This window comes from Lepisma saccharinum, chromosome 30 (genome assembly GCF_977018435.1).
Source record: "Lepisma saccharinum chromosome 30, izLepSacc3.1, whole genome shotgun sequence".
Classification (NCBI taxonomy): Eukaryota; Metazoa; Arthropoda; class Insecta; order Zygentoma; family Lepismatidae; genus Lepisma; species Lepisma saccharinum.
Window position 1 is genome coordinate 14596170 of NC_139258.1, and position 144179 is coordinate 14740348.

The 144179-nt window shown below is 38.5% G+C and overlaps 2 protein-coding genes across 2 annotated transcripts; one reads left to right on the forward strand and one right to left on the reverse strand.

Moving 5' to 3' along the window:
- Positions 1-410: 410 nt before the first annotated feature.
- Positions 411-25688, reverse strand: RpL11 (ribosomal protein L11). Its single transcript, XM_083115532.1, has 6 exons — positions 25618-25688; positions 22462-22608; positions 8255-8404; positions 6886-7033; positions 2734-2828; positions 411-509 (listed from the first exon to the last, which is right to left on the reverse strand). The coding sequence occupies exons 1-6, from the start codon at positions 25621-25623 to the stop codon at positions 477-479; spliced, it is 579 nt and encodes a 192-aa protein (XP_082971658.1). The 5' UTR covers positions 25624-25688; the 3' UTR covers positions 411-476.
- Positions 25689-26140: 452 nt separating this feature from the next.
- On the forward strand, positions 26141-80901 carry LOC145981760 (dynein regulatory complex protein 1). The gene is made up of 18 exons (XM_083115173.1): positions 26141-26188; positions 26317-26457; positions 28242-28359; positions 30916-31120; positions 33331-33524; positions 34578-34787; positions 36327-36466; positions 39944-40160; positions 41012-41147; positions 46598-46830; positions 52969-53069; positions 60985-61070; positions 65081-65128; positions 65573-65605; positions 66996-67116; positions 68983-69167; positions 78555-78643; positions 80502-80901. The coding sequence occupies exons 1-18, from the start codon at positions 26184-26186 to the stop codon at positions 80691-80693; spliced, it is 2454 nt and encodes an 817-aa protein (XP_082971299.1). The 5' UTR covers positions 26141-26183; the 3' UTR covers positions 80694-80901.
- The last annotated feature ends 63278 nt before the right edge of the window (positions 80902-144179 follow it).

The window sequence follows — 144179 nt, forward strand, 5'->3', positions numbered from 1 at the left end:
AAATAATTTCTCCGAAGTTTTTGACTATCTTCCTCTGAGAAAAAAACATTCAAAGTTTGGAACTAATTTTATTTTCCATTTCATGTTGTTGTTTCTGAGCATTAGATGAATAATATTTGCAGAATGTGGCAGAGAAGTTTTATAATACTCTTGACCAATTGCAAACAGTTGAACTGAGAGACAACAAGAATAATTATGGATAGAAACTGGTGTGAATTTGCAGCTTCGTACTTATTTATTTCAGTGTTAAAAGTACAAAATGGAGCCTTCATTTACCAAAGCAACATCTTTTTCATAGATATGAGTATGCAAATTTTTAGGCTACTGTCTCTCGTCAACAAAATATTGTTATAACACTTATGTAGTCACATGTATGGGGAAAAAAAAACAAACAGAAAAAACAACTGAGGTCAAATCAGTTCTTTTATTGAAATATATACCAATGTTCACACATGTACATGTACATCCTCGGTGCTTTACTTCTTCCCTGGCAATATGATACCATCATACTGAAAAGAATACAAATAAAATTAAAAAAAAAAAATCTTCATGCCCTGCAACTCTAGTAATATAATGTGCTATACCAACAAATTGGTTTTCCTAAAGTCCATCCCACATTTAAATTCACTATAACTGCACTGAACAGCAGTCCTTAAAGTTTTACCTGGCAACACTGCACTTTCAGAGGAGCACGTGACTGAGAGCTATCAAGTGATTCCAAGATGGCGTCGATGGAGGAGACAGGCGGATTGATCATGGCTCGCAAAGGTCGCCAAACCAGGCTGCGTGTGACTTTTGGCTGTGGGGATATGTCAAGATGGATGTGTACGCAGAAAAGCCAAGAGATCTGGATGACAAAGCAAAGATATCTGCTGTCAGCATGGGCATTTTGGATTCTGGATTAGATTGCAGGAATGCATCAATGTGAATGGTGCCCAGTTGGAGGTGTGGTGATGAGGGCGAAAGACATGCAGTGTTGCCAGGTAAAACTTTAAAGACTGCTGTGCAGTACAAGCTTTATTTCACTGAAATATCTTTGTTCATTACAAACTTATAATGAATTTAAATGTGGGAAGGTTTTGGAAAAACTCTGTATTTGTCGTGTGAGAAATATTTTGCATCACTAAGCAAAGTAGCACTGTTGTGGCCATGATTGAGTGTGCGCCTACCATCACATCGGCATTTATTGTATGGGAAAAATAACTTCTTTAAAGTCAAGAAACAGGCGTTTCCCATGTAAAGGCTGGTTCTTGGATGGAACCGATTGAAACGCAGAAGCCAGCATTTGATTGGTCAAATACTCAAAGAGAAATATGTTGCTTTGGTGCAAAATCTCCCCAAAAAATATGGATCTGCAACTTTGCATAGGTTCGCCTCAGATGTTGCCTTTCCTTTCTCTTGTATAACAAAAGAGAGCACCTGTATATGTGGCAACAAGAACAAAAATTTCAAACATAATAACTTTGTGAATCTTTAGTTGCATGTTAGGCGTACCTTTGCTTACAGGTTAATTCTGAAATGTGTGCGTTTACTCACTAAATATATTCACAGCATAAAAAGTATAAAAAACTTACGTAAGTATAAAATCGTAACAATCGTAGTAAATGACGTTTTGCGAAGCTAGGCTTCGCTTCTTCAGGTTTTTCTTATCAGTAAATAAAATACTTAGTCATATGTAAACATAAATCCAGGATTAGTTAAAAAAAAAGGTTATTGGGATATAGGATGTAAAATTACATGACGTTAAAAGTGCAACTTGGGTGAAGCATGCATCAAAATGTTTAAACGATGGGGAAAAAAAAGTGAAGAGTCTGTTAAATTCCTTGTCACACAGGAAGTGGCTCGTGCTGCTTCGGAACCTGTAGAGTTCACATTGGAAGGGATGTAGCACTCATACGCTACACTTGAGTAGTCATTCATTCTGTAAGGTAGTATGGGTACACTGTTCTTTTAGAATTATCTCCTAGCCTTTATGGCACTTTTAACGTCATGTAATTTTACATCCTATATCCCAATAACCTTTTTTACCTAATCCTGGATTTATTTTTACATATGACGAAGTATTTTATTTACTGATAAGTAGGGACATTGAATTTTCGCGATGCGGGAAATTGCAAAATGTGAAAAAAAGATGCAATTTTGAACATTCTGCACGTAACTACACCCCTAATGATGAAATATGCATGAGTTTTATTCGCGAAGTAATGCGAAATATCATCAAAATAAGTAGAAAACACGGAAAAATCGGCAATCGAGGTTGTGCGTGCAAACTGTCGATTTGTAACAAAACGTTTGCCTAAAGTTTCCTACCACTTGCAGGTGAAGAACGTTTTATCTTCGATCACATCAGGAAGATGCTGCAAATTGGGATTTCCCATGCACATAATCTCAGTTCGAATAATTCGCTCCCTGTCAAGCTGCATTCCTTTCTTCCCCCGAATGTCTACTCAACTTTCAGTTTCATTGAACTTGCTAGCTGTAGCAGCGATAAGATTAGTATGTTTTTTTTTTTCCACCGCTGGTATATACTGCTGATCTAACATTTTATTTACCGCTCTCCTCAGTTTTTATTTACCATAAATTTGTCTCCCTACTGATAAGACAAACCTGAAGAAGCGAAGCGTAGCTTCGCGAAACGTCGTTTACTAGGATTGATACGACTTTATACTCACGTAAGTTTTTTATACTTTTTATACTGTGATTACAGGTTAATAATAGGAACAAACTGCTTGCCTTCTGTTGGAACCATTTCATGGCATCTTCTTTCTTCAATCTATGCTGGAAGCCAACAACACTTTTCCTCCTCCTTCGGTGGGCAACATTAAATCCTACCAAAAGAAGACAAATTTAGTATTATTACTTTTAATAATGTACACAATTATCACATTATATACAAGACAAAATTGTCAGGACAAGATAAAAACAAAGCATTAATAAAGTTTCTAAATTCAAAGCTGATAATAGTTGAGGATACCAATTGGGACTGTTAACCTTTAAACCACCGTTGTCACAGATATGTGACAAGACAAATTAGGTAAAATTCCCATGCTATTTGCACCTTCATACTTTTATATTGAGTTGGAGTTTCACATTTTGGCTCATTATTCAACTTGTATGGCATCCAGGTACATGAAACAAGTTTCATTCTCTTGGGAAACGTCCATTCTTTGAAAGGAGGACTCAAGTTCGCGTTCTCTTCCCAAAATTGTGGGGAAAGAGGGGGCAAACACAAGATGTTTATGGTTTTATCATTGAAATTCGGGGGTCGCCAGAACCTACAGTAATTTACATGTAAAACAGTACTACAACGTATAGAGCTGAGCCAATGCCGATGTATCGGCATCGGAAAGTATCAGTTGGAATTCACCTACAGATACTTTACCCGCATATTGGTGTTTCACGCGGTCCTCAAAAATGGCACAGAACACTTCTGTGAAGTCTAATAATCTTGGAAATTATGCAAGAGAAACTGTGTTTCTTAATTACATAACATCTATTTTAATATTCTGATGTAATTATTGAATATTCTAAAGCAAATGTATTGGTAAATATGTGCATATAATTGGAAAAGATTATTTACACACCCATATCGATCACTATTTTGAACAAATTTTAATAACTGAAATTTCCAAGTATCGGTATCGGTGAGAATCAGTAAGAGTATCAGCATCGGTATAGGTTCGAAGTGGTATCAGCTCAGCTCTTGTATAAAGCTGTTTCAACTGTATTAGACAATTACATCAAAATATTGGGTATGCCAACACAAAATGCAAGTTTTCCAAAAATGCTGGTGCAAACTGACTGAAACTTCAAATCTTGCATGATTTCTAGGATAATGAGACATGGCATTTTTGTGGATACCCAAAAGACAAGAATGTTATAAGAGTATCTGCAAGTATCAGTAAATAAAATACCAAGTGATATTTTGATACCAATACGTCGGTATTGATATTCGCCCTGTAACAATTCCCACTCAATACAACTATTTATATTTAAATTCATTGAATTTGGGTAAGGAAATATTTTTTTGCAGGTCAATATTGCAAAGAATCAGATGACAAATAGTACAAATTTTCAACTACTGCAAGAGTGAGATTTTAACTGACTTCACCCACTGCATGGGCTGGCTTGACAACATTATTGGATGTTTCACACACAAAAACTAAGGTAAAGTCCGCGCGTTTATTATGTCCCCATCGGCAACCCTTTTATAAAACTTAACACTGACAACAATAGCAAACAATAGCCAAGCCGCTCCCGATAAGCGCGTGCACTCAGACGTTGTTGCCACATTTTCTTTACATTTCTTGTAGTTGCAAGGCGCCTCTCATTATTTTTGCTCCATAACCACGTGCGGGGTCGATTCTTTTTAACTAGTTGTGTTGTGTTATGGTATGGTGCTGTTTTGTTGCTTTGTTATTTGTTGTGCTTTTAGTTTTCCCTTAGACTTTGCGTAATGCAAGTTATCACTCACGGCTGCTAGTGAAAATCCTAAGTATGAAGACAAAACTGCAGGATATTATTTCCTTCATGGAGAGCAGAGGTGCCCACACACCTCAAAGCCAATGGCGCATTCGCCCCAAAAATCATGTCATGCGTCCCCCCAGATTATATCATGTGCCCCCCCCCAAAAAAACATCATTCGCGCCCTCAAACCATATCGTAATCCCCACAAAGTATTTAATTACGACAGTGTGTCTACCGAAAGTAACTTGTTTCTTACCTTTACAGAACACTATACTTGATCTGTCCTTATTCCCTAAACAGAGGTGCCCATCACTCAAGACCACCCCTAAAATCGTTCATAAACCCCCGAAAATAGTTTGGATGAATGTGTAATAGTTGATGTCTATTTGAATGAAATACCATGTTACATTGTCCATATTTTTTGATTGTTCGATTTTCGAAAAAACTTAAAGCTAGCACATTGATTGGTTAAATGTAGTAAATTAAAATATGTAAATATGCATATAAATAGTATTTTTGAGTTTGTTAATAAAACTCAATTTGAGTATTTAACACAAATTGTTACACAACTTAAGATAAAGACAGAATAATTCAACCTTGGCAAACCAAATAATATGCTCCAGCCGTATGGTAGATTCAATTTGTTTCACGAGACATTACAGAACCCTAGCTAGAAATTCTTAACCTCAGGGCGATAATGTAACAGGGTTCCTCTTTCAAAGAACTCACCCCCAGTTTTCCTCGGGTAAATATAATTATTTTAGTAACAAACCATAATGCATAACAATAATTACTTGGATTTTATCTTCAGTGAAAATTTCAAATTTTCCTGTGACAAGTTAGAAATACGGATTCGATTTATTTTTGTCCCAAATGATGCACCTGCTTTACATTAAGCAGTATACCAACACTAAGCATTATATTTTAAGAAGTGATGTTATTAATGAATATCGAGAATATCGCTTGTGTCTTGTAATGCAGCTATAGTATGAAACTTCACATTCACCTCAGTAAAGCGCCAAACACGCATTCTCGCAACACATGGTTGCGTGTGAAACAAGCAAGAAAATGTTTACACCCATTTCTTTGCAGGCTTTCAAGAATATTAATTTAATGGGGTGTCAATACTTCCTTAAGATCCCGAGATATTTTGTCTTTTCCAGCTTCTCCTTTGGCACGTTTGGGGTCGAAAACGTGTACTACATACAATATCGCTAAATACAGTCTCCAAAATTTAATGTTCGAACTCTCTTCCCACTACAGAAATCTCTCGACAATCTAAGGTTTAACACTTTATCAAGAGCTTCCTATTTCCTCCTTTAAATTTAATACAATACACCAAAATTTCCATGCTAGTTTTAGACAGCATTGCTTCCTCCAAAAAAATTAATTCTCAGCCTCCACACCAGAATTTCCGCAACAGTCTAAGACAATAGTAATACACAAGAATTGGATACCCCCTCAATTTAATGTTCAATCCCCCTCTAACTAAAATACCAGCCATAATGTAAGACCTAGAGTTGGATACTGACCCCCCCCTCACGTTTAATTCAGAATCCCCCCAGAACCCCGGTGTCAATTAAGGCCTAATATGTAAGAGTTGGATATTTCTCCCCCCCCCCTTTCGATAATACCCTTAAACACTTCCTTTTTAATCTTTATCTGTATTTATTTTCTCTTTCCATATTCTTTAATTTTGTTTCTTTCTTTTTTTTCCTTACAATTTCCTTCTTTTCCTCTTTATCTTTTCAATTTGGCAACATCGCTTTCCTACTCCAGTTTGTTGCTTCTACTTCAAAAGAAAACCGCCAACTTGGGTGTTTCTTTTAACAAAGAGTACCGCTCCCTTTGTTAACCGCTGGGGATATAATGAACGCGCGGACTTTATATTTAATCAATGAAGTAACGTACCCAGAATTACAAGTGGCTATACATTGGTCGACATTTTTGAGAAAAAGTTCAGATGTTTTAAAATCAATACATGTTTCTGTAAATATTTTGAATGCTGATCACGGAAATAACATCCATTTTTTCCCATCACGTCTAAATTTTTCACAATTTCACCATCAAAATTCTCAAAGGAAGGGAGAAAAACTCCAAAACTTCCAGCCACCAAAAAAGGGTTGGAAAACAGCCGATTTCTCTTTGCTGTTTCACAAAACTGCACTGTAGGATTACAAAGGAAGTATTGTTGAATGATTTGCCTTATTTCTGTTGGTCATGATATTTTTAGCCCCTTGCATCACATGTTTACTTAGGTTTTACTTAGGTAAGTTGCCACGGAGGGTATGACACACTAACAAAGCGAGTTGGACGAATTGAAATTATTCGAGATTAAAGTTTCCTTCAGTGTGCAAGTGATTCTTCACACTGTTTAGTTTACTTATGTCTCTTTCCAATTAAATAGCGAAAACATACCTGGCCGCCCTAGCACCACATAGAAGTCCAAACCGTAGATTCCAATGGTCGGGTCGTATTTTATACCCAAATCAATGTGTTCCTGAATACCAAAACCAAAGTTTCCGGTATCTGAAAAGTTATCCTTCCTCAGTTCATATTCTCGAACCTACAAATACAGAACATTCAGCATCAGATTTATTTATTTACTTTTCAAAGAAAAGAAACATGCAATCTTTGAATTTATGATCATTTCCATGCAGAATGGAGAATAAATGAAAACAATACATACATTAATAAACATTATGGGAGGCAGCATGGCGAACCTGATCAACAGCAGCCAATATATAACAATTCTTCAGAGAATTTGATATTTGTGCTTCTTAGGGCTTAGATGATACTGCTGCCAAAATATCAGTGTAGCCAATACCAATGGTATCAGTATAGGAAAAGTGTATGTAGGACTTAGTAATACCAGTTGATTCTCTTCTCAAGTTTGCCCATCTTGAGACAGTAAAAATTCTGAATGCCACTTGGTAGCTCAGTCATTAGGGTGTTCGACTACCATGAGACACACCTGGAGAGGAAAAATTGGGATTTTTTCCACCAGTTCAAGCAGCTCCGGCACCCACCCAGGGTCATATAAAGTGGGTACCTGGAGGAAACTCCACAACCCCTATACACCTTCAGGGCATGTGCAAAGCACAGGGGAGCACTTTACTTTTACTTTTGCAGTTTTAATTATCCTGGAAATTATGCAAATTGCACCTACATTGTGAAAAGAAATAGATCTTAGGATTATATGACATTATATTCATTTTTCAACATAACATGAAGGCAACACACTGGTGGTGTATATAATTACAGCGATTTTAATTTGTGAGATTAATATTTCCATCACATTTCGCTAATCACGATGATTGGGATGGGTGGTGATAGGATAAATTGAAGAAGGAATACCCATGCTGAGATACAAATATGGAACCCCTGGCGTTATAGCATGATGTGCAAATCACTCGCCCATGAAATACTTATACAGGCATCATGAGAATCTGTAACAGCATAGGTATTTTTGCAAGTTGCTTGTTTTAACTCTGTAGGCTAATGGAGACAATGAGGATGAGTGATGATTACATAAAATTGATGAAGGGGGGAGAATCGGACCACAAAATGCCCAAGCCAAGACCTGGGATATTTTTGTGAAGAGATGACATACCTTTCAACAAGTTTGGCCATTGAGGCAGCAACTGAGATTGTTTGGAAGTGAGCACCTCAGAGTGACAATGCATCTCATAACATTAACATTTATTCCACAAGAGAATAATTTTAATGTTAGCTTGAATTAAGACAATAACAACTTAAATTATATGGCAAAGTATTTGCTTCCTACCTTTAGCCCACGTTCTAAAATTTCTTCTGCTTTTGCACCACGGACTGTACAATGCACGGCGATCTTTTCATTACGTCGAATACCAAACGACCTCACTGTGTACCGGGCTTTGGAGAAGACTGGCTGTTGCCCTGTCAACTGCTCCAGCACCTGGAAGAGAAGAAGTTAAATACATTGCATTACCATTTCTTATGATTTACATGGATCAGGTGCAAGGTGCACTTGTGGTGAAATTACATTAATCCGATAATCATTTAAGGTGTTTATTTGGCTCTAGAAAAGGAAAAGGAAGGAAACAAAATACATGTAGTGATGGGGTGAAAAGCTTATACGAAAGAAAGTGTAAATTGTAAAATATACAAAATACTAATCATGTTAAACAGTAAATAAACATGGCAGCTGATATTTTGCAATTTATCATGAAAACTGCCAAAATTCAGCTAAAAGGACTATAAAAATACTTTAAGTTACAATTATAGAATGTTTCATTTTCACTGGAAGAAAAGTTACTGAAATTATTTTAGTTTCATTAACACTCAACAAGGATTTCCATAGTAGGTTCAAATATACAGTATCAGAAGCAGAAAAATGTATATTTAAATAGGTTTATTACTTTATTTGCTTTAATCGAACTGTTCAAATATTTTATAGGACTATTTACTAGAAAAATCCTTTCTATAAAAAACATATCTCTGTATGTATGGATCCAAAAACCATACAAGCAATTTGAAGCATGTTTTTAAAAAATCAAAAATCAGATTTAAAAAATCATCAATATGTGGGTTGTAAATAAAGTATTGGCAACACTGTTAGAGAAAGGTAATGACACCGTGCATGTGCTATCAGGCAGTGAGAAATGTCAGTTTGGAGCCATGTAGATGTGTGGAGTGTCAAAAGCAGTCGGTGCAGCGAGTGCTGTTGTGTATGTGGGAGGTTGAAATGAAACCCATTTTCTGTACTGCTCTAAAACATGTTTGCAAAGGTAGAACATTGATTGTGGATCAAAATTCAGGGTTCATCATGACAAAAATGCACAAGAATGTGATCAAAACTTGCACGAAGCCTGTAGCAACAATAACTAGGCTTACCTGATGGTTGCACAATGGTGACAATATCGGGAACCCAGCATAATGCAATTTTCTTATGTTGAGGTTGTTCTCACGGATGCATCGCAACCTCCTAAAGAATGCACTTACCCATTATGCAACCATCAGATATGGCTTGGTATTGTTGCTACAGACTTCATGCAAGTCTTGCTGACATTGTCGTGCATTACCTTTGCAAACATGTTTTACAGCAGTACAGAAAACTATGTTCATTTCAGCATCATACATACACCACAGCACTCACTGTACAGACCACTTTTGGCACTCCACACATCGACATGGGCCCAAACTGACATTGCTCACTACCTGATAGCACATGCATGGTGTTATCACCTTTTCCTGAGTGTTGCTACTACTTTATTTACAACCCACGTTCAAAATTGTTATTACAATTTCAAAATTAAAATATATCATTAAAAACTTATTTCCAAAAATCCATATATATAGCATATTCTTAGTAGTCATAGCTTCTGCTTACATGGCCTGGTATAATTTGATAAACATATTTCCTGGAAGGAAAGTTCTAAGTAATGTCTCGTTTGTTTCACCCTTTTAGTAACATGCCCAGGATCACACATGGGCTTGTGTTGCAAATAGGAATGATTTTATATTGCACACATAGAGGAGCACCAACGAATCAAACATCAGAGGGTACCCGAAGAGTGTGCTTTAAATGTAAGGGAGAAAAATATGATCTCTCCTCATTCATAGGTTCAGTAATCATTAAATTGGCGACATATCTGGGCATCTACCTAAATAACAAATCCAAAATTCTTGACTTTTTCTTAACATTATGTGAAACCTACTTAGATAAAGTTGGAAATTAGCAATATGAAAAATACTTATTTCATGAAAAACTCATACCAAACGGTCAGTTAAGATGAAAACTGAAGCTGTATTTAACAAGAAAATGAAGACTTGGTTTATCTATTAATGCATCCTGAACTGCATTTGGCAGACTAGCTGTTGCTGGACTCACAGTCAGTATAATTTTATGTGGAGCTCGTGTTGTCATCCCTATATACGAGGGGAAGTCAATATATGTCGCAAAGTGAATATATCTTCGAATTGCTGCAATGTGAAATTGTTTTATGAATATCAGTCATTGCACTGACCCTTTCTGCAAGTGTCGGTGTAGGTGGCAGCACCATCGTGCATCGTATACGGCGCTAGTAGTCACGTTCTCGTGCGGCGGTGAGTTATTCGAGTGCCAAGTGGGTAAGCTGGCAGGTGTTCAAGGTCACCCAGTCAGCATGAAAGATCATGGTGTTTTGGGACAGTAAAGGCATCCTACTCGTGGAATTTCTGCCCCAGGGTCACATTGTTACTGCAGCCACGAATTGCAAAACACTGACCAAGTTACGGTCAGCCATTCGCAGGAAACGTCCAGGTGCTTTCAGAGATGGAGTTCTTCTCTTGGATGACAACGCTCCTCACACAGTGCCAATACCACAGTGGCTCACATATGGTCCCTAGGTTGGAAACGACAAACATCCAGCCTACAGTCCAGATTTGGCATCAACTGACTTTCATCTCTTTGGCCCACTGAAGAATCACCTGGGTGGTCACCCGTTCCAGGATATGGAGGAGGTCCATCAGGAGGTTACCAGCTGGCTACGATACAAGCCACAAACATTCTTCGCTGCTGGTTTTGAGGGACTCTTGAAACGCTGGGACAAGTGCCTAAATGTTCATGGAGATTACGTTGAAAAATAAACCACATTTCATCAGGTAACTATTTCAACTTTTCTTTCTATTCAATTTTGCAACTTATATATTGACTTACCCTCGTAAGTCCATCTTAACATCATTCATCCTCATCTTCACAACTAACCAAAGGGGCATGAAAGTGAAGTAAAATCAACTAAATCAATCAAGTCATTGTTATAGCATGATCAAAAGTATAATTTCTTGACCTACTTCTTGATGACTTTTCCTTCACTGGTAGACACCCTGCATATGCAAACTCCAAACCTTCCAAAAAAAAAACAAAAAAAAAAAAAAAAAAAAAAAAAAGAAAAAAAAAAGAAAAAAAAAAGACACAATTCACCGAGAATTACCAACAGCTATTGATAGAATAGAACATGCTGAACCTTGCTAACATTTGAAGATTCTTCATTCTACAATGGCAAATGTTTACTCAAATATTATCAGAACATAAGAGTGAGGAAGAATTTTCATAAAACATTGTCAGTGTGGAACCACACGTACAGACTCAAGAGTACCATTTGGAACTACATTTCAAGAATGTTTCACCCTTTTTAGTAACATGCCCAGGATCACACGTGGGCTTGTGTTGCAAATAGGAATGCTTTCATATCGCACACACAGAGGAGCACCAACGAACAGAGCATCTGAGGGTACCCGAAGAGTGTGCTTTAAATAAGAGGCACAGAGTAATTAGATACTAACTCTACAGTTCATCATACCAATACTCATCTCATCAAACTGGTGATATATGCAAACTCTCACCATTCACTGAGAATTGGCAAAAGTCATGGATGAAGCATGGTAAGATCTGATAGTTTTCAATTCTAAAATGGTAAATGTAAACAACTAATTCCATCAAAATATATAACAGTAAAAAAATGTGTCAATATGGTGTGGAACCATGCAGGCTTGCTTTGAAACAGACTGTTGACCTCCTACATGGACATGACCCAACACTCCTGGATAGAAGCACATCAGCCCCATCTAGTTCACTACACTTTATGACACTAGGTGTAGTGCAGTTGTCTACCTGTGCAGGCACAGGGTGTCTTACAATTTCAAGGAAACAAAATTCCCAGACTTTTCCCAATAACATGTGTGTAAGAAGGCCACTATATTTTAGTAAGACCATACTTACAGGGTCACTCTAGGACCATAAAAAATTCAAGTGTAATTCCCGGCTTTCAAAGTGAACTTTCCAAAAATTCAAGGGTACAAGCAGATGTTTCCTGTATTTCAACTTTACGTATTACCACCTCTCACCACCCCTCCTCTACACACAAATATATTAATAATAATAATGGATCTGTGCAATTCCAATTCAATGGTACATATCATAAATTCTGTACTTAGAGATGGCAACACTGGTTGACAAGGTAACCCCGCAATGTTGGATCAAACAACAACCAGTATCATTGTGTGTTTGGTTGTGGTAGCGGAAAGGTGAATTTCACTGCGAGTCGAATGGAGTGGGGTGTATACGAGAACCAGGTGGCACTGCACAAAGTTGGCTAATCACCATCGGACATTTTCAACACCCTGAAAAATCTAAATATCAGCAGGAAGTTCATGCATCGGACCATCAACAGATAGTGTGACACAGGGACAATTGAGGACCGCCCCAGGAAAGGTAGACCTCGCAGCATGAGCCAAAGCTCATGAAAGCAGTGATGGCTCGAGAGCTGAACATTTCGAAAATATCGATGTCGCATTTGCTCCGAAGTGACCTAGGATTCCGTGCTAGTCGGCAAAGAACTGTTCACTTCCTCACTCCACAGCTTAAGGTCCGAGGGAGCAGAAAACAAAAAGACTCCTCCAGTGTTACGCAAATGGTGGCCACAGGAGGATCCTTTTCCACGATCAAAACGACCATGTTTATGCCTCGCCATCCCAGGAAGCTCGTGAAATCACGCCACGGATCCTCAGAGGCCATCATCCTGCCTCAGTGATGGTTTGGTGTGGGTTTCGTACGGTGGCACAACTGAACCCACTTCTGTGACCATGGTGTGAAAACATCTGCGAAAGTGTACCAAGCTACAGTGTTGGAGCCACTTGTGAAATAGTTGACCCGCACCATGTTCAACAATGAGTCATGGAGTTTCCAGCAGAACTCAGCACCGGCCTACAAGGCAAAGACCACACAGGAGTGGCTTCAGAGGAATGTGCCTGATTTCATTGCTCCGGCTGATTGGCCCTCCAGCAGCCTCAACCTCAGCCCATTGGACTACGCCTCAACCTCAGCCCATTGGACTACAGGCTGTGGTCCGTTTTGGAGGGCATAATCTGTAGGAACAGGCATCCAAACCTTGCGAGTCTCAAGTGTTTTCTTGTGAAGGCAGTGCCGGACTTTCCCCTCGAAACCGTGCATGCTGCGATCGATGACTTGCCTCAAAAGACTTCGGGCCTGTGTGAAGGCCAGAGGTGGCCATTTTGAACAGTGATTGGTGCTCTGTGTTGGCAAGACCTGTACCTTCGTAACATCCAAATATTAATACATTAGCTTGCTCACTGTGCCTGTAGTCCATTATTAACTTTGTAACAGAATTTATAATATGACTAGGTATGTCTCAAATATTTAATTTAAAGTGTCATTTCATATATTCAGCCTTGTAATACATCTACAAACACAGGATACAAATGTTACGGGATATACTAATCTACTAAAAATTGTTAATTGCATAAGGATTTCAAACTCAATTTTACCTATCAATTTCAAGATATCTTATCTTAATCTTCCATTTGTCAAATAGATTGCTCTGCAACAAAGTAAACGAATTGATTTGTTTTCCTTCCTCGATAAAAATAAAAACTAAACTGTGTTAAACTTGCCTCGTGGCATTTATAAATATGTGTAACGTGAATGGGATTTGAATTTTTGCTATTTTTCACGTCTCAGGAGAAAAATTCATGCATAATCCCCGGAATTCCCCGTGAGTAGCCACCCTGACTTAGAATCCTACTTAATCAAGTTTTTAGAGTGATAACAAGGGAAACTAATAGAAATTGCCTGTTGGAAGAGGGATCAGCGAGTGAGCTTTTAAGGAATAGCCCAGCCCTACTTGGCACATTCTGACTTATGGTTAGCAGAGTATTTTAATTTTAGAAAATCATAATTGCAGCATAAATAATATAATTATAATAAAAGTTATTAATCCTAATATCTACCAAGCACAACAAAAAAAAAATACCAAGAAAATGGGAATTTCCAATACACACTTACTTTAATAATTTCTACATGAAAATAGTTCAAAACATGACCTTTTCATTGAGTATTTAATATAAAATTTCTACTGTAACTACCGGTAATAACTCAGTATATCAAACTGAAGTCTAGTTTGTCCACAACAAATGTTTAGATTTCTTGCTTGTCCCTTTTTATTTTTGTTCAAAAACCTACTTTTAGTGGACACCTACAAAAAATGCAATTTTTCCAGAAAAACAACTTTTCCAGACTGGTAGGGAAATGACGTTCAACCAAACAGGCGAATATCAGTGTTCACGTTTGGAAGATTCAACAAATGCCTGACTGGTGCTTTAAACATTCACTTGATTAATTAACATGTACAACTTGACCGTACACCAGACTGTTCATCGCTCCAGAGCATAGTGCAAACAGCGATGTCGAGTCTGTGTTGCACCGTATATCAACAGAGGGGGTCCATATGCGGGCTAATTAAGTACTCTGAGGTACTATAGTTGAGCAACAAATGGCAATGATTGACAAGATGGAAACAGCTGGTTGGTAGCTTCATATGCTCTATGGTGGGAGTGGCAGGTTGAATCCCTCATACCTCAGGGCAAGGTCCGTTGACCTGTGTTTGCCGCTCGCTTTGGAAGGTCTGTTCATAACGTGCCTTTTGAGCAAGCCGAGGTGGTTGTAAAACTGTGACGTCATAGACATGACAGATCGCTGGGGAAAGTTTAGTATCCGCTAGTTTTAGCAGGGGAAACATGTTTCTGTGTTCTTTCCTTGCTCTTGTATTCGTGTATTCGCGTGTATTTTTAGTCATTTTGTTGTGTTTTCATATTGTAATGTGAGTGATAGTAATAATGTCTAACTGTGCTGTGAGCACATGTCGAAACTATCTCAGGAAAACTAAAAATTTTGATATTGTTTACCATAAATTTCCTCCCAACGAGAAGTTCCGAAAAATCTGGGAGAGCAAATGTTATCGAAAAGACAAATTTCAGGTTGCTAACTCGAGTATTTGTTCTTCACATTTTTCACCAGAATGTTATGAACGCAATTTAAAATCGGAATAATTAGGAATTACACCAAAGAAGAGACTGAAGAAAGATGCCATTCCTACATTGTTACTTCCAGTCACACATGTGCAGGTCAGTGACGACAACAGCGTTCGTGCAAGACGTGCAAAGGCAAGATGTGCTAATAGTAATAGAAAACTGTGGAACGATCTTAGTGTCAATTATGAGCAGCCGTTTTTTTTTTTCAGTTCCATTGTCAGGCGAGAAAATTTGGGTTTTTGCGGATTTGCCACACTTAATAAAATTATTGAGGAATCATTTTATCGATAATGGGATCCAGTGGAATGAAACTTATGAAGAAAAATATCATAGAAAGGATACTCAAAATGGATTCTTCCGAACTCAGGCTTGCTCCAAAGTTAAATTGGATGCACATATCAGTGCAACAGAACGACAGACAAAGGGTTGCGCCAGCAATGGAACTTTTCTTCAGGCACACTGCTGCTCTTATTGAGTATGTTTTCCCAGAGAATGAGGTTGAGGCAAATTTTTTCCATCTCACTAACAATTTTATTGACGTCATGAATTCAGGTGTGCCACTGAATTCTAGCAATAAAATCAAATGTGGCTTTGGCATACATTACGACGAACAAATGGAAGTGCTTAGTGAAATGGAGAAAGCAATATCAGAGGCAAGAGTAATGGGAAAACGCAATCTTCTTCCATTCCAACAAGGATTTGTTGTCTTGTCTCCATCCGCAGCCTAAGAGGATTATTATACCATATCAGGAAGCTGAACCAAGATGCTCTGGAGAACCTTTTCTCTCAACTTCGTGGGATGGGGAATTTTTACAACAATCCGCTACCGGTAGAAGTGAAGTGTGTTTATTGATACTAGGTTGCCGCCTGCCTCACCCGGGGAGTGCTCCTGTGGAAGATGCTTGGGAGACCACGATGCTTGCTTCATTGTTTGATGGTCTCGTCGATTCTCAAACAACTGACCAAAGACAAGAAGTGACCTTTACGTCATCATCTGTAGACTTGCCAGATGAAAACAGTGACATGCTTTACTTGATGAGAAATGAAGAAAAGGAGGCTCTGCGGTATGTTGCGGGCTATATCGCAAGAAAATGTAGGAATGTCGAAGCTGGTGAAATTTGTGCATCAAATTCATCGGGTGGAGGATGGATAGAAACTTTGTCACGGGGTGGCCTTGTGTCTCCTTCTCCTAATTGGATGCAAGTTATAAAAGAGTGTGAGGGAATATTCCGGCAGTTCCACGGAAAAACAATAAATCGGGGAGCAAAAGTAATAAGCAGTCTGTTGGAAATTCTGAAAAATAGGTTTCCCCATGAAGATCCGAAGATGCTCAAGTTGTTTTGTAGAGCAAGAACATTTTTCAGAGTTCGATATCTGAATCGCAGGACCCAAGAAGTAAAAAGGAGAAATGCCATGAAACAAAAAAATTGGACCCAGAGCTGCTCTTCTTCCAGTTCTTTCCAGCACTAGCCGTGGGTAAGTTTATGCTTTTACTTACTTATAATTCTTCTATACACCATTACTTTCATGTATTCTGTGTAAGTTGTTTTGCGATGCTCTTCAATATGTGTTTTTTCTCTTAGAAACAAGAGCGTTGCAAGCTTTACAGTGCTGAAAATAGCAGACACGCAGACAGTATCATGCTGATGACGTCACAGAACCCCTGCAGAAGTTGTAAACACGGGGACTGACAAAAAGACCTGTTATGACCAGACCTTCTAGAGAGGGGGAAAGTGGGCTTCGACGGACCTTGACCTCAGGGTATGATACGCTTTCTAAAAAACGCCAATGTTCTGTTAAACACAGAACAAAGTATATTTCATAAATGTTTCATCCTTTTAGTAACAAGCCCAGGATCACACGTGGGCTTGTGTTGCAAATAGGAATGATTTTATATCGCACACACAGAGGAGCACCAACGAATGGAACGTCTGAGAGTACCCGAAGAGTGTGCTGATAAAGAGGGGAAAATCGTAATGCATACATACAGTGGAATCTCGATTTTAAGTTTTTCAGGGAGCAAAATTCTGGGAAAAAATTGTAGCATTTTGCTTATTTTGGAACCATGAATGTACAATGCAGAAAACTGTAAAATCGAGGTTCCACTGTATAATTCAATTCACTAAAAATTAGGGACGGGACGATATGAAATTTCGGCCGATACCGATAAAGTACAGATATAAAATTTACCGATACCGATATAAAATTAGCAATGGTCCATGAAGAACCTGAAATGATCATTGTTCTCCTTAAATATGTTTTTCGAGGTGACTGGAGTGCAAAAGAAGTTGAATATTCAGACAATTACTTTTTAAAAAGTAGGACATTGAGATTATCCATAAAAATTACAACAAAATGGCTGAATTTTGCACTAAATTATAAGATATTTATCGATATATCTGGTCAGTAAAATAATCCGTAATTTTACCGATATCGGCCGATACCGTTAGAGTACCGATTAATCGGTCCCATCCCTACTAAAAATGCTTAGAAAGAAGAAAAAAGGACAAAAATAACAATGCACAACTTGCTTATGTTATATTTACAGCTAATTGTACGACAGATCTTCTGAATGTTATTATTTCTCTACAAATCGGGCTTAATACTAATTTTGGTAAGTTTGAAAAAAGTAATTGTTCATGCCTGGATGCTTTACATAATTACAGGTTGCTTTGTCATGACAGAGCTTCAGAATACTGTGTAAAATTTGATTTAGGCTCACTTTATGCTAATGATAGGCTACTTTGATCTGGACCTACCTCAATTTGTATGCATACTAATGTGCAATGTTTCTAAAGGAGATCGAACCTGACGCCTCACAAATAATTGATTAACACATTGGGGTCTTACGACGGGCATAGCCCGCAGTGCACTTAAAGTCAATGTTGACGAACGACGGGCATAGCCCGTCCTGTGGTATGCAATCTCTTTGCCAATTGAACGACGGGCTATGCTCGTACTTCGTCTCATGCGCGTGTTCTTTCAAGACCCTCTGTTGAAATTCCGACCGCTAGGTGACTCATGTGCTATTTTTATCTCGCACCTGTGACTGTTTGTTGTCGGGTTGATGTACTGTGCATTGTTTAGAATGGCGTCGTTAGATCCAGACTGCATAGAGGATTCCGCCTCAGAGTTTGAAGTTAGCGACGATTTTGATGATGCAGATGAATTTGAAGATTTGGAAGGTAGGTTATATTCGTAATAATTATTGTTGACAATATAAACAGTGTTGCAAACTCTAGTATTTTATGAATGAAGGTAATTTTTTGGGGTATATTCATCTTGCCTCTTGTTTGATTCTCCTACATGCACTGATGTATTTTTAGTTTTTCCATTTATTATTTTGTATAGTGTATGTAAAATGAAAATTTATTTTATTTATTTAGTATATTTATTTATTTGTTTAATTTTTACAGATGACGCAGAACCAACTGATACATCGTCTGGTCCTGTCCTGCAGCCACTTTTTTATACAAAAGATAATTACTTGTAATTATTTTTTGTTATGTGCACATAAGAAGTATTCTTATGCAAGATTCAAAAGATGTATTGATAGTTTATGTAGTTAATTATTGAAATTTCCAGATTACGAACTTAAAATATCTCTATATTAACATTTGTTACAATGTTTTACTTTTTTCTTCTTCACAAAACATTGCTGCAAAAAATATTAAAAAACGTCTGAAAATGAAAATTTAACAAATTTTTGTTCATTGAAAAGAGGAAGTTTTGTAGGTTTAAGAAATATGTGGTAAATAAAAACAAATTAAAAATATTTTTTCTATGATTTTTTGAAAAACAACCAAAAACCGCAGACCAGAGGTAACAATGCTGTATTATGAGGCCAGACCCGAATGTGTTAAGTGACAACGGGAGGAATTATGATAACGACATAAAATAATAATCTATAACAACTCTGGGCCCTATTTTAGAAATAATAAGTACTATACGCAAATTTCTGCAAAAAATGCAGGCTCCACCAGGACTCGAACCTGGGTCTATGGCACGGTATGCTAGAGACCCAGTTCAAGCTTGCATTTTCATTGAAAAATCCATGTAATACATATCTGCGTGTCTCTAATTTAATAAATAAATACTCTCATCTCTAAAACATGGAAGTTGGCTTGGCTTCTGTTCACAGTACTACATATTGTTTATGTAAAACTGCACGTGTTCATAATTTATGATGTGTGCGACTTACTGCCTTTTATATAGATTAATTCATAATTTCAATAAATTAATAACAAATACAAAACTTTTGTACTTACGTGTAGCAAGTATCTATTATTTCAAACGATGTTTCGGGAACGACTGTTCCCTTCTTCAGGTTCTTTTTCTCGGCTACCAGAAATATGTCATAGCCACGTCAAATAATCTCAACCGTCAGGAAAAAGGAAACCGTACAGTTTAGATGAAGGCAGTATTTGGAAAAAACTACCCCCATGTTTAAAACCTAGCTGTAAAAACTTCTCGATCTAAAAACCTATATACAATTAAAACATTAAAAAGACACCCGCTTGTTCACTTCCCCATGTGCACGTGTAGCTTAGAATTCATTCTCGGTGAGGAGTATATGGATGCATATAATGAACAGACATAGTGACTTATTGTGTCACAGCAATTATAATAAAAGTCACACCAGACGGAATTAGATTTCAAGTAGCAATGTTCTAGTAGGCACTGGACTGGCTACCTGGTTGGAAATGATTGCAGCCAGGTTGGCTGGTAGACTGGTTTGGTGACAAGACTGTGTACTCATTGCAACTGACTTCTCTGCTACATGATGTGGAAACAGCCAATCAGAGCGAAAGTTTAGTCATGTAAAGATAATGTGAATTTGGCAAGGTAAAAGGATTTTTTGCCTGTGCTTTCCGAGTGTTGGCTGTTTTCGTCCGCTATTTGATGAAAAAAATGATGTGCATTTCTGTTTATTAATATTTATGAATTTCTCCTCGGTAATGAGATTTGTACATGACAAAATGTTTATTATTATCACCGTATTAAATGTCTGACATATTTAGTTGAACAAATCATGTGAATCTCACGTGTGAATGCAAAAATAGAGTTCATATTCTCTTTCCAGCCAATTTATAGCACATTTTCCTTTGAATTTTGGCAATTGTTAGAAAAAATAGTAGCAGTGGTTACTTCATTGTTTGCACAATGCCTTGCAAGAAGAAAAGCCTACCAACAAGTATGGGAACAAATGTCTTGTTAGGCGAAAACTACCAGAAAATCTAGCCTCGTGTGATTCAAGCATAACCTTGAATTTGTAATGTCCCAACTATATCTTTCACGAAAAATATTCCTACTTGTACTTACACAATACGGAAGTCAATCGATCCTTCCTAATAGAAATAAGTATGATACATTGTTGGAAAGGTATGAATCAAGGATTCCAGAAATGTAGGATTTATGGTGAGGAAACAAATGGGAGTGGAAAAACATAGTATTACGTTAGAGGAACAAACCAAACATAATGAGCCTTATTTACGTGAAGATGTAAGTTAAATGCTGATTTGTTGTTAGGTTTTGTTATCTTAGCATAAATAATACATTTACACTGTATTTTTGCTAATAGTACCAAATATAACAGACCTAACCTAAGAATGTAGATTTTCTGCGAGTGATGTTACAACGCACGGTTGTCCTCACATCATGTGATAAGGGAGACAAGTGAAGTCAGGGTCTCCCTTATAGCACAATGCTAGGTAAACCTTATTTTAACAATAAAATAACCATAAACAAATTTTCCAAAACAAATTAAAGAAAAAATTTAAATTAACGAAAATATTTTTTTCAAAAGTTTGGAAATGACTTGAATATGCGTGTGGAGTGATGGAAAGTATGTTTCGAACCCGGACTTAGCTGTTTTTTGACCATATCTGGACTTTATAAATTTTTGAAGATTTTCAGGACTGAATAATTTTGATCGATTTTTTTAAATTTTGAGCTAGTGAGTTGAAATTTGACACAAAGGTGACTGATGTCAAGGAAATAGAAACTAATACATGTGTTTTTGAGATTTCCCAAAAAAATGCAGCCACCATTTTGGAAAATGATGGATTTTCGTCCCAATGACTTGCATCTCTGCCTCTCGAATCCTAGTGGAAATCCGCATACATATCCACGTTATAACCAAAGTTCGACCTGATAATGTTGTGTGTTTACAACATGGATTTCGATAAAGAAAAGCAGCTATGGTAACTAATGTAAGAAATGAAAGAACAAACTTTGGTAACATTATGGTATAAGGGAAACGGATTTCTTCAAATTTACAGGAAATCATTTTCTGTAGCGTTGTGGAAGTTCGTGAATCTAGTTTTGATCCATTTTAATGTGAAAACATGTAGTTTTCTGCACGAGAGTACAATGTTCCGTGTGTTAAGATGATGCAACCCCATAGTCAGTGTTTCAGCCTCGCCGTGTTTTCACTAGAACATGACTTGTCTAGTATTTTTAATTTTTTTTTAACTATGCTTGCCTAACCTAACCTTATGGAAAATGGTTTTTGGGGCTAACGTCAATGGTTTGTGAGGCTAATGTCAATGGTTTGCGACGCATTAGCATAATTTCAAATACAGGCAAGAAAGTAGGTATTTTCCGGTGAATGACGTTGCAACACTGTATAAATCAACAAAACTCACCCTGAACCAGTACGCTTTCGCCCGCCATAATGTGTTACAGAATTGAAATAACAAGTAACAGTAAGTACTCGTAAATGTAAGAAATATACATTATCTTAGTTAGAAATGCATTATTTCACCTTAAGAAATGTTCCGCATTCCAAAATAGTACGTTAGCAATGTAAAAAAGCGTGAAATATATGATTTATAGGTGTTTGCCTTATACTATAATAGTACCCAAACTTTTAAGTAAAAAATGCAGTGCCAAATCAAAACACGAATTAAGTACTATGAGAACATTTTCTTTTTTTTATGCCGAAAGGGTAAAAAACAAATCTCTCTTTTGCAATATAGCCTACTTCCACTCCTGCATGCTTAGGTAAGGTTTGTCAGTTACCAAACATGTGACTTAAATGTCATACTTCTCAGAGATATATTAAGATTTTTTTAAGTTTCCAACATATAAATTGGTCATGGCAAAAGGCAGAACACATCAAATATGAAGAAAAATCAGAATTACCTTTGCTGCACGTGTCAACCTGTCTCCAGATTCACCCACACAGATATTCAGACACAGCTTCCGGATTCGAACTTCCCTCATGGCGTTCTTTGAAGCATCTCTCTTTGGCAGCTTATGTTTTTCTTTTTCATCTCCATCTCGTAGCTCCTGTGAATGGACATTAAAAACAGAACATTACAAACCTTGGTTATTTACTGACTGCTACACACTCATTGTCAGCAAAAGGTTTAAGAGCACCTCCAAAATATGATCATCAGCTGTCTTGTTCTTGATTTTTGTAAAAATTGGAATATTGGTATTCAGGAGTAGAAAAATTCAAAAATTTTAAAGTATAACTACAGCACCTTTTATCCCCATGTTTGTGTGTTTTCTATATCACATATATCATTAAATCAGAACACAATATGCACACCTTAATAATTTCTTTCATTGTTGCTACACAAATTTTAATCCATTCTTGAAATAATTAATAAATTTAATCTTTTAAGGTCACATTTCAAAATGAATAGCTTTATCTTAGTCGATTCATGGTTTGGGCCAAGTTCTTTTCCTTTTATTGAGATTTCATCGTGCTACAAATGCAATTTTTACATGGTTTGTTTTAGATTTGTCTGTTAACTCATACTGCGGAGTTTTAGTGATTATCATAGAATCAATACCAGGAACTTTTTCAGGCAGGGGTAAACAAGGCACCGGAGCAGGGGCCAGTACATATTTGGTCTTCTCACTCTGGTAATTTACAATGCATTACAGAAAACAATGACACTGTGAGTAAAGTGAAGACAAAAAAAATTATTCAAATTATTGCAAACTACAAACAATATGGATTTAATAGGGGGAGCGAATTGACAATATAGAGAAAGCCTCCAACTTTGTTAATTTTCGGTATACTAACTAATTTTGGCCTCCTAATCACGAATCTGTTGTAAAAAACAGGGGGTCACGTCTGAAAATTTGAAAAAAAGCAATTGAATTATTTTTATATAGGTGTATAAGCGTAGTTTTACAAACGAAATGTTGGGTAACAGTAGTATAAGCCGGAGACGGATTTCTTAAAATTTACATGAGAAAAGACGAGAAAGTACTTACGGAATTGCGTTCTTGAGGACTTTCTGAAGCCGGGGAAATTGTTTTTTAGAATCATGCGACGTATTTTGCCTGTAAATAAGGTATTTTTCGTCAATCATGCATCTCCGTTGTACGATAGCTCGTGCCGCCATTACCGTCGACTACGTGAATCAAATGTTCCGTGCGTTCGGTTATGTAACCCCCTCACAGTGTAGCAACCACGCGGAAGTTTGACAAGATGACGTGTGAGCGGTTTTTTTTCAATGTAAGGTAAGACTCTAGTTTACGTCCTTTTCATAAGGAATACGTGTCATATATCGTTGGAAAGCTTATTTTATAAGGAATTCAACAACGTAAATCTCAAAGCGAACAAAAATTATCTGAAGGAGTAAATCGAGAAAAACCGATGTTGTCCGGATATTTTTAGAATATTTTAGATGATGAAGCACATATTTAGGGGTGAAATGAGTGCTAATGGAACCTAACCTAACAGGCCTAACCTAACCTCGTAGGCATACCTCGACCACGTGAATGGATAGTGGGGATATCGTGAACAGAAAATGTAAAAACAAAAAGGTACTTACCCGAAGAGATGCCGGGTGCCTCAATTTTCGCTTAAAAACCTTTTGTGAATAGTTTGTGCGGCATTTATCGGTTCATAAGTTTTGAAACACTGCACATCAGCTGACGATACTGCATATCAGCTGACGATAGACAACGTGAGTCAAAATTTGCCCGCCGAATTAGCAACGACCAATAAATGATTATAATGTTAAAAATAACACTTTTTTCATGGAAAAAAAAGTGATTTCCAGCTTGAAAAATCTTCCGCTATGCATATGAGGTAAGTAGCAATGATTTTTATTTGAAAAGAAACGAGTTTAATGTGTCTCCGGCTTATACTACTGTTACCAAATGTTGTAACTATGCTTGCCTAACCTAACCTTCCATGAATGGTTTGTGGGCCAATGATCACTTTCAATAAGGAATTCCTAGTTTTGTAGCACATAACTGACAAACAATGTTTCGTCACTACGGAACACACCATATGGAGAATTTTCGCGGTAAGTAAGAACGTTATTTTACAACTTCTACACGTAAAGGTACAATTTTAACATGCGACCCCCACATCGTAACTCCAGATAAATCACCAGGAGTGCATAAGAAGTGAGTATAAGAAGAAGGTTATATTGTTAATTCTTACCAAGACTATTGGCATACGACTTACTTCTCTTTTGGACTTTGAAATTTAACTTCGACCCGCAATTCAGTGACTGGCCTTGGAAGGAAGAGGTAAGTTACCTTCGGAGGTTAAATTTTAGCCTTAATTTTTTTGTACCATCATGTGTCAGTGCGGAAAATAGTGTCGGGGGCAGGTGGTTCGGCCAGTTTTTAACATGCCTTCAAAAATAACTTTTGCAGAGACAGGCGGGTAGCTGGAGCGGACGCGTTGCCTCGATAGCGGTTGCAGGCGGCAGGTTAATTACCCCAGGGGCGGTTATGGAACACACAGAAATAGAAGCATGTAAAAGAAGGAAATGTGTGTATCGTATGTTTCGGAATTCGCCAATCCGAACTTGAGCAGATTAATCAATCAATCTTGATTCGATGTGCCCAAATTCGGCAACAAAGGAATTGCCGCAGGGCTTTTCAAATGGATTCACCTTATTCAATGTAAAAGCATTTTGTGAAAAGGTTTGACTTGTGACACACATTCAACATGAAATACAAGACTGCTTATGACTTTTTCCAAATGAAGTTCACATCTACATGTTTTGCATGATATCACTCTTAATATTTACAGAATCTCTTGACACATACATTTGTTATCACTTTCGAGAAACGCATCATGCATTACTGAAACTTTACAGGACTGAAATCACTATCCTTTGCACATTTGGAACAGGTTCAAACAAGTTGGAACAGAGCACATGTAAACAGAAATAAACAAATATTTTCAAAGCTTTCTTTACATCTAATATTAGTGTACATTTTAGAAAGTTGGGCACAGTGTTCCTTATGAATGTAAAATATTATACAGATCACGATGCAGCAAGATATATTAGACAATACAAAAACAACACTCACAGCCATTTTTTCCACGCCAAAAAGAAAAGCCGACTGCTCACCGGAAGTCAATGTTGCAAATTTGTACCTGCAGTACCGGCACGGGAAACCCTTTTTAAATCCCGACATTCGGGACGGGAAAAATTCGCAATATCCCGAAGCTCTGGAAATATCGAATTCTACACGTCATTTTCACATTAAGTGATTGTTTTTGCATTTGTGAAAAAAAACTAACAGTTTCAGATAAGTTCCAGAGACTTTCTATGCAAAAAAGTCGAGAATTAACGACTTTTTAAAATGACCATTTGGTATTTCCCGACTGCTCGGGATCTCGAAAAGTCGGGAAGTCATTTCCCGAAGTCGGGATCGGGACGGGAAATCTTCTTCCCGATCCCGGTCCCGACTTTTCGGGATCCCGCACACCCTTAGCAATTGTATTAAAAAGAATCTATAATAAAATAACTTTCATTGATAATTTTCTGGAAAACTCCTGCAAAAACCCAACCTCGAACTTCGAAATTTCTCGCATTTATTCTTGGTTTCTCGTGTACCTGTCAACACTATCGGAAAAAGTAAACCGGAAATACATGATGTAAACAAACTTGTAAAATTAAATAAGATGTGTATAACACTGTCTTGTTTTAGTTTTACTGGATATGTAGATGTTGAAGCAGAGTTATGTTTACATCTCTGAATCCTTGTATATTTTATCTGTTATAGCACCCGCAAAATGGAAGATATAACTATTGTAGAAGAAAATGCCGAGACAGAGCAAGAACCAAGATTGGATTCTTCGGATCCAGAGGAACGAAAGAAAGCCCGTCAATTGCGGATCGAGAAAAGGAAAGAAGCTTTAAAAAGGTATGAGTAATGCATAAATGCATCATATGAGTTTTTCCTGTTCTACGGAGGGTAAAAATGTGGTAAAAGTTCGGTATATCGCAGACACATTAAAATCGGTTATTTTGTGTTTCGCATGGTTCGTACTTACCACTTGTGTATTGCGGAACATAGTTCAAGGTACCATTATGCTTTTTACACGAAAACAAAGACATTTTTTCACATACAGAGTGATTTTTTTGATTCCTTTCTTCGCTTCCGTAACACACGTTATGACAGGCTAATTGTGGGTATGCAGTGTTTCCAACCTTCTTCACTGAAAAATACCTATCGTGTTCGTCACGTGTGAAAATTTTACATTATGCCCTGGTAGCTGACGTATAGCCCCACGAACCATTTCCGATAAGGTTAGGTTTGGTTCGGTTAGGCTAGCATAGTGGGAAAAAAGGAGCATAAACAGCAGTTACTTCCTGGTTCAGTTTTAACTGCATATTTAATGAATAAAAAAAATACAAAATTCTGGTGGTATGGAACACAGTGCGAAAAACTGAAAGCTTCAAAACAAGAGAAAGTTGCCACTTACAGCGCGACCTTCCAGACAAGTTATGGTTAAAGGATCTTGTACCGTACCTGCTTCAGTCGTCCAAAAATATATTTGGTAACACTTTACTATACCTGAGACAGATTTCTTCAAATTTACAGGAGAAAGTACTTACGCAAATCATTTTCTGTAGCGTTGTTGATGTTCGGGAATGTAATTTTGATTCATTTTAATGCGAATGCATGTGGTTTTGTACGAAAATCTATTTCCGACGTGCTATTGCTGCTGCCGCCATTTGCTTCCTGCATGAGAGCACAATACGCTCTCGTATTGTCCGTATATGCTAAATTGAACGAAAGGAGTGCTAATGGAACCAAACCTAACAGGCCTAACCTAACCTAGTAGGCATACCTTGTCCCCGTGATGGTTTGTGGGGCTATCGTCAATGGTTTTTCTGGCTCAAGGAACGATCAACGGTAAGCTATCGCCATGTTGTGTGTGGAAATAAACAAGAACAGTAAGTACTCGTAAATGTAAGAAATATACATTACTTTCCTAACAAATTCAATTATTTCACCTAAATAAGTGTTCCGGAATGCAGAATAGTACGTTAGCAATGTAAAAAAGTGTGAAAGAAATGATTCCAAGGTGTCTCAGGTATAGTAAAGTAGTACCATATATTTATTATTATTATTATTCTTTTTTTATTATTTCTTTACTACAGAAAGGATGTTTAAGAGATGATGCACTGATGATGATTCTAATTGAGAATGGGCAGTAAAAACGTAGTCGAAAGAAGGTGAAGTTGCAAAAAAAAGCCGTTAAGACCTTTAAAAAAAGTCTAAAAAAGGACCAATAAGGCAAAAAAATGCCGAAAAACGCAAAAAAGAACAAATAAAACATACCTTTTTCTGGCCTACAATGACCCAAAATGAACATATATTATGTTGGGCCTCGTCTTCGGACACTAGAAAAAAAAAAAGGATTTTTCCTCAACTTCCGAGCCCTAGACATGAGTATACACAATTTAAGCAAAATTACACCTTGAAGAATGTTTCACAATGAACAATAGGTAAGCAGGAATGTAAAAAGTAAACGAGTGAGAGGTGTTCGGCCGAGAAGAGACAAGTACAAAATTTAATGCTACACTTCAGTAAATGCTGGGGTGGTGGTGAATATGTCGAAAAGTAGGTTATAAGTCCCTGGATCATACAGTAATTTATATTTTCAATCGATTTAATATATTGTTCTTTTTCTGTTTTAGACACCAGGAAATCTCTGTCCTAGAAGTTGTCGTGGTGGAGGAGAAAACTCTGAAACAGAAACAGGAAGATTTAAGCGCGGCAAAACTTGATAAGCTTCTTCTTGATGGCAAAGAGCATGTAAGTTCATTTGAAAACTACTCACGTGTGATAATATGACACAACATATTCCATATGATCAACGCTCACAAGAAGTGCTTCATGTATAATTTGTAGTATTTTTAATTTGATTTTTTGTGGAAAGTGAGCAAGGCATGCAGAAAACTAGGTTCCTTTCTCAAACAAACATAAATGCTATTTTAAAGTTCTTTCCTTGCTCTTCCATAAATTATTTTGGAAATTTCTCAGTAGTCTGTGAGAAGCTTGGATAAGACTGTTTCATTTCCATTTTAACCAGTGGCATGGCCAGGATTTTAGAAAGGGGAAGGGGATCTATACTTTTTTCGGAGCAAATTTACAATACCGGACCCCTCCCCGATTTTTGTAATATTTTGCATACTCACTAATTGAGGCCTCCTAATCACGAATTTGAAGTTAAAATTTTGGGGTCACGTGTAGAAATTGCAAAATAAGCTAAATTGAGTGCTCATTATTTACCGAAAGATTTTGTTTTTCCAATACTTAAAAAAAGAAATATACATTCCTGATATTACTACGACCCCAAATTTTAACTATGTTTGCTTAACCTAACCTTACCGGGAATGGTTCATGGGGCTATCCGTCAATGGTTTGTGGGGCTACCCGTACATGGTTTTACAACTCCAAATTTTAATTTGTTTTGCCTAACCTTACCGAGAATGATCTGTGGGGCTATCCGTGAATGGTGTTGCGCTAATTGTGATAACGAACCGATAAAAAAAACTTATTTTCGTACCACTGTAACGGCAAACATTCCTCATCGAAGTCGCCATTTTCGTATCCATGCACTGTTGCCAAACTTAACTGAAATCAGTCCACATTCCACATGCTCTTCTACATCGTGATTGTCACTGTTTTTTACTGTTCTCTTCTGCCATTCTTACACGATCCATGCTTTCGAAGTATGAAATCAACTGTGTGGCAATGCTGTAGACAGCGTAACTAATTACGAACGTCAATTGTTCATATCAACAAATATGGTTCCCATACATGTATAAGGAGAATCATTGCAAGAATTGAAAAGCTTATTTTACAACTTCTACACGTTAATGAACAATTTCTACACCTCACCCCAACATGTTAACCTCACATCACGACTAATTATTTTGTGAGTATAACAAGTAGCATAGAAATTACAGAAAGGTCCGGTACTGTAAATTCTTGCCCTTTTTTCAATGGTCAGTCCTTTTTTGTTACATATTTTCCTGCCTTTGGTGTTTTTTAGAAATGCTGGGCCAAAATGAAGTTATGATTCCCACCAGCACCCCCTTTGGGCATGCCACTGATCCTCACCCACCAGGGGACATCCATGGTACAAAGAGCCTAACAAAATTAAAATTGTAAGATGAAACTATGAATTTAGGAACTAAGTTTTATTCTAGCCAACTCGAACAGGAATTACTTCTATTTTTTAGTAGGACCACATAGACATTGAGAGAAAATGTCAAGAAGTAATGTTCTATTTCTGGGGTGGGTGATATGAGGTCAGAATTTTTCTGGCATGTCCTAACATAAAGTGGCTCTGGGACTTACCCAGCCTTACATTAATAGGTACCTGGGGGTAAAGGTGGCCAGAGCATGGTGCTGATCACATCACCTCCAAAATTGCTGCAATTGAGAATGTGTGGAGCCGTAACCCTACATCCCCTAAATGTGCCTTTATGGCACCATGCTGTACGCACAGGGAACATTACCTTTATGTGATTCAGTACCACACGTAAATGCCCCCTTTAAGGATGAAGCATGTGGCAACACTGCAGTTTTTGTTCTCATTGAAGTCAGACCTGGCACACCTCCCAACAAAACTTCTCTGTCATGTCCAAGGGGTTGTTTCCACTGATTTGGGTGCAAATGAGCAAACCTGGTGATAGGCCATGCTTCAAGCACAGACCTCTCCACTACCAGAAAGTTCACATCTCTGACAATGCGACAACAAAGGATTCAGACCCCTCGTAGGCAGAGAACAAAGCACATGCTGTCTCCATGGCCTCTGCCAGTGGATAGAAAGACCCACACGATGCCCAGGAAACTCTGCTAGCAGACGGAAATCTAGAGTGTGACACTAACAGTGTCAGGTTCAACCTTCTAGCCTTCAGTGTACAGTCTTATCAGTGAAAATTAAATCACATTAGATCAAAAACCACATATTTACAACAATTTCCCCCCAGTATCCACTTTTCACTATGATGATAATAATCAACGAGTTCCAGACTTTTGAATCACCCTGTGTTTGTTTTCTTTCTGTATATGGTAAGGTAAAGGAAAAGTTCCCCGAGCACTTTTGCACCATGCTATGAGCCATATATAGGGGTATATGGGTGTGTGGCTCCACCCATTCTATCAATCAGCACCACACTCCAGCCACTTTACCCCCTATGGTTGCCCACAGGTACCAATTTAATTGAGGTTGGGTGTATGCGGGGACAAGGCCAGAAAAATTCCGACCTTAGATCACACCCTGGGAAGGGAATCGTACCAGAGTCTCCTGCATGGCAGTCGGATGTTTTCCGTTATCTATTTATTTATTTTTTCCCGTAGGTGACCAATGTGCGCGTAGCTAGTGATGCTCAGGAAGTCCAGCGAAGAGAGAACGAGCTGAAGAAGGAAGAGATCAGGAACCAGAAACTGGAAAATGATGCTACTGAAAGCGAAGAAAAATTCAAAACAATCAGTGAAAAGTGGGATCGCCTGTTGGAGATCAAAGACCCTTTGGATTTGCATGGAGAGATTCAGAATCAGAAAGGTAGTTACAATTGGTACCTTGATAGGGTATGGAAGAAAAGTAAAGTTTTGGAATAATTATAGCAATTGGAATAAAGAAAATTTAAAGGGAAATGTACCGAGTAGCCACAATTAAAGTTGGCCTACTCACTACTCAGAGCCATCTAGATGCTGTTCAAAGCAACAGATTGCTCTGAAACATGGTGCAGATGCTATGGAGACCATGGGGACGCGAATGGTGATGAGAAATAAAAAAAATAGTTTAAATAATGTGCTGCTGTAATCTGTGCACAGTAAAAAACATCCCAGGAAAGTATTTTTGCAACTGTCTTTCTTGTATGTACGCATTGCTTGCATTATAGAATTATTTTCCTGTAGTTTACGGTTATTACAAGCATAAGAAAACAGTTTTTCTTTGTGATGTTTCAGGAGAACACACGCTCCTTTCATCAGGCATTTATTTTCATTTTGAAAATGGTAACATAGATCCAGTATGGAGTTTTTTCTTTTTCACAAATGGAGTAAGCCACCATCTTTAAAATTTAATGTAACAGAAAACATCAAGAGACTTTGTGAAAACAATGATGACTTTGAATTACCTGATGATATTTGGGATTCATAATTTTAAAAAAATCTGAAATAAAAATAAAACAGACTGCTTTTTTCACTGTTAAGTTGCTATATTACAACAATGTAACATTGACAACATCCATTATATAAGGGATTCTTTTTGTTTAAAAAAATACTAACCATTGTTATAACTGTATCTTTAGTCAAAATGAAAATAAATGTCTGATGAAAGGAGCGTGTGTTCTCCTGAAACGTCACAACGAAAAACTGTTTTCTTATGCTTGTAATAACCGTAAACTACAGGAAAATAATACAACTGTCTTTCGCTTCCAAAAAGAGTAATTTATATTAACACATTAATCGGTACTCGATTAATACGAATGTCATACTGAAAGTAATAAACAACAATTTTTCATGAACCAAGTTTTGGTTTTATTAAAGAAAAACATGCTACATCATAATCTACAGACTTTTATTTACTTGTCAACAAAGTCTCCATTTCCTTGCATGCATTTTCTCCACCTTTCTGGAAGGTTGAAAGTATATGGTAGAACTCCGTTCCAACTGCTCGCAGACACGGATGCATTGCTTTCTGTATGTCATCCGTCATCTGGTAGCGTTGGTCTCATAAATGTTCCTTCACAAAACCGAACAGATGATAGTCTAAGGGTGCAATGTCAGGATTGTAGGGAGGGTGAAGCAGAAGTTTCCACCCCATTTTCCAAATTTCCTCCCTGGTAAACTGATCAGTGTGTGGGCATGCGTTATGTTGAAGGATAATTTTCTTTCCAGGACGTTTATCCTGCAATGCACGATGGAGCTTGTGAAGTGTTTGGATATAACAGCGAGCACTTATAGTCACCCCAGGTTCAAGAAATTCAACCAGAATGCACCCCTCTGCTGTCCATGTTGCATTCCGTGAAGGCAATTTGTAGGTGACTTCTCTGAGGCTGATCTTTGACGCTCGTGTTTCCTTCTTTAAAATGTTTTACCCATCTTCTAACACTGGTAACACCCATACTGGAGTCTGTTCTGAATATCAGCAGCAGGAATTCCCTCTTTAACAAGGAATTCAATCACAACACATCGAAACGAAACATCACTGTCAGCCATTTTTAAACAACTGACTGCGCTCACGCGATCGATGCTAATAACGTCACAGTACCTTGACGCGTTCAATAAAGTCTATATTTTGCGATGATTTACTTTGTTTTCGTGTATTGGATTCTGATCTTTAAAAAATTGTTGCTAATTACTTTCAGTATGACCTTCGTTTCAGCAGATATGGGTATAGTGTATCATTTTCAAGAAAAATTAATGTTGATTTTACTTGCTTGGTATATCTATAAATTGTCTGTAATTTAGTGTAGAGCCATTTTGTTATTATTTTTATGTTTATGAACATTCATTTCATATGACCTAATTTTGTAAGGCAAATGTCTGAGTATGTAGTTTCTTTTCCGAAGGAAAACCCATTGCAGTCACCTGATTTTATGTGTTAATTAAGGAGTTTAAGGATCTATATCTCCAACACATATTTGCAATTTTATTTTGGATTGGTAGAATATGTCTGTAAATTATATATTATATAAAATTTCTTTCAGTCCATCCCTAGAATTTTAAAAATAAAGTAGATAGATAAAGTTGATTTCTTTTTTGCAGCAAAGTGCGATGATTTTATTGAACAGAAGAACATGCTGATAAACGAGCTCCGTAAGGAATTGGATCTTGTAGATGATCGCTACAACAAGAACTTGCGGAAGCAGACCGATGAGTTGGATCTTCTGGCGGAACGAATTGATCAGCAGGTGATTCTCATGAAGAAAGCCTACCTACAGGAACTAGAGTTGATTGAGGTGAGTTATCTACTTGTATTTTCATTATTTCACGTCTCTATTTCTATTCTAATTATTTCACATCACTTTTATACCTCTTGGATTAATTGCAATTAATGATTGTGTAGCTCTTGCATTGTATTTTCATATAAATACAAGATAAGCCTTAAATGTTCCATGTGTTGTTCGATTTGTGCTACTGCAAACTACTGCCTCGTACTTACCCATCTCTACATCCTGTGTTCTTTCTTTGGGATTCGAAGCAAAGGAAGAGAAAAAAATCCTTGGGTATATCTTCGAGAAGCAGATGTGAGGGTGATGATAAAATTGACTTGCAAGGATGAGAGAGCGTGGCAAGAAGAACTTCAAGCCATGAGGGTTAGATTGACTCATAAGGGTGAGGCAGAAGGTGTTTTAAAGCAGTGTTTCTGAACCGCCAAGTTGCACCCCAGTGCCGGGCCCTTCAATCAATTATTCTGGATCATGAGAGCCTTTCCTGAGGTAGTTATTCCCTAACTAACTCCATTAAAAACAAATTAATAATATAGTAGCGATTTTTCTGAGTAAATAAAATAATTATCAATTTTCCAGTTAGTATTATTTTGAATATTTTGGTGTTCAAAATGCAACATACCAATGAAAATTAGAACTTACCAAATTAATTTAATGGCATTGGTCAGAGGAAACTACACAATATTGTTACTCCAGTTATTGACAACTAGTTCTAACCAAGTTTTATATTTGTCAACAAGCCTAGATAAAATCGAACCAAGTTTTATATTTGTCAACAAGCCTAGATAAAATCGAACCAAGTTTTATATTTGTCAACAAGCCTAGATAAAATCGAACTACTGCACTTTATGATTATGTAATAATTTCAAGGGCACATATTAATTAATGCATAAAAAATTAAAAACAAAAAAGTATTTGCAAGTAAAAATTGCTCAGATCGGAGCATTGACTTTTGAAAAAAGAATTTCCGGACCATGGTGTCACGAAGTTTGGGAACCACTGGTTTAAAGTATTTTGAAGAAGGTAGAGTAAGTATTGATTAACGAGATTATTTCCTTGCAGCAAGCAATAGAAAAAGAGAGGGCAACACTGGTACAGAACAACAGGAGCAGCTGGAATGCCTTGTATAAGCAGCACGATGAGGAAGAGAAGGCTCTCGTACAGCGGAGATTGGACACCGTGGACGAGCTTCAGGGAGTCATTGCTCAAATGTATGTCGACGATGGCGAGAAGATGCGTGAATCAAAGATCAAGATGGTAACAGATGTTCAGGTAAACAGTGAAAATATTTGTGTTGTCTTTTGTTGCAACTCAGTTCAGTTGTAGAGAACGAAATTAGAGATTTTGCCCTTGTAAGGTCTGTTATTTGGAAATTTTTGGTCCTAGGAGACATATGCTGATTTTAGTTAGGGTAAAGTACTTGGCCCTGTATAACATGATGGGTGCAAATAGCTCAAATACTTATGCACGAAAAGTTTTCATTTCGGTCAATCAATCATGTTTAATTGCATGAGGTTTATTGTAGAAATTAAAGAAAGCTAATGTTAAATGCAGATGCATACAATCCATTCTATGCATTACAGATAGTCGTGACTAAAGTAATTGTAAAAGTAACTTAGTTACTTTTTAAAGTAACAGTAAGAATAACTGAGTTGCACGTATAATAAGTGGATTATTTTTTTAGCAAAATAACTAGGGATGTGCCGAAGCCGATTACAGATGTATGAAAATCGGCAGAAATTGACATATCAGCATTGGTCAAAATTCGATATTTAAACCGGTACAGATTATACTAGAGTCTTACCTTCTAACAAGTTTTATATTCTAGGTTTCTAAGATTTATTGAAAATTTGGTTATGATTCGTCATTATTGTAGAGTTTTTGTAATAAAATTATTGCAAACTCTCATTCAGAGGATCAACCTAACTCAAAATCGGAAATAAAACAGTAGATTGCTCAACCAGGATCTGCTGTTGTATTGGAAATTCAAACCTGAAGCAAGTGCTGAGAAAATATTTGGGCATACCTGCTGCATCAGTATTCAGTGATTGAGTGTTCAGTGTTGCTGAATAGATTTGCAATAAAAGAAGAAGTAGGTTACTTCCTGAAGTGCTTCCAAATCTCGTGTTTCTGAAGTTGAATCTGGCAGAACAGGAATTCATTTTGCATTTCAAGGAACTGCTTGTGTACTAATGTTAAATCTCTTGAGAATCCATCGGCCTCCCCTGGGTTCGATACCCGGCAGAGGCACATGGTGGTTCGAATCCCACTTTAAACTGTAGGTCCAGTCCCGATTAGCCTTGCTGTGCATAAAGTGGACTTAAAACACCAAATCAATCAATCTTGAGAATCCATTTTCTTTTTAGAGGTTCACATAAGAACCTTTTGTAGATGCAAATGTACATTCGCATCTCTTGAGAATATATATGTATATACATATATTTTTGTCATGCTGGAAATAACATCCGATTTATGTTGAATAAACTTATGTATCGGAATCGGTTAAATATCTGCATCGGTATCGGTTCCAAAAATTATCGGTGAGTACATCGGCATCGGTAAATTTTCAGCTTCATCACATCTGTAAAAATAACTATAAATGAGTTACTTTTAAAACGTAACTTACTAAAGGTTGCTGAATTATTACTTCCCTATAAAGTAATTTTATCAGATGCCATGCTTTCTGCATAAAAAAAGTAAGTGGAATTGAAATGTATTTCTAGGTTCTCCAGTTTTTATAGATGCAAAATAATATACAGTTATTTTAATTGGTTAAAAACCACTTAAAATAATCGAAATCTACTTCTGCAGGTTTTGCAACAAGAGCTTCAGCAGATAAAGGCAGTGTGTCTGTTCAACAGTGAAAAACTAGATTATAACTATCAGATCTTAAAGAAGAGGGACGAGGAGAACACAGTGATGAAGTCACAGCATAAGAGAGAGATTAATAAGTGAGTAATATACTTTCAGCAAATGGCCGCCTGCTTTTAAAATTTTTTGCATTAACTTGACATAGATTCAGCTAAACATTTTGCTGAATATTTGTTGCAGTTCATAAGTAATGCCCATCTTAACTCTAGTTTTCGTCATGTCTCAATTGAGATACTGTTAATACTTAAATCTACTCAACTTTGGCAATGTGCGATAATGATTTTTTGGCATTAAAGTTCAGTATCATTTGGCTATTGATACTGAGTTGGTATCAATGTGTGATATTTCACACATAAAATGTAAGTTCATAATTGGGAAAATAGAGACGCGGTAGTATATAAATACGGAGAAACTAGTACTCACTTTTATCCACGAAGCTGTTTTTTCTTTTTCGATATTTCAGTGGCCACTGCCACCATCCTCGTTGGAACTTGCTGTACTGTTGCTTGGTGTGCGTCTTTTGTTTGTAGTTCTCTGGCTGCCGCTAGGTGGGCTGTTCTTAACTGTGCATCTGGGTTTGTGTTGTCTGCTATTTCCGGGCGATAACTGTTGTAGGAGGGGAATCCAAGTGTGGTGCGCTTGCCCGCTATCAATGTTTAGCTCGTGCGGGAAGTGCATTATGGCGTGCATTTCCTTGATTTTGGTGTCTACGAGCGTGTGGGCAGTGTGTCTGACTTGAACCTTTTGAATTTTATGGCTATTGTATTTGATATGTTTAGCAAGACCAGTAGTGGGTTGGGCTTTTTCGCATCTGCTAGGTGCTGTTGAATTCTTTCATTGACAGATCTGATGGACCTGCCGAGGATGCACAACTGCTGCACATGGCAGGTTGTTTGAAAAAAATCATTCCGGGTCATATTTAAATGACCTAGTATTTTAACAAGATTAACTTGATGTCGATGCATATCAAAATTTGCACCAGTTGGACTGAGCTAAATGTTACAAACGGTGGTGATGGTTGATTGGATTAAGTTATACTTATAGTATAATCGGAGCCGCTGTGGTTTAGTTGGTAGGGCATCTGACTGTCACTCGGGAGACCCAAGTTCGATTCCCAGGGTGGCTGATCTAAGGTCGAGATATTTCTGGCCTTTCCCCCATAAAAGTGGCTCGGGGACTGACCCAGCCTCAAATCAATGGGTACCGGGTGGTGGGGGGTAAAGGCAGTTGGAGCATGGTGCTGATCACATCACCTCCAAGATGGGTGAGATCGAGAATGTGTGGGACCCCATATCTCCTAAATGTGCCTTCATGGCACGGTGCCCAGGGAACTTTACCTTTTTACCTTTATAGTACAAAGGCTATCGCAGAGAAGGTGAGACAGATTTTTTCCAGGCTTGGCAACACTGCCTATGGTTTCGGCACTAGTTGTGTCGTGTAGGATGATTCCGTAGCAAGCTGTCACATGCTGCGAAACCACGTTAGTGAGCAGCTGTGTTGATTTACGTGGAACGTGTTTCGTTTACTCCTCCAGGTTTTTGTGTATAACATTGCTTTTCGCGATGAGTATTCAAGATGAACAGTGACATGCCATAAAATTTTGTTGGCATTTAGGGAAAAGTGCTGCGAAAACATATGCAATTTTTCAACCGGCATATGCCGATCAAGACAGACTGAGTAGAGGCACAGTATTACCAAGGAGTCGTTGAGACTCTGCGCCAGCACGTAGCAAAAAAGAGGCCGCATTTGAAGAACTCCTTCATATTGCACCGCGATAACGCACGCCCGCATACCGCGCCGGCTTTTCAGGATTACGCGATGAAGAGAAAAATAGAAATTTTCCTGCAATCAGCATACAGCCCAGACCTTGCACCCTGCGACTTTTGGCTATTTCCACTTTTAAAGGCAGCTTGACATGGTCGTCATTTCATGACTAACAAAGAAGTGAACACCGCAGCGCAAGTTTTCTTCAGTTCGCTACCTGACGACGAATTTTCAAAGACATTCACAAAGTGGCAGGAGCGTATGGACCCTTGCTTAGCTGTCAACGGTGCCTATTTTGAAAAAGAATAAAAATTTTGTGGTTTGTAATTTTTTTGTTTCATTTTAATGATTCTTGGAGGGGTCCATGTACATGCTTGCCTTTTAACTGCTACGCAGTCATGACTTTTTGACCTATTGCACTCATTTTGGTCTCAATCGGCAGCTAATGAACCAAATTTTCACCCTAGTACATTTGATAGACAATGGAGTTCGCTGTTTTCCTATACAGGAATTAGACTCACCTTCTCTGCGACAGCCTTTGTATAATCAATCATTTCTCAAAACTGGCCTAACTTTAACCTTAATGTCTTATTACCTTATTACATGCCATCTTCTAGTAGAAACAGGAACTAAATCCGGACATAGGACGTTCACATTCCACCTGGCAGCTTGTAGCCTGGGAGATCCCAGATAGCAAGAAGGAACACAGATTTCCCACAAGCCATTTCAGTAACCAAGCACATTAAGTGGCTGACTTTCAGAAATGCCACTGAAGTTCTGGTTTTGAATCCCACCCTGGGCATGTGGGTTATTTGCGAGTGTCCATTCAACAGTTTCATTTAATCAGCATTCATCCTCATCATTGCAATTAGCCAAAAGAGGCAGAAAAGCTACAGTAAATAACAAAAATACAAACAAGATTTGCTGCAAAATTTCTCAAGCTCAACGAAAGAGGTATAAGCCACCTTCATCCCGAACTTAAACTCAGTAGGTCTTATAAATTAACATGCCTGAAGAAAAGCTACATGGAATTTGTTTTTGATATACAGGGTGTTCCAAAATTATCTTCACAATTCTTCCCTCAATAAAACCTAGGTAAAATATGATTGTCAAGTTTTGTTTTTCTTCCTGTGCATGTGATTGCAACTTGTAAAGTTTTATGTGCTTTAATTGTACACAAAAGTACTTGGTGTTTGTAAATTTCTTGATGAAACTTTTCCTGATTGAACTGGATGGTTCAATTCTTTGGCCTCCACATTCACCAGACCTTATCCCCTTAGATTTTTTTGTTACATATTTTGTCGCTTTTCTGCCACTTTTGCCTAACCGTGATGATGAGGATGAATGATGATTAAATAAAATTGATGAAAGGACTCTCACAAAAGACCCATTAAACCTCTGTTAGGTATATTGCACAAAATTTAGGGATTTGGTTCAGGTGAAGCACAGTTACCATCACTACAGTTCCCGAGAACAGGCTGAGAGAATGTGGTGGGAATTAAGTACATCTTGACGTTATTCATGCAACCGAAGCAGCTAATGTGCAGCTCTATTAGCCCACAACAAACTTGAGAACTTGTTGTTCAATATGCAAAAAGAGATCTTTGTTGTGTTATTCTGTTTTGTTTATTGCGGGCAAAGTTATCAAGTTAATTTTGGAACACCCTGTATTTTACATTTGCTATCAACTTAACCCAATTTAATTGATAAATTGGAATAAAGAAAATATTGAGGATAATGTGTGTGTATTATCAAATATTAACAGTAAGAGAAAATCTTTGTGTGCATTACAGGATGCAGGACCAATACACAGCCCTGAAGAACAAAATAGCAGAAACTGAAAAGAAAACAGCAGATGAAATAAAACGGCTCACAGATGAGGTCATGGATTACCATCGCAATATCCTAGAATCTCAGCGTTCGTCCGACCTGATCGCTTTTAAGAATGAGAAGAGGTTCCGAGACTTGTGGAGGTTGAATAGGGAAGATGCAATGGATTTGCTGAAACAGGTAAAAAATTGTACTGTTTGTGTTGTGTTAGTGAATTTATTGAGTGTGTATGTGTCTCTCTCTCTCTATTTGAGCTGTGATTGTCAAGTTAGGGCAGCTGACTGCCATCCAGGAGACCTAGTTTCATTACTGACTTGGGTGATATCAGCTGGGGAATTTTTCCAACAATGCACCTGCATAAAACTACTCTGGGGCCCACCCAGCCTCTTATCAATATGCACCTCAGGGGTGCCAGGAGGATGGTGCTGGATGCGGTGGTGGGACAGAAGGCGGGTGCCACAGTTCACATTCAAACGAGTGCACGAAAGAGCGAAGTTGGCAACAGTGATCGGCAGCTGCCCCAGCGAGAAAGACCTAGGGGAAATTGTTCCTCCTCACCTTAATTATATATTAGTTTAGTACCTCACAACTGACCCTTTTAGGGCCATCGCAGCCAGCGAGTGTTGTAGTTAAAGGGTGAGTTACAACCCTAATGGTTAGATCCCAAGTTCTACAGGGTATAACATTACAATTCCTTTAAATAATTTAAAAGCTTGTTTTAATAGTCAATAGTACGTACTACATTTCTTAATGCAGTCCAACTTTTAGAACCTAAGACCTAATTAGTTGACTAGATAGCACATATAAACATATATTTACAATTGGTTAAAATGTCAAATATATAGATTTAAATCCACATTGAGTTGAAGTTTTTCGACTGAACATAAGTCTTGGGGCTTTTTTCTCTTAATGTTTTTGGCAATAAATATCATGCTTTGTATATTTCTTCCTGTTATGTATGTGCAGAATTGCTTAACATTGTACTGTATGTTTTTCTAAAATGCTAACCAGGTTGGACTATTTGTTTTCAGATATTAGAAATAGATAGAGTTATTCATGAACAGCAACTTGGCCTGGACTGGAAAGAACCTGATCTCACTGTTTTGGAGAAACGCGACTGGTGTAGTCGTTCAGCCATGGATTTAGTAGCAGAAATCTTCAATGAAGGTATTCAAAGATTAAATATATTTCTTCATACTTTTATTGGGTAACAGTTCGTTATATCAGAGACACATTAAAATTGGATATTTTGTGTTTCGCATGGTTCGTACTTACCAATTGTGTATTGCGGAACATAGTTTAAGGTGCCATTATCCTTTTTACACGAAAACAAACACAATTTTTCACATAGAGATTAGTTTTTGTTATTCCTTTTTTCGCTTCCCTAACACACAATATGGCGGGCAGAGGTTGACTAGCATTGTAGGTATGCAGTGTTTCCAACCTTCTTCACCGAAAAATACCTACTATCGTGTTCGTCACGTGTGCAAATTGTACATTATGCACGGGTAGCTGACGGATAGCCCCACGAACCATTTCCGATAAGGTTAGGTTTGGTTAGGTTAGGCAAGCATAGTTTAAAAAAAAGGGGGTTGGAAACACTGACAGGGGGTTACGTCATCAAATGTATGCAGCATCCGGTTCACGTAGCGAAAACAATGGCACTTGTGCGCCAGTGAGATATTTCTCTTGAAAAATACATGATTTCCTGATCAAATGGATTCCACGATGAAAGAAAATACCTCAACGAACGTTGGAAACCTTGGAGAAACTAATTTCTGTAAGTAGTTTCTTCTGTAAAAATGAAGAAATGTGCCTCCGATATAACGAACTGTTACCCTTTTATTGTTCTCTGCTCAATGAGTAGGTTTTTCACTGAATCCTTTAATTTCTTATCTTACACTTTTGGCTTCATAGCAGCATGGCGTTCACTTAATTGTGTGCCACCTATTGCTTAATTTGTTCTTTCTGGGAATCTTTCCTCATTAACCCCCAACCCTGAAACACCAGGATGTTGTCACATTTGATTTTTGAACTTTCAAAGCATACGGTGACTCCAGTAATGTTCGGAGATACATGCTTTGAGTAATACATGGCCCTCTTGAGGTATTCATATTAGGAATTACTAACATTTAATTTGAATCTGGTTAGATTTTGGGATTTGGAGGGGGTGTCAATTTCTTGTCAAAAAGAATCATAGCTTTTAAATTAGATTTTTTCCCTCGGAAAGTATCAGCAGCAAATGCTACGAGAATGGAGCACATATCAGGCAATATACAAATATATACAGATGGGGGACAAAATAATACGAACACCTGTGAAAAAGTATGCCACATTTCACACCGGCTGTACAGCAACACCACCTGGCACTGAAGTCTGCCACCTAGTGGCTGTGAAGGGGAAGGTATTTGTTTGCCAACATCAGTCATTGGTGGTGCATTCGTCTATCATACGCTCTCAAGAGACACTGCAATGTCAGACCTGACAGAGTTCCAAAGAGGCATGATTGTTGGAGCACGTTCAGCTGGAGTCACGGTGACTGAAACCTCAAAGCTTGTTGGGTGTGCAAGGAGCACAGTATCAGCCGTTATGACAGCGTACACAACACAAGGTAAGAAGGCGTCTTCAAAGCACAACAGTGGACGAAAGACAAAGCTTGCTGCTCGGGATAGGAGGGTGTTCAAGCACATAGTGGCCCAAAAGCACAAGCAATCGTTATCCGAGATAACATCTGAAATGAACAGGCATCTCCAGGACCCCATTTCAACCAAAACTGTCAAAAGGGAACTCCATGCTGCAAACATTCATGGCCGAGTGGCAATTCGTAAGCTATTGGTGACATCACGTAATGCTGTCAAGCGACGCCAATGGTGCAGAGCTCACAGAAGTTGGTCCCCACAGCAGTGGCAACAAGTCATCCGGTCTGATGAATCAACATTCACGTTATTTCAGACCAAGGGGCGCGTTTATGTGTGGAGAACGCCTCGAGATGCATTTCATCCTGACTGCCTCTTGCTGACTGTGAAGCATGGAGGTGGGTCCATTATGGTATGGGGCGCGATATCTTGGCATGGTGTGGGACCACTTGTTTTTCTGCATGGGAAGATCAATGCCAGTCAATCGCAGCATTCTGGGGGATCATCTCCATCCTTTTGTCCAGACTTTATTTCCTGGGGACCGACCGCTTTTTCAAGACGACAACGCTCCTATCCACACTGCTGGGTCTGTCCAAACATGGTTTGAAGAACATGACGATGAAGTAGGACATCTTGAATGGCCCCCACAGTCTCCTGACCTGAACATTATAGAACATTTGTGGGGATATTTGAGTCCAAACTTCGTGCTCGAAGTCCGCCTCCAGCCACACTTTCGGAATTGGAAACTGCTCTGGAGGAAGAATGGCTCCATATTCCCTTAAACATTGTGCATGACCTCTATGCGTCCATCCCACGTCGCATACAAAGTGTACTTCAGTCACAGGGTGGTCCAACCCCCTATTAATAAAGATTTTCTCTACATTCACAGGTGTTCGTATTATTTTGTCCCCCATCTGTATATATATATAAGATTTTATAAATTTATAAAATGGTTTTTTTTTCAATCGTAGGCTTGTGCCCTAATTTGTACTAGAATATATGAGCTATAATTTATAACTAGCATTCATAGTTACTGAGATATAAATTTTTATTTAAAACCTTGTGTAATTTTAAACTTCCTGCTGAAACACGCCAAGTGTTTAAGGGTTAATTAAAGCATAACTTGTGCCTTGTGGAAATATGTTTATAAATACATAAGTAATGTAAGTGATTTCATTTCTTAGCCAGTCCTGACTAATTTCTTATTCTGGATCTTCTCCAGTATTGTTTTTTGTCAAGTAATCCTTGACATGTTTCTTACTTTGTCAGTCCATTTTCCATGCTATATTATATATATACACAGGGTGTCATTTTAATGGCGCCCACGGAGCACAGATTCATATAGAGGACATCAAAAGAAACAACTTTTCTCAGTAACATTTTTCTCGTTGGTGTGTCGATTCGATGCTACAGCCGTTCAAAAAATACCCTTTTGCCGCCTGGATGCTGGCAACCCAACACAACATTTGATCGTATCTGTGACGTTATTTCCTGTGGCGAATCAGCGCATGGCAGGGTTGCAAGGAATAGTGTGAAAATTGACAAACTACCAACCACATGATTAGGTGTAAAACGAATCGAGAAACGCCTCCAGTAGACCGAATATCATAGTCTACCAGCCAGAAGATCAGCAGTCATCTCAGGAGAAGGGGGAAGTGAACCAACTGTATGAGAAATGGTAAAAACGTATTCAATATGAAGTGTCAATATCAGATTTTGTCTCAGCCTACACGTAAAATATCAACAACAATACATTGTATTCCACTTACAGCTTACATGTGGCTGTTTACGCCCAGCTACATGTCCAGTATTTCCAAATCTCGTTGCAAGGTTGATATCTACAGGTTTGTGTCCAGATGCCTTGTGGTACTTTTGAGCTGATAACGGAAGTATCCGAGGTTCACATTGTTACATGACGGCTAAAACACGTACAACCACAGTAACAATTTAATTATGAATCAGTGGCGAATATACTGCCCTGTTCACAGTTGCAAACTATTACATGTGTATCCAGTGCATAGATAAACACAGTCGTCGGATATTACTATTACTTATATCCCTGTATTTTCAACCATTTTTGCCACTTGCCTCATAGTGCCCTGAATATACATTATATTATGTGTTGCTTACCTTTGGAATTTTGAGTTCTTTCATTTCTATTTTGTCATCTGTTCAGTGTGTCACAGACAACTAGTATCAGAAGGACGAAGTGGATAGTCTAAATTGTAGATGCCAACTTGGTGACTAGATATGCAAATATTTGACATGTAAGCTGAGACAAAATTCGATATGACCACTTCCACTTGAATTATATTTTCTTCCTACCATTTTTCGTATCATTTGTTTACTTCCTATTAAGTTAAAGAACGTGTTTTATCGTTTTCGTTTATGGTACATAAACCATGGCTGATTGTGGCTATGTCGTTTTTCACAGAATATGAGTATTCCTGGTAACCCTGGAACGCGTCGCTTCACGACGGGATATGACGTCACAAATGCAATTAAATGTTGTGTGTGGTTGCCAGCATTCAGGCGGCAAAACTGACTTTTTTGAACGACTGTAGCGCCAAAATGACGCACCAATGAGAAAAATGTTACTGAGAAATGTTGTTTGTTTTGTTGTCCTCTATACGTTTCCGTGGTCCGTGGGTGCCATTAAAATGACACCCTGTATATTGTTTTTGGCATGATCACTTTTCCTTGTTTCTGTACCATACAATACTACGCTCCACACCTCTGTCCAGAAATAAATTGAACTGAATAGCACATAGTGCATCAATACTCGCTACTCTGCTTCTGGTGGTGCATTGTGAGAATCTTTAGAAGTATTATTCAGTTTGTGGCATCATTGAATAGTACTTTGTTTTTTAGTATTCAAACATTCGAGTAAGGTAGTGCGTGCAATTATTTTCTGACATAAAATACAATAAAGATTCCTAAAAAAGCAACACTCTGTATTCGAGAAACCCCATCCTTCCTACTCTCCTGATTTGGCACTTGTGGACGTCTTTCTCTGAGGAAGAAATTCACCCCAATATGTCATTCCCAGATGGTAGAAGATTAGAGAAATTTTGGTATGGATCTGCCGGCTGCTCCACAAAACACGTGCTGTGGGCTTGGTGGCCAAGCATGTAAAGTGGTCAACTTGCCACTAAAGGTCTGCTTCATCAATTTCTTCTAATCATTACATGTTCTTGTCATTGCAATTAGTTAGAAGTGTCAGCTTACAAGCTTCCAATTAATAACCCGAGCTTAGATTTCTGATTGCCGTTCACACTTTACAAAAAATTGATTGAATCAAAAGTATAATAACAAATATATTGTAATTATTTTGGTAGAACTATCTCATCTTCTACATTATTCTACAATTATGTACAAATACTACATTCAATATAGTATGTAATTATAACCAATTACAACTAATTTGTACTTGTATGGTGAAATTCAAATGAAAGATACTGATTGTTTAAGTTCATTATTTGCGATTATGTAATTGATTACTTGTACTATTTATCTATGTATGTTTGTATGTATCTAAATTGCATTTGTTCTGTTTTTTTTTGTGTGTGTATGTGTTTATAAACGTATCTTTTGTAAGAATGCTTATCTGCCTTCTGTAATTGGAGGATTTACCTCTGTTGAGGCAGTAATTGAATAAATAAAATAGATAAATAACTTTGCGGACAAAAAAAAATAACATAAAACACAAGTACACAAACTGCATACCAAAATGTATTCCAACTCTGGAAAAACACATTATGCATGGTGTATTAACAGTAGAAGCAACTACTTGGGAGGGGATAAATCTGATAATGCTGTACAAGGAGCAAATGAAATAGTTTAGAAAAAGTTTGGTTTCTTTTTGGACAAGCCTCGTATTAAACAGTTTGCCCACTGCTGCTATTCTCGCTATGAGTTCCAGATTGCAGCTCATATCGCCACTTACGATACATCACATGTGCTGTTTTCTTTTTCTTGTAGGTGCTATAACCCTGAACCCTCTTGAGGAGATAGTCCCAGAGCAGGGTTGCCAACCAACCTTGCAAGCATCTCATCAAGGTGAAGATGCTGCCACTGAAAGAAGGCTTCTTCGTCAAATCCTGCAGGCTGTGTCTGACCACACTGGCTTTCTAGTTGAAGATTTGGTTCATACTTTTTTGAAGTCTGGAAGGCAACGCCAGGGAACTATGATTAAGTTAGACCATGTGTTCTCTGTAAGTGTGAAGTGAGAACATGTTGGGGTTACTAATCTGCAATTTTTTATACGAGGCCCATCCAGAAAGTAAGTTCCGATGGACTGTAAAATGAAAGACGTACATCAGACGACAATGATTTTATTACTGTGGAGTTAGTGATGCATAACCTACTTTTCAACATATGCACCATCCTTGTTGAGGCATTTGTCGTAACGCAGCACCAGCTTTTGTATACCTGTGTCAAAGAATTCTGCCTTCAAGGACTGGAACCAGGATGTCACACCCGTCTACAACTCAGCTGCACTGTCGAAACGTTGTCTGGCCAGAAATCATTTCAGGTGGAGGAACAGGTGGAAGTTGTTGGGTGCGAAGTCAGGACTGTAGGGGGGTGGTCAAAGATATCCCAACCATATTGCTGCAGAGTAGCCTGCGTGAGCCTTGCTGTATGGGGGCATGCGTTATCATGCAATAACATTATTCCTGCGCTCAGCATTCCACGTCTCTTGTTCTGGATCGCCCTCCGGAGTTGCCGCAAATTGTCCCAATACCGTTCAGCAGTGATGATGTGCCCCTGGGGTAAGAACTGGATGAGGAGGACACTGTGTCGGTCCCAGAAGACAATGCACAACACTTTTCGGGCTGACAATGTTTGTTGGAATTTGATCTTGACGGGCGAATCGCTATGTCGCCGGTGCATGGACTGTTGATTGGTTTCTGGCGTCACGAGGGACACCCATGTTTCATCCCCGGTGACGATGCGATCGAGGAACTGGTCACCTTCCTGGTGGTAACGCAGCAGGAAGGTCAAAGCAGACGCTAGGTGCTTCTTCTTGTGCTCCACTGTCAGTTGTTTGGGAACCCATCGTGCACACAACTTGCGAAACTGCAGTCGCTAGGTGACGATCTCATGCAGCAGGGAACAGCAGATCTGCGGAAACTGACATGAGAGTTTGGACATTGCAAACTGCCTGTTCTGCAGCATTGCTTGCTGCACACTTTCCACCAATTCAGGCATCACCATTAACGGTCGGCTACTATGGTGTTCGTCGTGCACATTGGTGCGGCCTGCTGAGAATTTTCTGCTCCATCTTCTGACCATTCCTTCACTCATGACATTCGGTCCATACACTTCACACAACTGCCGGTGGATCTCTTGTGCCGGCAGCTTTTTAGCGTGGAAAAACCTGATTCCCTCGCACTCGGCGGGAGACTGTATGCGTGCAGCCATGTTTACCATACCACAGTTCTCTCACCACTGACTCCACACAACTGCGCTCGTTCCAGGTTATGGCTACATGTTCCTCATCCACTTCTGCGCAAGCGTGTTCCGCTTTGACCACTCGTGCCATCTTGGCGCACTTTCGGAACTTACTTTCTGGATGCACCTTGTATATACAGAGTGTCTGGAGTGGAATGCCCTAATTTGGAATTTTTATAATGAACATATGAGCTCATTTTGTTTCATATGCCAGATGGTAGATCGGTAGAATAACTATGAAAATTTGAAATAGTTAAAGACTGAAAGGTGACTTCTTTTTATTCATTACAGTCGGTGAAATAATTTGAAGTAAAAATTTGTCTTTAAATCTCAAGTTAGCAACCAATGCTGTGGGGTATGTCAGCGACATGGTGTATTCAACCAAAGTAACAACTATGGAACACCTTCGTGTAAGGATTACAGTTGCCCCACACCACACATGCTACAGGCAATCTGGGGGGGGGGGGATCAAGTAGTGGCTGGACATCCTCTGTGCGATTCGTGGGACACATGTAGAAATGTACTAATTACTACTTTGGTCACAGAAACTTTATGACTATGTATAATTCATTTGGGCACATCAAATATATGTGGAGTTACAGACAGTTGTCATTTCAGTTCAGACACCCTGTATATTGAGTTACAGTTGTTACAAGCAAGTAAACGCAATTTTGATGTAATGTTTCTTGAGACTATGCATTCTCTTCATTAAACATTTATTTGTAATTAAATCAATGTTACAGGTATAACAATTGGAGAACTGTTATACAGAGAATCTTGTAAATAATGTTTTGATATTTAAGCTAGCATTTCATTTCTGGAGCATAACAACTGCATTAACAGTGAAATAAGGAATAATTTTTATCTCGTATAAAAGTCCAAAGTTATCAATTGAGAATCGATAGTAAAATCACCGGACCCTGTGGCTGGGTTAGCACATCGTGCTGCAATGCGAAGGGTCCCGCTCGGACTGAGTAGTAAAATAGTAACTATCATCAAACAATCCAAAAATATTTGCTCTTCTACAAAGTTTCTTGATTCTTTTTGGATGGAGGTAAAGGCCTGCACAAGACCTGGAGCAGACCCGTTCGCGAGACATCGCTCCTGAAATGCCATGCAACCTGCGCAACACCCTCGCTTGAGCAGCTTGTATGCCCACCTGCACAGATCGTTCCTGGCAGGCATTGTAGACCCGCCGGGTACCCGCAGTCTTACGATACCTAGTAGGTCTCAGTTCATTCTTTCCATCAACTGCAGACCCCTCCCTCTGCATGACGTAGTTGCTTCGAGTAGAAACTGCATCTGGCCCACACCGTTCTGCAGTGTTGCCAACTGCAATAGATTTTCACTACTTAAATAAGGAATTCGAAGCTTCGTAAGCCACATCACCAATGAAATGAGATTTACGAATGTTGCTACCCCCCCCCCCACACACACACATTGAAATAGGTTTTCCGTGGCACAGGATCCATAAGTATATGTCGTAAACAACCAATATACGTATATATAGTGATATAGGACAGGACTGAAACATGTCACGTTCGACGCTGAGGTCGCGAGTCGAACAACACACTGTTCTACTGCGAACACCAGGGCCGTAGCCAGCCAGGGCCATTGCCGTTACCCTTGTTTGGGGGGTAGGGCCAAGTACTTGGATAAACGTGCCAACAAGAACAATCACAATAATAGTAATAAAGTAGCATGAAAGGCATTATAATCCTCATAAATCACGCAAAAAGGGGGTAGAAGTCGGTTCTCACGCGCATTTGTGTTGAAACAGAGGATTAGAAATATTTTTTTTCAACACGTCAATTTCACATTAGCTAATAATGGAAAACAAGCACACAAACTGTTTTTGAAAGAAAGCAAGTGCATGATAAATGCATTCCGAATGTACAGACATATGGCATGTAAAATTTCCATCTACAATATTTTCTTTTCACATGGAGCGACGTATTACATAATCAATTCATCCAACTCGTAACAAACCAACATTAATAGCAAATAATATCACGGGCCGCCATAGCATTCTCTGTTTTAAAACTTTTCTCACTTAGATCGTTCGGCGCTCAGGGCCGACTCCCGCTACCCCTTTGCTACGGCATTGAACTTGATGAGACTGGATAATATTTTATAATATATTTCTACTTTCATAAAATTTGAAATCAAGGGGTTGCAATTACCCCTCCATTCCCCCTCTGCAGGTGCCCTTGGCCGTCTGGAAGGAAAATGCAAGAAAAATATGAAAATTAATTCCATCTTGAGTACCCTTTAGCCCTGCTACTCTTAAATTCTGCTAGTCTGTTTTTTCTTGTACTTTAATGTTTGACCCCACCCTGACCCTTCCGCTAGACTTAATTTCCGTCCAAGGTTGTGAGCAATGCACCCTACCCCCTCTGGTTGCGCCACTGCGTGCCTGGTTAAGGCACCATGCAATGAAAAGCAATTAGTTTTCAGTGAGGAGATTTTTATTTGCTCGATCATTCATTTAAATAAATGAAGCTGTAATACTGCGTGCATTTCCTGGCAATAAGATAAAAACTGCTTACGCTGAACTGAAATCGCTAAGTATATAAATTCTCCTTGGAGGAGAGAGCTCCTCCTAGGACCTCGTAGGATTTACGAGCTACGTAAGTAGGCAACACTGGCTGAAGCTGTCCACGTGGTGATGAAACACCTGGAGCGACACGCTGCCGGAGGGCTGTTTCCTTCCAGCAGGTTTTGCAGGCGCCCGGGTCTTGTTGAATGCCCAGTTACCTTGTAAGCGCAGAGCGCCTGGAAGACGAAGAACCCGGGTAAAGACGCAAGTCGACTCGTTGCCGTGGGCAGGCGAGCAGGTATACCTGTCCTCGCGGCAAGCGGGCAGTGGGTAGGTAAAATGCAGATTATGCTGGCCTCTGGATGGAGTAAATTTCAGAGGTTTCACATGTGAAAAAGATGGATATATGATTGATGTGTAAGTGAAGGAGAATAAGCTATGTAGTTTCCAGGAAAGCTAATCAGAATTCGTGTTTGAATTTATGGTAAATTTGCATTGTTTATGCAGCTCATGCTAGGCACGTGGAAAGTACTGTCTCTCTTACACAAAGCAGCTGACATAAAGAGAAAGGGTCATTGGCTAATTTACTATTGACATTCTCCCTCCCCGAATTAAAGTTTCGACACCAATGCCAAACAGACGACTCATCAATAACATGGTCTCCATAAACCTCCTTTAATTGATGGTGAATATCTCAAGGTCACACATTCCTGGCATTGAGAAATGCGATCACAGCCTAACTTCACAAGTAGCGGTGTTTTGAAGTCTTTTGAACATTGTAAACACTCACAGAAACAATAACTACAATGACAGCGCTACAAAACTTCGCACACATGGAGCAGACAGTCAACTGAAGTCGTTTGACCTTGAGCGGTGGCTATTCGCGTCACTAGCGTTCCACACGGCACGAATGGGTACTACTTTCTGGATGGCCCTCGTACTAATGCTATCTCCTTTAATCAAAGGGTCCCAAGTTCATTTTCTGCTGGAGGTATATTGTACAGTAATTGCACTTTTAAGGTCCAGTCCTGATTAGTTTATATGACTACAAAGTTTTAACCTTTCCAGCGATTTATCATCCATGTTTGGAGATGATGAGAGTGTTTTTAACTCATGTTTTTTAGCTTTGTGAGAAGAGCAGCCCTTTTTCATTCTCTCTGAGGAAGTTTTTTTTTTGTGTCCTGTGCAGGGCCCTTTACATCCTGCACTTTTAACCTTTCTCAGGGGGTTACACCCCCTTCTTAACTCTCAGGTAAAGATTTTAGATAAGGGGATTTTCCCCTGTGTACACTGAAGGGTGCAAAATGGCCATACCTGTTGATGCACCAAAAAAAAAATAATTCATTCATGTAGCCACTGATTCAACCCTGAATTTCGTGTTTAAGAGTTAATTTCGCTTTTTGCAGTTCATTTCGCATTATTTCGTGACAAAACATGGTCACAAAATGCATCTCACACCTTTCAAAAACATGAAAAATTAACACTACAATGTGTTTTTTCAAATTTCGTTTTTTCGTCAAAAACGAAATATGCATGCCCCTATTCATTCATGTAGTCATTGGTTCAATCTCTTGCTACCACAGACCCATAGCTAGAACTGAGCTCCAGGGGGGCTCAAGGGTTATGAGGGGTCTTTGTTAACCAACTCCATTTTTTTAAAAATTGAACAGTATTAAATGAAGGTAAATTATGTGGGGGGGGGGGGCATTGTTAAACAAAATTTATAAATATCATACAAATACTACATTCTCCTACATCTTTTAAAACATCTCTTGAAGTGTTAATTGACATACTGAAATCTTCCCTTACACATTCCATAATACTTTACATGATACAGATATTTATATCACACAAAAATGCACAATATTCAATCACACTGCCTACAGTACATTCCACCCCTGCCCGAAGCAATGAAACACCCCTTTGTTCCCAAAACTTGGGAGCCGTTAACCTTTGATGCAGATGAGAAGGGAATTTGCATGATGACATCAAAGTCAGATTTCTGTCTAAACGGGAGGTTGCAACAGGGACAGAGAAGGTACAGATAAATAAGCTCCCCTGTGAAAGAACTTACAAAGTCTAGATAATCAGTGCCAAGGGGGGCTGATGTTCCCTCTGGCCCCTGACTGGTGACGGGCCTGTTCTAGCATTAAAAAAGTATTAAAAATCTTTCTCTGGGTTGTGTATGATGATAATAACATTCGATTAGATGTAATTACTGGCAACGCTCCTATTCTCACACACACATATTCATGTAAACTGAATATGGATCCATAGTTTTGTAGAAATAATATTTTCTCCACATATGTAAAACCTTTATCTTACTTTATATGAAATCTTTTACTGTATATATGAACAGGCTCTTGGGCTTCAGTCACGGAGACATATGATGCTGCTGAAGAAGTACTTTATGCCCTACGCACAGTGCCCTACCTGCTCTGCTAAAACTTCGTACAAAGGGTAAGCAGACCTGTGATGCACTTAATGAATATATGTTCTCTCACTGTTTTATCATCGCAAATCTTTTTAAAGGTTAAATGTACATTAATACACATAGGTTAGCTCACCTACAAAATCCTCAATCTCACCACTGACGTTCCTGGGTTTGAATCTTAGCTACAGCATGAGTGGTGTTTGTGAGCACCCCTTCGTCAATTTCATCTAATCATCAGTGGCGGCTGGAAAGAAATCAATTTGGTCATGCTCACCAATTATCAGAACGCAGTCCTCAGAATGCTTGAATTTCGTAGTCGCGTTGAGACAGACACACAAATTATATTATATTCGAACGTTATAACTAGTGCTCGGAAGTTGAGGAAAATCCTTTTTTTTCCTAGTGTCCGAAGACGAGGCGCAACATAATATATGTTCATTTTGGGTCATTGTAGGCCAGAAAAAGGTGGATTTTATTGGTCCTTTTTTAGCCTTTTTTTTTTTTTAGGTCTTAACGGCTTTTTTTTTGCAACTTCACCTTCTTTCGACTACGTTTTTACTGCCCATTCTCAATTCGAATCATCATCAGTTCATCACCTCTTAAACATCCTTTCTGTTGTAAAGAAATAAAAAAAAAGAAAGGAAGAAATACATCTGAACCATCCCTGAAACAAGAGAAAAACATTTTTGGACTGAAAGAAGATTCATTTCATTCATATAGTTTTTTTCGTACTGTGTGTTTACCACCAGAATTTTATATATTTTTTATTTATTAAATATGTAATTAAAACTGAAGTTATTAATTAATTTGGATCGCATTTATAGGTCCTCAACTTCCGAGCCCTAGTCACAACAAACTACTACTTGGACCTCGGGATAGGAACTGCAGCTGACCAAAATCACTTGCACACATGCCCTTTTCAAACCACTGTGGTGACGCATGTGTCAGCGTAGATGCTGTCGAAGTCTCGACCAATCAGAGAAAAGTACTGCCGAAAGAGAATGGCATGATTTCCCACGTAACGTGAAGCGATAGGAGCTTCTGCAGCAGACAACGTTCCCATTGCAAAAGTTCTGCTTCTAACAAGCATGACTGTGCCGTGCGCCTGAGAAAAACTAAGAATTCGAAGGAAAAATAAGGCAAAAAAGGATGTCACAGTATGGATTTTATATTTTCATGTTAATAAGCACAAATACGTTTTATTTCGCTGAAAAAAAAAGCGTCAGAGGCGCTACTGCTATTCATCAATCATCTTCATTGTTGCAATTAGCCAGAAGTGGCAGAAAAGCAACGCAAAATAACAAAATTGCCCCTACAAATGCTGACAGTGATCCTAGTGTTTTTAGTTTGGTCCTCTGTGTACAGGGGTGCCAGCTTGTCAAAATTATTGGGCGACTCTGGTCACTGAAATAAATTAATGAATAACTCACTATCTCCCTTTTTAAAGTTTTGGCCTCAGTGTTCAGAATCTCGTAAAAGCTAGGGGTGTGCGGGATTTCGAAAAGTCGGGACCAGGATCGGGGAAAAAAATTTCTCGTCGCGATCCCAACTTATCAGGATCCCGAGCAGTCGGGAAATACTGAATGCTCATTTTAAAATGTCGTTATTCTCGATGTTTTCTGCATTGTCAATTTCTGGAACTTATCGTAAATTGTTAGTATTTAATCCAGAAATCACTTAAAGTGAAAATGACGTGTAGAATTCGAGATTTTCAGAACTTCGTCAACCATAATAGCAAAATATTCCCGACTTTTAATATCTGCTACCACGGAGCGCAAAACAGATCTCCCTAATATATCAATGATCTCGTTCTGAATGTCATGTGAGAGCCATTTGTAGCCCGAACGTCCCATCCACTACCCTAGTTCATGCACATCGTCTTTTGAAACTTTTTTTATTAAAAATTTGAACAATACTCATACTGTCTCTGGTCATAGCTTCCCCAAAGTTGATGGTTTAGCGGTTTCAGCCCCCCCAAAGATGATGGTCTAGAAAATTTTAAATGTGTATGTAAAGTTAAGTTCATGTGGCACAATTCAGAGTAAACTTTACAAGAGAAGCAAAATAATACATTAGATCCTCTTAAGCAAAATTATTTGGGGGCTCTGTATCCACATAGTTAATATTGGGGGGGCTTGAGCCACTCCCCAAGCCCCATGTCTGTGTACCATAAAAACATTTGTTGTTCCTATTATTGAGTACTGTTCACCCATCATTTTCTAAGACTGAAAATGTTCTCAATTTTTTTCCTTCCCATTGTTTGTCATAGAGAAATAATCCTAAGATGTGCACCTAAGAGAAAACTTCTTGTACACATTCCTTCTCGAGAATCACCTTCATCGTGGATGCCGAACTTTTCCCTAGCATAATATTGACCCATGTTTACTGCACTACACCATGATATTGCTATCAGTTTATCCAGGCCCAGATTGTGGTTGGACATAGGCGTAACTTGGCAGGGGCAAGGGGGAGCACTGCTCCCCAAAATTTTCAGGTTTGTTAAAAATGACAAGATAATGGTACTTTTGTTAACATCATGGAACTTGAGGACCAAAATAACAAGTACAGGGTTCCTACGCGTCCTGGAAAACCTGGAATTTTAAAATATTCCTTCCAGGCATGGAAATGTTATGAAATTTCACATTTTTCCAAGCTTTACCTGGAATTTTGGAGATTGTCCTGGAAATTCCTTTGCCCCATTTTATTTGTATGAATTACAATAAGTTTTTATTTAAAACAGGTCAGTGTCATGACTGTGGTTTATTTACTTATGTCACGTTGCTGTGTACTGTAGTCATAGTTTTGTGAAAAGTTTTATTTTTGTGATTGAAGTATAATGCCCTGCGTTTTTGTATTATTTTGTATCGCTCAGAAGTAGAAAATATGATGATAATAATAATGGTTTAAAGAAAAGGGTTTGCTATCCTAAATGTTCCAAGTTTTCCAAGGATATTATTCTTGTTTATTTGTAATACAAAATGGTAATTTTTTATAAACTTATATATACTTGTGTTTATTTTTTCTACCTTTGTATTTTTTCTGTATTATTGTAAAAATTAAATAACCTTCATTATACTAAGAAATGAAAGGTGTGGAAAGGAGCAGGTGTAGGGGAGTTGGGAGCCTGTATTAAAAAAAAATTAGAACTATTTTTTTTAATAAAAGAAAATATGTAATGATGTGTATTTTGCCATGCTTACTTTCTACACTTGTCCTGGAGCAATTGTAGAAAATCCTTGAAAAGTCCTGGAAAAAATTGCATGATTTTGTGTAGGAATCCTGAAGTATCGTCAGTCCTGAATGACATTTTTTATGAGCTTCAGAACTTTGTGATACTGCCCCTTCAAAAGTTAAGCTACATGTTCGCCCCAAAGTTGGGTCTGAAATTACACTTATGGGAAGGTGCCACAAAATGAAGAAAAATAGATATTTCAAAAGTGTTGAAAAATGTAGCTATTCTCAACCAAGATGAGAACTGCTGCAAACGTTGTGCCCGAGTGCCCCTGGGTTGCCATATGGATGGCTTCCCTCCCTTGGTCATTGTCGAAAACTTCAACAAAGTTACCTTTCCGCTTTCACTATGTATGGGTTTTCCCTTCATGATGATTCAAATACTTAGAACTGAAACTGGATCATGATTATGACAAGTACAGTGGAATACCGATTTTACTACTTTCCCTGTTTTTAGATTTTACCGTATTATACTGGGTGTTTCATAAGTACTTGAGGGATTACAAATATTTATTGCAAGTAAAATATTGAACTTACGTTAATGAAACCAGTCCAGAAGGAACGAGGAACTCACACAGTTGTTTTTAACACCTACAAATGTTCAATGTGTGCACCACGGGTGACACGGCACGCATCAACACGATAGTCTACTTGTTGCAACCCTCGCATCAGCACAAGTCTGTCGATAGTGCCTATCGCTGCGATGATACGAGGTGTGGCTAGAAAAAAACAGGACTGTTGCTACAAAATCTTTTATTGGTTATTTTGTACAATACGAACATTATCCCCTTCAAAGTACTCCCCTGAACTATCGATACACTTCTCCATACGAATCTTCCATTGCTGGAAGCAGTGCTGGAAATCATTTTCTGAAACCATGTTCATGCCCTCCGTCGCTTTTAATTTCACAGATTCTACAGTCGTAAATCTGGTTCCTTTTAGTGCTGATATGACCTTTGCGAATAAAAAAAAAAGTCGCACGGAGCGAGATCTGGTGAATAGGGTGGATGTTCTAACACTGGGATCCCATGCTTGGCCAAAAAAGCCTTGACTGGCAATGCCGTGTGGACAGGAGCATTGTCCTGATGAAGAATCCATGACTTGCTTTTCCACAAATCAGGTCATCGTCTTCTTACTCGCTCACGAAGGGTCATCATCACTGTAATGTAATAATGTTGGTTGTTTTGCAATAGCTCGAATACTCAAGCGACGATCTTTTCGAATCAATTCACCAACATTTGCAATGTTTGATTCCGTTTTTGACATGCAAGGCCATCCAGGACGCAAGTCGTCCACGATCACTTCTCGTCCCTCTGTAAACCTTTGAAACCACTCAAACACTTGCATGCGTGATAAACACTCATCTCTTTATACTTCCTTCAACAAAGCATAAGTTTCTGTAGTGGATTTTTCGAGTTTCATAAGAGACATCAAATTAATATGCTGTTCCACTTTCACACTTAAACATTTTTCCGACGGAGCACAGATGTACGGTTCACTTCGTCTACAAGCTACAGCGGAACTGATTGCCGCACACCCTTGGAAATCACACAGTCGATAGACTCATGCACCGCTTGACCTTGAGGTGCTTTCTGTTTGTCGACAGCAACATCAATCAATTTTTTTTTGTAGCCACACCTCATACACTCCCTTAGAACTGCGATATCACGAGGATCGGTCGAGACGATGCCCCACAAAAAGAAGTCACACTGTGTAAGGTCTCATGATCTTGCGGACCAAAACATTGCACAAAACACTGAGTGATGTGGGTGATTTGAGTGTCACCTAGCGGCAGGGATATGAACTCTCAGTTTAACAAAACATGCACACACAAACTGTTTGCGTTCCTCGTTCATTCTTGACTGATTTCATTAACGAAACTTCAATAGTTTACTTGCAATAAATTTTTGTAACCCCGAATTATATATGAAACACCTGGTACATTCAATCTTCATGGTCCCAATACAGCATATTGATAGAAAATTTTCCCAGGTTTTATATTTTCCCACATTATAAGTTTCTTTCATGTTGGTCCTCTGAAAAAAGTAATATAGATGTTTCACTTCATTGAGGTGACCTTCATGACAGAGTGGCTAGCACAGCATGCTACGCTGGGTTAGAATCCTGCCCCGGGCTTGGTTGTTCTTTCTGAGCCTCTCTTCATCAATTTCATATCATCACTCATCCTTATCTTTGTGATTAGCCAAAAGTTATAGAAAAGCGATGTAAAATTAACCAATTTTTATTGTATGTATGCATTGTAGAATTATTCTCTTGTAGTTTATGGTTCTTACAAGCACATAACCACAAATTGACATGTTGAAAAATGCCTCTCATTTTGGCAATGCAAGGACTGGATTACACAGCAAGTAGCTGATTGCATTGCTCACACTCCCTTCGCAAGGTTATGGTTGAAAATTTGATGACAGCGCAACAGCGATTTTCTCATCGTGGTTAAAGTGTAACCATCTGACTTGATTTGGCATGATAGTTGTAAGTAGGTGCGGCACCTTTCCAAAAATATAGCTGTTTTTGTACCGATTGTTTGAGATATGTATTTTAGGACACAAAATCAAGTAAAATGAACACACTTTGTTGCACTTTTTTGCACCTTTTCATGAGATTAGCATATTTATCATCTTTTTACCCCCTCTTTGATGCTTTAGCACCTTTTCCCTTCCTTTTCTTTCATGTTTTGTTAAAGAATTGGACAGAAAAATAAATTATTTTCACTCTTCTTGAGCGGCTACATAAAATCCATAGTCTGTAGAGCAGAAGGAGAGCTATAAAATGGTATAATAGCCCCAATAGTTCCCAAGATAATGTAGCAAAACCCGCAAGCAACTTCAACAAAACCTATTCGGCAGAACCACAACCACTCTACGTGGTCTGCGTGCATTATATACAGAAGTGCAGTAAAAGAGAGCATTGAATAAAGACATTTTATCAGCACCTATTTGAAAACATTTTCGGATACTTTTTTTTTTCCTTTCCCGACTATAATTTTACACCTTAAAATCCTTTCCCTAGTTGTAACTGAAATTAAATATGAGTAGGGCTCGGAAGTTGAAGACCTTTAAATTGCCAAAAAAAAACTATAAAAAGACCTTAAAATATAAAAAAGGACGTAAAAACAAAAAAGGACGTATAAATGTGATCCAAATTAATTAATAACTTCAGTTTTAATTACATATTTAATGAATAAAGAAATACAAAATTCACAGTGCGAAAAAACTATATGAATGAAATGCATCTTCTTTCAGACATTAAATAACTTTCCAGCCCCCTCCCTCTGCGCCGCACCTCCTTATCTGACTTGAGATCTTTGCAGGTGCGTGCTGTCTGGTCGTATACACCATGCTGAAAGCTTCAAAACAAGATAAAGTTGCTACTTACAGCGCAACCTTCCAGACAAGTTACGGTTAAAGGACCTTGTACCGTACCTGCTTCAGTCGTCCAAAAATGTTTTTCTCTTGTTTCAGGGATGGTTCAAATATTTTTCTTTCTTTTTTTTTTCTTTACTTCAGAAAGGATGTTTAAAAGGTGATGAAGTGATGATGATTCAAATTGAGAATGGGCAATAAAAATTTAGTCAAAAGAAGGTGAACAAAAAAGGCTAAAAAAGGACCAATAAGCCAAAAATCGCCGAAAAAGGCAAAAAGGGACAAATAAAACCCACCCTTTTCTGGCCTACAATGACCCAAAATGAACATATATTATGTTGGGCCTTGTCTTCGGACACTAGGAAAAAAAGGATTTTTCCTCAACTTCCAAACCCTACATTTAAGGTAAGGCTGACGATTATGTTAACCCTAACCCTAGGCGTTCACATATACAGGGTGTATCAGAAGTGATAGCGCAAACTGAAACGGTGAAGAGTACACGATAGTTGAAGCAAAGAGTCTCAGTAAACATGGGGTCGTAATCGAACCATTTGTAAGATAATTGCAAATGTATGTTACCATTCACCACTGACTTGATTGTTTGTTCCCATCGTACGCTTGTCTCCTTGCACACTCCGAGGCTTCTTTTTTTGAAAACCTGAACACTAAAGAAAGGTGGTGTTGTAAACAAACCATGCGTCCCGTACAGGACGGAGAGCATAACAGGTAAGTCACTTGTAAAGTGACAAGCGCACAGTGTGTACAAACAATCAAGTCAGTAACGTATCGTAACCATACTTTCGCAATTGTGTTGCAAACAATGTGTAAAAACAATCAAGTCAGTAGCGTATTGTAACCATACATTTACAATTATATCGCAAACAATGTGTACAAACAATCAAGTCAGTAGCATATCGTAATCATACATTCGCAATTATGTTGCAAACAATGTGTACAAACAATCAAGTCAGTAGCGTATCGTAACCATACATTCGCAATTATGTCGCAAACAATGTGTACAAACAATCACGTCAGTAGCGTATCGTAACCATACATTCACAATTATGTCGCAAACAATGTGTACAAACAATCAAGTCATTGGTGGATGGTAACCATACATTCGCAAATGATTCGATTGCAACCCCATGTTAACTGAGACTTTTTTGCTTCTACTATATTTTCAGTGTGCACTATCACTTGTGATACACCCTGTATCAACCCAGACCTTCCTTTAAAGTAGCTCCATATTAGGACTGCAGATGCATAATTTTTACCAATACGTGTAGTGTAATAATATAAAATTTTAAAATTTGAATTTCCCCATCAGGGTACCTGTCGGCAAAGAAGAAGACAAGCCTGAGCCTCAAGCAGAGAGTGCATCTGGGACAACTAAGCAAAGTGAAGGAACAAGAGGTAAGAAGAGTCAGCATAAAAATAATATGTCTCTGAGATAAATCAACCGTGCAGCATGGTCTCACATGATTTGTCTGCAGAACGTACATGTCCAATACAACTGGCCACCTGGAGAAAGAAAGAAGAAAAAACTTAATTTAATTTTTAATATATGGATAAAATAATATAACTCAAGTACTCCCAAGAAATTATGAAGCCAGCTCCTCAAACTGACGGAATCTACTTCTACAAAATTTACTAGACACTTACTCATGATTAGGGAGTGGAAGTTGATGAAATGTCATCTTTTTTCTGACACGATGCCCATTAAATATACACAATATTTAGCTTCGTCTAGAACCCAAAAAAGGTAATTAAAGTGCCAATTTTCAGGTTTCAGGTCATTTTCCCTGATTTTCGTGATTTTCCCGTCATTTTTCGCAATATTCAATGTATTGTTTCGTCATATTTTGCCACTTCTTTCATTTTGGTAATTTTCTTGAGTCTTTTCACCAAGGTGAACATAGGCCTATATATGCATATCTCGCAGAATTGCAACTTACAAGCAAAAGAAATGCTGAACTGGTGACAGTCTTTGTTGTGTCGGGGGAAAGCACCATGTGTCCGTCTGGGGCCAACTCAGATTTAAGGTCAGATAAGAAGAGGCTGGAGATACCCTGGCCAGACTGGCCTGATTTTGGTTTGCCTATTTTTTATACAATTTGTTAAATTCCTTAACAAAAATTGTCTTACGTGGATCATGATGAGTTCTATTTCTTTACAGTGCCACAGAAACACACCACACTTACATCACCAGGCAAAGATGCAGGAAATTAATGCATTTTACACCAATTCATTCAGTGTGTACGACTTTTTCATTAAATTGTTTTAAAATTATTCGGTTGTTTCCATTGGAAATCCTCGTTGCATATTTTAATTGAATGTGCATATGGTATCATTTGATGCCTGTTTTTTTAAAGCTAGATTGCTTTTTGTTTAATTTCCTTTTCATTTCAATTTTTAACCTGAAACTAACAAATTTAATGGTCATTTTTTGCAATTTTTACATCGTTTTTCACCATTTTTTAGGACATTCTATAGGTCATATACCTATATTTTTAGGTCATCAACTTCCGCTCTCTACTCATGATAACATTTCCAGTTGTTCTAAATACACTGTACATGCCTAAAATTCCAAAAGGGTGTGTTTGTTTAGGGGGAGGGCTACGTATCCTTTTTTTTAGTAGTCAGCTCTCATTTTACCATCTTTTCCCACGTTTGACGTTCTTTTTTTTAGGACTGCTGGGCCAAAGGTGGGAGGTTATGACCACCACCAAATCTCCCTTGGCCATGCCACTGTATATCACTAATTAAGATCATTGTTACAAAATATGCAAAGATAGTTGACATTTTTCATATAGTTGTGAATATATAACACTTCATGCACATATGTTATTGTTTTTTTTACTAGAATTTATAGACTTTATTGTGTTTGAAAATAACATGTAAAAATGTAAATGGTTTGTATCAATGTGCATAGAAATTCAAGAATATGTTGATTTTAAGCAACACATGTTCCTCTGAACTATACTTTGAAAATAAAATACTACATTTTTCATTAGGCTGAGCTGATACCACTTTGGACCGATACTGATACTCTTACCGATTCCCACCGATACTGATAGCTAGAGCCCGGAAGTTTGGCAAAATGCCTTTTTTTATCTACTGCATATATTGATAAAATTTTTCCGGATATAAGTTTCTTATGTTGTTTCGAATGTTTTAGAAGCCTTTTCATTTTGCCTATTTTGCCTATTTGGGACCCCACTGCCTATTTTTAATTATAATGCCTTTTTTGCCTTTTTCAATGAAATTTGACCATTTTCTTTAAAAAAATGTTTATATAAATTATTTTTCTCTGAAAAAACGTTGTTGGCATTTATTTTTCTTCCGTTTATTATGTGAGTAATTTTCGTCTTATTTAAGTAATATTGAACTCATGCATGTTTCAACATTGCTGAAGGAGAAAAGTGTGAGAAAATTGTATTTCATGCTCAGTTAGGATATTGCCTTTCGGTTAACATTTCCTTGTGCATGATTGACTGCTGAAGTGGACAGGTTGATTTCGAACACAAAGAAGATATTTCTGAAATCTCCCTCTCGAACCCGAAAATTTAAGGAAGTTGCATCTGAGCTTAGTTTACCTCCACAACCAGTCTTGACCAGATGGGGAACCTGGATATCAGCAGCTATATATTGATAATGACCTTAAAAAAATCAGTGAAGTGATAGATGCTCTTCCAGAAAATGAAGCGGCTTCAGTGGAAAAACTCCTGTGCTATTCAAGTTTATTTTTGCACATTATGGTGCATTGCCAGAGACAATTACAATTATAGCATCCATGAAAATCTACGAGGAATCTATGGAGCATATGATGGAAGTGCCAGGAGAAAAGGGGTCAGCTGTTGCGGAAAAGTGCAAACAGGTAGTGAGTGCAAATGAGGACTTGAAACAATTGAAAACAATTTGTGATATTCTAAAAGGTGAAAATGCTGTTACCAAAATGAGTCCAGCTACATTAGCTTGTTTTATGTATGCTCCAATAACTTCTGTCGAAGTAGAAAGATCATATTCTATTATGAAAAACATTCTCTCTGACAGACGACTATCAATGAATGTTGAGAACTTAAAAAAAAAAACACCTTGTAGTTATGTGCAATCAAGATGGAGAAAATTGAAATGCTCTTCCCAATGTAGATTTTAACATTTTGCCAGAAATTATAGATAAAAGTAAGTGACTTCCAAATGTGCCTTTTTTCGGTTTATTTTGCCTTTTTTTCATTTTTAGCGCCTATTTTCCACATTATAAATGCCTTTTTGCCTGCCTATTTTAACGAAAATAAATGCCTGAACTTCCGGGCTCTACTGATAGCGATACTGTTCAAAATATTGCTCAGTATTTGCATGTAAATAATAATTTACCAAGATATTTGCTTTAAAATATTCAAGAAATACATCAGAATATGAAAATAGACATTATCTAATCAAAAAATACAGTTTTTTGTGCAACATTTGTGCAAAATATAAAAAAGTTTGGATTTTGCATAATTTCCAGGATACTTAGACTGCGAAAGTGTTGCCGACCCCGTGAAAGACCAATAGACCGGAAAAGTATTGGCTGGTATCGGTAGATGAATTCCATCTTTCCGATACCGATACATCTGCAGAGATATTAATCACGTGTTCCAGTAAGTTTCACATATAAGTATTACACTGATAACTAGAGGCACATATTTTTGGTAAATAAAAAAGCAAAATTTTTGTTACAAAATCAGTCAATTTCGGGTTCAAAAGTGGTAAATAAAATAAAATTTTGGTGTTATTGCGGTGAATAATCACATCAAAAGTGCTATATAAAATGACATTTTGGTTTTAAAATTGTGAATATAATCCTAAATTTGATTTAACAACTGTACTTATTACACAAAATAAACTTATCTCTTCTAATAGCACATTTATGTAGTTACCAGAGTATTAAGTTTATTCCTGTATAAAGGGGTCCATTTTTGCTTCTCAAATATTTACAGCAGAATTAATCAATTTTCCGTGAATTGTATAACTCACAGGATACTTCAGACTTTAGAAAGTGTTGCGTCAGTATATAAACGGTAAAATTCAATTTTAAGAGTATATTTCGCATTTTGCAGTTCATTTTGCATTATTTCGTGACAAAGCAGGGTAGGAAAATGCACCTCACACCTTTCAGAAACATGAACATTACAGCATGTTATTTCATATTTCGTGTTTTCGTCAAAAACTAAATTTGCATGCTTCTACTGATAATCACTGACGGTGATTGGGTTCCAGCAAGGTGCCAAAGCTGGGGGGGGGCAACTGCCCCTAATTGCGGCCACTGCTGATAACATTTAAGTACTTCCAGAAACTAAATGTAATTGTTTACAATGGGCATAAGAATGGGTTTAGTTTACACTACTTGTACTGAATGGATTTTTAATTTTTTTTTTTTCCAGAAATGCATTCCTCTATACTGAAGGACATTGGCGGTATTCAATTTGGAGGTACGTAATGATATTTGCAATGCCTTGTTTTAAATAATACCAGTTGAAACACCATCTTTTCAAGTAAAAATTGTAGATCCAGTTTTTTGGCTGTATTAATTTAATGTACAGTGTTTTAAACTTTTCTCAAACTGTACTCCTGTGCCAAATTGCACCAGATTCAACAATAATGCAAGTCAGATGTAAGTAAGTGAGTGTGTGTGGGAGGGGTGAATGAAATATAGAATACAGACTACAGATGGACTATGACATACTTTTTAATTGAATTTCTTTTGTTGGCAACAATTAATCGTCCATAATCTGAACTTATAGTAATTTTAAAGTTTAATATTTTAACAGAAAATCACATTGCTTGTCACATGTTGTTAATATGAAATATAGTTATTGTTATTACCATGAACATTAATCATTATTATTCAAGATACATTTTATATTATATTTCAGTTGACAGCCGAGAACAGAAGGAGGAAGAGAAAGGTGAGTTTTAGAATGCCTCTAAAATCTTTAGAAACATGTATCCACTTATGTCCTTAAAAGTACAAAAGTTAGACCTAAATAAACTGAAAATACAACAGAAATATTGCTAAAAATACAAACTTTTTTTGTTTTTTTTTCTTAAACAATTTACAAAATCATTATTTTGTTAGCAGTATAGTGTCCTTTACATCACTTTGTCGACCCTATGCAGAAATAAAATACAATTGAATATTGGGACGTTCTCTTTTGACAGACTATTAAACCAGATAAACAACATTCCTCTTGGAAAAAATTCACAGCACAGTTCTGGTAAAAATAGTTATAGTGGTGAGGAAGGGGTAGGGGAGACCACACAAATTCCTTTGCATTACAGGCACAAAACACCCTATATTTGGCCTAAAATATGATAAAAATATGCAAATATATGATCAATAACATCAGCATCATTGTGTTCACATAAGCTAGGATGAAAATTATCCCCAGTGTAGGGACGTTCAGGTAGGACCTCACAATTCTCAATGTCAGTCACAGTTGATATGAACCATATTCTGGCCACCTTAACCCCCCCTTCCTTTCCCTCAAGGTGCCCACTGATGAGAGGCTGGAGATTTGCTGCAATGTACAATGTATAGAAATTTTACACAAGATTGCATTACTAAAATGGACAGTCATTTCCTAATCCTTCACGAATAGATGTGTCTTCGTCTTTCATAATGTATCGTTGCATACCTTTGCAGACTTGAGGAAGGATCAAGATGGATCTGAAAACTTGGGTAACCAAAAGGAGGTATATGTTATATGAGTATTGTCTTAGTTATACAGGGTGGCCCAAAAAAGGTATTTAGAACGGTTCTACATTTTGGTTATCTTTTTTTGGGCCACCCTGTATTTACTACTCTCTGTATTTAAAGGTTGGACATCAGTAAGACAGGAATAGGTTGACAGGTATGAAGCAAAAGTAATCTAAATTTACAAGAATTTAAAGTTATACAGGGTGTCTGAAAAGTCTCACACCATATCAAAGTGTTTACTTTGTCGAGTTCCAGACAGGTCTGTAGACCGAATAACAGGCTGTTGACACATGGGGAACATCAACTTGAGCTTTGCCATGGCATTCGTCCTCAATCCTGGTGCAGATGTGGGCTAAATTGCAAATATTCACACTGTACACCCAGGATTGCAGATATCCCCAGAATGGATAGTTCAATGGATTCAAATCTGGTGAGTGTGGGGTCCATTCAATGGGTCTTCTGTGACCAATCCAGTATTCTGAAAACAAGGTATCCAGCCAGTCTCAACAAGCCTATGGTGCACAACATTTCAAACACCCTGTATGGTTTAAAATAATACAGTTTCCATATCATTGAGATTATTTCTTTTGCTTTTTCAGTCTCTGATAAAGAAGAAAGTCAACCTTCCATTTGCAACAATCATGTACTCTACATTGATTCTATTTATGCGTTCAAAGGTTTGAAACATTTGACGACCAAACTACGTGCGCAAAACTATGGGTAAGATTTTGTTTTATTCTGTTTTTCTACAACTTAAGACTCCTAGAAAATGATGAGTTGCACAGTTTTCCAACTCAAAGCAAGGATTGGTGAAGAGATAGTTGTGGAACTTGTGGCTCCATCAGAGATTTCACCTGGGACCCTGGTTGGGCCACATGGTAACTCAACATCTTCTCTGTATGCCATAATCTATATTTTATAGCTTTCACCTTGATAGTAAGAAATACAGGGTGTTCCAAAAGTCTGACTCTCCTTAGAACATAAACAAAATAAGTTATGTTGTTTGTTGTAAGAAGTTGTCCCGAAGTTTATACCAGGTGGCTATAATTAAAGTGACGGTGTTCAGAGTGGTACAGCATGGGCTGTAATGAGAGTAGCAGTCTGAAACTTCGTAGATATGCTAATGAAGCAATGCGCTCGCAAATGTGTTTGATGTTTCCTGCCTTTTTCCTGTAACTAACTATAGCACGTTTTGACTGCTTACAGCACCATTTTCTACCCTGGTGGCGAGAATTGGAACTTTTTTTTTTTTGTTTTTGCATAATTCACGAGCATATCATTAGCATATCTACGAAGTTTCAGACTGCTACTCTCATTACAGCCCATGCTGTACCACTCTGAACACCATCACTTTAATTATAGCCACCTGGTATTTGTACTCAAAATGACAGTGCAAAATTCCTTGGCCTCATGGCCACCAGATCTTACCCTCCATTATCCTAAACTTTTTTCTGTGATAATGTCAAGGATATTGTGTACCCCACAAATGCCAGAGATTCGGATCAGCTGCCATCACAATAATTCCTGGACATGCTGGGAGAACATGGCATGAAGTCCAATATCATCTCGATGTGCAAGGAATGGTGCTCATGTGGAACTCTATTAGCATCACAACAAACTTTGAAACTTACTGTTCAATATGCAAGAAGAGATTATTATATTCTTCCGTTTCTGTTTTGATGTGGATAAAAGATAATTTTGGAAAACCCTGTGTTGTGATAACAAATACACTCAGTAAATTGATGCAATAGGTGTCTGCAATGTAATTAGTTTTTATAAAATTCTAAATGTGTCATAAGTTACAGATTGTCATACACATTGAATATATATTCCTTGTTGGTATTTTTAGTGACAGTTTAGTGTTACATAAGCCATGTCAAGTTACTCTTATGCATTAACACCATTGGTAGCCTCAGAACTCTGTGTGCAGGGATATCAACAGAAAATTCTTACTTAAGATCACCCACCTTGGAAATGAAATCTAGGTGTCTCATGCCCTGTGAACAAGAACGTTCTCTGGTGGAGGCAAATAGTGGTTCGGATTCCACTTTAAACTGTAGGTCCTGTCCCGATTAGCCTTACTGTGCATAAAGTGGACTTAAAACACTATTTATAACATTGCCTATAATTATCATTATTCTGATGTAAGTTGTAAGTAATTATGTGTTAGTTATTTTATATTCTGTATAGTCCACTGTTATGTGAAAGATGCAGATTAATTCCCAGAGTGTGTGTGCTCAGGTTGGACTATGTTCATGCACCATGAATAAGGTAGCTCTGGGACTCACTCAAATGAACAGGTATCTGAGCAAGTAAAGGCAGCTGGGGATGTGGTGTTGCTCACATCACCTGTAGTACAGCAGAAACTGCCTTCACGGCAGGCGCAATGCTTTACCTTTACTGTACATGTGAGTGTTTTGCTGCATCATATGATCTTACATATAAATCCATGTGAAGAAATAATTATAAATACCCCATTATTGTCTTTATGTCTACAACCACATTTTGCAGTAATTAATGGTTTCTAAGTTAATAATAAAAACTTCTTTGTTGCTTGTTATATCCTAACCTCACATTAAAATACAGGAGTTCTTCGTGGGATGATGAGAAACGTAGGCGGTCGTCCAAACTAAGCAACCTCTCGGGAGAAATAGGCATGTCCGACATACAAGACTACTGGTGTAGGTTTCTGCAGATATTCACTCCGGAGAAAGAAAAATTGTGGGACGGACTTGTTCTCGGCTTGGACAAGTACTACACTCTCCTACAAGGTAAGTTGGGTAATGGATTCTCTGAACATAAGCTGTAACAGAATCAAGTATCTGCTTACGAAATGAAATTATCTTATAAGTATTTATTGAAAGAGTTTTATTATGTAAGCCTCAGTAGTAGGAGAGAATTAGCACAACAAATATTTCTTTACAAAACAGTAAATGGAATTCTGGACAATAGTAACTTTCTTCATCAGTTTAAATTTAATACTAGAAAATCTAATCTTCGGATGCAAAACCTTTTCCTCTGTGATATCCTGAGAACCGAAAAATACAAATCATCACTCTGTTCTGCATATAATAATATTTCTACAACGCATGAAAATCTACATTTCAGTTTGCCACTTTCCTTGTATCTAAAAACATTAAAACCAATTTTTGAAAAAGACTAGATATACATAAATGAATCCATTCTACTGTGCATTATTTTCCATTATTGTGAAAGTATTTTACCTTCTATGCAATTTTTTTACTATTTTTTGCCGTTCAATACTATATAAAGGCTATGTTTTGAACTATGAATATAGTATGTGTATATGGTTGGATATATGTCCTGTAGTACTTCACTTATTATTTTGTGTGTATAAGTGCGTTTGTGTGTGTATGTGTTTATGAAATCTACATTCTTATATGTTTATTATTTGAATTTATGTAAGCTTTCCTGTAATTGGATATTCTCTCTGTAGGAAGCAAACGAATAAATAAATAAATTGTCTTAGTAGAATGGTTGGAATCATGATACTCAACCAATCAGGTAGGATTTGAGTTTTGGTATTAGTATTTCTGTTACTGTGCAGAGAATAATCCTAACTGTATAACTAGATGATCTTGTCTTGCCTATTCACATTTGAATATGAGCTGCCTATTAAATGGCTTCAATTAAGGATCTTTCACACTTGGCTCTAGTACAGGTCACTTCATAGTCTTCAGTGGTTTCTACAGTATGTAACATTCTCATTCGTACACACAGATTTTCAAAGAAAATGTTTTAATATCTGAAAGGAAATACACTCTTTTGAAATTGTTTCTTTACAATTCAATAACTAATATCATTAGGAACATAAAATCTTACCCAAATTCTGTATAACCAATGACAATAATAAATTAAAGGAAACTGAAAATTTGTGTGGGTATTAATATGTCTGACAAATTTACAATTCATGATGGGTTAAAACAAGGAGATGCATTATCTCCATTGCTCTTTAATTTTGCCTTAGAATATGCTGTTAGGAAGGTAAAAGAAACTAAAGGAGGACTAAAATTAAATGGTGTTACTCAGTTGTTAGCATATGCAGATGATGTAGACTTACTGGGGGATGATGTGAATACAATTAAGAATAATGCTAAACTATTTTTCAAAACTGCTAAAGAGATAGGTTTGGAAGTTAACAAAGAGAAAACTAAATATATGCTTCCAGGCCGAAACCAAGTGTTAGGTAATAATCAAAATCTAATTATTGATAACAACTGGTTTGAACCAGTTTCCAAATTCAAATACTTAGGAGTAATATTAACAAATGAAAATTATATTAAAGAGGAAATAAAAAGTAGGCTTAAATCAGGAAATGCATGTTACTTCTCTCTTCATAAACTTTTGTCTTCTCGTTTAATATCTAAGAAACTCAAAGTTAAAATATACAAAACAGTAATTTTGCCTGTAGTATTATATGGATGTGAAACTTGGTCCCTTACATTGAAAGAGGAACATAAATTGAGAGTATTTGAAAATAAGATCCTTAGGAAAATCTTTGGACCTAAAAGGGATGAGGAGACATGTGAGTGGAGAAGGTTACATAATTTAGAACTACATAATTTGTATTCATGTCCAGATATTATTAGAATAATTAAATCAAGAAGACTTAGGTGGGCAGGCCACGTGGCACGAATGGGAGAGGAAAGAGGAGTTTACAGGAATCTTGTTGGGAAACCTGATGGTAAGAGACCTGTAGGAAGGCCAAGATGAAGATGGAGGGACAACGTTGAGATGGACCTAAGGGAAATCGGTACGGATGGAAAAGAGTATATAGAACTTGCTCAAGATAGGGAAAGATGAAAGGCCTGTGTTGCTGCAGCCATGAACCTTCGGGTTTAAGAAGGCTAGAGAGTTAGTTAGTTAGTTAAACTGAAAGAGAAACATGCCATTTTTTGTACAACTTTTCTATTCGTACACTTAATAATATAAAAGAAAAAAGTATATTCAGAGCAAATTGACTGACAGTTCTAATACTTTGATGTGTATCCTTTGGCTTTAATAACCTGCTTGACACCTGTTCATCATAGAATTAATCAGTTTCCGACATGTTTTGGAGCTTATTTTATTCCACTCGGCTTGCAGAATAGTTTTCAACTCTTGTTTGGACTTGAAGCCTGCTTTATGGACTCGCCTCTTCAAAATTGCCCATAAATGCTCAATGGGATTTAAGTCTGGACTTTGAGCTGGTGTTTGTAGTAGTTTGGGCACATTCCATATTAGCCAATTCATGTTAACTCGTGTTGTCTTGTTCGAATCTGTAGATAGGTGGTATGTCCATTTTTTGGGCACTCTGCTTTACATTGTTCTTCAATATGACCAAATAGACATATGCATCCATGATACCATCAATAAACTGGATGGTATGTACCAACACCTTTGGACAACATACAGCCCCAAATCATTAATGACCCACCACCGTGTTTAACTGTTGGAACTGTGTTAATGTGATCATTGTCTTTATTTGATTTTCTCCAGACCCTATTTATCCCATTTGACCCGTATATATTAATCTTGGACTTGTCTGACCATATGACACTATCCCAAAATTCCTGGTCCTTGTGGATGTGCTCCTTCGCGAATGAAAGTCTATTCCTGCGATTCACCTTATTTACATACGGCCTCTTTCGTGGTATTCTTCCATGATATCCATGCTTCCACAAGGCACATTGGACAGTTTGATCGGACATCATCTTGTCAGCAACATTTTCTACTAACGATCGTAACTGAGGAACACTTAGTCGGTGGTTTTCTCGCACTCTTTTTAAAATAAAGTGTTCATCACGTTTATTCAACCGTCTCTCTTTTGGTTTTCTTGGCACATTCTGTGTTGAATTTTCCTCTCTAAATTTGTTTACTATGTTATTGAACTGTGGAGTGTGATTTATTGACTGTTGTCCAATTTTTATTAACGAATAACCTCTAATGGCCAAATTTATAATAACATCCTTCAGATCGGAACTAAGTTGCTTCACCTTGCCCATTTCGAACACGCTGATAGATAGACGATAGGCCTACAACAATACCTACGCCAGCATTCCGCTTGACGGAGAGCACGCCTGCATGTTCAAACTTGTTACGAAGTTGCAAACTGCACGAAATCGCCCGAATAGCGGTGGCACTGTATGCGAGGAAGATTGAAACTCTTGCCTGTATGAATAACAATCTTGCATGAAACAGCGTGTTTTTCTCTTTTCACACAAATTATATGTTCTGTTTATACACTTTGAACATACATTTTTATTGACATTTGTTGGTGAAACCTTCATTAACATTAATTTCCAGGTACATATGAAAATGATTATATTTACTAGTAGATATGACATTTTTTCCTTGGAAATTCTATGTGTAAGAATAATAATGTTACATACTGTACCTTGTTTAATTTTCCATTGAACGTTTTTAAATACAGTAGTTTTTAAATTAATTTTTCTCCAATTCATATTTATTGTACAGGAATGTAATAGCATACTTTAATGTGAAGCTATTCATTTTTAAAAAGTCCAGCATATATTTACTAGAGGGAATAATTACAATTTTCTGGGCAGTGTGGAAAAAATGTATTGATTACATATTTGATTCTCGGAATTTTTCCAACTTCGTCCATGGATAAAGCAACTCTGGAGCTACTCAGCTTCAAATCAATGCGGTAAATATTCGCATTGTTATTTTGTATCTACGTTGGAGTGCTTATTTACTGATAGCTTTAGGACAGCCCTTTAAAATGACAAAGATCGAGAATATGTGGAGCCCTACCCCCCTCATCCCCTTAATGTGCCCTCATGGCATGGTGCTATAAAACATGGGGAACTTTCTTTTTTTACCTTACACAGTGGCGTGCGGTGATAAATCAGGCAGGGGAACAGGTCACCTGCACTTGCCCCCCCCCCCCCCCCATGGGTGTCTTAATATAATACAGTACATAAAGTAAAATTCAACCCTTATTGAAATGAACCAAATAAATATACAATACATAATTACAAATTGTCAGAAGTGACAAACATGAGGCACTTTAAAATTATATGACAATATTAATTTTAAAGCAAATATGATATAATATAAATAAAATTGTTGATGCACAACAAAGAAAAAATTAATAATATAAATTTATTAGTGTTAAAAAAAAATAATGTTTCGTCGGAACCTGTATCATCTCTTTATTCGTAGATTAAGTTGACGATTTTCATAGAGTTGAGTATTCTTGTAATTCAAATGTCCTCAATGCAATAATGGTACTCAGATGGCTGATTCTTTTCTTGGTTGTCGCTAGATTAGTAGAAGTTGTTAATGTGACAAAACCCAAACAGTTCTAGACTCCCTTCTTATGATCAAACAAGGACTACAATATAATTTGCCACTGAAAGAATATCCAGTTAACCATTTTACAGAGTTGTAGTAACTCGTTTGAAAATGCCTTCTGTATGATTTCATTTTAGTTTTTAATTCAGTTAGGTCGCTTTCTTGTCCTGCCACTGCATGCCTTGAAACTTTGGTCTTGGGGTTGGTGGAACAGGTGGATGTGAGCTGTTCCCTTGGAAGCTATTTTGCAGAGTTTAGCAAAGGCATTTAGCAGACGCTTAGACTGTAGAAGATTTTTCCAGTTTGTTACAAATGTCAGACGCAAGTTCTCAACGAGATTAGGATGTTATAGATTTTCTACCCTCAAAAGTATCACTTATGACGCGATTAAACTTAAGCACATAGAAAAAACTGGAAGAAAAGCGAATCTGCAATATCTCTCGGAGGGAACAGCTGGGGAGTTCAGCTTCTGTGGTGGGACTAGGGATCGTTTACCTTCGCGCATGGTCGGAAATACTCTGCATCAGACAGTAGAGGGTGATAACGATGAGACTCTATGCGATGGGGGTAGGTGACGGTAAACAAACGTCCAGTGAAAGATTTTCTTCAGAGTTACTTTTGGAAACGTTGATTTCGGGAGAAAGAAGTGTTCTTATTATGTTAATATAAGTTATTTAAATAGCTCAAAAGGTCTATAAGTAGGAGGGACCGTCACTAACCTTATATATATACGGTACTACATCTGAACAATACATTTTATCTAAGATTCGTAATCTTGCAAGGGAAAGATATAATTCGAACAGGAATATTTGATTAAAATCTAAATGATATTTGTTCATAAACTTTTAATTCTGCATTTCTATATTTTCTATTGTACATGTTAAAGTTCATTGGCAATAAAATTATTATGATGAAAGTAACAGGTTGTAATGGAGAGAATAATGGGCAAAAACTATAATTTTTATTTCTGAAAATTATTATACGACCAAAAAATCCTATGTTGTACAGTATAGCATCCAAAATTGGGAGGAGGGATCTTTGAGGACTAAAGCTTTACCATTCTTTAAAACAGATCTTGCAAACAGTATTTTTTTTTACATGTAGTGTAATTGTGTGAAAAATAAATACTTTGAATCCTTCCACATTTATGCAACATTTAGACTAGGTTAATAATAATCTTTAAAGTCACAAACAGGGTTACACAAGAACATGCTTCAAATATTTGGCCACATGAACCCACCTCAAGAAGGAATCCTGGTAGTGCCATAGACAGTACAACACTAGTAATGGTTGTGAACTGAGATTATCACCAGGCCCATTTTGAGGCCCAATATCATGAGGTCCTCTTACATACAATTCCAGTTATAACTTTTATGCTGAGGCATGTTGGGTCTTGCATTTCTTATATTTCAATTCAAAGCAATTTTTTCAAAGTGGAGGTCCCTTTGCAGATGGAGGGCAAGTGCTGTAGCCTCCCAACCTACCCTAAATCTAAGCCTGATTATCACTACAAGTGTACTAATTCACATTCTTTTTACAAGCTTTTATAGTTTTTTTATGTGGCATAATATGATTCATAAAATGTCAGATCACTAAGCCAAATGTCAGGTTAACCTTGCAGCAGGTTTTATGTATCAATCCGCGCGAGAACTAAGCTCAGAATCTTCCGTGCCAGTCTTTCCTCAACCGCCGAGCTGCTTACATCGGAGACACTGAGAAAATCTACAGTATTGCCAACCGCACAACACATCAAAACCCGCATGCATGTCAAGTGGATTGTATTTTTGCTTCTCTTTGTCTCCTGAAACATAACATTTTAAAAGTACTTTCTGCGCATATATTATTTAATAAATGTGTCATTAATATAAGAGCGAAACAACTTCTAAACATGAGAGCATGTGTGTATATTTCGAGCACGCAAAAATAAAAATAAACAAAGATAAAAGTAAACAACGATAGGCCCCTCTTGAATTTAATGACAAATTATTGTTTTTGGTTTAGAAAGAAATAGATTTATGAAAAACTTGGTTGCTTCGTTCGCAATACATCCGTTACTGTAAGACACACGCACTTCAAGTTGTACCACCAAAAAAGCATGATTTGTTATTGGTGATTTTTACAATCAGGTGCATTGTCTGTCGCTATTACTCTGGTTTCAATTTATGAATCACTTCACTAAACCAGGATTCAAATCTTGGTCTGTCTATTTGTTGCTGATAATCACCCTTCCCTTTCTTTGTGCTGAAAAGTAAATATGCGCCTTCAACAAAGCTTTCATTGCCGCCAGTGGGTGAAACAATAAGCCTCCCCCTTCCCCTCATCGTCGGTTTCTTCAGCCCTGGCGGTGGTTTTGCATGGTGGTATCCTTCCATGGTTTATTCCCCCTTCCCCCACTCACCGAGTTGAAGGACGTCTCGTCCAAATAATAAACATGTTTCTTCTCACTGCGATATATTTTAATACCGCGGAGATTCTTTTGTCGTCAAACAACAAACAATCGTTTCCTCTTGCTAAACTCAAACCGCAAATCATTCAACACCCGTGATACAATTCGTGTGCACATTGACGGCAAATCACCTCACGCCCTGTTTTACTTTGATCTTGTTGCCGCAAGGAGGATTATGCATTTAAAACAACTTGCTTGACTTTGAAGAACATTTCCTTTCGGATGAAGCCCAAAATAACATTCGGGTAAAACCGCACGCTGAACAGGAGATTCAGCCATTCTCGCCGCTCTACAATAAACATAGGGTTAAAATAGTGGGATGTGCAACACTGGTATCAGCTTGGTATCAGCGATTTCACGCGCTCTGCAACGCATTCAGTCTCGCTCGACTCGCTCTAAAGTTTCAATGTCTCTTCAACGCAATACAGATTCGAGTTGGCGAATCTGCGGTTCTAAGTTCGTCTGCACAGTGATTGCAACCAATTAAGTCCATACCTGCTAATCAATGTATTATTTTGTCTGTATATTACAAATTAAATAACTGTTTTCTTGCAAGTATGCAGTTGTGTCGGAATAGAACCCGTCTCAGTGGAACTATATTCTTGCGCGCACGTTTGGATCTACATATGCTAAAACCTGCTGCAAGGTTGACCTGACGCTTAGCTTAGGGATGGATGATATCGGAAATTTGATATCGCAATTTATCGTCAAGAAAAATATCATCACAGACAATACAATACGGTATATATCGCCAAATATCATGATGATATATCGCTGACATGATATATATCACCAAAATATTGTGACAATATATCGCCAACATGATATACAGGGTGGGCACAAAATCGCTTTCCCTGATATGATCCATATTTTTATGTGACGTCACAACTTTAAAACATGTCACTGATATATTATACTTTTATGAAAGGACACGTAAATGTTGTGTTATTATATGTAATATTGCACCCTGTTTGTAATGTATACCTTTTCTTTAATGTTTAGTGTATTTTATGCTCTGTTATGAGTAGTTTAATGTATCTTCATGTTTGCGAGAGTGCACTATACGAATTTGTATTTCTAAAGATGTATAGATGTCAGTTTTGTCGATAGTATCCTTTTGTACATAGTGAGTGATTCATCTGTACTTTAATCTGTGTTCTCGAAAATAGTATAAAAGTGAGGATATCGCGTAAGAAATATCACACTTTTTCGCCATGGATCGACGAAGCTTTTAAAATTAAAAAGAACTCCTCGGTGTTGTGCATACATCTTGGTATGGTAGTTCGGGGCGCAAGCTAGGCCTATGTGAACATAGGTACGCCGATAGCCATGCATTGATGATATGCACAATACTGCAACCATTCTACGTTAAATAATAAAGCTAGCCTAAAGTAAAAAAAAAGTAAAGTGTTCCCCTGTGCTTAGCACCACGCCATGAAGGCGTATAGGGGGTGTGGGGGTAACGCCCCACACTTTCTTGATCCGGTCGTGAGTGGGTGTGATGTGATCAGCACCATGCCCCTGACCGCCTTTACCCCCCAGGTTTCCCCAGGTACCCATGTTATTCGACGCTGGGTGGGCGCCGGGGCCGCTTCCATCGTTAGAAAAGTTCCCGGATTTGAACCGGCCGGGGATCGAACCCGGGACCTTTAGCATGGTAGTCAGACGCGTTACCGACTGAGCCACCGTGGCCACAATAAAGCTAGCCTAAGGATTAATTTGGAAATAAAAGGCTAAAGAGCAAATATTGGCTCAGTTATCATTGCATATCTCTTGGTGTGGTAGTTCCGGGCGCAAGCTAGGTCTATGTGATCATAGGCTTGCCGATAGCCACGCATTGAGTATATGCGTTTTAGTTGAGTCAATTCATCGACAAAGCGAAGTCCTCGCCTTCGTCTCAAGTATATTTGCATTATAATTGCAATAAATAAAGAATAAAACCTTTCAGTTTATACATACTGCAGTAATGTGGTTTTATTTCTCTGTGCTGTGAATATTGTCTTTGCCTAACACTATCCCTGTACCTGAGAGGAGTCTGTGTATTTCACCAAGTCTCATCGTTCACCGCTGAGTATTATTAAGTTAATATTAATAGTATAATAATACGATGCATCTAGTTGCAAGAACGTATCATCCCCAATAAATGAAATCAAATACTTGGGGATAGTGACTTTGTGCCCACCCTGTATATTGCCAAAATATCATGACAATATATTCCCGACATGATATATATCGCCAAAATATTGTGATGATATATTGTCTAGTTGATATCGCTTGGACGATATTGCCCAACACTACTAATCACTTCTCATTATGTTGAAACAGCATTGAAACTTTCCATTTGCTTACATATATTTGTTTCTTATTTCATTGTGGTTCATTTTCTTTCCAGAAAGACATGAATTGAATGTTGAAACGAAGAAACTGAGAAAACAAAATGCTGATCTTAGAAAACTGTTGCATCACTACATATCATCAAAGGTAAATATCAATACTATAAGGTTTTTGAATAGGAGCCACCAGATGTTTTCAGGTTTTGGTTGGCATGTGGCAACACTGTTTCTGTATAGTGTTTGTCAGCTATCATCTGTAGGCCATGATAAATGCCATGGGACAAAATTCAGTGGAGCAACATGTGCATATGATGAAAATCTATACTGGTAATTCATGTTTTACAAAAATCACATTTCGCCATGCTTCAAATTTAAGCAGTATTTTCAGAGATGGAAGCACTGTTTTGAAAAAAAAAAAATGCTTTGGTCACCCCTAAAATATCCTCACCTTCAAATAATTAAATATTAATAAAATTACAACTGGTTTTAAAAATAACAGAAATACACGACTACAGTAATATTTAGTGCATACTGTGTGCATGTGTGTGAGAGAGAGAGAGAGAGAGTGAGTGAGTGAGTGAGTGAGTGAGTGAGTGAGTGAGTGTGAGAGAGAGAGTGCCACCATTGTCCAAACATTTGTTCAGACGCGGAACAAGTTTTTGTATCCCTGAATCGTAGAAATCCGCAGCCTGCATCTGGAACCAAGTTGTGACTTTTTCCCCTCACTTCGTCGTCGGCAAAGTGTTTTCCACCAAGATTTTTCGTGAGGTACAGGAACAGGTGGTAGTCACTGGGTGCAAGGTCGGGGCTGTATGGCGGATGATGAAGGACCTCCCATTGAAACTGTGCAAGCAGATCCTTGGTGACATTCACTGCATGGGGGTGGGCATTGTCATAAATAAAGCGGATTCCACTTGACAACATGCCCCTCCGTTTGTTTTGAATTGCACATCGAAGATGTTTCAAAGTCTGGCAGTAGGTTTCAGCATTAATCGTTCTTCCAGGCGGCATGAATTCCACCAGCAGGATGCTGTGGTGATCCCAGAAAACGGTTGCCATCAGCTTGCAGGTTGAAATTGACGTTTTGAATTTTTTGGCTTTTGCCACTGCAGTGACTGTCAGGCATATGGTGGAACACCCATGTTTCATCACCTGTCACAATGGAGTCCAGGAATGCATCTCCCTCTTCTGTGTAGCGAGTAAGAAAGTCCAGTGCATATCCCAGTCGTTTGGTTTTGTGTTCGTCAGTCAAATGTTTTGGGACCCAGCATGCACACAACTTTCTGTACACTAACCCACCCACAACTTCATGAATAGTGATTTTCAAACTGTCAGGAAACATCACACACAATTCTCGAATTGTTACCTGCCTATTCGCATGCACCTCTACTTCAATACGATTGCGAAGGTCGTCAGTGATCACGGACGGCCTCCCACTTCTCTCTTGATCATGAACATTACGTAGACCTTCTGCGAAGGCATGGCACCATTTCGCCACATTTTGACGATTCATTACGTTCCTGTACACAGTCACAATTTCTCGGTGGATCTCCGATGGATGCTTTCCTTGTGGCTGCAAAAACCTGATCACGGCGTGCACTTCGCACTTGGCAGGATTAGGTATCGCCACTGCCATTTCCAACGCGTGTTCCTCGCACAAGACTCGGTGCAGCACTGACGACTCACTCCCAATCCTCGTCGTATGGATCACGGTTACTGCCAGTGTTGCCAACTTTGGTACACATTTTTCCCCTAACGTGCAAATGTGTTTGTATCTTTACTTTCCGGACAAGCCTCGTATTACCAAAATATTGTGATGATATATTGTCTAGTTGATATCGCCTGGATGGTATTTTTTTTCAATATCGTCTTAATGATATATCACCTAACACTAGCTATTAATTATAGTAAAATTTAAAATGGTAAATTTCTAGTGGATTACATAGAATGTAATGCAATTTCTTTGATTTTACAATTTAATGAAAATATTTTTTTTTAATTTTCAGGTGCAAAGGAATTACCTCATCCCCTCCCACAAAATGGAGCTTCCCCCACCACAGAAGGGTTTCCAACCTCGAAGAATGAGAGCAAGGAACTTGTCGGCCAAAATTGCCAAATTTCCTGCACCAAACGCTGGAAAGATTGATAAGAAGCCTTCGATATCACCACAAAGGAAGGTGACCATATTGGAAACTTAGTAATTTAATTTTAGTGCTGAAGCGACTAAAATATTCCATAACGTTTCTAGTCATGTTCTGGTCCTAATGCAAAACAAATATCTTTACGTATTAATATACTGCAACAACTTTGTATATATTTTTTTAATATTTATCAATTGTAATAGTGCATTTTTAAGAAATTGTGCAGTTTGCAGAATTAAAAATATTTCTGGAAAACATATATAAATTAGTTTTATTCTCTTTCAACCAAAGTACGAGGTTTATTTTTTAATTAGGGGCCATTTTGAAATAAAACTAAAACATGCAAAGGAAGAAATTTAATTACCTCTGTGGCTGTTCATACGTACATTCAGCTACTTCTCAACGTAGTTCCCATAGTTGTTGAGACGCTTGTCGTAGTGGTAGATGAGCAAAGAAATCTGCCGCCAGGTCAGACAGCCAATCCGTCACTGTCTGTTTGGCTTCATCGGCGCTGTTGAATCTCTTCCCAGCGAGGAAAGTCTTCAAGTGGAGGAATAGGTGATAATCCCTAGGGGCGAGATCGGGACTGTATGGAGGGTGGTCCATCCACTCCCAGCCAAATGAGTGACTGTGTGGCAGTTGCAGTGTGTGGCCGAGCGTTGTCGTGCAGCAACATGCTTACGCTTACTCTTGTGTTCCTTTGTGAGCATTTTGGGCACCCACCGAGCACACAGCTTTCTGAACTTCAGATTCTCCACTAAAATTGTGTACAGTACAGAACGAGAAACTTGTGGAAACAAATTGGACAGCGTTGACACTGTCAAACGGTGGTTGGCTCGTATTGCACTCTCAACATCATACACCCATGAGCCCGTTATGATTGAGGGGCATCCTGATCATGGTTTGTCATGAACATTTGTGCAACTGGCCTTAAACAGACGTACCCACTTACACACCTTGCCTTCAACAATGACATTTTCACCATACCTCGCGTAACTGGCGATAAATGTCTGCCGCTTTCAAATTTTTTGCGGTCACTGATCGTATCTCACACTCGGCAGGATTTTCAATCATCTGCACCACTTCCATTGTCCAACAGAACCACACCAAGCATTTCACAACGTGCAAATGTGCAAGGCATGACTATAACTAACGCACATACACAAAATGCCAAGCACGCAGTGTAGCCAACGTGAACGCAAAACGGCCCCTAATTAAAAAATAAACCTCGTAGTTTGAAAGTCACTCATATCCAATTAAAAAGATGAAAAATCTATATTAGCGCAAACCATTATAATAGATTGGCTGCACTAAATAATCCCAAGTTTTTCAGGTGAAATTGTTCAAATTTCAAGGGCATAAATAGAATAAGGCAACAGTTTTGCTCATTTTTTCCAAAATTTATTTAAAAAATATGAATGATGTCTTTATTTCTGACAGATCATAAATATTCAAATATTGCAGTTTTAAATTAATTATTTATAATAATAGTTCTTAAAACAGTATTTGTATGGTGCAGCAAAAATAATACAATGCTGTTATCTATTTAACCACATATATCTGCACTTAGTTTCTATCTTTGTCTTGTTATACAGTAAAACCTCGTTAATCAGGACTAATGGGGAGATAAGTTGACAGGTTTAACGAAAGTCCTGATTAACTTATGTAACCTAAAAGAACAGTAGACAGTAGAAAGTGCATTAAAACTCCGTTTACAGCAACAAAACATGTTTTTATGGTGTATTTAAAGGACATATGCCTAAATACACTATACAGTACAAAGTCTGAGGGAAACAGAATTTCATCAGTAGTTGACTGCCTTTTCTTTGGAAAGTTCCTTACATGCTGCTTTTTTTTCCTTTTGCCGGTCCAGATTAAGTGAAGTCCAGCTTATCAGGGTCCGGATTAATGAAGTTTTACTGTATTTCCATTTTCAGTTTACTGTATAGATCACTAATATTTATTGCAAGTAAAGTATTGAACGTACGTTAATGAAACCAGTCCAGAACGAACGAGGAACTCAGTTCTTTCGTACACCTACAAATGTTCAATGTGTGCACCACGGGTGACATGGCACGCATCAACACAATAGTCTACTTTTAAATACATTCGCATCAACATGAGCCTGTCGATGGTGTCTATCGCTACAATGATACACTCTCTTAGGGCTGTGATATCACTCAACATCGTTGAGACGAATCTTTGATGAAACCCCTCAAAAAAAAGTGACACGGTGTAAGGTCCCGTGATCTTGCGGACCAAAACATTGTACAAGGCACTATGAATGGTGTGGATGATTTGAGTGTCACCTACCGGTAGGGATATGAACTCTCAGTTTAAGGAAACATGCACACACAAACTGTTTGCATTGGCTCTGTGTTTTATTGCATGCTCTAATACCAGGTGTGCCGATTAATAATTCTTAATTTCGTCGCTGGATGGCGCTGAAAGCAAGGGTTGGTGCACATTCTCAACTGTTACGTCAGCGTGTTGCCAGGATAGTACCTGTCAAAATGCCGTGGATGTGCAACCGAGTGCGAGTGATCGTGACATTGGGTTTGTGTGGGAAACATGTTGACCTTCAAACGAAATAAGAAGCATGTGCGGCACGTCCTGCTTTTCTTGTTCAATCAAAAGAAAAACATGAGTGAAAGCCATCGTATCCTTGTGGAAACGTACGGTGACAATGTCCTAACACAAGATGCGTGTGTGCGTTGGTTTCGACGATTCAAAAGTGGTGATTTAGACTTGAAAGACCGGGCCAGCCAAAAAAATTCCAAGATGCCGAATTGCAAGCACTGTTGGACGAAGACGATACGCAAATGCAACAACAACTGGCAGAGAAGTTAAATGTTGGTCGCCAAACCATATCTGATCGTCTTCATGCCATGGGAAAGATTCAGAAGGCAGGAAAATGGGTCCCACATCATCTGAACAACACAAATGAAAAGTGAAAAATGGTGTGTGAAGTGTTGCTTTCTCGGCATGAAAGAAAGTCTTTCTTGCATTGGATAGTGGATCTACTTCGAGAACCCAAAATGCAAAAGTCATGGGTTGACCCAGGACAACCTTCAACATCGACTGCAAAACCGAATCGCTTCGGAAGGAAGACAATGCTGTGCATTTGGTGGGATCAGAAGGGTGTGGTGTACCATGAACTTCTGAAACCAGGTGAAACAGTGAATGCTGTTCGCTACCGTCACACTCAAGTGGCAAACAAAAGAATCAGGAAGACCCTAACGATCATTCTCGCTTCTTTATGTTATCGTCTCAGAGACAACTGAAGGGGAAAGTTTAAAATGCCATTTTCACCTTCATTCATAACGCACAAATATAGGCTACTACATTATATTTTTTATCATTTTGTGGTTCATAAACACTTGAAATTGTACAACAAATTTATTTCTCTCTGACACGCCCTTTATGCGAAACAGACCTCCCTTCTTAGAATATATTCTACGTGAGTGATATCTCTCTCTTTCTATACAGTTTCTAGAATCCCCTCCCCACTCCAATGGACATTCCTTAAGAACAACAATGATAATAAATGGCTGAGTGGTTAACACAACGCACTATGTATGTCAGAGTCCCGGATTCTAGTTCGTTTCGGACATGGATGTTTGTGTCAATGAGAGTACAGAAAACAGAAAATTGATATATGTGAAAACTGAGAAAATATTAATAAAGGGGGGATACTACCGCATAGGGGTATTCCTTAAAAAAAAAAAAAAAAAATCGTTTGGCTGCCTGACTACTATGCGAAAGACCCCAGGTTCGATCCTCAGTGGGGAAGAAACAAGATTTTTTCCACCTGTTGAAGCATCTCCAGCGCCCACCCAGCATCGTATAAAGTCGGTATCTGGAGGAAACTCTGTTGGGTAAAGGATGCCAGGAACGTGGTGCTCATCACATCACCCTCACCTTCGGCCATGATCAAGAAAGTGTGGGGCTCTAACTCCACCCCCCCCCCCATACGCCTTCATGGTGTCGCGCAAAGCACAAGAGAGCACTTTATGATGTAATAAATATAAATATACAAAGACTTATAGTATGTAGTCTTCACAAAATATTTTATTACAATTAATGATCGATTTGCGTAATTTTTTTGCAAGAAAAATTTTTCAGCAGAAAGTAACTGTAAAAGAAACTTACAGTTACTTTTGAAGTACAGGTAACTGTAACTGAGTAACTTTTTAAAATTAGCAACTGTAACTGTTACTTATTTTAAGCAAGTAACTATAACTAACTAGTTACCATCTTTTAAAGGTAACTTTCCGAATACTGAATTAGTTAGTAGTATGTTTGGAAATCATAAGCACCCAGATACAAAAAAAATACAGTGCGATCTTCTAACATGAACAATAAACTTCAGCACACTAAGAACTTAACTTCTAAATTCTACATCAGCACCTCTGAATACCAGTGACGTGCACTGAGGAGTAGCTAGTCTAGCAGAGATAGATCAATCAATCTCAAATCTCTAATTATTTTCAAATCACAATATTTCTTGTTTTGTTGAAGCCACAGTTCATATGCAACACTTTTTTTTCACGCGCTTCTCATCCCTCGGTGCGTTCAGCAGCCTAGCTCGCTCTTTCTCCGCCTCACAGTTCCAGGTAGAAACGGGTTTTCGAAGGGAAAGGGAAGATTTCTGCCTCTACCTCTCTTGCCCCCTGATTTCACAGTGCCCTGCAGATGCACTGGGAGGAAATTATTTGTATTTTCTTCTCTCTTCCATCGCTTTACCTAATTTCTGCCATGACGATGAACGTTGATTAAATTAAACGGCGAAGAGTGGTTGCAAAGAAACACTCATGCAAAGGCCAGAGCTCGAGCCCGGATCCTTCAGTAACGAGATCGTGAGATGGGGAAATTATGGAAATCAAACAATGAAAATTTTTTGAAAAAACGTAAATCATATATAAAGATGGTATTTCAAAAATTCAATTGAAAATAACTACTCAGGAAAAATGCAGTTTGCTTTACCGATACACACGTATCCGAATGGTTAGCGCCTTCCTCAATGTTTGTTGTCGGCCGAACCTCCGTGGGGAAGTGGAAGTGGTCCCGGATGTGTACCCGATCGAGTTATATAGTGGTTCGGATCCCACATTAAACTATAGGTCTAGTCCCGATTAGCCTTTCTGTGTATAAAGTGGACTTAAAACGTCAAATCAACCATCAAATCAACCAACCGTGGGGGAGTAGTTACCACAGCACGCTACGACACCAGGAGTTCCTGGTTCGAACCCCTACCTGGACATGGGTGTTCTTTGTGTTTGTCCCTTCATTAATTTTGTCGTATCATCTTCGCAATTAACCAAATGTATCAAAAAAGCGAATCAAATCAAATCATTCATTGACTGATTGTTTGATTTGGTTTATTTTACTTCGCTTTCCGCCATATTTGGCTAATCGCGAAGACGATACGATAAAATTGATGAAGGGACACACAAAGATCACCCCATTTCCAAGCCGAGATTCAAACCCGACATCTCTGGCTCAGTAGTCAAATCAAATGGTTTTTGATTTTCGAAAGTGGGTGGAAGTTATGTGTACAATTCTTTGTAGTCATTCCTAACTTTGCAATTTTTCCTGTATTTGACGTTCTTCTTTTAGGAATACTGGGCCCTAAGGGGGGGGGGGGGGGTTATGACACGTTGGGCACGCCACTCATTGCTTCCCCAAGTGTCAACGTCACCGCACGTCACTGCTGAATACTCGTTTTCACCACTAACAGCAAACTGACACTGGGAAGAATGGCGCGCAGTCATCACAAACCCAGCATGTGACTTACTTGCTAGTAATGCACACCACACTGCATATGCCATCTAGCGAATTCACTTTCAACTATGTGAGATATAGCGACCTGGAATTATTTCCTCAATGGTCGTTATTCGCCCGAGTAACCTTATTTGATTAGTTGAATTTTCTTGTTTTAACAAGAAGCCCGTGGCCACTACTGTTCGGTGGACGGCTGGTAAGTCGGGGGAGGGGGGGGGGGTGGAGAGGGAGCATTGCTATTAACGTATGTAATTTTCATGTAATATTTATATTCTAAGCATCCAATGGATGCTTGTGTTCTTAAGCGTAGGCGGGAGAGGAGGGATGTACCTAACGTTGTTTCTATTTAATTGTAAATTTTGTTGGAGACGTTTATTTTAATACTATTTTCGTTGCATAGACCAGTGTGGAAAGTAACTACAGAGCGTTCATTTCGGCTCGACTGCAGACGGCGAGGCATGACGCAGATGCCGGTATTTTCTACACAATTATTTTGACAGGGCATACAAAAATATAACACCCTAAGCTACTCTATTAAATGACTAAGAATTTAAGTACGGTTGAAGAAGCTAGAAAACTTTTCGGCAAAGTCATTTTCTGATCGAGCTCCAGGGGTTCAAAGATTATTGTCACAAATGAAGTGAGGAAAATATGTAAATACGAGTACAATGCAGAAATATACACGCAAGACCTGCCTAGCGACTTTTCACCGTGTAGTGAATGATCAGCGCCTCGAGTCTCATCGCATTGCCGCCGCATTTCTAATTTTCGAGACCAGAGTCCGCTACTAGAAGAGCACCACAACAATGCTTGACCAACACCGGCCATTTAGAGCTCCCACCGGGATCGAACAGGAGCCGCGGTGGTGTAGTCGGCAGGGCGTCCGACCGCCATGCGGGAGATCCAGGTTCGATTCCCGGAGCGGGTGATCTAAGATCGGAATGTTTCGGTTTTGACCCTTCAGAAAGCGGCTCGGTGGTTCATCTGGCCTTATAAATGTGCACCTGGGGGGTGAAGGTGGCCAGAGCGTGGTGCTGAACACATGACCTCCGAAATGGCCAAGATCGAGAATGTGAGGCACTACCCCCTAAAATGTGCCTACATGACAGTGTGCAATATGCATAGAGAACTTGACCTTGCCTAACCTAGTGGGATCGAACTCCGGGTAACAGCGAAAACACATTTGTTCAAATTTACAGGAGAAAAGACGGGAAAGTTCTTACGGAATTGAGTTCCTGTGGACTTTTGGAAGCTGGGAATAGTGTTTTTTCCATTCGTGCAACTTCTTCGGCCGGTAAATAATGTAATTTTCGACATTCATGTATCTCCGCTGCACGATAGCTCGTGCCACCATTACCGTCGACTACGTGAATCAAATGTTCCGTGCATTCGTTTATGTAACCCCCTGTCAGTGTAGCAACCATGTGGTAGTTTTACAAGATGACGTATGAGCGGTTTTTTCTTTCAATTTAATTTTCTGTTTGCCTAACCTAAAAGTAAAGTGAAGTAAAGTGTTCCCCTGTGCATAGCACCACGCCATTAAGGCGTATAGGGGGTGTGGGGTACTGAACCTAACCTAACCTCTGTTGGGTAAAGGATGCCAGGAACGTGGTGCTCATCACATCACCCTCACCTTCGGCCATGATCAAGAAAGTGTGGGGCTGTAACTCCCCCCCTACATATGCCTTCATGGCGTCCCGCAAAGTGCAAGAGAGCACTTTATTATGTAATAAATATAAATATACGAAGACTTATAGTATGTACCAGTAACGTAAGTAAAAGACATGTTAGTCTTCACAAAGTATTTTATTACAATTAATAATTGATTTGCGTAATTTTCTTGCAAGAAAATTTTCAGCAGAAAGTAACTGTAAAAGAAACTTACAGTTACTTTTGAAGTACATGTAACTGTAACTGAGTAACTTTTTAAAATTAGTAACTGTAATTGTTACTTATTTTAAGCAAACACTGATTAGTTAGTAGTATGTTTGGAAATCATAAGCACCCAGATACAAAAATAATACAGTGCGATCTTCTAACGTGATCAATAAACTTCAGCACACTAAGAACTTAACTTCTAAATTCTACATCAGCGCCTCTGAATACTCGTTTTCACCACTAACAGCAAACTGACACTGGGAAGAATGGCGCGCAGTCATCACAAACCCAGCACATGACTTACTTGCTAGTAATGCAGCACACACACACTACATATGCCATCCAGCAAATTCACTTTCAACTATGTGAGATATAGAGACCTGGAATTATTTCCTCAATGGTCGTTATTATTTTGGTCGTATTTTCTTGAGTTGAATAAATAGTTAAATTAGTAACAATAATTCGATGAACTGTTTGTGTTTCTGTAAATGTTTCCCCGCAAGTAGTATGTATGAAAACAACAATCATTTCTGATACATTATTCGCTAATAATTAATCATCTCTATGGAAACAAACATTTCATTACCATAGAACAATCTGCGTTTATTGAAACAGTGTATAGTGTGTTTCATAGCAACAGCTCAACAGTTCAACTTCAAACTTCACAAGGTATAAATAACCATCACAACAGTCAGACAGCAATTTCTGTGCAGTGACGAGTGTCGTGTCATTAGTCCACTCTGCGATAGGCCTATGTTTGGACAGTCAGGTTTGTAAGTACCTCACCTAGATTGAAGTAGACGAGTGAATTTGAGGTTTTGTTTCAAGTCCACTTTATGCACATATAGGTTAATCGGGACTGGAGCTAGAGTTTAAAATGGGATCGGAACCACTACGTCTCACATTGTGAGAATTAGGCTTTCCACTAAACTAAACCATCGCCTTGTGATTGTTAGTACGTTAGAACATTGGCTCTAATCTAGGTTAATATATCTTATAGCATTTACATGTAATTTAGAAATACTTAGTACATTTACATTCTAAGAAAACCCAAACTCATACACAAAAAGAGCTATCGAACTAGTAACACTGAAAACGTGACCAAATTTCTATTGCCTAATGTCCATATAACACAAGTTTCTTGTGAACACTTCAATACATGCTCCATGAGGTTGGTCATTGGAGAATGATGTCCTCCTTTAATCTACAAGCCTGCATACTTTTCGGCAAGGAAATCTTTGAAGATTGGACCATTAACGGACATGAATGATTTTTCAGTTACATAGTTAAGAAGTGGTATAGATAAAAATATCCCTGGCAGCGATAAAAATCATTTTTTTTTAGACAGGGATAAAATGTGTTGGGGGGCGATCCCCGGCACCCCCCCCCCCCCCGTTAATTCGCACAGAACAAAAATATGTGCAAAATGATATTTCTAAACTATAAAAGATGAGGATTAAACCACAAAGCACAAACAGTATTTGTTGCTTCTCTCTTTCCAATGAGCTTCTCCACTGTCCAGGAGAGGACATTATTCTTGTTTCAGACTGGGGCAGGAACTGTCTGTCGGTAGTGCAGGAAATGTATGTAAAGCCCCTATCACATGGAACTGGATTTCTAGTAGGAATACCCTAGTTGGCGCTGAACTAACTTTCTAGGTAGCAATCATGGCCACCTAGCTGACTGCTTGACTGGTTTGGAGGAATAGGACATGTTCTAATTGCTACTTGCTTTCCTCGACTGGATTCTGTGGAACAGCCAATCAGAGCAAAGTTTCACCATGTGAAGATAATCTGAGTGTGCAAAGGAGCGTTTTTGTCTGTGGTTTCCGAATGTTACTCCATCAATGTATAACGTATACAGCATGAAAGGCGCGTTGAGTTACACCATCTATGCTGAGTGCACGGTGTTTACATTTGAAACAACTAAAATATTCTTTCATACGTGTACAGTAAACGTTGTAACGTATGTATTTAAGCAGCCCCATTGTTTTGTACCTAATAACGTTTTATACGAAACGTTATTCCTCTCTGTTGAATAGTTATCGGCTTTTAAAAATGTGAAGTGATACATTGTTTACATCTCACGTGGCCGCCATTACAACTTCCCTCGTATGGGAACAAAAGTCTATCGACAAGTACGCTGATAAGTTTCGTGTGAGGCGAAAACTAGCAAATTGGTAGCCAGTCCAGCGCCAATTAGGGCATACCTACTGGAAATCCAGTTCCGTGTGACGCGGGCTTTACATGTTAAACTAAACGCAGTTTAGGAGGGAGAGGTGGGTTATATCGCGTAGGTACGACTACTATGCATATTAGCAAGTGGAGAACAAGTGGATCACTCACGTGGCCACTTATTCTCGAGCATCATCAACACAGTCGGCACACGTGCGCACTTGTTCAGGCTTGGACTGCTGGTCGGAGGGGGGGTTATGGGAGGGTAGATGAAAGCACTGTCTAACTAAAACCACGTGGTCACTTGTGTTCGGTGGACGGCTGGTAAGTCGGGGGGGTGGGCATGGGAACTTTGCTCTTAATGTAATTTTCAAATAATATTTGAATTTCAAGCATCGCATGGATGCTTAGTGTTCTTAAGCGGTGGCAGGAGGGGGGGTATTCTTAACGTTGTTTTTGTTTAGTTGTAAAAGTTGGAAAAGTTTATTTTGTGCCATACGCAGTTATCGAATTGAATTGAATTGAATTGAATTTAAAATTTTGGGAGCGTCAGCACGTAGGCTATTTTGCTCCCGTCACATTATACGGGGGCCAGCCCCTTACCATTACAAATAACAACTCTAACGTTGCATAACTAAAAAAAATTAAATGTTCTGACTTCTGTTAAAAGCTGAGGCTGTAAAGGGGCTTTCAGCACACATAAGGACAAAAGAACAGGACAATACAAACAAAATCATACTGGCCGGGGGGCCAGTCGCCAGAGCCTCGTTAGTCTTCAGTCCAGGGTGTACTAACGTGGAAGTGAGGTTGACATTTGGGTGTACTACGTGGAAGGTCACCCCATACACCCCGCCGTTATCGAATTGGACAGGTATGGCATACTGGTAGTAAATTAAGATGCCAAAAAGCATACTGGCAGTAAATTTTAAAATTTACTTAGTAAACTTACTAATTAGTGTTTTTATTTAAATGTTTATTATTATCTATTTACTAAAACATGACACGTCCATCACTCATATTACACAGCTTGTCTAAGGAACTTCTGGATTAGTCGGTGGTTTAATGTCTAAGACATTATTAATTATTACAATTTTATTTAATAAATCACACACAAAAATAGGACTGTATGGGAAAAAAAAACGTGTGCATACGAGCATACCGGCAGTAATTTATTTCCAATTCGGCCACTGCTCATACCCGTTATTCAGTGGAACATATTTTGATGACCTCAGCGGAACCTGTTAGTAGCAGTCACGTTCAGTTTCCTGTATTTAAATGTTGAAGAAATATGTAAACTATATGCCCCTTTTTCGAAGAATTACACACAAAGAAAACTTGCACTGAAAATTAAAATGTATTAGTTTCCTATATGTAGAAATCATCTGAATGCTATGTATTACACGTAAACATACTTAACCACTGCCGTACACAGAGGGCCCGGGGACTGCTGGAGCTACAACCCCTCCAGAAATATTGAGAAAATCAAAATTTTCAAATGAAAATAGGAAAAAGCAAAATGGTAAATGCAAACTTCCTTTAAAATGAATCCCGAATTACCGTTTTTGTCTTCGAATAACTATTCAAAACAAAGGTTAATTATGGAAATTCTGCTTTCAGGATTGGCACAGGAACTGACAAGCGATCGAAGGGAAACAGGTTGGATTAAAAAGTGATTCAGGAGGGAGAGGAGGGTTATTTAGCTACATCAATAGGTTAGATCACAAAGGTACGACTACGAAGCACTCTAGCAAGTGGGAGGCCACATGACTACTCTTGTTTGGCGAATGGAATGTTGGAAAGGGGGGAGACGGGGGGCAAGTATGTTTTTGTTTGAGAGCAGATCTACGTGCCACTTGTTAGTGGTGCTGAGTGTTGTACAGGGGGGTGTTGGCAGGGGTGCGTTGCTTTAAAGTCAATATGCATATGTAGTCGGTACTGCCCTTGAGAGCATCGTCAACAGAGTGAGACCACGTGGCTTCCCTTGTTCTGGGTTAGGATTGCTGGCAGGGGGGTTAAGGGGGGTTAGTTGAATTTTCTTGTTTTAACAAGAAGCCCGTGGCCACTACTGTTCGGTGGACGGCTGGTAAGTCGGGGGGGTGGAGCGGGAGCATTGCTATTAACGTATGTAATTTTCATGTAATATTTATATTCTAAGCATCCCATGGATGCTAGTGTTCTTAAGCGTAGGCGGGAGAGGAGGGATGTACCTAACGTTGTTTCTATTTAATTGTAAATTTTGTTGGAGACGTTTATTTTAATACTATTTTCGTTGCATAGACCAGTGTGGAAAGTAACTACAGAGCGTTCATTTCGGCTCGACTGCAGACGGCGAGGCATGGCGCAGATGCCGGTATTTTCTACACAATTATTTTGACAGGGCATACAAAAATATAACACCCTAAGCTACTCTATTAAATGACTAAGAATTTAAGTACGGTTGAAGAAGCTAGAAAACTTTTCGGCAAAGTCATTTTCTGATCGAGCTCCAGGGGTTCAAAGATTATTGTCACAAATGAAGTGAGGAAAATATGTAAATTCGAGTACAATGCAGAAATATACACGCAAGACCTGCTTAGCGACTTTTCACCGTGTAGTGAATGATCAGCACCTCGAGTCTCATCGCATCGCCGCCGCATTTCTAATTTTCGAGACCAGAGTCCGCTACTAGAAAAAAAGCTCCACAACAATGCTTGACCAAAACCGACCATTTAGAGCTTCCACCGGGATCGAACAGGAGCTGCGGTGGTGTAGTCGGTGTGGCTTTCGACCGCCACGCGGGAGACCCGGGTTTGATTCCCGGATCGGGTGATCTAAGATCGGAATGTTTCGGTTTTGACCCTTCAGAAAGCTGCTCTAGTAGTATAAAAACCCATAGGATGAGCGCACTTATAGGTGTAGAAAAGAAGAGGTCATTTGATTAAACAGCCCGATTTGCCCACACTTAAAATTATGCCAAGATCCTCTTATTCCCTATTTCTACAAGTGTGATATGCTCTTAATCCTCAAGAATTTTGAATCCTAGTGTAGAAAAGAAGAGTTCATATGCCCCGATTTGCCCACACTTAAAACTATGTAAAAAAAAGGGCATATAGCCCAATCGGCCATGTGTGTTGTAACGTACAGCTCATTGTGCTGCATAAAAGGGCGTTGCCACTAAGGAAGTGTAAAAAACAGAACTCAAGCAGGAAGTAAGGACTTACGTCACATACACTTGTCTCATCCTTGACGCGTATGATAAGGACAAGGCCCTTCCTCCCCCCCTCTTCTTAGTCAAGGGCAAGGTTACCGTAAAGGCGACCAACAGGAAGTTGAGGTGGTTTAGTAAAAATAAACAAGGCCAAGACCTTGGCCCTGACGACAGGCCTCAAGGCATCCTAACCACAAGAAAACCTCCGTCAGGGTCAGAAAGGCCAAATGGACAGATTACGAAAATAGCCACAAGGTTGGGAGCACTAAGAGCTGGGTTGAGGACGAAGACAAGGTCGTATTGTGAATATATACTTCTTGCAAAACGAGGTTCGGTGTCTGTGTCCTGCCGACTTGTGTGACGACGAGAGGCCGCCCTGCCTGACGCCGCTGCTATCTTGGAGGGTAAGACCCATTTTTACTAAGTGGTCTTTCCACTTAGAACTTGCCTATTAGCTATAATCAGGATATGGCCATGAAGCTAGCAATCAGTACTTAGGTACTATAGTGTAGGTTTTAGATAATAAACATATGTCATGACACGAAACAATGCCCTTTTAGTTGAAGAGTTAGTGTTAAGTTCTTAGTTATTAGAAACCCCACGCAATAGCGTTACATTTGGTGGAGGTGCGATCTCTGCTTTATTCAGCGGAGGGCCGATCCCAGTTATACCCCTTTTACCCCCCAACCCCAAAATTGGTTGTCTAGATACTTTCATTCTAGGTTCCGTGTTGTCTCTTGTGGTTTGTTGGCGGTCTTTGGTTCAAAAGTGTTATTCCTCTTTTTGTCGCTTTCTGTCGTATTGGTTCCGCTTTGGTTTGTCTTGAGGTGTCCGCTTTGCTCATTGTCCGGAATTATGTAGGTTTAATGGTTCTCACACGTCAACAGACGACTGGTGAACGCAAACCCCTGCTTACTGCCACCGTTACGTGTCCTCTCCCTGCTTGTTCGGAGGAAGCAATACATACACCGCTACCTACCGAAAGTGATATATTCGAAATGCCAGATCCTACGTCAAACTCCGCTATGTGTTCTTACGCTAGGATTCCGTCGATCCAACCGGATATTTTTAACGCTGACCCTGGAGAAAGTATAACAGACTTTTTCAATACATATAAGAGAGTTTCTTCCATTTTAGGTTGGACCGATGCGCAAAAGGTCACATTTCTGCCTGCGTATTTAAAGAAAAGCGCGTTGGCTTACTGGGATTTGAATCGCGCCACGTTAGAAGGTCTAGAAGGGTTTCCACAGGTCGAAGAAGCATTGACTAAGGCTTTTCAACCACTTTTACCGGTCGGACAAGCTTATCTAGATTTAGCTGCAAGAAAGAAACAAACCAACGAGTCGATAGAGAATTATTTTTACGATGTGCTAAAAATGTGCAAGCGAGCAGATCCTAATATGAATGATGACGGGAAAATAAATTTTGTTTGTAATGGCTTGCCAGCACAAGACGCAGAAAAGTTAGTAACAATGAAAGCACAAACACTAGATGAATTGTTGGCTAATTTGCGACTTTTGGAACGCGCAAAACGGCAAGCAGACATCGCTTCGCGATCTTACGCACAGGTTGTCAAAGGTTCAAATGACAAGCAGAAAGAATTTAACGGAAGATCGGGAAGTGAAACGAGATATGTACACACGATGGAAGAATCTCGAAACGCTGACCGTGAGAGACGAAACAACCCTCCAGTTTCAAACACACACAGAGGTTCCAATAGAGGTAGAGGTTTTTCTAATTCCTTCCGAGGTAGAGCTAATAACGGCAATAACAGTAGGAACAATGATCGAGCTTGCTACTCGTGTGGATCAAAATTTCACTATGCGCGTTTTTGTCCAAATAGGGGTTCATATCCTTCAAATGAAAGATATTCCACCAATCGAGGACGTGGATCTTTTTCAATGCAAGACCGTGGTTCTAGAGGAAATAATCATAGGAATTTCGAACGAAATCCTAACAGAGGGCCCCGAACCCCTTCCCCTTTTCCAAGAAACGCGGGAAACCCAAACGCATAACGGGGATGCGCCACAGGGGTCGCCTTCGCCCAAATAAGCAAAAACCCCTGAGAGAGCGATCGTGTCGTGCAGAAAATTGTTCTTCTTTCTCATTAGGTGACGAGAATTACAACAAAAGACCGATGATACATGTCAATATTTTTAGGAAAAAGATTCCAGCACTTATAGACACTGGTAGTACTTGTAGCCTATTACACTTTGGTATGTTACCGCGCCATCTTAAAATTTCTGCTAGGAAAACAGGTTCAGTGACATTGTCTACGTTATCAGGAGTTGCATCACGGAACACTCCAGTATGTAACTTTTATTTTTGGGTTGGACCACATAAGTTTTATATGCCATTAGCGGTTTGTGCTAATCCTTCGTTGCGAGACCGCATCATTTTAGGCGCAGACTTCTTTAATTGCTTTGTTAGATATTTGAACTCGTCCGGAGTAGTGTTACGTAAACCACAACCTTCCTTTGTACCTTATATTCGGGAAAGGTACACACCTATGGTGAATAACGAGATCCGAACCCTAGTACGGAAAGACGACCGAAGCAGAAGCACGACTAGACGATCGTCACCCGAAAAAGACTCTAAACGTATAAACACGGCATCAATAAAGGTTCCAAGCACTTTCCTGCCTCCTAAGAAATTCGTCGCATTTGTTTCCGAGACTATTCGCGACCGAAACTTGCATACTGTCGTTTCCAGAACACAAAAGGAAAAGACAACGGAAGAAGCACCGAGCGCGATTAACGATAACCTCCCTTCGGGTAGGAAGAGCACTGCTATGACATATTCCAGTGACGTAGCAGATATGACTCTATTTGAGGAACTTCCGCAAATGAACAAGGAGGAAAACAGGAAATGTTCATCCGCCACAACCAAGCTAAAAGTCTTATCTTCGCATTCGGTGGTATTGGAGCCATACGAATATTCGGAATTAACTATAACTTTTGCTACAGCTGTTCCCAACAATGAGGATTTTATCCTTGAAACGAATAATGGTCTCTATGACCAGTATCGTTGCTTAGTCCCTCGCTTGTTAATACATTCGTACACAACGACTCATATCCCAATCATTAACATGAATCATTTTCCGGTCACTTTTCCACAGAATTATGTAATTGGTATTTTATGCAAGCCAGAAATATTCTTTCCGACCCCTTCTTCCCCTCGTCAGGATGAAATGCATCATCACGTGGATGTAATAAAGGATGAAAACCTGAAAAGTTCTTTCAAATTCGAAGACAAAGAATTCAACGTTGACACCGACTTAGATATTTCATCTGATATCACGGACGAACAAAAACGCGAATTACTGACTATTCTGGAGAAATATAAGCACTGTTTTGCATCCTCGCCGGAACAACTTGGTGTCACAAACGCCTATGAAGTTACAATTCCGCTCACAGATGATATTCCAGTTAGACGCACTCCATACAGGGTTTCTCCTAAACAACGTGATTTCATCGAGTCGGAATTGAAGAAAATGCTTTCCTTAGGTATTATCCAGGAATCTGAGTCTGAATATGGAGCACCTATTATCCTTCTAGCGAAAAAAGACGGTTCTTGTCGCATGGTAGTAGATTTTCGCGGGATTAACTCGAAAATGAAGGTTCCAAACTATTGTTTACCAGTTATATCAGATATCATTCACTATCTAAGTGGAGTAAAATACATATCTACGTTAGACCTCTTTTCAGCGTACCATCAGTTAAAAATTGCAGAGAAAGATAGGCATAAAACAGCCCTAGTGACCCCTCTTGGAACATATGAGTATACTCGGCTTCCTTTTGGGTTGGCGAACGCCCCAGCAGCATTTCAAAGGTGTGTAGATAAAGTTTTTGCAGGTCTTAAATGGAACAGTTTATGTGTCTTCCTGGATGACATAATAGTATTTAGCGAAACTTGGGAACAACATTTGGAGAGACTGGAAAAAATGTTTCTCGCTCTGGACCGAGCTAACTTAAAAGCTAAGCCTAGTAAATGTCACTTTGCTTACGCGGAAACAGAAATATTAGGACATGTAATAGGAAGAAACGGAGTCGCCACCGATCCGAAAAAGGTAGCAGCTATAAAGAAAATTCCAGTTCCAACGAACCTAAAACAGGTTAGATCGTTTCTTGGTTGTGCAAATTTTTTTCGTCGGTTTATAGAGGGCTTTTCATTAATTGCCAAACCTCTTACCGATCTTACAAAGAAAGGTGTACCATTTCTTATGGGTGATCATCAAATCAAAGCTTTTAACAAACTGAAAGAACGTTTGTCGTCCGCCCCTGTGCTACGACATTTTGATCCCAAATTGCCAATCGAATTACATTGTGATTCTTCAACAATGGGCTTCGGTTCAATGCTCTGTCACGTGACACGAGATCCAAATAATAAAAAGAAAACTATAACCCAGCCAGTTTCATTTTGTTCACGATTATTCACGGGACCACAGGTTAATTATAGTATTTGCGAAAAAGAAGTATACTGTCTTGTATTCTCTGTGCTTCACTTTCGTCAATACTTGACAGACACTTTCTTCACAGCAGTAGTAGATAGTGCAGGAGCTTGTTGGTTACGAACAGCTAAGGATCTCACCAATCGCTTGGCTCGCTGGAGCATACGGCTTTCTGAATTTAAGTTCTCAATTAGACACCGTCCAGGACGTCTTAATTGCGTGCCGGACTGTCTATCTCGCACTGCATCAGCTCCTTTAACAGACGAGGAACGTGATTTCATTGATCATGGGGATATAGTCGAGACTATAGATCAACAGGTTGATCTTGGGTCAACTGACCGCGCTACCATGATACGAAATCGCCAGATGCAGGATCCAGAAGTCAAGGCACTAATAGAATTAAAAGAACGCGACCCATCCCATCTTTCTGTTCGTTATTACGAACTAGATAACGGAGTGCTATATAGGCGCAATACAGGCAGGAAGCTTCTGGTAATTCCCGATAACATGATACATGATGTGTTAACAGAGGTGCATGACTCACCGTACACCGGAGGACACTTAGGTCAAACTAAATGTTTGCAGAAGGTAAATGAAAGATATTACTGGAGAACATCACGAAATGACGTAATACATTACGTACGCTCGTGCCAGATATGTCAAGAGAAAAACGCACCATCAGGAATGAAACAGGGTTATCTTCACCCTCTTCCGATGGGAAATATTTGTGAATCTTGGAGTTCAGATGTATTCGGACCAATAACGCCATCCAATGGTTACAAGTATATTTTGTTTGCTGTAGATTCACTCTCATCTTGGGTGGTTGCTCAACCTCTCAGAAGCTTATCTGCAAAGAAAATCGCTACCTTCTTTGTCCAGAAAATTTTTACAGTATATGGTCCAGTGTCCACTATTCTTACAGACCGTGGTTCTGTTTACCAAGCTGCCTTGGTGGAAAATATCTTGAACGAACTTAAAATAAAACATCTGAATACCAGCGGCTATCACCCTCAGTGTAATGGAAAAGCAGAACGCGTAAATAGGAGCATTGCTAATATGCTCAGTAAATATACCGCTAAACATCAGAAAGACTGGGCGTCTTATCTGAATCTTGCAGTATATGCTTACAACTGTAGTCCCTTGGAAGGGTTATCAGGTTTATCTCCCTACGAAATCATGTATGGTCGTAAACCAAATTTTCCACTAGAAATAGGATTGAATTCAAATCCTGTAGACTCATTCTCTGAAAATTTTCGGAAACATGCACGAACCATTCGTGATATAGCTAAAGAACTGCACAGTAAACGGCACCAGAACTCAAAACATCGGTACGACAATAACCGTCAAGAACCATCATTTGTTGTAGGTGACCTTGTTATGGTTTACATGCCTGCAAAACAAAAAGGACTTTCCGACAAGTTACGACGTAAATATGATGGTCCATTTTCAATTACAAATGTCAGAGGAAAGAATGTTTATGATGTGGAACGAGTGAAGGGAAAGAAAACACTACGTGTGAACATTTCTCGCTTAAAGCAATACTGGCCACGATCAGGTCTTTCACAGTAAAGCAGGTTATTTTATGCACCAAGGTTAATCGGGACGCCGATTAACAACGTATTTAAATATAGTAGACGCATATATTATATAAAAAGGGTTTAGTTTCGAACATGGTTCTTTTAATTACCAGGCAAGTAGTTGCTACTTTTCATCGCATTCAGGAGAAATTCATTTCAGGGGCAATATATATATATTTGTTATTTCGCTTAGGAGAAACAACAGCAGTATCTGGTTCTCAATTATTTTTCCTCCTCTGTTTATAGTGGATATTTCTATGGCTATCGCCACACAGGGAAGAAAGAAGGAATGAGCGATCTCAACTGTCTAGACAAACAACATATGCATGCAACTCGCTTCCTGACAACTTCCTCGTGCCGTGGCGATAGGCTCTTATCCCAGGCTCCGCGTGTTATCTATCAACAGAGTTGCGGTCTGCTTCTTATCTTATCCCTACAAGAAAGACCTAAACAAGTCGACTTCCCTATCTAATTCTCTTATTAAACTTTCCAGAATAAAATAGCACACGATTGTTTCTTAAACTTGTTTTATTCGGTTATAGTAGCCCAAATTACAGATATACATATCTACTATAACATGCCATATGCATTATAGTCACAAAAATAAATGTTTTCTTTTTTTTCAGTTGCCATAATTAAAAGACTTTCTTAGGAAGGTAGGAAAACAGTTCTATTTTTGTGCCTTACGCTACGCGTATATACGCTTCGCCTTCATAAGACACGAAAGCACGCCAGTTGGCTAATTATCGCGCTTACGCTGTTTTAGCATTTTTTTTCCTTTCTATCTACCCATTATTGTTACTATTATTTTAACTCTTTTAATATATATTTATCTATGTCTAACGGTTATCTGGGAAAAATCGTAATAGAAGGATTGGAATTAGTAATTACTCCTGCTGGGCCCCAATTTCAATCCATCATTCAAGGAATAGCTTCCCAGCTAAACGTTTCTCCATCGAGAGTTCTTGAACCAGTTAAAGTAGAAACAATTAACAAATATCTTTCAGTGTTATTTAAAACTCAGTCGGCCGACAAATTCTTCACGGATTGCACTGAAATTGCCCGTAATTTTATACGCATTCATATGAAAGCTGGTATTTATAGGAATTTTCCGATTAGCATCGGCGATAAAAGTAACACGGAAGTATTGCAACTTTTGCAACAGTTGGATACCCTCTTAGCTGCAGAGGCGCCAAAAGAACGTTCCCCCTTGGAGTAATTACTACTCTCGGAACTTACTTAAGCATTCATGAAGTAAAAATGTGAAAGGCAATTTTAACACAGATTATAGATATGTAAAAGTTTTATTGCGTCAAGAAAGAAAGCGTCGTCTACGTTAGTAGGCCTATCTCTATATTATAATCTTACCTGTAGATAAACAACATTTCTTTTTAGGGGGTACACAAGTTTTATCACGTTTTAATTTAACTTGGTCTTAATGATGCAGTATGGCAATTAATGTTGACCATTGGTTATTTCGATTGAGCACAGAAATTTTCGAAATTCCAAGTGTTGGAAATATTAGAGACTCCGTGTGTGAGCAAGTAGTTTTTTCGGAGCTATTGTTATTTGTAAAGTTTGTCAACGCTTGCGCAAGTTACAGTTGAGAGAAAGAACGCCTTTCTTGAGGATTCCCTTTTATGTATTCAAACGTTTATTTTTAGATGTTACCAGCTCTATCACTTGGAATTCCATTTTGATTGTGAGTTCAACGTTTCCTTCCAAACATTGGATTTATATGCTTACTAACATGAGTTCTGATACCGTTCCCATTCACATTGACGAGAGCAGTCAAGATTCTATTTCTAGCCTTTCGACTGTTCTTGTTCATGCTTTTCCTGATGACATGTCCATCTCGGATGGCTCAATGGATAATATATCACTTCTTGTGAATGACGATGAATTTGCCCGGGGCATACTTCCAGAAGTTCCCAATTTACCTTTACATTTGTATTCACCAACCATGATGGATATTCAAGACGCTTTTATGCCAATAGGCCATGATGAGGAAATCGAATTATTAATTTTTACCTTTATGCATATCGATTTCGTACAGGCCTTTGTAACAGTGGAAAATGTGCACATAGATGAGGGCATTGATATCCTGCCCGCAGTCCTCCCACGGGACTCTGCGGCTTTTCTTTATGTTGTCCATGACATTATTACATTCCTACGTGAGGGTCTACGTAGACTGGTGACTTCCGAGTCACGGACAACCTGGCTCGAAGAGAGAGCTATAGAGCTACGGAATTACATTGGGTCCATTGTTCAGGTGGCAGGAGATCTATGGACTCTTCATACCTGCCTCGATACTACAAACGGGTCATTGCATTACTGGCCTGTCTACCTTGAAGCTAGGGTAGGCTTATACGAACCGTAGTTCATTTATTGTGTATATACATATGAGTATTTGTACAGCTAGTTATGTTCGCGGTCTTATTCGACCTTGCTGAAGTACTCATATTATATCTACCTATACATATTTTTTCTCATTATTATTTTTATTATTATTATTATATTGTTATTATTATTGGCAAAGTTATTACTGTAGGTGTTCAACCTTTGCCACTATTGTAATGTCTCGTACCAATATTATCATATATTCTTCTGAGTATTATTATTATTATTCTTATTAGTATTAATAATATTATTAGTTATTGTTGTTTAGTTTTGCCACCGAGTGTCGTTTAGCGTTCATTTACAACCCATAGCATTTTCAACATGCTTTCCTTCAACCCTACAATGTCTGGCTATTGTCTAGGTCACAACTTATGTTACGTGTTTTAATTGCTTCGGGTCGAAGCAATAATTCCCAGGGGAGATATATAAGTGTATAGTATGGGCACTTATGCTATCTCTAGTTTCAGATATTCAAGATGCTTTTGGTATACCTAATTTTATTTTTGGATGATGTTTGGACCATCCCAACCATTAGGCTCATGCCTGGAGCTTACTGGCGCCAACTACCCAAGGTCATCCTCTATGAAGGAAGCGTCCCCCTTACCTACATGGAGTCTCTACCCGACCAAGATATTGTTGACTATTCTATGATGAACTTCGCTAAAAAGGATAAGGTAAATTACGTGGAAACAAACCACGAGGTAGAAATATTTCATTCCTTGGACAAAATGGTAAGTGAATTTCAACACTTATTTAGTGTTCATTTGAGTAATACATATGTTGAATTTCCTCCACCTCCTGAGGAGTATTCCAGAGCTAAACGTGGACTTGGACTAAATTTCATTGGAAACTTTGCTAACTGGTGCTGCGGTATTTTGAGTGAGAACCAATTCCATGAACTTTTGGTGAATGAACACACTCTTAACGCTGAAATACATAAGGTCACGTCTAGTCTCAAAAATGAACATCAGAAAGTACACTTATTAAAAACGCAAATTCGTAATTTAATTCAACAGACAAACGACACGCTGATTACTGTTGAAACTCAAGTAAATTTACTAAAAACTAGTTTTGGAAATAAATTGACAGAATTGGCCAGAATCACCAATAGGACGACTCAAAACTTGAATATAATGGCTTTAAGATCTCTATTATTGCATCAGCTCTTGTTAAGCTCTATGATTAATTCCGAGATACGAGAATTAAGAACGTCATGTTTCGCAAACAAAATTCCGTTATATCTAATCAGACCTCAAACATTAAAACGAGACCTGAAACAACTAAAATTCACCTTAGCAGTAAAGGGATATCAGTTAGCTATACCTACTACTAATCTAATGAAATACTATACAGTGCCATTAGCTCATTGCTTGTTTTCACCTAAACAAGTAGTAGTCACATTAAAAATTCCGATCACGAAAATAGGTGAAAACCCTATCCTAGAAGAATTTCTTACGGTTCCATTTCGTTGGCTAAATAGCACTTGCAACATTATCCATCCGCCATTATACTCGGCAACAAGTCCAACTTCGGTTCGACTCCTGTCAGGGACCTTTTTGGCCACCTGCGACCCACACAATTCGCCAATGTGTTACTTACTACGATTCGGTCACGATGCCACTTTAGGTTCTTCTTGTGCACAAAAGATCCGCCAAGGAGCGACTATTAGTGAGTTAGCTGGCCATTGCATGTATCAATGTTACGAAGGAAGTAACGTAATCGTGACGGAAGTATCGCAGGATCATTACGTAATCACCAACCCACCGCCCAAGATTAAAGGAGAATGCAACGGCAATGACATCATAATCGACACTTACAAAACTGAACCCGGAGCTTTGGAAGTCACCCTGCCATGTAATTGCTCATTGTCAATTACAGACGAAACTCATATTCCTAGAACTTTCCCCTGCTCTAGTGAAACGAGCGACGAGCTGCATAGTTATCATATTCTGCCAGCCTCGTGGGGCAAAATACCGACGATGAAAATAGATGTATTATTTTCTGGTAGTAAGGCAGCCGAGTTTAACCATTTCAACGACTGCCTAGACGCAAAGTGGCCCACAAAAATACCATTTCTAAAGATAACAACTCAAACAGAACCGCCTGAGGAAAATAATGAATTAATTGACGATTTAGACACCGACATCTATAAGGGAAACCTTTCCAAAATTTCGTTTAGTCTAATTTGGAATATAGCACTCACTCTAATCACTGCATGGTTGATATACAAATATCGCTTAATGGCCACACAGTTAATTGCTTTTAAACAAGTCCAACCCTCAGAAGCACTGGAACCCTCACAGGAAGTATTCCATACAATCATTGATTACTCAATAGTTATAATGATTTTAATATTAGTTCTTGTGTTTTTAATTTGGATAATCAAGAGATATAAGGAAAGTTGTTGCCAACACAAACCTAATCAGAAAGCCCCAACTGCTTCTACAAGTGTACTATTTCATAATGACAAGGTGCAACTGACACCCAAAACCCCCAAAACACCACGACCTCTACCACGTACGTTCACACCAGCGCATAACCCGATACACATGAGCATGACAGCATGACTAGCCGTGCTGACAATCTTAGTACATTCAATTATACCAATTAATGGCTTATCAATGAAAACCTTTGTCACCCCGGGAATTTATATGACAGAAATAGATCCCCCTATCTTATATACAACTTCTGTTCCTCTGCTGTACCGTTTACAGTACAATGCAGCCTTTACTGAGATTGTTGATTGGGAAAATTTACCCTTTTCTTTAGGAAATACCACGATTGCTACTGATCCCGCATTACAAGGGTGGAGTTATTTCTTAGCTTCCAAAACCCACATTCGCTCACTTTTCCTGAAGGATCCAGATATCAACAGAATCCAAACCAGAATACGGCAATTCCCTGCCGGTGACTGGATAGATATTAAGGAGCTTGCACTAAACATTCATCCCCAAATGCTAACTATGTTAATTTCCGCTTGTCAGAATAGGAAGATTCATCCTGCTCTGTTACCATTTCACATTCTGTTACAACATATTCAAGCTCTCACCAGTAAATTACGGAATTATAACTATACTCTAGCCATACCTTCTGATAACCTCGGACAGTATTACAACACACCTATACTCGAATGCACTATTGGGCCCACATATGCCCTCATTGCATTGAAAATACCGCTAATCCAACGACGTTCCAGAATTAGGATATTTGATCTAAAACCCCTGCCCTTCCAGCATAACGATCAAATATGTCAAGTGCAAATAGTAAAGGATACAGTTATTTTCGATGAAATCGATCAAACCTATTTCGATCATTTATGTACCTTAACCACAGACACGTTATGCTTCATCTCTCCGATTAGGAATGTAGTTACTACAGAACACCAATGTGTTAGATCAATTATTAGCGAGAATGTACCTTCTGTCGTACGAAACTGTCCCCTACACTGTCACACTGACTCGATGGTTAATCTACCCGTATTACTAAATGTTTCCACTTATTTAGTAGGCCTACTCTCACCAATGGATGAAGAGATCAACGTGAAATGTGAAAGCATCTTATTTAGCTTCAAGAGGAACTCTCCCTATGGCACATTAGTTGTACAACTTGGTTGTCAATGTACACTCTGCGTCTTTTCTAGGTGTTATCAAGCACAATTTCCTTGCATTTTACCCAATCAGTCAAGAGCACAAATCTCTAATTTTATTCCTATCCACTGGATAAATTATCAATCCACAAACATCACTAACTATGAATGTACAACCGAATTAATTGACAAACCTGCATGCACCATGGTCAGTCATCAGACACAACACTTGAATGGAGACCCAATATCACTAGTTCCTACTCATGCCTGGTTGAGCATTATGACTGGTATAGTCTTCCTTATCATAGCATGGATCCTATACAAGGTCCATTGCAGAAAATCGAAGCCATTGAAACCCACCTCTGTTCCGGTGGGCATGAAAACAAATACCATGAGAGCTCCATCTTATGAAGCACCGAAATGTCCCATTTATGAAAGTATTCTAGAATAAACTTCACTTAATAATGACACATAAGTTTCAGAGTATGGACATCTTTATTCCCCAAGATGACCAGGGCCCGGGACAAGTCATCCCTGAGAGGACTTCCTTGACTCTACAAGAATCTTCAACTTGATGGACTCAACTACGGAGCACCACATTCTCCCCTTCGGCTGAGAACATCAACTATGACCTGCGCACTGCATCGTGATGAAGTAAAAAGTGAAAAGGGATACCTATCTAAAGGACATTACTAACCAGACAAAAGGCCAATATATTATTGTAATTATATCAAATGTAGCTAGTACTTCAAAGGCCATATCCATGATATCCATATATATATATTCTCAATTTTAATCTTAGCTTTGACTGCCACATACATTATATACAGGGCATGTCAATACTTAGCTTAGATGGGGGCCATCTAAGATAAGGAGGGGCGTTATGTAACGTACAGCTCATTGTGCTGCATAAAAGGGCGTTGCCACTAAGGAAGTGTAAAAAACAGAACTCAAGCAGGAAGTAAGGACTTACGTCACATACACTTGTCTCATCCTTGACGCGTATGATAAGGACAAGGCCCTTCCTCCCCCCCTCTTCTTAGTCAAGGGCAAGGTTACCGTAAAGGCGACCAACAGGAAGTTGAGGTGGTTTAGTAAAAATAAACAAGGCCAAGACCTTGGCCCTGACGACAGGCCTCAAGGCATCCTAACCACAAGAAAACCTCCGTCAGGGTCAGAAAGGCCAAATGGACAGATTACGAAAATAGCCACAAGGTTGGGAGCACTAAGAGCTGGGTTGAGGACGAAGACAAGGTCGTATTGTGAATATATACTTCTTGCAAAACGAGGTTCGGTGTCTGTGTCCTGCCGACTTGTGTGACGACGAGAGGCCGCCCTGCCTGACGCCGCTGCTATCTTGGAGGGTAAGACCCATTTTTACTAAGTGGTCTTTCCACTTAGAACTTGCCTATTAGCTATAATCAGGATATGGCCATGAAGCTAGCAATCAGTACTTAGGTACTATAGTGTAGGTTTTAGATAATAAACATATGTCATGACACGAAACAATGCCCTTTTAGTTGAAGAGTTAGTGTTAAGTTCTTAGTTATTAGAAACCCCACGCAATAGCGTTACAGTGTACATATTTAAATCTAAAGAATTTTGAATTCTAGTGTAGAACTCCCCTCAGACAGATTTGCCCATGTGTGTACAAGCTACATTTCTCAGTTTGTTGTCCATAAACTTGACAAAAATATGCCCCTTCTTGATATTGTTTTGGCTACACTTAAAACTAGTGCAAAAATGCTTATATTCTCAACCTCTACAACTTACAAATCAATACAATACAACACGGGCAGGCAAGCTAATTGGTTTCTTGTTTTTTCTAATCTTTGATCAGACACATGTCCCGGCCAGCAATAAATTATGCACGCCTGGGAGATTTTATCTCATGCATGCAAGCATAAGATAAAATCTACACTGTGCCCTTTCAGGGAAAATTCTCTATGCATGCCATCATGTCATTAACTCCAAGGGAAATTCCTAGTAAAAAGAACATTGGCCTCTATGCATGTTGACATATATGCCTGAAATGGATTCAAGTTTTGCCTTGTTCTGATAATATTTACCCGAGAGAGACTTACAGAAATATTTATTCCACATTTCAAAGTCCAACTTTGAATTGTATTTAGCTGATATAGAGCTCAATAACTCCTGGGTTCTGAGACCCAGTAGAGTGTGGTGCATAGCCCCATGGCTTTTATTGCCTTGTAATCAAGAGGCTTCTGGGTTTGAGTCCTGATAAAATGTGAAGCCTCCCCTGATGGCAAAGTGTTAATATTGTTGTCTTGTAAAGAAGAGCTCTGGGTTTGAATCCTGGTAAAATGTGAGGCCTCCCCTGATGGCAAAGTGTTAATATTGCTGCCTTGTAAACAAGAGCTCTGGATTTGAATCCTGGTAAAATGTGTAAGATTGAAATACATGTGGCAAAATAATATGTCCACACGTGAGATTTTGAGAATAAACACTGCTAGTTGATATATAACTGATAGCTCCCAGATCTGAAACCTGGTAAAGTGTGTTGTACAACAGCATAAAAGAGCAAAACTATTTTATATTGGGGATCACCAGAGCCTAGTTATTGCTGTTGTTTGGGTATAAAAGCACCAGCTCAGCCACTAGCTGCTGTTATAATTGTTTTGGCATATTGTCCATATATAAACAAACAACAAAAAATGCCAAAACAAAAATATTGCAATCAATGCAAAAAAAATATATCTAGTTCTAATTGGTCAAGGCACCGGCATATTTGTGACTCTAAGAAATGCAGAAAGGCCACAAAAATGTGTCCAAGATGCCATAAAATATTAAGCAAGGCATATTACAAATGGCACAAGTGTAATTCTTATGTACAGTCATCAATATTGCCCTCACAACCATCTACATCTGGTCTGAAAAGAAAGCATGAAGCACCTGTTAATGCTAGAGCAGCAAAGCAGCCACGCTATGCACTACCTATCCGTAGCAGTTTTAATGGCCAACTTAGGGATTGTCGGTTTGTATCAGAGCCAAGATGTGGTATTAAGAATTTTTTGAACAGTATAAATCCAGATGTGCAGGCAATTCTAAATGCACAAAATGGCTCTTATAAGCTGTCCCTCAAATTGTTTACACAATATAAGAAGCCAAATGGCACAAAATTTACACAGCCCCACATAACAGAAACTGTACCGGTATATTCAAATGCAAATTCAGACAAAATAATAAGCAGTTTGATAGATCAATTGAATATTAAACACTCTGAATTTGCAGCAAAAGAGTCTGGATGGAGCCTATGCGGTTCTCCACACAAGTTATATGTTAATATTTCTGAATTCAGCCCATTACAAGGTTCTACATATCTGCCATTACCTGCAAATATTAAAAACAAAAGAGCCGTGGTTAATATAAAAAATAATGATGAGAAATGCTTTTTGTGGTGTATTTTAGCTGCTTTGTATCCAGTTTTAAAGGATCCTCAGAGAATAACTTATTATAAGCAATATGAGCATGATTTTGATGAAGCAATGGAGGGTTTAGAATATCCAATGCCTGTTCAGAATATTGATAAATTTGAAAAAAAGGCCAGGCATATCAATGGCAAACAATTATCTATTAATGTATTTAGTTGTTCTACTGGCCGTGGCAATTGCTTGATAGATCCTCTCAGAATCAGTACACTTGATGATGATTCTGCTGTTCCGATTGATCTGCTCCTAATTGAAAAGGATGGCACATATCATTACACTCTGATACACAGTCTTGAAGCTTTAGTCAGAACACAACTAGACAAATCCAATACAATATTCAAGTTGTGTAGAAGATGTTTGTCTGTATTTGATGGTGAAAAAATAATAAATGGGGTTCGGGAAGTGAATGCAGAAATTGCTAAAAACAAGTTAATTGAGCATCTGAAATACTGTGGCAACCATAAACCTGTTCGTATGGTGATGCCAATGCCAAGTGAAAATGCAAAATTCAAAAAGTTTGAAGCCCTGTTGGAACACCCAGCATATATAGTCTGTGATTTTGAATCAAACCTGAAACCCCTTGCATTCTGCAGCCCAGATCCTGATGAATCTTCAATTACACCATACCAGTTACATGAACCTTCTAGTTTTTATTATGTGATTGTACAGGATGGTGTTGTTAGTAAAGAATATTTATACATGGGAGCAGATACCATCAAAGAATTTGCACATAGAATAGAAAATGAGTGCCATGACATAGCATCTAATATCTTATTAAAATCAAAACCCATGTTGCCTTTAACAGAGGATCAGATTGAAGATTTCAACAATGCAGAAAAATGCCCGGTAAGTGATTCTGAATTTTCAGATGCAAATATCAAGGTTCATCACCATTCTCATACAGATGGTAAATTCTTAATGGCCCTGTGTAATAGCTGCAATATTAAGATCCAGAGACCAAAATTTGTTCCTATATTTTGCCATGGTGCATCCAATTATGATTTTCATCATTTGATCAGGTACGAGGGGTTTGACAAGCAGAATTTAAATATTTTAGCTGAAAATAATGAGAAATATATTGCCATTAGCAAAATAATTAAAGTTAATGGTGTTCCTATTCACTTAAGATTTCTTGATTCATACAGAATTTTATCGGCTAGCCTGGCTACACTGGCCACTCAATTATCTGATGATCAATTCAAAATCACATGTGCTTTGTTTCCAAATCAGGAGCTGAAATTAATTAGGCGGAAGGGTGTATATCCATATGATTATGTTACAGATTTTTCTAAATTTCATGAGTGTTCTCTGCCACCACAACAAGAGTTTTACAGCAAAATCAGAGCATCTGGAATTACTGATGATGATTATCACCATGCCCAGTTGATGTGGAACAATTTAAAATGCCAGACATTTGGTGATTATCACAAGGCATATTTAAAACTTGATGTGACCCTCTTAGCTGATATAGTGCAGGCATTCAGAAAATCTTCCATGCAAAATTATAAGCTGGATCCAATGTATTTTTACAGTGCTCTGGGCCTAGCATGGTCTGCAATGTTTTTAAACACTAAAATGCAATTGGATCTGATCCAGGATCAAGATATGTATCTGTTTATGGAACAATGTATAAGAGGAGGCATGGTGCAATGTTCTCAGAGATATGCCAGAGCAAATAACAAGTATATTCCCGATTATGACCCAGCACTGCCATCAAATTATATACTGTATGTAGATGCAAACAGCCTCTATGGTTATGCCAAGATGAAAAAACTGCCATATGCAGGGCTTGAGTGGGTCGAAGATTTCAATATTGAAGATCTTAAGGATTTTGATGACAGTAACTATGGCCTGTTCTTAGAGGTTGATCTGACAATTCCTGATGATTTACACAACACATTTTCTGATCTGCCCCCAATTCCCGAGGTTAAGTGTTCACCTGGCTCTAAACAGAAGAAATTGATGATGACTCTAGAGCCGAAACAGGATTATGTCATATATTACAAAAACCTCCAGTTCCTGATGAATCATGGTGTTCAAGTGACCAAAGTTGAAAAAATTTTGAGGTTCAGGCACTCAAGATGGTTGAAACCATATATTGATACAAACACAGAGCTTCGAACATCTGCATTGAGCCAATTTGATAAAACTTTGTTTAAATTGATGGTCAATTCAGTGTATGGCAAAACAATTGAAAATGTCAGAAAACATTGATGTTAAAATAATTACTGACCCCAACCGGAAAATTTGCAAAAAATTGATTGCAAAGCCCAACTTCAATTACAGAAGAATTTATGATGAAAATATGGCACTTTTCAACATGAAAAAACAAAGATCAAGTTTGATAAGCCTATTTATGTAGGGGCTGTGATATTGGAATTGGCCAAATTACACACGTTAAAATTGTTTTATAATGTGTTGAAGCCTTTTTATAAGGATCGTGTAAAACTGATGTACATGGACACAGATAGTTTTGTTCTTGATATTCAAACAGAAGATGTTTATCAAGATATAGCACAGCCTGAATTGTTTAAATATTTTGATACCACTGAACATTCAAAAATTAAACACCACAACAAAAAGGTGCCTGGCAAGTTAAAAGATGAGACACTTGGTGATGTTATTGTGGCATTTGCTGGGTTAAGGGCCAAGATGTACAGTTTTGAAACATGTAGTGGCGCTGTTGCCAAAAAGGCCAAGGGCATTGGCAAAGTAACTGTTGACAAAGAGCTTGAATTTGAAGATTACAAAAATTGTCTCAAATCATGTAGCACAATCAGAACATCAGAAAATAGAATTCAGAGTGTGGATCACTTGTTGACTACAAATACTGTAAGAAAAGTGGCTCTGGACCCACATGATGATAAGAGATGCATTTTATCATGTGGCATACATACTTTACCATGGGGTCATTGTGATTTGAAAAGTGGTAATCAATGCCCAATTACAGAGCATGATTTGAAATAAATAAACATGCATTTGAACTTATTTGGGTTCAAAAAACAGGCTATTATGGACCTGCCAACACCACAACCCTCTTCTGATATGATATCTAAACTAAGTGCTTTGTTAATTAATTATTCATCTGAACAGCATACTTACAGATGTTGATGATGAAACAGGTAAAACATTGTACATATTTAACAATAATTTAAATCATTACCAATTACCTGTAGGTGGTCAATTGCAATTTATTACAACCCCTGAGGGTAATGTCAAGATTTCAGTAGGGAGAAATATTTATAGAATTAAGCACTCAAACATGGTTTCTGGCACTGTATATACTGTTTCTGCTGGTGACTGCTTATATATTGAGGTCCCGGGATCATATGACAAGCTTATACCTTTTTTTATAGAATTAAGAATCAGATATTCAATAATAAATAACCACTAAAACAAAATGCCTAATGATATATTTGGCCATACAAGGCATGAAGATCACAGTGATGAGATTCTGATGCTTGATGTCAGAGTCAAGAAATTAAGAAGTGATTTACAAGCTTTACAAACCACACTCAATGCCAGTCTTCAACTAGAAATTACAAATTTACAAACACAATGCATGGACCCTCTTCTTAAAATTGACTCAGAACTCAAAGTGCTGCTTCAAAAATATACTGATTTGGCAACATTAGGTAATTTTCAAAGTTTAGAAGAGGCTGTAGCAGCTCTTCAAGCCAAATTTAAGACCCAGGCCACCAACTCTGAGCAATTGAAACAGCAATTGGAAGAGCAGATAAATAATGTCCAGACACAGCTCCAAACAATTGTCAAAAGCATAAAATCACAAGAAGATTTTGATCTAGTGATTTCCACTCTAAAAGAACAGATTCATTCACTCCAAATACCTAATCTGGACCCCTTGAACAATGCCATAGCCGAGGTTAAAGAAAAAATTGAGACACTTGAAAATTTTATGAACAACTTGCCATCTTCTGATGCTTTGAGTGCAATAACTCGGAGTGTTGCAAACATCAAGCTGCAACTTGAAACATATGAAGATTTTGGAAAAATTCAAAGTACCATAACCCATCTTGAGGGTACAATAGCAGCAGTGCAAAGTGATTTGACAAATGTACAAGAATCCCGCCTGCCCGGTATTGTAGACACACTTATCAGTGTCCAGGAACAGATCACAAAGCTTGAAAACCTCAACACTGAATCTGAGCTATCACATTTTCATCACTTGATCGATGATATCCAAACAAAACTTGAAATTTTACAACAATCAACACCCACTCAGGCAGATATAGCCCTGCTCCAAAATGCTATGCAAAAGGTGGCTGATGCTTCTGAATTAAATAATGTGAAATTGGCACTTGAATCTTTGCAAAATACTGTAACAAATCTGCCTACATCACAGGAACTTAAAAATATTAAGAGAGCAGTGAATCGCATATTGAAATCAGAAGATATCAAGAATATCCAGACAGAGATCAAACAACTTACTCAGACAGTGGCCACTCTTCCAACCAATCAACATATTAATGAACTGCATGCCCTGTTTGAGGATATCAGAAGACAGGTCCATGATCTTACTGCTCAAAATTCAAAATTGGCAGTTATTGAAAATTTGCAACAAATTGTAGCTAATATCAAGCAACAGCTAGGGACCATGGAATCCAATCAAGCAAATGCTCTGTCTGTTTTTGCCACCCAGCTACAAGAGATTGTGCAACAATACAAGAAACTTGTTGTGGACATAAAAATCAAGCCAGGCCATGATGATGTTGTTAGGACCATCAATGAGCACCTTGAATCTGTAACAAGCAGATTGCTTACAGCAGAAAAAGAAATAACAGGCATAATTGAGAATCCAAAACATACAGTAATTCTTGAATTGTACAGCATCCCCAACAAAGAATATGATTCACCATTTACACCAGGTGGCAAAATATATATGCTGTCCCCTGCACAATTTTATTACCAGTTTTTTGTTGGGGGCACACTGAGACCAATCAAGATCAAATATTGGCTACAACCACAGGCACACCACTACCCCACCTTATCAATAACAAATGCTGATAACAAAGCAAAAATCACCAGTGTAGAGTTAGAGGATTTTACAGATCCCAATACATTAGAAACAGCCTATGCTGAAGATGATGGCTCTCTGGAATTTAAAATACAAATAGGGGACAAATTATATTTAGAAAATCCTGTAGTATCAGCTGCTGAACACCCCATAGTTGCAATATTCTTGTTTTCATATTATGTCTAGAGAAATTATTGTTGATGAATTACACAGACAAGCCAGACATAATTATAAGAGACTGCCAGTAGTCACAAAAGGCATAGATGATTTATGGCAGAGCGACTTGATTGAGATGGCAAGTGGACAGCTGAAAAACTTAGACAAAATCAACAAGGGCTACAAGTATCTACTCACTGTCATAGACACATTTTCAAAATTTGCCTGGGCTGTGCCACTCAAATCCAAGACTGGAAAATGTGTTACAGAAGCCATCAGGACAATCATCAATCAGAGTGGAAGATCACCGCGCTATTTGCAAACAGATAATGGCAAAGAATTTTATAATTCTGTGTTCCAACAATTTATTAAAAGCCAGTCAATACAACATTATTCGAGATACAGTGATCTCAAAGCCTCAATTGTAGAGAGATTCAACAAAACCCTAAAAAATCTTATGTATAAACAATTTACACTTCAAGGTAATTATAAATGGCTTAATATTCTTCCAGAACTTCTACATAAATATAACAACTCGGTTCATTCCACAATCAACATGAAACCCTCTGAAGTAACTTCATCTGATGAGCAAAAATTGATCAGGACTGTTTATTATCCTAGATACCAGCCAACAACAAGAAAGGCCAAATACAAGGTGGGTGATCAAGTAAGAATCAGCAAATATAAGCACTTATTCAAAAGAGGCTTTACAAGAAACTGGAGCACTGAATTATTTACAGTGGTTCAAGTTAAACCTGGGACCCTTAACACATATATAATAAAAGATCACCGAGGAGAAATTCTCAAAGGCCGGTTCTATGAAGAAGAACTCAACAAAACTAAACAGCCTGACACATATCTCATAGAAAAAATCATCCGCAGAAAAGGCAACAAGTTATTTGTCAAATGGCTAGGACTTCCAGAACACAGCTGGATCGATGCAGACAAAGTGATAATATGAGCACCTGGGATGTTATAAAAAGGCTGCCAGAACCTGAACAGCAGATTAAGAGAAATGGCAAGTTGCTGCCTGAAAATATTAGATGTCTTATTGTTGGGCCATCGGCTTGTGGTAAAACTACACTAATGATTGATAATATTTTATTGGCACCCAACTGGTTAGACTGGAAAAACAGGCACTTGTATGTCTTCTCTAAGAGCTTGGAACAATTAAAATATCAGCAGCTGATGAAGCTATATGATGGATTGGATATTGACACTTTTGAATCAGATGTTAAGCCACTCCATGAATGTCTCGATAATTCTGTTGTTGTGTTTGATGACATTATACTGGATAATCAAAACAAGGTTAGAAATTTCTTTACACAGGGCCTACACAAAAACATTGATTGCTTCTACCTGGCACAGACTTTTTCTAAAATACCGAAGCAGCTGATCCGAGACAACAGCAATTTTATATGTGTGTTTCATCAAGATCATACCAACCTCAAACACATACATGATGAATATGTAGGTGGAGACTTGAGCTACAATGATTTTTCCAAGTTTTGCAGTAGGTGCTGGAACCAGGACAGTTATGGGTTTGTCACAATTGATATGACAAGAAAACCCAATAGTGGCAAATACAGAAATAAAAACAATTTTCTAGACATTGAAACATATATAAATAACCATGAAAAGGCCAATCATTGATGATCTTAAATTAAGAGATTATCTTGTAAAAAGATTTAAGGGATGGAAATCACAGAACCGAGGAATTTATGAACAACACAAACAAACAGAACAGCCTATTATTGATGCTATTAGTGAATTAGGTAAAAATATCAAAACTGTTACAGAGCAAAATCAAAATTTGATCACAGAGCTTGTACCTGTAGCTGCAAGGAACATATTAGATTATCCAATCACCCCACTTTCCAGTATTCATACACCTAGTCCTGTTGCTCCTCGAAGAATTGAAGCTACTCTGGATCCTATTGAATTGGGTCTTCTTGCTCAAAAATATTTAAGCACACCTAAAGACAACAAAGATGAGGTCTTTGGCTTATATGCCGACACAGAGCGTGATGGTAGCATCATACATAGAATTGGCAATTTCAGAGTAACATTTATGGGAGATGATCTAATTGTATATTCAGAATCTCATCTTGGAGAAAAAGGTGGTTTTGTTAAATATCCCGGCACACCTGGATTGTGGGAACTGATGACTAGGAAAAGGCCTGGCAACTATACAGATCAAGACTATGAGCACTACAAAGAAATATTAATAAAATCAGATGCTCTATACCAGAACAATGATCCCACACAAAAAAGAGTCAAGTCTAGCAGTGGAGCAAAATATAACAACTTAATCAAGCCCATATGGTCACAGATCAAGACTGGCAGTGGAATCAAACAATACAACACCCTGCCTAAAGAATTTGTCTGGGTTGATGATGTCAGGAAACTTGTGGATAGGTTATTGGTGATAGCTGGGGAGGAAAATGCTGGCAACCACAATTTTTACAATGAAAAGGTTGGAATTATGGACATGATAAGCACAAAATTGTCTAATTTTATAGTGAATGACACTAAGGGGATTGGATATCTTATAAAAATTATTAATACTCTACCACCTAAATTTTGGAATATTTCTGAGGGCAGGGGACTGGTTAATGACATTATAAACAAGCTGCCATTTGAACTACACATTCCAGGCTATCAGTATTGTGGTCCAGGCACAAAATTGGACCATAGATTAAACAGAGGTGATCCTGGTGTTAATCCCCTAGATGCTGCTTGTAGAGACCATGACATAGCATACAACACACATTCTGATCTTGACAAGAGACATGTTGCAGACAAGAAATTAAAAGAGGCTGCATTTGGTAGATTTGTAAGCAAAGATGCTTCTTTGAGTGAAAGAATAGCAGCATTGGGAACCACCATAGCTATGAACACCAAACAAAAACTGGATTGGGGGCTGTGAATATGTATATAATAAACCTAGAATGAAGACCAAGGGTGTTATGTATCAAATACCTTATGCAGGTCTTAAAACTCTTAAAACTATTGATAGTCTTTTAACCAAAAAGCAGCGGAAGAAAAAAAATTCGGTAACATTATCGTATGGTCAAAACGGATTCCTTGAAATTTCCTTCAAATTTCCTTCAAATTTACAGGAGAAAGTACTTACGGAAATCATTTTCTTCAGCGTTTTGGAAGTTCCTGAATGTAGATTTGATCCATTTTAATGTGAATGCGTGTTGTTTTCTGCGAAAATCTCTGTCCGACACGCTGTTTCTCCTCACGCCATTTGCTTTTTGCATGAGAGTGCAATGTTCCGTGTGTTAAGACGATGCAACCCCGTAGCCAGTGTTTCAGCCTCGCCGTGTTTTCACTAGAACCAGCTGTCGAGTTCGGAACAAGCCATTTTTTCCGAATTGGTGTCACTTATCGCACAACATTGTAGCAACATTGTGTTCCGACGTCACAGGAGAGAGGTTTTTTTATAATTTTTCTTTGTAATTATGCTAATGGAACCTAACCTAACAGGCCTAACCTAACCACGTAGGCATTCTGACGTCAATATTCAAGGTTGGAAGGAAGAGAATTACGAAAGAAAGATGGTTCCGACCCGAATGGGTGTCACTTATCGCACAACACTGTAGCAACATTGTGTTCTGACGTCACAGGAAAGTTTTTTCATGTTAGGCAATACAAAGGTAACGCGTCTCTTAGCGAAAATATTATTTTTTCTTTGTATTTATGCTAATGGATCCTAACCTAACAGGCCTAACCTAACCACGTAGGCATTCCTCGTCTGACGTCAATATTCAAGGTTGCAAGATGGTTGTGCGTAAAGGAAGAGCATTAACAAATTACGAAAGAAAGATGGTTCCGACCCGAATGGGTATCACTTATCGCACAACACCCTAGCAACATTGTGTTCTGACGTCACAGGAGAGACCTTTTTCATGTTAGGCAATACAAAGGTAACGCGTCTCCTAGCGAAAATATTATTTTTTCTTTGTATTTATGCTAATGGAACCTAACCTAACAGGCCTAACCTAACCACGTAGGCATTCCTCGTCTGACGTCAATGTTCAAGGTTGCAAGAGTGTTGTGCGTAAAGGAGGAGCATTAACGAATTGCGAAAGAAAGATGGTTCCGAATTGCGAAAGGAAGATGGTTCCGAATTGCTGTTTATGTACAATGAACGTGGTAAATCGCAAGGTTATTTCACAAGTTCTACACGTAAATGCGACGTATTAGCATAATTTCAAATAGGGGCACGAAAGTAGATATTTTCCGGTGAACGAGGTTGCACCACTGCATAAATCGACAAAACACTCTCAGAACGCCCCCTAAACCAGTATGCTATCACGGCCATAATGTGTTACAGATTCGAAACAACAAGTAACAGTAAGTACTCGTAAATAGAGAAAATAAACATTATCTTAGTTAGAAATGCATTATTTCGCCTTAAGAAATGTTCCGCAACATGTTAGCAATGTAAAGAAGTCCGAAATACATGATTCGTAGGTGTTTTGACCATACGATAATAGTACCAAAAATTCTTGTCTTGCAAAGGGCCATGGTATGAAATTGTTGCTTATCACCCTCCAATTAAAAAAATTACAACAATCCAGAAAAAAATCACATGTGGGGGGTTTCATATTTACTATCCCGGCCATCTTAGCAGCACTTGGGGCTGTTGGGAGGTTGGCTGGGGGATCAGCTGCCATAGCAAAAACAGTAATAGATGCCAAGAAGAATAGGGCAGAATTAGATGAATTGAAGCGCCATAGCCTGGCCATGGAAAAACAAGGCAAAGGTGTTAAGAGAGCCATGAATAAGTTTAAAAAAAACAAGAGCCGCTTACAAACCAAGATATTGAAGCTTTAATCAAGCCACTGGGCATCAAAAATTTTAGAGATGTGTACATGTCTGATTCTTTACCAGAACAACCACTCAACAAAGAGTGTGGCATTGTTAATTTGGATAAGTACAAAAATCAGGGCACTCACTGGATCTGTTATCTTAAATATTTAATAAATGAGGCATTTGTGTTTGATTCATTTGGAGGTGTTCCACCTGAAAATTTAGTAAAATATCTAAAATCAGCTAATCTTTATTACAATAATGCCCGTGTTCAAAACTTCAAAGATGTTAATTGTGGACATTTGTGTTTATCTGTTCTTAGATATATGTCTCAAATAAATAAACCATCAATTGAAAATTTTCAAAAAGACTTGTGGTATCTGAAACATCATGGGGGTATTCCATCTCACCAGCCAAAATTCAATATTGAAACTCAAATTGCATGATGATATAGTGTATCCCAAAACAATAGCTCTCAGAGCATTTTATGGCATGTACTTGATCCCTAATATTACACACCACAACAACAAAATTGCAGTAGGGGATCAAAAATTTGTCATCACTCCAGGGCAATATAATCTGTCCACTCTAAATGCTCAATTACCCAGAGGTATAGTATTAACTCAAAATTCTGTCACTCACAGAGTAGAGATTGTATCTGCTACAGAAACAGTGGATCTGGGTACTATAGGAGAGCTGTTAGGCTTTGAGAACAACACAAAACTTGAACCGGCCATCAAACACACTGCTATTAATATACCTAAATTCTTAGCCATAGAGACTGAATATTCACTGTAATGTGGCTGAGGGTATGATCACCAAATCAAATGGCATAGGCACTCACAAACAAACTGGCATCATTGCAACATTTAAACCTAATTCTGAATTTATGGAGCCCATCATCTACACTCCATCCCCAACATTATATTTTTCTGTGTGCCATAATAGAATAGATAACATTGAGTTGATGGTCACTAATGAAAAAGAAGAATTAGTTGATTTTGCTGGAGCCCGGCTAACGTCAATGGTTTGTGGGGCTAACGTCAACGGTTTGTGAGGCTAACGTCAATGGTTTGAGACGTATTAGCATATTTTCAAATCCGAGCACGAAAGTAGATATTTTCCGATGAATGAGGTTGCAACACTGCATAAATCGACAAAACACTCTCAGAACGCCCCCTAAACCAGTACGCTATCACGGCCATAATGTGTTACAGATTCGAAACAACAAGTAACAGTAAGTACTCGTAAATCTAAGAAATAGACATTGATATGCATTATTTCACTTTAGGAAATGTTCCACATTCGAAAATAACACGTTAGCAATGTAAAGAAGTCCGACATATATGATTCGTAGGTGTTTCCCTCATACGATAATAGTACCAAAAAAAGTAATCCCAAGTTAAAAAAATGTTCCGCTATGAATATGAGGGAAGTACAAATGAAATTAATTTGAAAATCAACGAGTTAAATGTGTTTTCGCTATATCTAACTAGTACCGAACCGTTCGAACACTCTGCTACGCTTGAGCACTATCTCTGGATCAGTCTACTTGAAATTGTCCATTCAACATTGGACTAAACTTAGACCCAATCTCTCTAGATCTTACCCAGAAGTTCACGCTTTTATGGTGCTTCAAAGGAAGAATTTTTCGTCACATCCACAGGCAGCTAGCCTCCCTCTTACTCGCGCATATCCGTAGAACAGGTGAAACCTCGATAAAAATAAATTGGAGATGTCAGAGAACGAAGCGCCTTCCGCTATCAAAGTAGCAATCGCTCTTAAAAACTTCTCTCGCAGGAAGAAATAAGAGCAATCTGCAGACTGAAAATGGCGCAAACGAACTGCTGACATGTGCTGAGTTGCATGAATCACGAGTCTCGGATGCCCTCTGTCAACATTCCTGATAAGCTGCGTTTAATGAGAGGTGACGTTTATGTTGCATTTTCATGAAGCCATTCAATAGAGTACATTTGATATTTTGACCGATAGAGCAACAATGATCGCATTGTGACTCTACTTTGCTCATCCATAGCGAATCCATTTCTTTCTTTTCAGTGCAGATTTACAAAGTCATGGATGTTGACAACAGAAGGCATTAGCAAACCTATCCAAGAAAAGCAGTGGCGGCCGGCGGCAACTATGATGGGTAGTGCCAACTTGATCAAGAAATCGAAAAAAAACCTCCGCAATGTCCCCCCTCCTGCCCTCTCCTTGAGGTTGCGCCACTGGCCAAGATATTTATCCTCGTTTGGTAACGTGGAATACAACGTGTATTTAAGTAATAACGTACTAATCCGATTCATCTTCACTCACTAACCTATCTTTATACACTACAGGACACTTCCCTAAAACTATAACAATTATAAGAGGAAAGGAAAAACAAATCCTATCACCTTCTCCTCCCCTATGCATACGTATTCTAACTGGATGTCGAAAATATCTTTGTTATGAAAAGAAATTGTCGAAATGCGAAAGGAAACTCGCATCATCATAAAATTTTTTACTTTTATATTTTAAAAGAAAGTTTGGATAGCCCTCTTGGTGCACCTATCTATTATCAAAAATGTTCATTTAACTTTGGAAAAATACTAGGTTCGTTTCTCCAAAAGTAGACAGAAATTACTTCCCGTCTTACAAATCAGTCGTATTTAGCGACTTTTCTCTGAAGGTGGCAACTGTGTCAACACTGCGAAAGTTCCCTCGCCGTGCCAGGCGAAGTCGGGCACGGTTTCTTATGGGCTAACCCCGCCCCTGCCACTTTGTTCTCGGCTCAAGGTGGAAATGTTCCTCGCGGAGACTTCTTCAACCCTCTGCACGTGTGTCAACTTGGTTAGGTCAGCTCTTGGGCGGCGCGGACTGTTGCCTCGCGAGGATACGAACGAAACCGCTGGCGATGCACTGAGGAGGTTGGGGCGGTCATCACGTCAGCTTGACCGATTGCAAGATTATCAGGGTCCGGATTAACGAGGTTTTACTGTATTTCCATTTTCAGTTTACTGTATAGATCACTAATATTTATTGCAAGTAATGTATAGAACTTACGTTAATGAAACCAGTCCAGAACGAACGAGGAACTCAGTTTTTTTGTACTACAAATGTTCAATGTGTGCACCACGGGTGACACGGCATGCATCAACACAATAGTCTACTTTTAAATACACTTGCATCAACATGAGCCTGTCGATAGTGTCTGTCGCTACAGTGATACACTCTCTTAGGGCTGTGATATCACTCAGCATCGTTGAGATGAATCTTTGATGAAACCCCTCAAAAAGAAGTCACACAATGTAAAGTCCCGTGATCTTGCGGATCAAAACATTGCACAAGACACTGAGTGGTGTGGGTGATTTGAGTGTCACCTAACGGTAGGAATATGAACTCTCAGCTTAAGGAAACATGCACACACAAACTGTTTGCATTGGCTCTGTGTTTTATTGCATGCTCTAATACCAGATGTGCCGGTTAATAATTCTTAATTTCGTTGCTGGATGGCGCTGAAAGCAAGGGTTGGTGCACTGTCTCAACTGTTACGTCAGTGTGTGCTAGGACAGTACCTGTCAAAATGCCGTGGATGTTCAACCGAGTGCGAGTGATCGTGATATTGGGTTTGTGTGGGAAACATGTTGACCTTCAAACCAAATAAGGAGCACGTCCTGCTTTTCTTGTTCAATCAAAAGAAAAACGTGAGTGAAAGCCATAGTTTCCTTGTGGAAACGTACGGTGACAATGTCCTTACGCAAGACGTGTGTGTGCGTTGGTTTCGATGATTCAAAAGTGGCGATTTCGATTATAAAGACAGAGATTGCCAGGGCCAGCCAAAAAAAAAAATCCAAGATGCCGAACTGCAAGCACTGTTGGACGAAGACGATACGCAAATGCAACAACAACTGGCAGAGAAGTTAAATGTTGGTCGCCAAACCATATCTGATCGTCTTCATGCCATGGGAAAGATTCAGAAGGCAGGAAAACGGGTCCCACATCATCTGAACAACAGATAAATTGAAAAGCGAAAAACGGTGTGTGAAGTGTTGGTTTCTCGGCATGAAAGAAAGTCTTTCTTGCATTGGATAGTGACTGGGGACAAAAAATGGATCTACTTCGAGAACCCAAAATACAAAAAGTCATGGGTTGACCCAGGACAACCTTCAACATCGACCGCAAAACCGAATCACTTCGGAAGGAAGACAATGCTGTGCATTTGATAGGATCAGAAGGGTGTGGTGTACCATGAGCTTCTGAAACCAGGTGCAGCAGTGAATGCCGTTCGCTACCGTCACACTCAAGTGGCAAACGAAAGAATCAGGAAGACCCTAACGATCATTCTTGCTTGTTTATGTTATCGTCTCAGAGAGAACTGAAGGGGTAAGTTTAAATTGCCATTTTCATCTTCATTCATAATGCACAAATATAGGCTACTACATTATATTTTTTATCATTTTATGGTTCATAAACACTTGAAATTGTACAACAAATTTATTTCTCTCTGACACGCCCTTTATGCGAAACATACCTTCCTTCTTAGAATATATTCTTCGTGAGTAATATCTCTCTCTCTCTCTCTCTCTCTCTCTCTCTCTCTCTCTCTCTTGTTTTCTATACAGTTTCTAGAATCCCCTCCCCACTCCAATGGACATTCCTTAAGAACAACAATGATAATAAATGGCTGAGTGGTTACCACAACGCACTAAATATGTCAGGAATCCCGGATTCTAGTTTGTTTCGGACATGGATGTTTGTTTGTTCCAATGAGAATATAGAAAACAGAAAATTGAGAAAATATTAATAACGATACTACTGCATAGGGGTATTCCTTTTTAAAAAAAAATGTCGTTTGGGTGCCTGACTACTATGTGAAAGACCCCGGGTTCGATCCTCGATGGGGAAGAAACGAGACTTTTCCACCTGTTGAAGCGTCTGCAGCGCCCACCCAGCATCGAATAAAGTGGGTATCTGGAGGAAACTCTGGTGGGTAAAGGATGCCAGGAACGTGGTGCTCATCGCATCACCTCACCTTCGGCCATGATCAAGAAAGTGTGGGGCTCTAACTCCACCCCCCCCCCCCCATACGTCGCGCAAAGCGCAAGAGAGCACTTTATTATGTAATAAATATAAATATACGAAGACTTATAGTATGTACCAGTAACATAAGTAAGAGACATGTTAGTCTTCACAAAGTATTTTATTACAATTAATGATCGATTTGCGTAATTTTTTTTCAAGAAAATTTTCAGCAGAAAGTAACTGTAAAAGAAACTTACAGTTACTTTTGAAGTACAGGTAACTGTAACTGAGTAACTTTTTAAAATTAGTAACTGTAATTGTTACTTATTTTAAGCAAACACTGATTAGTTAGTAGTATGTTTGGAAATCATAAGCACCCAGATACAAAAATAATACAGTGCGATCTTCTAACGTGAACAATAAACTTCAGCACACTAAGAACTTAACTTCTAAATTCTACATCAGCGCCTCTGAATACTCGTTTTCACCACTAACAGCAAACTGACACTGGGAAGAATGGCGCGCAGTCATCACAAACCCAGCACGTGACTTACTTGCTAGTAATGCAGCACACACACACACTGCATATGCCATCCAGCAAATTCACTTTCAACCAGGCCCGTAGCTAGAATTGATCTCTAGAGGGGGCTCAGGGTTTATCAGGGGGGCTCACGGTTTATCAGGTGACTTTTTAAAAAAAGTTTCACATTAAATAAAGGTAAGCTATTTTGTGTGTGTTAAGGGGGTCATTAAGTTAATATAAAACATTAAAGAAATAGAAATATAATACAAATAATACCCTTTTTTTCAATATCTTCTAAAACACGGTCATCTCTCGAAGTGTTAATTGAATGCTACTGACCTCATTCCTTACTAAACACTTCATACACTTTTGATTACACAAATATTTGTATCCCATATGAAAAATGCATGTTACTTCTCTCTTCATAAACTTTTGTTTTCTCGTTTAATATCTAAGAAACTAAAAGTTAAAATATACAAAACAGTAATTTTGCCTGTAGTATTATATGGAAATGAAACTTGGTCCCTTACATTGAAAGAGGAACATAAATTGAGAGTATTTGAAAATAAGATCCTTAGGAAAATCTTTGGACCTAAATGGGATGAGGAGACAGGTGAGTGGAGAAGGTTACATAATTTAGAACTACATAATTTGTATTCATGTCCAGATATTATTAGAATAATTAAATCAAGAAGACTTAGGTGGGCAGGCCATGTGGCACGAATGGGAGAGGAAAGAGGAGTTTACAGGATTCTTGTTGGGAAGCCTGATGGTAAGAGACCTGTAGGATGGCCAAGACGAAGATGGAGGGACAACATTGAGATGGACCTAAGGGAAATCTGTAGGGATGGAAAAGAGTATATAGATCTTGCTCAAGATAGGGAAAGATGAAAGGCCTGTGTTGCTGCAGCCATGAACCTTCGGGTTTAAGAAGGCTAGAGAGTTAGTTAGTTAGTTAGCATATGAAAATGCACAATATTCAATAATAGTGACTACAGTACATACCTCTGCCTTAAAAAAGTTGGAGTCGGCGATTCTTCATGTTATTGAACCTGTGAAGCAGTCTCGACATATCTATGTTCGATGCTCGTTTCTTCTCAAATGCCAGAAAAACAAGATTTGCCAGGCGCTTGCTGCACATTGACAGTCTCTGAGGGCTATTGATGCGGGTTAACACAGAGAAAGTGGATTCACACAACGCTGTACTGCATGCAAAAGTTCTTATGCCAGCAAGTAGAGCGTAAGTGTCTTCGTAGGCCATTCTAGTTTTGTACAGTTCTTTAAAAGTATCAGGGGAATCCAGTTTCTTGAGATATGCATTGGCAACAGTTAGTTCCTCTTTTGACGGAATGGTGATTTCAAAGGCTGATAAATATTCAATGTTGCTAAATTTGAAGGGACTCAGCCGATGATATAGCCTCCAATAAGTCGTCGTTATTGGTAAAACGTCTATTTATTTCTGTTAGCACAAGATCTAAACATTCGTAGAATATTTGTGTGAGAGATGTGAGCTTTTCCTCTCCTAGGACGTCAGTGATAACGAAGTCTTGCAACTGTGTATTTCGTTTTCTCTTTCTTGTGGGGTGCTCAACAATCCCGTCATGAATTCCATCCTCTTCTAGCAGTACATTACTTTCTTGCAGAATGCCTTCGTACACATCTTCCTGACGCATGCTCCTTAATGTTTCTGTGGCAGCTTCAATCATCTTTCTACCAGCATCCAAATGAACATTACGTGCTTGAAGCATTTTATCAACTGGGCTTAATATTTCAAGGATCTTTTTCATGAACACTAAGCAAAACCGAAACTGAGGTTTGCTAATGACTACAAGCAAACCAACACTTGCTGCTACGTCATCCCCGTTAAAATTTCCATTTTTCACCAACTGCAAAACATGAATTATATCTCTGTAGTTTTCAAATATTGTTCTCGTCATTTTTAAATGTCCTGACCAACGTTGTTCTAAAAGTCGCGAAAGACTTCTTCCCTCGTTTAAAATGGCAACTTTTCCCTTTTTTAGAAAATTGTGCAACATGGAACTCTGTTCGAAAAAGTGTTTAATTGGAGAAATTTCATCCACACATTTAACAATTACCAGATGTAACCGATGGTTAAAACAATGAACGTAAGGAATTAGACGCCCAAGCCGTTGCTGGATTAAAGTTTGCACACCCCCTTTCTTCCCACTCATAACTGAAGCCCCGTCAAAACACTGGCTGAGCAATTTCGCACTATCCAAACCATATTTCTGAAAAATATTTAGTGTTAAATCTGCAAAAGACTCTGCATCAAAAGCTGACAGTGTTTCTATGCACAGAATTGATTCCGTGACTGTCCCATTCTTTACATAGCGGATTCCTATGGCTACGTTTTCTCTGTTGTTTTTATCTCGTGTACCATCTTCAAGCAAAGTATACAAAGGAACATCTGCACTGTTAATGTCACTAACAATGTTTTCACGTACGATGTCAGCCATTATTTCAATAATGTCATTTTGAATTTCAGGGGACAAGTAAGATGCGTTTTTAGGTACCTGCTTAAAACAGTCTGCCAGTTTCTCATCTCTTCGAAGCGTGAACTCGAAAAGATTTCGAAACAGGCTTTGTTCCTCATGTTCTTCTAAGTGGTACGTTCCCCTAAGAGGCAATTCGTTTATTGCAAGGAACTGAATAACTTCAGCAATTCTCTTGATATAATATTGATTCTTTTCAAGAACATTCTGATTGACTAGTGTAGAAATAGATTTTCCCACCAACGAACGGTTTTGCTTTTCTGCCCACCTTGACATTGCTTCTATGTGTGTAAGTGTCGCATCATGTTTCACTAGCCCTGCTTTGGTTTTATCGAGAGCTGCCTTCCAGTTCTTAAAACCTTTAGATGTAAAGGCCACTTCTTTGCATCCGAAAGGCCGATATTGTCTACAAGCATAGCAGAATGCTGGATCTAAAAATTGTGAATACTCTAACCATTTGAACCTTTTAAACCAGTCACTTTGAAAACACCGTCCATCAGCATTTCGGGGGTAATGTTTGAGTTTTAGCTGTTTAATTTCCTCACCTGGTTTGGAAATGTCCTTTACTTCTGTAGGCAAGAAATCCTCTTCTTGATTGGAGGCAGCCGTAGAGTAGGTACGGTGGTCGCCGTGGTCAAAGATTTAGATGTTTTTTTACGAATTATAAATTTATCCATGGTGCTGGGGAATCGTTAAAATATCACAATACTACACACCAAGGACGAAACATGGTTATATTATTCGTCACTAAAACCACTCACTATCACACGAATCAGTTTTACGAAGATATGAAACACAATAACACCCGCGCAAACGCGAAACCTTCTTTACACGAATGAAGAACTCAACAAAGTGTCTTTGTCAATGTTTTTCCCCGACAGGGCATGGGCAAGCCCTTATACTCCACCCCCGACCAGGCAATAAAATTTCCATTCGGAAAACTTGGGAGCCGATGACCTTTGATGGAGATGGAAAGGACCTGCTACCAGGGAAAGCCGAAAGAGGGGGAGCGAAGGTGCATAGATCCCCTGTGGAAGAAATTTGGAGAACCTTCTAAATACTTCCCGTTACTTAAACTTCGGTTTATAAACAAGATGAACAAATGTGATAGCTGCTCTTCATGTTCTGTGAATTTATCCTTCTATCAAGTTATGAGCAAATAATATCCACACTCTACATTTTCACTTGTCACGGCAAACAAATTATGCAATAGTTTTACCTAATACCAGGGGGCTGACGACAACGCCAGGGGGGGCTGACGACAATGCCAGGGGGGCTCAGCCCCCCCTGGCCCCTGCCTAGGTACGGGCCTGCTTTCAACTATGTGAGATATAGCGACCTGGAATTATTTCCTCAATGGTCGTTATTCCCTGAGTAACCTTATTTTCTTGAGTTGAATAAATAGTTAAATTAGTAACAATAATTCGATGAACTGTTTGTGTTTCTGTAAATGTTTCCCCGCAAGTAGTATGTATGAAAACAACAATCATTTCTGATACATTATTCGCTAATAATTAATCATCTCTATGGAAACAAACATTTCATTACCATAGAACAATCTGCGTTTATTGAAACAGTGTATAGTGTGTTTCATAGCAACATTAATAAACAGTTCAACTTCAAACTTCACAAGGTATAAATAACCGTCATAACAGTCAGGCAGCAATTTCTGTGCAATGACGACTGTCATGTCATTAGTCCACACTGTGATAGGCCTATGTTTGGACAGTCAGGTTTGTAAGTACCTCACCTAGATTAAAGTAGACGAGTGACTTTGAGGTTTTGTTTCAAGTCCACTTTATGCACATATAGGCTAATCGGGACTGGAGCTAGAGTTTAAAATGGGATCCGAACCACTACGTCTCACATTGTGCGAATTAGGCTTTCCGCTAAACTAAACCATTGCCTTGCGATTGTTAGTACGTTAGAACATTGGCTCTAATCTAGGTAGGCCTCCCCCATGGCGCAGTGGTAGCGTCATCGCCTTGTAATCAAGGGGTCCCGGGTTCGATACCCAGTGGAGGCACAAGTGGTTCGGATCCCACTTTAAGCTGTAGGTCCAGTCCCGATTAGCCTTACTGTGCATAAAGTGGACTTAAAAACACCAACTCAACTCTAATCTAGGTTAATATACTGCTGGACAAAAAAAACCGGACACCTTAATATTTGACATCTGAATTGGAATTACTTATGAATTACGCTCTCAGTTAAGTATTGAACAACTAAACATTCATTATTGAACATTTTCCATACTTTTTCCGTTTATTATTTATGTATTTATCTACTCGTATTTACTTATTTGGAACACCTAGTAGGCTCAAGATCAATTTCATGCAATTTCGTTTAAATTTATTGATTTTCAATTCCTGTTGATGTTATTTTGTTTAATGTCTAGAGAGCCATGAATTTTGGTTCATAGTAACCATAGTAACAGATATTATTGACATTGTCATTGCTGGTGTTTTTCTTGCAAGTGTATTGTAAGTTTGCTAGCTTGAAAATGAGACGTGAAGAGGTAATAAAAGCAGTAGCTCTTCGTGATGATGGTCGTAGTGTGCGTTATATTGCTAGGGTGCTAAATATAGCACGAAGTACTATCCATGAAGCTCTCAGACGGTATGACGCAACCGGTTCCTATGGTAGAAGACCGGGTTCTGGTCGGAAACGATGCACAACAGCACGGGAAGATCGTTTCATGCGTATCATAGTCTTAAGAGACCGTCGTACGACTTCAAATATTGTGGCACGGCGTTTGAGAAATGTTCATAGAGCTGTGGTTTCTTCACGAACAGTTCGTAGAAGACTGAATGAAAGTGGTTTATCATCTCGGAGGCCGGCTACAGGTCCCAGGTTGTTAGCACGTCACCGGAAGCGAAGACTGGAATTTGCTACACAACACTTACATTGGAATGTGGAGCAGTGGGAAAAGGTTTTATTCTCCGATGAGTCAAAATTGAACATACGTTCTGCAGACGGGCGTGAACGTGTGTATAGAAGACCTAATGAGCGTTATGCACAGTGTTGTTTCGTTGAAATAACACCCTTTGGAGGCGGTGGTGTCATGGTCTGGGGAGGTATTTCTTTACAAGGACGTACAGAGTTGGTTCTTGTAGAGAATGGAGCAATCACAGCTCGCAGGTATATTACAGAATGTTTGGCAGATCGTGTAGTACCATATGCACCATTCATAGGCCCAGATTTTGTTTTTATGCATGACAATGCGCGTCCTCACATTGCGAATATTGTCACGGAGTACCTGGACGAAGTTGGGATTACGCGATTAGAATGGCCACCACAAAGTCCGGACCTAAATCCGATAGAGCACGTCTGGGATCAACTAAAACGACATATCAGAAACCGCGCAATAGTTCCAGAAACAATTGAAGAGCTAAGACGTGCTATTCAAGAAGAATGGCAGCAATTGGACCAAGAAGTGATTGCCAACCTTATTCGAAGTATGCCACGGCGGTTACAAGCTGTAATTGATGGCAGGGGAGGTAACACCCGCTATTAGACCCCACCAGTACCAGTTAACAATATTAAAAAAAATATATTGCTAAGATTTTTTTTGGTAGTTTTCTGTAACTTTCGTTTATGTTCTAATTTAACTTATTAACAATAAATTTTAATTTGCTTTCTGTTGAATATATTCAGGTTTTCTTCTTTCCAATAATTTCTGCAACATTTACTTAGCCTTCGAAACAGAATTTATGCGTTATCACAAAAAATGCAAGTGTCCGGTTTTTTTTGTCCAGCAGTATATATCTTATAGCTTGAGTTGGTATTTTAAGTCCACTTTATGCACAGTAAGGCTAATCGGGACTGGACCTACAGTTTAAAGTGGGATCCGAACCACTTGTGCCTCCACCGGGAATCGAACCCGGGACCCCTTGATTACAAGGCAATGACGCTACCACTGCGCCACGGGGGAGGCCCGGATATATCTTATAGCATATACATGTAATTTAGAAATACTTAGTACATTTACATTCTAAGAAAACCGAAACTCGTACACAAAAAGAGCTATCAAACTAGTAACACTGAAAACGTGACCAAATTTCTATTGCCTAATGTCCATATAACACAAGTTTCTTGTGAACACTTCAATACATGCTCCATGAGGTTGGTCACTGGAGAATGATGTCCTCCTTTAATCTACAAGCCTGCATACTTTTCGGCAAGGAAATCTTTGAAGATTGAACCATTAACGGACATGAATGATTTTTCAGTTACATAGTTAAGAAGTGGTATAGATAAAAATATCCCTGGCAGCGATAAAAATCATTTTTTTTTAGACAGGGATAAAATGTGTTGGGGCGATCCCCGGCACCCCCCCCCCCCTCGTTAAATTGACACAACAAAAATATGTGCAAAATGATATTTCTAAACTATAAAAGATGAGGATTAAACCACAACGCACAAACAGCATTTGTTGCTTCCCTCTTTCCAATGAGTTTCTCCGCTGTCCAGGAGAGGACATTATTCTTGTTTCAGACTGGGGCAGGAACTATCTGTCGGTAGTGCAGGAAATGTATGTAAAGCCCCTATCACACGGAACTGGATTTCTAGTAGGAATACCCTATTTGGCGCAGAACTAACTTTCTAGGTAGCAATCATGGCCGCCTAGCTGACTGCTTGACTGTTTTGGAGAAATAGGACATGTTCTAATTGCTACTTGCTTTCCTCGACTGGATTCTGTGGAACAGCCAATCAGAGAAAAGTTTCGCCATGTGAAGATAATCTGTGAGTGTGCAAAGGAGCGTTTTTGTCTGTGGTTACTCCATCAATGTATAACGTATACAGCATGAAAGGCACGTTGAGATACATCATCTATGCTGAGTGCACGGGGTTTACATTTGAAACAACTAAAATATTCTTCCATACGTGTACAGTAAACGTTGTAAAGTATGTATTTAAGCAGCGCTATTGTTTTGTACATAATAACGTTTTATACAAAACGTTATTCCTCTCTGTTGAATAGTTATCGGCTTTTAAAAATGTGAAGTGATACATTGTTTACTTCTCACGCGGCCGCCGTTACAACTTCCCTCGTATGGGAACAAAAGTCTATCGACAAGTACGCTGATAAGTTTCGTGTGAGGCGAAAACTAGCAAATTAGTAGCCAGTCCAGCGCCAATTAGGGCATACCTACTGGAAATCCAGTTCCGTGTGACGCGGGCTTTACATGTTAAACTAAACGCAGTTTAGGAGGGAGAGGTGGGTTATATCGCGTAGGTACGACTACTATGCATATTAGCAAGTGGAGAACAAGTGGAACACACACTTGGCCACTTGTTCTCGAGCATCATCAACACAGTCGGCACACGTGCGCACTTGTTCAGGCTTGGACTGCTGGTCGGAGGGGGGGTTATGGGGGGGTAGATGAACTTTGTCTTGAAAGCACTGTTCTAACTAAAACCACGTGGTCACTTGTGTTCGGTGGACGGGTGGTAAGTCGGGGTGGTGGGCATGGGAACTTTGCTCTTAATGTAATTTTGAAGTAATATTTGAATTTCAAGCATCGAATGGATGCTTAGTGTTCTTAAGCGGTGGCAGGAGGGGGGGTATTCTTAACGTTGTTTTTGTTTAGTTGTAAGAACAGTTGAAAAAGTTTATTTTGTGCTATACGAAGTTATCAAATTAGACCGGTATGGCATACTGGTGCCAAAAGGCATACTGGCAGTAAATTTTAAAATTTACTTAGTAAACTTACTAATTAGTGTTTTTATTTATTGGTTTATTATTATCTATTTTTCACATCAGACAGACACTTGAAAAAAAGTGGGAATATAATCAAAATGTCCATCAGCTATTCATTGATTTCAAAAAAGCATATGATTCGGTCAAAAGAGATAAATTATATAATATATTAGTAGAGTTTGGAATACCTAAGAAGCTTGTTAGTATGATAAAAATATGCACCAGTGAAACAAAGTGAAATTCGTGTGGGTATTAATATGTCTGACAAATTTACAATTCATGATGGGTTAAAACAAGGAGATGCATTATCTCCATTGCTCTTTAATTTTGCCTTAGAATATGCTGTTAGGAAGGTAAACGAAACTAAAGAAGGACTAAAATTAAATGGTGTGACTCAGTTGTTAGCATATGCAGATGATGTAGACTTACTGGGGGATGATGTGAATACAATTAAGAATAATGCTAAAATATTTTTCAAAACTGCTAAAGAGATAGGTTTGGAAGTTAACAAAGAGAAAACTAAATATATGCTTACAGGCCGAAACCAAGTGTTAGGTAATAATCAAAATCTAATTATTGATAACAAATCGTTTGAAACAGTTTCCAAATTCAAATACTTAGGAGTAATATTAACAAATGAAAATTATATTAAAGAGGAAATAAAAAGTAGGCTTAATTCAGGAAATGCATGTTACTTCTCTCTTCATAAACTTTTGTCTTCTCGTTTAATATCTAAGAAACTAAAAGTTAAAATATACAAAACAGTAATATTGCCTGTAGTATTATATGGGTGTGAAACTTGGTCCCTTACATTGAAAGAGGAACATAAATTGAGAGTATTTGAAAATAGGATCCTTAGGAAAATATTTGGACCTAAAAGGGATGAGGAGACAGGTGAGTGGAAAAGGTTACATAATTTAGAACTACATAATTTGTATTCATGTCCAGATATTATTAGAATAATTAAATCAAGAAGACTTAGGTGGGCAGGCCATGTGGCACGAATGGGAGAGGAAAGAGGAGTTTACAGGATTCTTGTTGGGAAACCTGATGGTAAGAGACCAGTAGGAAGGCCAAGACGAAGATGGAGGGACAATGTCGAGATGGACCTAAGGCAAATCGGTAGGGATGGAAGAGAGTATATAGATCTTGCTCAAGATAGGGACAGATGGAAGGCCTGAGTTGCTGCAGCCATGAACCTTCGGGTTTAAGAAGGCTAGAGAGTTAGTTAGTTAGTTATTATCTATTTACTAAAACATGACACGTCCATCACTCATATTACACAGCTTGTCTAATAAACTTTAGATTAGTCGGTGGTTTAATGTCTAAGACATTATTAATTATTACAATTTTATTTAATAAATCACACACAAAAATAGGACTGTATGGAAAAAAAAGTGTGCATACGAGCATACCGGCAGTAATTTATTTCCAATTCGACCACTGGTCATACCTGTTATTCAGTGACTTCAGTGTTATTTTGATGACCTCAGCGGAACCTGTTAGGTCAGTTTCCTGTATTTAAATGTTAAAGAAATATGTAAACTATATGCCCCTTTTTCGAAGAATTACACACAAAGAAAACTTGCACTGAAAATTAAAATGTATTAGTTTCCTATGTAGAAATCATCTGAATGCTATGTATTACACGTGAACATACTTAACCACTGCCGTACACAGAGGGCCGGGGGGACTGATGGAGCTACAACCCCTCTAGAAATATTGAGAAAATCAAAATTTTCAAATGAAAATAGGAAAAAGCAAAATGGTAAATGCAAACTTCCTTTAAAATGAATCCCGAATTACCGTTTTTGTCTTCGAATAACTATTCAAAACAAAGGTTAATTATGGAAATTCTGCTTTCAGGATTGGCACAGGAACTGACAAGCGATCGAAGGGAAACAGGTTGGATTAAAAAGTGGTTCAGGAGGGAGAGGAGGGTTATTTAGCTACATCAATAGGTTAGATCACAAAGGTACGACTACGAAGCACTCTAGCAAGTGGGAGGCCACATGACTACTCTTGTTTGGCGAATGGAATGTTGGAAAGGGGGGAGACGGGGGGCAAGTATGTTTTTGTTGGAGAGCAGATCTACGTGCCACTTGTTAGTGGTGCTGAGTGTTGTACAGGGGGGTGTTGGCAGGGGTGCGTTGCTTTAAAGTCAATATGCATATGTAGTCGTTACTATCCTTGAGAGCATCGTCAACAGAGTGAGACCACGTGGCTTCCCTTGTTCTGGGTTAGGATTCGTGGCAGGGGGGGGTTGGGGGGTTAGTTGAATTTTCCTGTTTTAACAAGAAGCCCGTGGCCACTACTGTTCGGTGGACGGCTGGTAAGTCGGGGGGATGGAGAGGGAGCATTGCTATTAACGTATGTAATTTTCATGTAATATTTATATTCTAAGCATCCCACGGATGCTTGTGTTCTTAAGCGTAGGCGGGAGAGGAGGGATGTACCTAACGTTGTTTCTATTTAGTTGTAAATGCAGTTGGAGACGTTTATTTTAATATTATTTTCGTTGCATAGACCAGTGTGGAAAGTAACTACAGAGCGTTCATTTTAAGCTTGACTGCAGACGGCGAGGCATGGCGCAGGTGCCGGTATTTTCTACCCGTAACGTCCCGTTTATTTTCACGCACATATCTTTAGCATGCAGAGATTTAATATTTATGCATAACTAGTATTAACATTTAAACAGCCAATGGGTCATATATGACCCATATAAAGTATAGGCGAAAACAGCCAATGGGTCATATATGACCCATGGTGCCGATTACAACATTCACGTGCTTTTAGGACCTTCATACTTGTATGTGAGGTTGTAAACGCTGACAGATGTTGAGATAAGACTTTGAAATGTCATCTGGAAGAAAACCCACCCCTCCCCCTTTCTCTAATATGCAAATTAGTTATTTTTAACCAAAATGCAGGATTGTACATATTGCGTCATATTTCAGCCTGTGTGAGAACTAGGGACTTCAAACAAGTCTCACTTTGTTGAAAAAGGTCTACTCTATGAAAACAATGCAAAAGTTTGCGCCCTTTTTCCAAATTAACGGGAGAAGAAAACGCAAGATTTTTTCTTCATTAAAATTTGGGGACTTGGCCCCTCCCAACCCCGTTCTTCTCACTTGGGCTTTCTGAATTGTACACGGTCACGTGCTCCGATGTTTTTGCTTTCAAACAAAAGTTATCCGAAGTAGATTGCTCAAATAGTCTCCGAGATATACTACGTAATTTATTCTCTAATATGCAAATTAGCCATTTTTTTGCCAAAATGCAGAATTGTATATATTGCATCATATTTCAGCCTGTATGAGAACTAAGGACTTGAAACAAATTTCACTTTGTTGCAAAAGGTCTATTCTTTGAAAACAATGCAAAAGTTTTCGCCCTTTTTCCAAAATAACGGGAGAAGAGGGGGCGAACGCCAGATTTGTTTTCATTGAAATTTGAGGACTTGGCCCCTCTTAACCCCGTTTTTCTCACTTGGGCTTTCTGAATTGTACACGGTCGCGTGCTCCGATATTTTTGCTTTCAAACAAAAGTTATCCGAAGAAGATTGCTCAAACAGACTCAGAGATATAACGTTTTTCTGAAATAAGTGCAAAAATTTAAAAAACGCGCGCAAAGGCCGCGGCGAGAGAGGGGTTACTTTCGAAAACCGGCTCGGGCTGTTTAAAGGTTAACCTGTGTATATTAGTTGTTCAAAGTGGTGGCCAACTGCATTCATACATTCCCGGCATCTTTTTATGAAATTTTGACGTTCTTGACGTTAGTTTTGTTTAGTTGTAAGCAGAGTTGGAAAAGTTTTTGTGTCATACGCAGTTATCGAATTGGGTCGGTATGGCATACCGGTAGTAAATTAAGATGCCAGAAAGCATACCGGTGTAACGGGAAATTTGGACTCCGTAGAAAAGTGACCAACAGTACCTTACAGTACCCCTGTCAATTAAGCAGGGGGTACAATTTCCCCTAGAAAAATGACTACCTCTTAATTCTCTCTTAAATGAGGATTGTTCAATCTGCCGTCGTCTGCTTCTTCCCAAGTTCCTCTTGCTGTTGTCGTTGCATTTGTTTTTAAGTCCACTTTATGCACAGAAAGGCATCGGAACTAGACTTGAAGTTTTAAGTGCGATCTCGAACAACTATCTGCCTCCACCCAGCGATTTATACACACACACCCCTAACACCCCACAAAATATTCTGCATGCTTCCTAAAAAATTTCATAAAGCACAATTTATAATCATTTTGGCTCTAAATATGACCTTACACCTTGCAAATACAAACAACCAGGCGCGTCGCCTGATAATGTTCGCATGAGCACGTGAACACTCATGCATATGTTTTAAATTACTTACATATTAAATGCACACACACATATATTTATTCGAAAAAATACTTTGTTTGATGTACGAGTATATACACACAATTTACTCTGACACGACGTCTTTCACGTCTGATAACTTTTGTAGATAGTTGGTAACACTGACTCCCACGGTGTTCAACGGAGGGCTTTGAACACAATTGCTTGCTGTGCGTGTTACATAAAACTGACAACTAAGGGGCTGTTGGCCACTATACCCCGAAGATGTTCACTTCGCTGTGCGAACAGTGATGCAAGCGACCAGTGGCGTACGCAAGGGGGGGTTACGGGGTTTAAACCCCCCCTTGAGCTTGTGAAATATTATGAAAAATGCTGTGGAAAAAATTTTAAATGGCCAATTTACCACAGTCAAAGATCTGGGACAATACTATTACTATTACTACATCTACTACTACTACTACCACTAATAATAATAATAATAATTTGAATTATTATTTCCATGTAGTATGGAGAAAAGCACAGCATTGCAAGCACACGCGTCTTTCAGAGTGATGCCTTGAAAATTAGCACAAGTTCTTGAAAGTGAAATATGAGGGTAACTATGATTTAAAAGAGAAATAAGATGTTTTGTATTTCAGTTGCAACAATGTTCAATACTCTGGCGTACGCAGTTTTTTTTGGGCGGAGGGGCCGGAATAGTAAATGTGGATAATACATGGCTTCGTTTTGGAGGGCAGGATGCATAATAAAATATTTCGTATTTTTGGAGCTTTTCAGTCTATTAAAATTGTATTCAAAGACAAAAATGGTAATCGGGACTCACTTTAAAAGAGGTTTCGTATTTACACATTTTGATTTTTTAATGTTCTTAACGGATTTTTATTTGAATATTCTGATTTTCTCAAAATTTTGGTAGGGGCTGTAGCATCATCGGTAGAGGCATGCATATTTCGTTTTTGACAAAAAGAAAACGAAATTTGAAATAACACATTGCAATGTTAATTTTTAAGCTTTCTGAAAGGTGTGAGGTGCATTTTCCTACCCTGTTTTGTCACGAAATGATGCGAAATGACCGGCAAAATGCGAAATAGACTCTTAAACACGAAATTTACCGTTTATATACCGACGCGACACTTTCTGAAGTCTGAAGTATCCTGTGTGTTATGCAATTCACGGAAAATTGATTAATTTTGCTGTAAATATTTCAAAAGCAAAAATGGAATCCTTTATACAGGAATAAACTTAATATTCTGGTAATGATTTAATGTGCTATTAGAAGGGATATGTTTATTTTGTGTAATAGTGCAGTTTTTAAATCAAATTCCAGATAGCACGTAAGTTAACTGCAAGTTAAATCGAATGTCGGTTTAACTTGCAGTTAACTTACATGCTATCTGGGATTTGGGATTATATTCACATTTTTAAAACCAAAATGTAATTTTATATACCGCTTTTTCACCGCAATAACAGCGAAATTTCATTTTATTTACAGCTTTTGAACCCGAAATTGACTGTTTTTATACTGAAATTTTGCTTTTTTATTTACCAAAAGTATGTGCCTCTAACCATCGGCCATGCCTCTACGTACGCCAGTGTTCAACGAACATGTATTTTTTTTGTGCGAACAATGAGAATTAACTAAAGAAAGTTCTTGGTTCGTTGTTAGAGGCTAATGTATAGACAAAGGCTAGGCGGACAAGAATACAGTCACCAGTCTGCCTTCCCATTGTATTATTTACCGCAGGAAGCCGGAAAAATTCCAACCAATTTCGGGAATCGAATCCGGATCTCCCGCGTGATTGTCAGACGCTCTACCGACCAGACCACCGCAGCTTCTTGGATGAGTTCCATACTTTGATTATTTTAATTTATTTTAATATATTTTCTTGTTTTATGGATTTTCTTCACTCTTAAAATGTCTCACCTCGTTGACCAGACAAAAAACAAAAACAAAAACAAAAAAATGCTCCCAGGATTTGATAAAAATTGAATGATTAGAAAGTAATTTATTTCTATTGTTTCCATAAATGGTATATTTATGTAGATCTCTACTACATAATAGTAGTAGTGGTATTATTAGTAGTAATTCAGGTAATTAATTAATTATAAGTATTATTAATTAATTGTGATTATTATTATTTAATTAAAGTATAATAAATCAAAGGTAATGTGAATTTGGAGAAAGTTTTAGAAATAACCCCCCCCCCCCCTTGACGAAATCCTGCGTACGCTACTGCAAGCGACAATACTTCTTTCATTCGGCATCAGAGTGCAACATATACAAGGCATGTCTAGGGGGACTCGGAAATGTCTGTGCTACATAGTTGCAAACTTTAGCGAGAAGTCGCTAAACCTGGCGGATTTTAAGGAAATAAAAGCACATGCCTAGTGTGTGTTCTTTAGCCATTTATTTGGACAAATCAGTAAGTGGTCTTGTTCGCAATAGATACATTTAAATAGTTTGTACCAGCCATTACTAATTATAAATAACGTAACTAAAAAGGTGTTAGTTGTATAGAAAAAACTAGTATTAGTTCAAATATAAAAAGTAAATATGCTGACCAAGGCAGTAATTTATTTTATTAAAAACATAAACTAAAACGTAACGTTTCAACCTTCTAGCAAGGTCTTCATCAGACTCTGTATCAAGTACAAAAGTAACAAGATACACAAAAAGGTCATTATATATACACACAAATATTACTCCCTCCAGACTATTAGAAAGTTGTTAGGAACTTTCTAGCAGGTGGCTTTCACTTTCCAACTGTACTTTCACCTAAAAGGCTAAACATAATTACTTGCATATAGAATGTGAAGAGATATTCATATAGAATATCTCACGCTCTTTTTCCTTCATTTTTCTCCGTTCTCCTCTCCTCTTTCTCTCTTGTCCTTTCCACTCTTTCTAACACCTTCTTCCATTCTTTGTTTAACTTCAGTCCCCCATTCCAGTTCATTATGTCTTCTTCACCTTTCTTCTCTATTTCCTTGGCTTCCTTCCATTTTCTCACTAGCATTCTCTTCTCCCTTCCTATCTGCTTAGCCTCATCCCACTCAATTTATCGCAGATAAATATTGTACCCCCCACCCCCCTCCGTTGATAGACCCTGACGTTTGGCAAATCTGGCGATGACTACGTAAAAATGTCACGCTTCGCCACTGCCCCCCACCCCTCCCATCCCTCTTGCATTGGCACTGAACACGACTAACCTTGCTCGGTGCTATGTACTTTTCTTGGATAGGTTTGCTAATGCCTTCTGTTGTCAACAACCATGACTTTGTAAAGCTGCACTGAAAAGAAAGAAATGGATTCTCTATGTATGAGCAGAGTAGAGTCACAATGCGATCATTGTTGCTCTATCCGTCAAAATAACAAATGCACTCTATTGAATGGCTTCATGAAAATGCAATATAAACGTCACCTCTCATTAAACGCAGCTTATCAGGAATGTTGACAGAGGGCTTCCGAGACTCGTGATTCATACTCAGCACATGCTCTTCCAGGCTCGCCAAACAGACGACACTTTCGTGTTATCGCCTGCTTTAATGTTCTTTTGCATCAGGAATCGTCGTCTTCAAGAAATACGACCCTTTCCTTCTTGTCAGCAGTTCGTTTGCGCCATTTTCAGTCTTCAGTGCTCTATTTTTTCCTGCGAGAGAAGTTTTGACGAGCGATTGCTACTTTGATAGCGGAAGGCACTTCGTTCTCTGACATCTCCAATTTATTTCTATCGAGGTTTCACCTGTTCTCGGGATATGCGCGAGTGAGAGTGTATGTGTGTGTGTGAGAGAGAGACTAGCTGCCTGTGAATGTGACGAAATATCCTTCATTTGAAGCACCATAAAAGCTTGAATAGAGAGATTGGGACTAAGTTTAGTCCAACTTTGAAAGGACAATTTGAAGTAGACTGATCCAGAGATAGAGCTCAAGTGTAGCCGAGTGGTTAGCACTCTCGCCTAGGGTGACCAGACATACTCTTTTTAAGAAAAACTAAATATGCTGACCAAGGCTGTAATTTATTTTATTAAAAACATAAACTAAAACGTAACGTTTCAACCTTCTAGCAAGGTCTTCATCAGACTCTGTATCAAGTACAAAAGTAACAAGATACAAAACATGGCATTATATATACACAAACATTACTCCCTCCAGACTATTAGAAAGTTGTTAGGAACTTTCTAGCAGGTGGCTTTCACTTTCCAACTGTACTCTCACCTAAAAGGCTAAACCTAATTACTCTCATATAGAATGTGAAGAGATATTCATATAGAATATCTCACGCTCTTTTTCCTTCATTTTCTCCCTTCTCCTCTCCTCTTTCTCTCTTGTCCTTTCCACTCTGTCTAACACCTTCTTCCATTCTTTGTTTAACTTCAGTCCCCCATTCCAGTTCATTATGTCTTCTTCACCTTTCTTCTCTATTTCCTTGGCTTTCTTCCATTTTCTCACTAGCATTCTCTTCTCCCTTCCTATCTGCTTAGCCTCATCCCACTCTATGTCATGTCTCTCTTAAGTCGTACATCATCCCTATGTTGTTTCAACCTGTCTTTCAGCCTTTTCTTCGTTTCTCCTATGTACACACTCTGACATTCTTTAAATTTCACTTTGTAGATAATCCCTTCCTCTTCCTCTTCTCTGTTCTCCTTTTTCTTGCTTGCATTCTTCGCTATTCCTAAGATGCTTCTCCCTCCCTTCCTGTAAGTTTTAATTCCCGCTTTCTATATGAAAGTAATTAGGTTTAGCCTTTTAGGTGAGAGTACAGTTGGAAAGTGAAAGCCACCTGCTAGAAAGTTCCTAACAACTTTCTAATAGTCTGGAGGGAATAATGTTTGTGTATATATAATGCCCTTTTTGTGTATCTTGTTACTTTTGTACTTGATACAGAGTCTGATGAAGACCTTGCTAGAAGGTTGAAACGTTACGTTTTAGTTCATGTTTTTAATAAAATAAATTACTGCCTTGGTCAGCATATTTAGTTTTTCATAATCATGGAAACAAGGCTTAATTAATGGTGTCTTTTTAAGAGTATTATACTCTTTTAGAGGTTCATATACTCTATACTCTTTTCAATTTGCAAAAATCCCCAAATATACTCTTTTCCTTGCTATTTATTTATTTATTTATCGAACTCAACAGGTACATACCTAATTACAGAGCCCATGTGAAGGATACATAGTGAATACAATTACATATATTTCTGTAATATATATATATATATATATATATATATATATATATATATATATTTAATTGCATTCATTAACGTAAACATGCGTTAAAATCCACAGAACGGAAAACGTCAAGATGTCAACAAACTGAGGTATTTACTCCTTGACTCAAGAATTTTCTATGAACAATTTCAAGTCATTTTCATATTCCATCAACAAGCAAAACATATTTCAAATTCATTGGAATTTAATGATAATTATATTTTTGAAGAGCATCTTGAAGATTGGGGGGGAAAGAAAAGAAACAATGATGAGTAACTGGAGGTCAATGTACAAAGATTTAGTACAGGCTGGGTCAATTTTTAAAGTGATTATGCCTCTTATAAAATTCTTGCTTACTCTGCCTGGTACAAATGTTGATTGTGTGTTACGAAAACTTATTGGCGAGATGAAAAAGTACACTCCTGGTGTCAACACTTGAACAAGTAATGAAAGTGAAATTCAATGTAGACATGTGAAGAGTTTGGACTGGCAATAAAGGAGAAAGAAAAATCATCCCAGAAGTATGAATGATGGTGCCCATTGGTGAGTAAGTATTTGTAATTAGCTAATTACATTAGACCCACACGTAATTTGAATCTGTAGAGTGTAGGCCTATTTTATAGGGGCTATAATAGAAGCAATCACAAATAGCCACCCTTATTTTCGTTTTCTTTTTATGTTTTGTGCATACACACCTTCAACCTATAGACTATACTCTTCTTGGTCAACAAATATCTGGTCACCCTACTCTCGCCTTTGGTTCGAACGGTTCGGGGGTTCGATCCCACCAGGTTAGGTAAGGTCAAGTTCTCCGTGCATATTGCACACTGTCATGTAGACACATTTTAGGGGGTAGTGCCTCACACATTCTCGAACTCGGCCATTTTGGAGGTGATGTGATCAGCACCACGCTCTGGCCGCCTTCACCCCCCAGGTACACATTTGTAAGGCCAGATGAACCACAAAACCGCTTTCTGAAGGGTCAAAACCGAAACATTCCGGTCTTAGATCACCCACTCCGGGAATCGAACCCGGGCCTCCCGCGTGGCAGTCGGACGCCCTACCGACTTGACCACCGCGGCTTCTGTTCGATCCCGGTGGGAGCTCTAAATGGTCGGTGTTGGTCAAGCATTATTGTGGAGCTCTTCAAGTAGCGGACTCTGGTCTCGAAAACCAGAAATGCAGCGGCGATGCGATGAGATTCGACGCGCTGATCATTCACTACACGGTGAAAAGTCGCTAGGCAGGTCTTGCGTGTATATTTCTGCATTGTACTCGTATTTACATATTTTCCCCACTTCATTTGTGGCAACAACTTTTGAACCCCTGGAGCTCGATCAGAAAAACTTTGCTGAAAGGTTTTCTAATTTCTTCAACCGTACTGAAATTCTCAGTTATTTAATAGAGTCGCTTAGGGTGTTATATTTTTGTATGCACTGTCAATATAATTGTGTGTTAGGATACTATTGGATTACATATTTTTACAGCAATGAAAGCTTAGACTACGGAACCGTAACCAAACACAACGCGACGATTCGTGAGTGCACTGAAGAGCAATTAGAATTGACGAATTTCAATAGAGGTGGGATAGTATCAATTTAACGTGCAACGAGGCCTAACATCCTTACCTTAGGATATTCCACGGAAATTATTTCACCTTAGCAAACAGGGTTGCCAGATTTATCTCTTTTAACGTCAGTTCTATTGCAAAAAAGTAACTCTGTTTCAGTTACAGCTATTTGCATAGTAGTTAGAGTTCATAA

Excerpts from the sequence above, each read along its gene's own strand:
- RpL11 (XM_083115532.1), bottom strand. Across the intron at positions 8,405-22,461 it reads GGTTGACACGTGCAGCAAAG|GTGCTGGAGCAGTTGACAGG; the intron begins GTAATTCTGATT and ends CTTCTCTTCCAG. Across the intron at positions 7,034-8,254 it reads TTTTAGAACGTGGGCTAAAG|GTTCGAGAATATGAACTGAG; the intron begins GTAGGAAGCAAA and ends CTGTATTTGTAG.
- LOC145981760 (XM_083115173.1), top strand. Across the intron at positions 28,360-30,915 it reads TTCTTGATGGCAAAGAGCAT|GTGACCAATGTGCGCGTAGC; the intron begins GTAAGTTCATTT and ends TTTTTCCCGTAG. Across the intron at positions 31,121-33,330 it reads AGAGATTCAGAATCAGAAAG|CAAAGTGCGATGATTTTATT; the intron begins GTAGTTACAATT and ends TCTTTTTTGCAG.